This window comes from Lethenteron reissneri, chromosome 10 (assembly GCF_015708825.2).
Source record: "Lethenteron reissneri isolate LAM-NWPU_2019-01 chromosome 10, ASM1570882v1, whole genome shotgun sequence".
NCBI lineage: Eukaryota > Metazoa > Chordata > Hyperoartia > Petromyzontiformes > Petromyzontidae > Lethenteron > Lethenteron reissneri.
This window is the reverse complement of record NC_083788.1, coordinates 10,300,251-10,443,662: the sequence shown is the minus strand read 5'-3', so window position 1 is coordinate 10,443,662 and position 143,412 is coordinate 10,300,251. Positions and strand designations below refer to the sequence as shown.

The window sequence follows — 143,412 nt, the reverse complement described above, 5'->3', positions numbered from 1 at the left end:
GCTTGCCTGCTTCTTCCCCGACTGCTGCCCGCTTCTATTTACCAAGATGGCTGGCGGAACATCTGGAGCGCGCGCAGTGCACGCCGGGAAAGAGGTTTCCACGTTTCCCACGTGACTGGCTCTCACCCCGCCCCTCCCCCCAAAACAAACCCCGCCCCTCCCCTCGGGATGATGTCACCAGCGAATCACGTGACTGGGTCTACCCCCCCCTCCACCACCAGCGTCCTCCCCTCGCCCCCTCCCTCTCACCACCCTGCAAACCTCACCAGCCCCCACCCCTCCCCCACTGACCCCGCCCTTCCACCACCAGCCCCCACCCCTCCCCCACTGACCCCGCCCTTCCCCCACCAGCCCCCACCCCTCCCCCACTGACCCCGCCCTTCCTCCACCAGCCCCACCCCTCCCCCACCAGCCCCACCCCTCCCCCACTGACCCCGCCCTTCCCCCACCAGCCCCACCCCTCCTCCACTAGCCCCACCCCTCCCCCACCAGCCCCGCCCTTCCCCCACTGACCCCGCCCTTCCCCCACCAGCCCCCACCCCTCCCCCACCAGCCCCGCCCCTCCCACCTGCCCCACCCCTTTGGATTGAGTTTGGGGTTCGATTTAAAAAAAAATAAAAATTTTCTTCTTGGTTCTCTCGGTAAAGTCACGGAGAAGGGAAATAATAAAATAATAAAAATAAAACATAATAAAATACAATTATCACGACGTTTCGGCCACAACGCAAGCAGCCGTCCTCAGGTGAAGAACAAGGCTATCGGAAAGACAGCGTCCGAATGAACACCACCAGGCTTGGCAGTGTATATTTTTTAAGCAGGGGTTAGAGGAGGAGAGCGCCTTGACAAAAGAATTTACATATCAACAGAGGAATTTAGCATATTTTTTTTTATTATTTTATTATTTCCCTTTTCGTGACTTTACCGAAAGAACCAAGAAGATGAATCCCTGCAGTCACGAAAGCTTGAAATCGAAATTTAACAGTTTTTGTTTTTTTATCTCGCTTGCTCGATTATGTCGTTTCGTTCCCACTGTTTCATCTCGCGGTGAGATTATAATTCAGTAATGAGTTTGCACCCATGCACGCGTACCCACGGTGACTAATCGAAATGCGACAATATAGGGCCACAGAGCTGGGGCAATTGCGATTTCACGCGCCTAGAAAAAAAATTCTCTCGACGATGAACGAAACCTTTCGCAAGTAAAACATTTTTGTAAATGACGGTAATTATTTCATGGGACCTCCTTTGCCAGTACCAAAATATACTAATAGGGGTTTTTCCCTTTTTTCTGGCAACAAAAACTGACACCTTTTGCAAGGAATCATGCTTACATTAACCACAAAACTTGCAGTCAAATGCAAACAAAAAACAATACTCTGATAAATGTATGCATTGTCTTTGAAACTGATTGGTCCACACCAGTTTCAAAGGCAATGCATAAATCTATCAGAGTATTGTTTTTTGTTTGCATTTGACTGCAAGTATTGTGGTTAATGTAAGCATGATTCCTTGCAAAAGGTGTCAGTTTTTATTGCCAGAAAAAAGGGGAAAACCCCTATTAGTATTACGATAATTATTGCTATGGTGATGATGGACTGAGCCGAACCCTGACATTTTCGGACAGCGAGCGCTCTGGCAGCAGCTGGCTTTCACGGAGTGGCGAAATATAGCCAAATAAAATCCCTGCAGTCACGAAAGCTTTAAATCGAAATTTATGGTCAAATCACACCACGCCTGCAGTGACGCACGTGGCCCTGCAGAGGACGCCAGCAGCTCGCAAATGCGCCGACCGTGCATTCGGATTACGCTGGTCAAGACACTTTTTCTGGCATAAGGTATTCCAACGGTTCAAATGTAATTCTGGGGTGCTGATTCCAAATCTGGCATCAGTTTTTGTCTATCACATCAGGTTTTTGAGATATCAAATATTGCATTTTCAATAAAAACTGCAGAAGAAAAATATTAAATAAATGTGGATATCTACATACAATGATATTATAAACACACTATCCTAAAAATACAACAACTTGCAATCATAAGTGACAGAATTAATTTCGGGTAAAATCAATGAAAATGGGGTATGCCGATAGCATAAAAATGAGATGTGATAAAGCAAATTTGAGATCAGTTTTGGAATCAGCACCCTGAAATTAGTCTAAAACAGCTGCAAAAGTCCAGGCCAGAAAAAAATGTTTTTTGTTGTTGTTGACCAGTGTTATAGGACGCACCTCCCTCCCCCGTATTGTAAATCAAGAGTTTGGGTGCGTCTTATAATCCGGTGTGTGTGTGTGTGCGTGTGAGACCCGATTTGTACACTTTTATTAACACAAGTCTCGGGTGCGTCTTACTTTCCGGAGCGTCTTATAATACGGAACATACGGTACAGCAGCAAGGATGGTACGGTGTTAATAGGTGCTCGCCAGCTTTCGTCTTTAAAGTGCTGATGTTCGCGCATACACATTCACCAAAGGCAAAGGTTCCCCCTATAGCCTTCGCAGGCTGTTGGGGCAAGTGCTGTTGGCAAGCACCTATGAAGGCCAGTACGCCACACGAGGGTTCAAAGTTCAAAGTTCATTTATTAGGTATAGCCCTGTGAGCCATTCGGCTCTTGAATCGGGTGCAACCGCAACAAACAAAAAAACTAAAACATGAACAAGAAAACATCTTAAAGTGACTATGTGCAAACAGAAAATCCAAGAAAAGACAGGGTGGTGGGTGGCCAGCACCACGCCCGACCACCTTTGTCTCCGCCAGTGGCGATGTTTATACATCGCCACCAGGTACTCATTTGAGGCTGAGTCGACCTGAGGGAGGCCTCGGACCGATTCAAATAATCGTCACCTGTGTTTGTGGCCGTGAGCGAGAATCAAACTCGGGTCACCGGGTTCGTAGTGCAGCGCGCTAACCACTGCACTACCGCTCCCCTACTCTCTCACACGCACACACATAACAAAGACAAAGATCCTTGCAGAGTATAGAATTTGATTGACTACTGGGGCAAGTGCTGTTAGCGAGCACCTATTAAGGCCGGTACGACTTATGAAGGGGTGGAATAACCTGCTGTGTCCTGATTTTTGGGCCACCCTGTACAGAGTTGCTTCATATTCCCAGGGGGTGGAGGGGGGGGGGTTGGAGGTGACCGAATGTTGCAGAGGTCAGAGAATGGAGTGCCACCGCTGAGATTCTGAATTTCAATCCGAGTTTCGGTCGCCCGCTAACTAATTCCGGATTCACAAGCGTAGAATTCATGACATTCCGTTTCACAATTAACGAAATGTTAGAGCTGAAAAACCTCCCAAAAAAAGAATGACAAGAGACTCAAGACATTCGTCAATAACGCTGTGACGTTGAAGGGAAAATTATATAATAGGCGACGTTTAGGGCAATGGGCCTTTTTCAGAGCACTTAGGCCAAATATATAGTGCACAAGAAGAACTGGAGCCCGCACATTACACTCTTGACCTGATGATAATTACAGTTTTTAAACATTTCTGGTGGCCAAAGAAAAAACATATGAATAGTTACACGAAGAGTGGCTACTAAATGTCGGACAACCCCTTCAATAATCACAAAACCTTGCTAAATTAACGAATTTATATGATAAAGTAAACATGCGAAAAATGTTGCTGGCACATTGCGGCGTGGGAAGATATATTCTTGTGAGCACAATCCACTTAGCAATGCATTCCCAGGTCCTAGATACCACTTCAGTGGAAAAAAAATGTGTTCGGCTACCATGCAACGTACATTTCACCAGAGCAGAGCGTGTGCGAAAAGTTCAGCACTCACCAGGATGTGGACAAAACAATATCACAGAATTACTCTTTGGTTCTTTCGGTAAAGTCACGTATAAAGATAAAATTATAAATTAAATACTAGCATACGACGTTTCGATTGCAACACAAGCAATCATCATCAGGTATAAATGAAATAGAAACACAAATCTAGTATACTTAGAAATGTAATGTAATACAACAGAGAGTCGGATAACATAACAGTCAACACCCTACCTGGTTGATTACGTTCTTCCTGAGAATGCTAAATTTTGTTGTATTACATTACATTTCTAAGTATACTAGATTTGTGTTTCTATTTCATTTATACCTGATGCCGATTGCTTGTGTTGCAATCGAAACGTCGTATGCTAGTATTAAATGTATTATTTTATCTTTATACGTGACTTTACCGAAAGAACCAAAGAGTAATTCCTGCAGTCACGAAAGCTCCAAATTATGTTTAATATCACAGAAGTGCTTCTGTGACACCTCGTTCCGCGGGCCGTTCTCTGGCACGGGGAGATGCACGCCGCTCGCTGCTTCAGGAGTTCCGGATGGACGCGCCGTCTCGTGGCATGACATCGACGGGACAAATGCAATGAAATTGTGAAAGATGCAGAAAAATTGTTCCGCGTGCACCAGGGTGGAGAATGAGGTCATCACGGCCTCGTCGCGCACCGTCAGATGGAATTAAAGCGAAGCCGACTTAGATGAGTCATACACCTCTAACCTTTACACCTGTTGGGGGAGAGCGGGGGGTGGGGGTATTACTTGCACCTGATGCTCCCACCAAGGAACGCACACACACACCACGCGTCATCACACCGTGCTGTCATCACTCATACACATCGTTTTCATGACGCACCAAGACTCTCGCCAAACACCATTCGCTCATCACACCCCCACGACTCTCATCACACACCACACATTCATCATCACACACCACACACTCATCACATCGGGAACTCATCACACACACACCACACCACACTCTGATCACATCGTGAACTCATCACACACCACACCAGACCACACTCTGATCACATCATGAACTCATCACACACCACACTACACTCTCATTATATCGTGAACTCATCACACACACACACCACACTCTCATCACATCGGCAACTCATCACACACACACGCCACCCGTTTATCACACACCGCTATATGCACACACACGCACACAACAACGTATTCACCACCACACATCACGCTCTCATCACACCACGCTGTGATCACCACGAACCCAGCCATGAATCACACCCCATATTCTCATCATACAGCGCTATCCCAATCCACGCATCGCACTCAATCATCACACAAACACCATAATCTCATTACACATTTATTACATCTCGATAATTTTCATCGCACACCAAAGGTAAAGATCCCCCGTATAGCCTGAACAAACTTTGGGGGCAAGCGCTGTTACGAGCATCTTTAGAGGCCGGCACGACACACGAGGGGTGGGTGGCCAGGACCACATCCGGCCGCCTTTGTCTCACTAGTGGCGACGTTTACTACACACCGCACAAGGTACTCATTTGAGGCCAAGTCGACCCAGGACCGGTTCAGATAATCGTCACCAGTGGTGAACGTGAGCAGGAAATTGAACTCGGGTCGCCGGGTTCGTAGCGCAGCGCGCTTCCACACCACCACCAAGACAAAGACAAAGATCCCCCGTATCGCCTTAACAGACTGTTGGGGCAAGTGCCGTTAGCGAGCACCTACACCACCACCACCGCAACTCTCATCACACTCCAATCCTTTCCATCCCCGCCCTCCCTCTCTGTCTAACAGGGGCACCGCACGCATCTCCAGTGGCAGGGCGCTCACTGTGCCGACACAGGTAGGGAGGAAGAGGAGGTCGGCAGGCAGGCTAGGGCCAGACTCGCGTGCTGCCGGAGTTAACGGAGCGTGGCCGTGGCCGCCCGCGGCACCACCACCCTCCACCTCCCCCCCACAGACTCGCGCGCGGCTTCTGTCATCCTCGATCCTCATCCTGTTCGCTCTCCGTCTCCGCGCAAGCGCCGTTCCGAGATTCACCGCGCGCGACTTTGTTTGCGACGGACGTGCGCGACGCACGCGACGCTCCGTTGGCGTTCAATCGCGCAGCAAAAACAACCCACGCAGAGGGCAGAGGTCCGACGTCGTGGCAATTTGGAGCGAGTGCTGCGAGCGAGCGCCCAAAACGGCGCGCGCGAAGCGGTGGTTGGACAGAGGCACGCCCGCCTGCATTTGTCTCCGCCATGCGCGAATGTTTGCACCCCGCATCAAGGTGTTGATTTAAGGCCGAGTCGACCTAGGGGAGTCCCAGGACCTATCGAGATGTGTTCATCACCGATGTTGGACGTGAGTTGCGAAACAAAGTCGGGTCGCCGGTTGCATAGCGTGTCGTGCGCTAACCGCTGCACCACCGCTCCCCACATACAAACGCACGGACGGACACCCCAGAAACCCTTAGAGACTATGAACGAACACCTATTAAGGTGGGACGGTGCACGAGAGGGTGATATGGCCCGCACCACGCCAGAACGCCTTTGTCTCCCCAGTGGATGCCTGGAACGCTCTTCCTTCCGATATTAGGAAGCCGCTGGAGCTATGCACTTTCGCATCTCGATTAAAAAAAAAACTAATTTCTTTGAAGCTGCTTGTTTGTTTTGTTTGTTGTCCTTCTCACGCACCTCCAATTAGCACGGTTGGCTACATACGGTGCGAAAGAAAGTTCAACGTACATACATCTACGGAGAGCAGTGCGGTCGTTGTTGTGAGCGCACTGCTCTCTACGAAGTACGGACCCGGCGACCTGAGTCAGAGTCCCGATGAGTTAAGAGTCCCGATTCACGGGGCAACATCAAGCGGTAAACATTTCTCAGCCGGTCGCGGAAGAGCGCTCGTGGAACAAACGCGGACGTCCGGAATCACCGCCTCATTCGAGCCCCACACCATGATCGCTCCTCCTGGCTCTGCCCATCCCTCCTCGAAGACGGTCGGTGGCGCGGCGAGAATCAGAATGCGTAAATATATAAATGCGTTGTTAAAACCCGTCACTACCCGAACACAGCCAACTAGCAAGGGTTCATATTATTTGTGTCTTTCGGTGGAGTCACGTAGATTCATAGAAAAATAACAAAAAACTACGAAGTTTCGATCGCAACACAACAGCGGTCGTCATCAGAAAAAGTAAGGGTTGTCACGTAAATAGAACGTGGCCAATTCGTAACTAGTACAGCACAACAGTTGTGTGTTGGAGAGCCAAGCCACAACATTTACAATCTGAGTACGACGTTTCGCCAGTAATTACAACTGGCTTAATCAGGCGACAGCCATATCTTTTTATAACGACACATTTATATATTTACGCGATCTAACCCCAGAAAAACCCTTTAGTATGGATGATATTGGTCGCAAAAAACTACGTGTTAAGCTGGGAATCTGAATATTTATTTCTACTTGAATCCGATGAGCCACACAGCTCTATTTTTCCACAGACGTCCGGTCGTTCAGTCGTTCACAGACGTCCAACCATGCACCGCATCGGAGCATCAAGAGGCCGATGCGCTCTTCTTCTCCGTGGATGAATCATCGCGAGCACGTGGCCGCAGTGGCGCGCGCGACTGCGGCCACGTGACCCAGACGATGGACCCCACGGCCACTTGAGTCACCCGCCGTCGTCTGCGCTCCACCAACGTGGGAGACGCACCGGGAAAACAACAACACGCGGACCCTCTCCTGAAGCCCCATCGTCATGGCCAGCGGACCTCGGTATTGGCATTCGGCTCCAGCACGTATTGCCATCATACGCAAGAGTGGAATTAGCGGTGAATATTTCGAACCGGTCCAAGGTCTTTCCGTAGATAGTCGAGCGTGCAAACATCGATGGGGCCATTGACCGTGGAGACGGAGCGATGGAATCAACTCGTGGGGCAGTTACTGGGTGGATTAGCGCATCGCGTGATGGTCTTCGTCCAGCGGTGGATTGACCATGGCCGATGATGATAACGAAGAAGAGTCAATGACACGGTCAATATATTCACTTTTAATGGACACACACACACTAAGGTTATCCTTAAAACGTACACCAACAATAACTGTACTCGGTTCCTTCGGTAAAGTCACGTAAATAAATATACTCGCTTGTCTTGCGATCGAAACGTCGTGGGTTTTTTGCTTTTATTATTATCAATTTGTTTTAATTTCGAATTTTATTTTACTATTTCAATTCTGGGTGTTTTTTTGCTCTTATAATTTTTGTATTTCTATTTTTATTATTGTAATGTTTAATTAAATTGTATTATTTTTATTTATATTTTATTTTGTTTTCTATTTACGTGTCTTTACCGAAAGAACCAAGAATATGAATTCCTGCAGTCACGAAAGTTTTAAGTGTCAAAATTTATACTCGGTGACAGCGCTGACTATCCACTGCTGGATGGACGCCTCTCCACGCCGTGTCGGCCGTTGGGGTTTGACCATACTTCACCACGCTGGTCTAGAATCGAACTGAAGTCGCCGGGTTTATAGCGCAAGTTTGCGCTCACCACTGCGCAAAGCCACCGCTCACTCCCCATCCCCCACTGCCCCTCCCCCCACCTTCATCCCCCCCCCCCACACTGCCCCTCCCCCCTTCCCCCCTTCCCTCCTCCCCCCTCGGTCAATAAGTTGCCTATGGTCGATAAACTCACTTTTATTACCCATAAAAGGAGATCTGTATTTGGGTAATGTTTCCATCTCACTCCAATTATCTCGATGAACCCAATTTCTGTTCTAAGCCATGCGTGCCCTATGACGTTTCGAGAAATGGCCCTTTTGCAGAGCAGTCGTAACTCATATAGCAGAAACATTATTATCCCACGGAAAAAAAAACTCACCACGGTCAGAGCTGAGCGCTGGCGCAGTGGAACCTTGCAATGCGCTATGACCCTGGCCACCTCAGTTCGATTCCTGAGCAGGGCTAACATCTGAACAGGCGCTGTCGCAGTACACCGCTTCACCAACTCGCCCTGATCAGCGTGGTGAAGTATGGTCAATACACCCCCCCACGACATAAATGCACACGGAGGCCTTCATCCAGCAGTGGATTGACACATTACTGGACATAATGGCTGATACGAGCACTGCTTTATAGAGTTGGCTGACGTTTCGGGCTATAACCTACGGCCAGATCACCCTGAACGCGGCCGACCTCGTCGGATTTTGTACTTGGGCTGCGACGTGGCCGGGAAATGGCAGTTCAGCAATTGGATTATTGAATCCATCTGTGCAGAGTTTTCAGCATTTACTCCCCCCCCCCACCCCTCGTAAGTGTGGCGTGCTTTCTCCAAGCTCTCCGATTTTCTCCCCCAACACGAAACCAAATGTCCCATTAATGGAATTGGCCAAATTTCCCAACATAGGGCGCTGCTGAAAATGAGTCTTGAGACTCAGTTCGGCTCTTCTGGGTACATAAAGAGAGCATTATCACCATCATCATCATCGTCGTCATCATTATCTTCTTCTTTCGCGTTGCAAGTTGAAACGTGCAAAGGTTATCGGTGGATATCGAGGTTATTAAGCCATTCGGTGTAGGCCCCCGTGAAGGCTTGGCACGCATACGTCCAGCAGTGGATTGACAAAACACGAGCCATAATTTAATGAATGTTTTATTTTTGCCACTGAACAATCGTCGTGCGTTCTCTCTCACACTCAATCCGTCGGTCACGCACTTGTACAGCTATCCATGCACGTGGCCTTGGACCGGAGCTGACAAGAGACGGCGCGTGCCCTGTGTATAACCGTACTCTTAGTTTTTTCGGTAAAGTCACGTAGGTAAAAAATTAATTAAATTAATATTCTTTTATTTTTATTAATTTTAATTTCATTTTTTACCTACGTGACTTTACCGAAAAAACTAAGAGTATGAATCCTTGCAGTCACGAAAGCTTCAAATCTAGAATTAATGTGTATAACCGTTTGGAAGGAGTGGGGATATCAAGTAATCCACCCTTGTTATAGCTGTATAAATAAATGGGCACCACTAAAGATGTTGTCACCCACAAACTCGCACAGAGACCCATTAACTCACACACAGAGACTCATGAACTCACGCAGAGACCCACAGACTCACACAGGGAGCAGTAGTCTCACACACAGAGACCCGCAAACTCACACAGAGACCCGCAGACTCACACATACACCAATAGACTCACATAGAGACCCATAGACTCATCACACATATACCCATAGACGTATCACACAGATACCCATAGACTCATCACATAGGGACCCATAGACTCGCACGGAAAACCCGTTAACTCACACAGAGACCCATACACTCACACAGTGGCCCATTAACTCACATAGAGACCCATATAACGGCACACTCACACGGAGACTCAGGCTCAGAGAGAGAGAGGGAGAGCCTTAGACTCAGTATCTCCCACCACCAACTACAGTATTTGGTCTTCTCTTCCCCCCGCCCTTGCACTCGCTCACTCAGTAACAGCGCAGTAACACAGCACATAGCTTTCTTTTCATTTTAATGGGGACCAAAGTCGTAGCATCAGACGGACGAACAGAGCGAGAGAGAGAGAGAGCGCGCGCGATATTTTCCCGTCTGGTTGCATGTAGTCATGTAAACACATAGACAGATACCCACACACACACACATTTATACACCAACACACACACGCACTTGTGCGCACACATACAGACACACGAAGATCTTTACAGACACGCGCGCACACGTATACACAAGCAAAAACACACACACAAGCAAACACACACATACTCACAAGGCAAACACACACACACAAGAAACACACACACGTACTCACAATCACACACACAGGCACAGATGGGCGCACAACGCGCACAACGTGGTTATAGGTGAAGGAAACAAAAACACGGCGTGTTTATGGCGTCTGCATGTGTGTGTGTATTTGCCTTTGTTTGCCTGCCTTTGTCTTTGTGTGTTTGCGTATGTCCGGGTGTACGTATGTACTTAGTCGTGTGTGCACGCCTGTGTGTCTGTATATATAGTGTGTCTCTGTGTTTATGTATGTGTATCTGCATGTGTCGTTAATGTGCTCCTTTGTGTGTTCGCGCGCGCGTGTGTGTGTGTGCATCTCTATCAGCACGTGTGCATCTACGGGGTGTTTAGTTTGTGAGTGTGTCTGTGTGTAGGACTGTGTTTGGTGTGTAGGTTTAGGGGGTCTGTATGTGTCTGTATGTATGTATCGGTATGTGTGCGTGTGTGTGTGTCGACACACCAGTGACGATTATCTGAACTGGTGCTGGGCCTCCCCTAGGTCGACTCAGTCGGAAAAATGAGTACCCGGTACGGTGTGTAAACATCGCAACTGGGGAGACAAATGCGGCCGGGCGTGGTGCTGGCCACCCACCCCCTCGTGTGCCGTGCCGGCCTTTACAGGTGCTCGCTCACAGCACTTGCCCCCAGCAGTCTGTTAAGCCTATACGGGGGATCTTTGTCTTTGTGTACACACGTATATGACTGTGTGGAGTCGAGTGGTTCGATTCCCACTCACGACCAATAACAGCTACAGCGAATATCTGAACCGGTCCTGTATTCGAGTTGCCGTCTATGTAAGTAGGTATACGAATTCAATGTCGAATAACGTCTCATTTTGCGTTTTATTTACAACCTTCAATGTTGAGTGTGTTATTTAATACATATTTTGTCTGGAAATAAAATTATTAAGAGAGATATACTCAGTATCAATAATCACGACGTTACGATGTTTTTTTTTGCACAAAAAAAAAACGGACGATACGATTATCGGTAAACATTTTTTTTATTTATCGTGCCATATATCGTAGTCGTGGAGACCTTTCGCGGCCACCCGAGCCGTCTCCGCGAGTGTTGTGTATCAGTGGTGTAGCGATGGAGTGCGCAGGCGGTGCAACTGCACCTAGGGGCCCGTGGGTTGGGGAAGCCGAGGCGCGTATGTGTGTTTGTCATTGTTGAGTCCGTGGGGAGCGGTGGTGGAGTGGTTAGCGCTACGCTGTGCGACGAACCCGGCGAACCCGAGTTCGATTCTCGCTCACGGCCAACGACACTAGGGGCGATTATCTGAACGGGTCCTGGGCCTCCCCTAGGTCGACTCAACCTCAAATGTGTACCACTCGAGAGACAAAGGCGGCCGGGCGTGGCGCAGGATACCCACCCCCTCGTGTGCCGTGTCCGCCTTCATAGGTGCTCGCTAACGGCACTTGCCCCAATAATCTGTCCAGGCAATACGGGAGGACCTTTGTTTTTGTTTTGATCACAATTCGCCATGAAATAAAATCATGAACGAATCATGAACGTCTTCACTCTATGTCTCTGAAATCGGGTGGTAAATCTGGTTGATGATGGTGATGGTGGTGCTGGTAGTGATGGTATTGGCGACTGTGATGGTGGTGGTGATTTGCGATGGTCACGTTTGTGGTGCTGGTAGTGATGGGAATGCTGATGGCGGTGGTAATTGTGGTGATAATCGCGGTAAAGGATCATTAGCGTGAATGCTGGTGATGGCCGTGTTGACCGTGGTGGCGTTGGTATAGCATGGGTATTGATGGCGACGACGATGATGATGATGAGACGGGGGACATGGGGAGGAAGAGAGACGTGATTAGGAGGGAAGGGGGTCTCAGAAAGGGGGACTGAGCGGGCTCTAACGGAGAGCAGGAGGGAGACAGATGAGTAGGGCGTGGGGCGTGGTGGTGCGGACTCATCTGACGAACAGGATTGCCGCGTGTGTGTGTGTACACGCACGTGCACGTGTGTGTGTATGCTCGTGTGTCTTGGCGCGTGCGCGCGCGCTCAAGGGTAGAGGCAGTCTCGTGTGTCGAGGGTCAGGTAGACCTCCGCCTTGCACTGCAGAGTGGCCGGGAGCTCGGACAGGGGCTCGCAGCTCTGCAGGTACGGGGTCACGTCCTTCACGCAGATGCCCTGCGCGGAGAGAGCGGCACGGGCACACGCACAGGCACACACGCGGTACATACACGTGCAAACAAAGATCCCCTCCCGCGAGTCTTAACGGACTGTTGGGGAAAGTGCTGTAAGCGAGGCCGACGCGACACGCGAGAGGGTGGGTGGCCGGCACCACCGCTCCCCAGGGGCGATGTGGACACTCATTTGAGGCTGAGTCGACCTAGGACCGTTTCAGATTATTGGGATCGTGTAGCACAGCGCACTGAGCGCTACACTACCGCTATTCACCATAGCCACACTGGTATATATCGGTATATGCACGAGGTACACAGGCGTATATACATACAGGTACATACACGCAGGTACATGGGTGCACACACACACGGGTACATATATGACTACATATGTACCCCCGTGTAGCTTTAACAGACTATAGGGTCAAGTGCTGTTAGCGAGCACCTATGAAGGCCGGCACGGCACACGAGGGGGTGGGTGGCCAACACCACGCCCGGCCGCCTTTGTCTTCCCAGTGGTGATGTTTGCATATCGCACCAAGGTACTCATTCTGAGGCTGAGTTGACCTAGGGGAGTCCCAGGACCGGTTCAGATAATCGTCACTGGTGTTGGCCGTGAGCGGGAATCAAACCCGGGTCGCCAGGTCCGTAGCGCAGCGCGCTAGCCACTACACTGCCGCTCGCCATATATATACACACACGGACACATACAGGGGCATACACGGACACACGTATACGCACACGGCTACGTACACAGACGCATGTACGTATACACACAGGCACAAGCAGACATCCGTTCGGCTCTGTGTTTTCACATGCCAGTCAATTAAATACATGAATATACACGTTTAGCCCATGGGCCTATTGGCTTTGCAGACGTGTGTATGTTGAACTTCTTTCGCACCGTACGTAGGCAACGGCGCTGATAGGAGGCCAACATTAACCGGCAGCGCGGTTAGTTTAACCCGAAACCAAACCCGGGACCGCTTTTAAGCCTCTGGGTCTGATCAGCCTTGTGGAACTGCCTGCCAGCGGATCTGAGGGCTTCGCAATCATTAAGCAATCTTTTTAAGTGAAATCTAAAAAGTTACCTTTTATAACTTCAGATTATTTTATAGTGTTAGATTTTTTTTTATATGCCTTCGATAGTAATTTATTATAATGCAATTTAGTTTTGTATGGAAATAGCTTGTATTGTTCTTGCTATTTCGTCTTTTTATAATTTTTCGTTTATCTGCACAGCACTTTGAATGGCATCTTTTACACGAAATAGTGCTCTAGAAATAAAGACACATGTGACACACCTGCATGAACCGACCCACGCCCGCACACACCGACGCACATATGTGCACACATTTGTACACACCTATCCACACCTGTACCCACACCTGTACAAACCGTTCCACGGCTGCACGTATGCCTGTTGAACTTCTTTCGCGCCGTACGTAGCCAACCGTGCTAATCGGATATGCGAGGGAAGGATAATGAACTAAACACAAAAGGCAGTTATTTGTTTAAACACACCTGTTCACACCAACCCACGTCTGTCAACACACGTGTACACAGCGAGCCATGCCTGCATGCACACATACACACGCACACACACACTCGCACACACACACACACCTGTACACAGCGACTCACGCCTGCACACACACACACCTGTACACACACACCTGTACATAGCGACCCACGCTTGTACACACACACCTGTACACACACACACCTGCACACACACACCTGTACACAGCGACCCACGCTTGTACACACACACCTGTACACACACACCTGCACACACACACCTGTACACACACACCTGTACACAGCGACCCACGCCTGCACACACACACACACCTGTACACACGCGCCTGCACACACACACACACCTGTACACACACACACCTACACACACACTCTCACACACACACACGCCTGTACACACCGACCCCACCTGCACACACACTCACCTGCACACACACACACCTGCACACACACCTGTACACACACACACCTGTACACACACACTCTCACAAACACACACTCACCGTGCCGCGCCCAGCGCTGCCCACGCGCTTCGGATGCTGCTGCTGCTGCATCAGCACGGGCAGCAGGAGGTTGCGCATCAGCTCCACGCCGTCAGCGTCCGCGATGCCCCGAGCCGCCACCACCGCCGCCGCCGTTTCCTCGTCATCGTCGGGCACCGTAGCCGCCACCTGCCCCGCCGCGGGACCCGCTCCGTCTCTCGCTTCGCCGTCCGCGGGGAGCAGCGAGCGGCGTGCGAATGGTGAGCGGCGGATGCCGGAGAGAAGCCCCGAGGCGCGTCCCACCGAGTAGTAGCTGGGACCCGTGGCCTGCTTGTACCACGCCTCGGCCGGGTCGGCCACCAGCGTGGCCAGCACCAGGCAGGCGAGAGTGGCCGCTGCGCTAGCAGGCTTCATGCTGTTTCGAGAGATGATGCCGATGGTAGGGTGGTGGTGGTGCTGGTGGTGCTGGTGGTGGTTGATGATGCGACTGCTGCTGCTGCTTGGTGGTGGAGATGATAGCGTCTGCTCGTGGTAGTGGTTGGTGATGGTGGTGGTGGTGCTGATCTCTGTCAGTGGTTGGTGCGAAGTGCTGTGAGCCCCGTGCCTTATAAAGGGGGATTTGAGAAGGGGGGTTGACGTCATGGGCGAGATTGTGAGGGGGGCACGGTGCTCGGCCGCCTTCCCCCTCCTCATCCTCCTACTCATCTTCCTACATTGCTCATCATCATCCTCCTACCTCCTCATCCTACCTCAAAGCCCCCCCCCCCTCCCCCACGCTCCCAATCACTTTAACTTAATTCTCAACATCGTCAGACTCATCCAAGTACTGCATCGTCGTCCTCTTCACCATCATCATCATCGGCATCATTTCCAGCTCATACCTCGCTACTTTCCTCCTACTCGTACACCAACCTCCTCCTCCTCCTCCACCTCCTCCTCCTCATCATCAACTTCATCTCCGTCAGCTCCCCCATCAACTTCATCTCGAGCTTTGCACCTTGCACGCAGCTTTAGTGGACAGCGGGATACGTTTGACTCGCTTCAATCATTCAATTACCCCGTCGTTTAAAAAACACACAACAGACCATACTCTTAGGTTTTTTTCGGTAAAGTCACGTAGCTAAAAAATAAATAATAAATATGATAATAGAAATGAACTAATAAAATAATTATTATTCTTTTATTTCTATAATTTTTTTTATCATTTTAATAAAATATTAAAATAATAATATTTATTTTATTTCTATTATCATTATTTTATCATTTTTTTATTTCACCCCCCCCCCGTCTCCCTCACCACCCCCCGTCTCCCTCACCACCCCCCCGCCTCTCCCCCCCCCCCGTCTCCCTCACCCCCCCCCCCCCGCCTCTCCGCCCCGTCTCCCTCACCACCCCCCCGCCTCTCCCCCCCGTCTCCCTCACCACCCCCCCGCATCTCCCCCCCCGTCTCCCTCACCACCCCCCGCCTCTCCCCCCCCGTCTCCCTCACCACCCCCCCCGCCTCTCCCCCCCCCCGTTGCCAGCCCGAGCCGCTGCGCGTCACCCGTCAGCCAACAACTTCCTCTCATCTTCCCGTCGCTGCGGATCGATCCCAATGAATTATCTTCGGCATCGCCATCCGCGCCGTGAGTGACGTGGCCCCTAATGTAATAGTCGCGCCAGGGCGAGGCGAGTGGGCGAATCGGCGGAGAAAAATTGAAATGTCGACGTCGAGACGGTGGAAGGAAATAAAATAAATAAATGACATCACCCGGCAACAGCAACAACAACAACAGCAGCAGCGTCGTAACAAATCGCAAATAAAGTTTGGAGATCTAAATCAAATTATTAAAACACACATTTTTAACTTGCATAGTGAAGTAATTGTATTTTTTCATTTTTTACAGTCAGCCAGATAATATGACAAATCGTTCGTAAAAGTTGAAGGCGGTATAGTACTATAGTAATAGAGCAAGTGCAGAATCACTGAGCCGGAATTGATAGCTTGAAAGTGCGGGGCCCGTAGCTACTACATGTGTAGCTACCTGGGCTACGAGGATAATCCGGCACTGCCTGCGTGTACTAAGTATTTTAATAACGCATTCTCAATTTGTTCCTGCAAGTATTATTCTTTTGGGACGGCCATAATAATTGCCCTGCCCACTACCCCCCCAACCCACCACCACCCCCGTGCAAGCGTGGCAGCTGCAGCCGAACCCAGCTCCATCGCAACCGAGGACCGATTTTTCGTGCGGCCCGACATGATGATGATGGTAATGATTATGGTAATGATGATGATAGCGATTGCATCGTGTGGGGCAAATAGTTACCATGGAGGCCCTAGCACGGAGGCTCGGGCAGACAGAGACAGAGGTAGAGAGAGAGAGGGGGATATTCGGTGTCCTCGACAGGTGAGTAGGAATACGTCGGAGGGGCGAGAGCGACCTTGAGGCTGTTGCGGGCCGCGCTTGCGGCAGATTTGATGGCGCGCGCGACGCGCTAAACCCACCGGCGAACGGATTTAGCGCGTCGCGCTCGCTCAAAGAAAAAAAACACGGAGTCACGAAGAGGTCACCGAGACCCTGGTGGCACGGGGCCCCCAGCGGGGATGGCAAGGCAGGTGTGTGGGGGGTGTGGGGGGTGTGCGGTGTGGGGGGTGTGTGCGGTGTGTGCGGTGTGGGGGGTGTGTGCGGTGTGGGGGGTGAGGGGGTGACGTGCGGGTGAGGGTGGTCGAGGCTCAAAGAAGGGATGGAGACGAGAGAAGCCGGCAAGCTCGCCAGAACTTTCGAGAACAATACGACATAGGGCGGAAGGCTCGCACGGTGGCTATGATATGTTAACTACCTCGCCTGGTATACAGGATGTCGTGGGTTCGATGCCGACCCTGAGGCCTGCTGCTGTATATTGTTTGCGTGTCTCTCTCTCGTTATCATCACGGTGGCGAGGAGGTATGTTAACTACCTCGCCTGGTATACAGGATGTCGTGGGTTCGATGCCGACCCTGACGCCTGCTGCTGTATATTGTTTGCGTGTCTCTCTCTCTCTCTCATTATCATCACGGTGGCTAGTTGATGTTAACTACCTCGCCTGGTATACAGGATGGCGTGGGTTCGATGCCGACCCTGACGCCTGCTGTATATTGTTTGCGGGTCTCGCTCTCATTATCATCACGGTGGCTAGTAGATGTTAACTACCTCGCCTGGTATACAGGATTGCGTGGGTTCGATCCCGACCCTGACGCCTGCTGCTGTATATTGTTTGCGTGTCTCTATCTCTCATCATCATCATCACGGTGGCTAGGAGATGTTAACTACCTCGCCTGGTATACACGAGGTCGTGGGTTCGATCCCGACCCTGACGCCTGCTGCTGTGTATTTAGAGTCTGCGTGTCTCTCTCTCTCATCATCATCACGGTGGCTAGGAGATGTTAACTACCTCGCCTGGTATACAGGATGGCGTGGGTTCGATCCCGACCCTGACGCCTGCTGCTGTATATTTGGAGTTTGCGTGTCTCTCTATCTCCACGGTCGTGTGGAATTTTCTCCAGGTTTTCTCCTGCACATTTAGAATCAACATGTGTTTAGAATATTTGGCTGCTATGTATTTCCACGTGAAAAGCCATCATCGTTGTTCTATCATTTGTGGCAAGGTCGCTTCATATCTACATATCTCATTGGTGCTTAACCGTTAAACATTTAATTACATACTTTACCCGCAAGTAAAATCCACTAAGTTACGAGCTCTTTTTCAGAGGCCACCTGACTACACATAATAGCTTATTAAAGTGGCTTATATTATTAGTATCATGATCATCAGCAACAATCACACGTGGGAATTTATAGGAGCAGATAAATAAATCTAATGTGGAGGAAGGAAAAACCGGAGGAACCTGGAGAAAAATCCACACGGCCACCACGGGGAGAGAGAGAACACGCGAGCTCCGAATATACAACAGGCATCGTCAGGGTCCGGGATCGAACTCATGTCCTCCTGCGTACCAGGCGAAGGAGAAAACAATCCGGCCATCGGCATTCGTTACCGGGTGGCAGAAATGTATTTGTACCGAGATCTGGTACCGGTATTGTGTTGACGCTTAAATTTGCAATAAACTGCACTTTTTTGCGGGGGGAGGGGGGGGTGGGGAAGAAACTTCTGCTGAGAAATGTTCGGTGTCCGATTAGCACGGTTGCGACGTACGGCGCGAAAAAAGTTCAGCGTACAAATGTAGTGTGCTAATTCACAGACACTAGTAGGAAGTACTCTCTCTCACTTTTATTCCGGCCTTCACAGCCTTAGGGGATAACCACACACCGGGTCGGGACAGCCAACACGCTGCCAGACCCACAGATTGAAGAGGGCGAAGATCACAACGACGACGGCATCACGACGAGTTCAACTCCAGATCGCAGCAGCCCCGACTGTGAGTCGGAGCTCGCCTGTTATCCTCCCCAGCGTGACCAGGCTCTGCCCTCTTCCCCCGCACCCCTCTGGATCCCCCAGAGGAGCTCCGTGCCTTGCCCACAGGTGCAACTGGTGGAACGGGCTGCTACCCATAATTCTATTGTCCACCAATCTCGCAGCGGCACGCGCTACAGTGACTCACTCCATGTCACTACACATACACACAAACCGAGCCTCCTACATCGGAGCATTTGCGGTTAGCAAGCGCTAATTTAAAAAAACAAAACCCGGCGTGGTGGCATTTGGCGTTTGAGCGAGTGGTGGCGGTGATGTGGGGGAAGCAGCGTGCGTGCGCGCGCGCCCAGCCGTCTTTGTCTCCCCGGTAATTGGGCACATTTGATCAAAAGGAAAAAAAAACACCTGACCGCTTGCCCGCGACGCGAACCCAACCGTGGGGCACACGCGCGGTCAATGGCCCGGGTGCCGTGCCAATGAGCCGCGTTCCACTCTTGTCCCGCGGGTGCTACTCACCTGATCCCTCATCCTCAATTGCTCACCTATTTCCTCACCAACTCTCCCCCCCCCAACCGCCGTCCCCCCCTCCCCGCCTCCTCCTCCAGCCCACAGGTGACCGGAGAAACATCGCGATGGCCTTTGCTTGCGGGGCAGACTGATGGCGATTGAGCGCTAAGCCGGTCTGCGGACGGGCGAGAAGATGAACGAGTCACGACCTGGTGTGGCGGGTGGGGGGGGGGAAGTGATGTGAGAGTGAGGAAGATCCAACAATGGACGGGGGTGAGGGGCCGCCGTGATGGCGAGATGTTAACTACCTCGCCTGTCGTACAGGAGGTCGTGGGTTCGATCCCGACCCTGACGATGGCCTGTATATTTGGAGTCCGCGTGTCTCTGTCTCCCCGTGGTAGCGTGGATTTGTCTACGGGTGCCTCAGGGGTTTTCCCTCCACATTTAGAATCAACATCCTACGCGTTTAGATTATTTGGCTGCTGTACATTTGCACGTGATAAAGCCTCGTCGTCGAGCGATTATTTGTGACCAGGTTGCTTCTGAAAAAGAGCTCTATAGCTCGGTGTGCCTTACCTGGCAAAATAAAATATAGTTTAGTTAAAAGTTGGCAGCCCTGGCGATAGTAAAGTACTGTTCGCGGTGTACCAGCTTGCGCCGGCCGATGTATTGGCATCGTCTCTTTGTGTCTCCGCCGCATCCACCTGAACCGTTGCCGATGCAATGCAGCTCGACTGACCGGCGCCGGTCGTCACCGTGGCGGGCTGTGGACGTGATAAGCGCTCGCGGACATGCCCTACATTCCGTTAACGACGTCGAACAATCAACAAATCATCACTTTGAATTCGATAAAAAAAAACGTCGCGTGGGCAATGTTGACGTTGCGGGTACGATCCCGACACGCACGGTAATGAAGCCACCGACTCCTTAACGTCAGCTACGCACGCTGCGAGCAGTAGCGGCGCTTCGGCTATTCCCCCCCCGCAAGCGATGGGGACTTTGGGGAACGCGTCCCGAGTCGAACCGTCGCTCGGTGGTTTTTCACGTGAATTCCAACTTACGGACATTGCACGGGGAGGGGGGTGGGGGGGGTTAGACCACGTTAACCACGTGACCAAATGTGTGCGTCGTTAATAGCCGCCCCTCCGCCACCCGACAGAGGCACAACGAATCGAATCGCTGCGTGTACGAGCGCCTGACGCTCCAATGGTGGTGGTGGTTGTTGTTGTTGTTTTAGCTCGCTCGCCGGTAAGTTGGGGACCACTACCAAGCACAATCACAACCCCATTGGGCTGTCATCGCCTCCCCCACCACCCCTCCCTCCAACCCGGCTACTCCGACCCCGCCCCCCCAATCCCACAGTGGCCCCGCTGTAATGACCACACCACGAGGAAGACCGCGGTTCAGCTCCGGGTGCGGTGACCCCCCCCCCCCCCCCCCACAATGCCCCGGTTTGGCAGAGGCGTCTTAATAAGGATGGGACCCGTTCTGCCCTCGTCCGCCCACGGGGGGAGTGGGAGGTGGAGGGGAGGGGTGGGAGAGTTTGGATGAACGAAGAGGAATTAAAATGGGAATGGAGGAGTGGGGGGGGAGACGGAGGGAGGATGAGGTGAGAGCATGGGGGGAGGAGGTGGGAGGGAGGAGGCAGGGGGGGAGGTGGGAGGGGAGGCGTCTGGGGAGAGAGGGGTCTGTGGTCCGCTGGGATGACTTTTGTAACTTCCACGTGGCGTCTCTCATTACTGAACGCGGCGCACAAGCCACCCAGCCTGCAACACATTCATACATAATACATGTGTGTGTGTACACGTACACAGGGGCACGTGTTGTTGGCGAGCGCCTATTATTGTTAAAGGCCGGCGCGGCATTTGGCACTGCGGGCGGTGTTGTGGATAGAAGCGGCGCTTGCCCACAGCCGTCTTTGTCTCTCCAGAGATTGGGCGAATTTTGTAAACTGCCTGGCCGTTTACCCCCGACGCGAGACCGGACCTTGGTGCCATGGCAAATGAGCGGGTGCTGTGGTGAGCTCCCTCCCTCCATTCATCCCTTCCTGCCCCCCTCCCTCCCTCCCTCCATCGCTCCATCCCTCCCTCTCCCCCTCCCCCCTCCCTCCCTCCCTCCATCGCTCCATCCCTCCCTCCCCCCCTCCCTCCATCGCTCCATCCCTCCCCCCAACCCCCCTCCCTCCCTCCATCCCTCCCTCCCTCCCCCCTCCATCCATCCCTCCGTCCATCCCTCCCTCCCCCTCCCTCCCTCCCTCCCTCCCTCCCTCCATCCCTCCCCCCCCTCCCTCCCTCCATCGCTCCATCCCTCCCTCTCCCCCTCCCTCCCCCCTCCATCCATCCCTCCGTCCATCCCTCCCTCCCCCTCCCTCCCTCCCTCCCTCCATCCCTCCCCCCTCCCTCCCTCCATCCATCCATCCCTCCCTCCCTCGTTGTTCCCCTGTTCTCTCAGCACACCGGTGAGTGGGACACATCGCGAAGGCAAAAATTCCCTTGATTTCGTCCGACGACGTTTGTGAGATTGACCGCGGTGACGTCACAGACTGCCTGGTCTGTCTGTCTGTCTGTGTGTGTTCGGGTCGATGTCCGAAGTTTCACTCCACGTGCTCGGGAAGCTTCTTCGGCACGTGGATGGCGCGAAACGTCGAAACCTCAGGCCGAACAACGCCGCGATAGGGCGACAAAGACAGCAGGCACCCTCGGCGATGTTGATGGTGGTGATGTTGATGTCGGCGATGTTGATGGTGGTGGTGATGTTGATGGTGGCGATGTTGATGGTGGTGATGTTGATGGTGGTGATGTTGATGGTGGCGATGTTGATGGTGGCGATGTTGATGGTGGTGATGTTGATGGTGGCGATGTTGATGGTGGTGATGTTGATGGTGGCGATGTTGATGGTGGTGATGTTGATGGTGGCGATGTTGATGGTGGCGATGTTGATAGTGATGATGTTGATGGTGGCGATGTTGATGGTGGTGATGTTGATGTCGGCGATGTTGATGGTGGCAATGTTGATGGTGGTGATGTTGATGGTGGCGATGTTGATGGTGGCGATGTTGATAGTGATGATGTTGATGGTGGCGATGTTGATGGTGGTGATGTTGATGGTGGCGATGTTGATAGTGGTGATGTTGATGGTGGCGATGTTGATGGTGGTGCTGTTGATGGTGGCGATGTTGATGGTGGTGATGTTGATGGTGGCGATGTTGATGGTGGTGATGTTGATGGTGGCGATGTTGATGGTGGTGATGTTGATGGTGGCGATGTTGATGGTGGTGATGTTGATGGTGGCGATGTTGATGGTGGTGATGTTGATGGTGGCGATGTTGATGGTGGTGATGTTGATGGTGGCGATGTTGATGGTGGTGATGTTGATGGTGGTGATGTTGAGGAGGTAGCTGCATGATGAGGAAGTGGGGGATGTCGACGTTTGATGGCGGTGATGTTGATGATGTGGCCGTCTGGAACGCTCTTTCCTTTCCGGTGTTAGGAAGCGACTGCGACCTCTGATCGCAAATTGACAAAGTAATTTCTTTACAACAGATTTTCGTACCGTTTCGTTTTGTTGTCCTACCCCCGCACCTCCGAGTAGGCGACGTACGGCGCGAAAGAAGCTCAACGTACATTACTGAAATAATCGGAAGAGCCCAGCTCGATTTAAAAATGTTCAGATGCTCTCGTTGTCCGCTCCTCGTTTCACGTGACCTGCCGAATGAACCCCCCCTGCCCCCTCTGCCCCGCCCCCACAGCAGTGCAGTAATTAGGGTAATTGACAGCTGTAAATGGCACGCAGAGAGAGGGGCGCACACCGAGCTCATCACCCCTCGGTCACTCGTCACAGATTGTATACCCCCCCTCCATCCCCCAAAACCGCCCCGCCTCCTCCTACCAATACCCCGTCGTAATATAATACATTTGTATGTGTGTATTTGTATGTGTGTGTTGAACCTCTTTCGCACCGTACCGAGTCAACCATGCTCGTCGGAGGTGCGGGGGAAGGACACCAGGAAGGCCGTTGTCAAGAAATGAGTTCGTCAATCTGGATGATGATCAGTTTAACACGTAGGAGGCTTTCGCGACCAATATTATTCATGATCAACGTTTTTGGGTGAGATCGCGTTATTTATAAATGTGTCGTAACCCTCCACCACCCGACACGGCCAATCAGCAAAAAAGTGTCACGTTGACAAAAGACAAAATAGTTCACTACTTTAGCCCACCGGTGTGTTGAAGCGTGAAATCACAACATTTACATTTTTTTGTTTGTCTTTTGTCAGCGTGACACTTTTTTACTGATTGGCCGTGTCGGGTGGTGGAGGTTTACGACTGGATGATGATGATGATGATGATTTAAAAGTGCATGATCGCTCCAATAGCTTCCTAATATCGCAAGGAAGAGCGTTCCAGACGGCCGCGGAAGCGCATCTGAAAAAGAGTGCAGTGACCATCTTAGTTCGACTGGCCAGCCCATTTTATATCAATATTCACGTATATAATTCCACAAATATTCGTAATTATTCCAGCCATTTTCAATTCGCCGTTGGATGAAGGCTTGAGATGCCATGTTAGTAAGGGGGTGTTTTTTTACCATACTTCACCACGCTGGTTATTGCGCGATTGATTATGTTGAAAGGGGAATTGAGGGGGGTTCAGTAATGACTCACCACTTCATGGCAATAAAGAGGTTTTAGAATGTAAACCTGACGGGGGTATCCCGGGGTCCCGAATAATCGGAAGTAAAAAAAAAGAATAAATAAAATCGTGATTAATTAATTTATTTTTGGCGACTCCGTCCCACCGCGCACACAAACGCCGCGACCCGCCTGGCGCGGATCGTTCTATTGCCGTGTCGTGTCCAAGCGCAGCAGCGAGGACGAATGCGCAGAAGAAACAAAACTTTGAAACTTTGATCAGCGCATCGTGTAGAACTCGTCGAGAAGAATAGAACGCCGTGTCGTTCGCCTTCAACAGACATAAAATGACGTCGCAACGCAGTTTATACGAGAACTCGGGGCTTTTGGGACCCCGGGTTTCTGCCATAAGGTGCATTTATTGCCATGAAGGGTAAAACCTCCTCTTATGTTTCACCATTTATTTTTTGATGCTGCCCAAAAAAAGCTCCCATCGATACTCAACACCGATGTTAGCCGTGGCCGGGATTTGATTTCAGATGGCAGGGTTCATAGTTCAGCGTGGCTAATCACTGCGCCACCACTCCCCAGTCCTGTACCTGTCATCATCAGCCATGAATGAATGCCACCCTAAGCCTCTGCCAAATCCCTCTCCGTAAACGTCTACAATTATAGTAATCTAGATTTGCAAGTTATCGTGAATGCAGGGTAAAGTCACGTAGGTATAAAATAAAATAAATTTATTTGATAAATATAAATAAATGTAGTTGTTTCGGTAAAGTCACGTAGGTAAAAAATAAAATTTAAATTAATAAAAATAAAACAATAAAATCACAACGTTTCGGAGGCAACACAAGTCTCCGTCATCAGGTGGGACCGTCACAGCCAGATTTGCTGATGACGGAGACTTGTGTTGCCTCCGAAACGTCGTGATTTTATTGTTTTATTTTTATTAATTTTAATTTCATTTTTTACCTACGTGACTTTACCGAAATAACTAAGAGTATGAATCCTTCCAGTCATGAAAGCTTCAAATCTAGAATAAATAAATTTATCTTATAAATATAAATGTATTTTATACCTACGTGACTTTACCGAGAGAACCAAAGAGTAATTATAGTCTTGTTTTTCATATCTCTATCAGAATCAGAATATGTATTTATACCGGAGGAATCCAATTAGCTATAAAGCTCGTTTTTCAACGATGTCCAGTAAATTATTATTTGTGCTTTGTCCATCTTTGCCAATGCAGTATCACCAAATCGTTTGTTATACACCATATATGCAGGGTGCTATCGGTTTAATGGAAAAATAACGGATTATAACACTGTAACATGAGAACAAATGTGATGTTAATAGCCTCAAAAAGTCAAAGAGTTTCCACTTGTTCACCATCGTTGTCAACGCGTGGCCTGGAATCTTCTCCAGGTGGTCTCCAGAGCCATGAGCGAGCGCATTTCTCGTGGTATCGTTGCAAAGTCTCAGAAATGTTAACATTTTTTTGAAGCCCCCGGTTGCGTGTGTATATATACCCACACACAATATATATATTTTTTAAACTCCGATGTATTATATCTTCCTGTCACCTCGTTTCAATAAGAGTGTCGGGGAGGAAGTGGCGATGAGAGACGCGAGACAGTGGGGGGACGGGGGGGGGGGAGACGTGGTGTCACCACCTCGCCCCGCTGCACCCACGGCCCCCGGGGTCTCCTCCCGCGAGACCCGGGCCCGCTAATTAGCCCAGCGCGCTCGTGCGGGCATGGCCACCGTGTGCCCGCTGAGATGTGGGGCCAAACTCGTTTTTGACAACCTCTGTCAGCGAGAAAGCGACAGCAGCAGCAGTAGCAGTTCGTGTGTAATCCGTACGTTGAACTTATTTCGCAGCGTGTGTAGCCAACCGTGTTTCTCGCAGGTGCCGGGGCTAGGACGACACAAACTGGAGGCGAAAAACATGGGTTGTAAAGAAGTGAGTTTCCCCTTCTTCTTGGTTCTTTCGGTAAAGTCACGTAGAAGGGAAGTAATAAAATAATAAAAATAAAACATAATAAAATAATTATGTTATATTTTTATTATTTTTTTTTTTATTACTTCCCTTCTACGTGACTTTACCGAAAGAACCAAGAAGATGAATCCCTGCAGTCACGAAAGCTTTAAATCGAAAAGTGAGTTTCCCGTCGAGATGATTTAAAGGTGCATCACTTCAGCGGCTTCCCTATATCGGGAATGAAGAACGATCCTGGCGGACGCAGAAGCGCATCTGGGACTGTGACCGCCTTTGCTCGATAGCCAGCCAGAAGACTGCGTGTGACGTGCACATCCTTGTCCGTGTACAAATTACGAGTACGATAGTCACCCCCTATATCTATATTCTTGGGTTTTTATCGGTAAAGTCACGTCGGTAAAAAATATAAATTAATAAAAGTAAAATAAAAAATAAAATAAATCACGACGTTTCGGAGGCAACAGAAGCTTCCGTCTTCAGGTGGAACCATCACAGCACGCTTGCTGTACTTGATAACTTTTATTAATTTTATTTTTTTACCTACGTGACTTTACCGAAAAAACCCAAGAATATGAATCCTTGCAGTCACGAAAGCTTCAAATCTAGAACCCCCTATATCTGTTTCATGGATTATAGGCTGGGAATATGAAGCAACTCTGTACAGGATGGCCCAAAAATTAAGACACAGCAGGTTATTTCACCCCTTCAAGAATCGTACCTGCCTTAATAGGTGCTCGCCAACAGCACTTGCCCCAGTAGCCGATTAAATGCTATACTCTACTGGGAATTTTGTCTTCGTTATGTGTGTGCGTGTGAGAGAGTAGGGGAGCGGTAGCGCAGTGGTTAGCGCGCTGCACTACGAACCCGCTCGCCCACAAACGCCGGTGACGATTATCTGAATCGGTGCGAGGCCTCCCTCGGGTCGACTCAGCCTTAAGTGAGTACCTCGTGCGGTGCGTATCAGCACCGGCTTTCTTCGGCGCTCGCGAACGACGCTCGCCCCAACAGTCTGTCAAGGCAATATGGTGGTTCTTGGTGGTGGTGGGGGGGTATGGGTTCACGCGCGCGTGTGTGCGAGACACGGGGAGCATCACTCACAGGCGAGTGAACGAGTGAGTGAGAGGGCGAGAGAGTGATTGAGAGTGAGATAGTGTGAGAGAGTGATTGAGAGTGTGAGAGTGAGAGAGAGTGTGAGAGAATGAGAGAGTGAGAGAGTGAGAGAGAGTGAGAGAGCGTGTGAGAGAGTGTGAGAGAGTGAGAGAGTGTGAGAGAGAGTGTGAGAGTGTGAGAGTGTGAGAGTGAGTGTGTGAGAGTGTGAGAGTGAGTGTGTGAGAGTGTGAGAGAGTGAGAGAGTGAGAGAGAGTGAGAGAGCGTGTGAGAGAGTGTGAGAGTGTGAGAGAGTGTGAGAGTGTGAGAGTGAGTGTGTGAGAGTGTGAGAGTGAGAGAATGAGAGAGTGTGAGAGAGTGAGAGAAAGTGAGAGAGTGTGAGAGAGTGAGAGAGTGTGAGAGAGTGTGAGAGAGTGTGAGAGTGAGTGTGTGAGAGTGTGAGAGGGAGAGAATGAGAGAATGAGAGAGTGTGAGAGAGTGAGAGAGAGTGAGAGAGTGTGAGAGAGTGAGAGAGTGTGAGAGAGTGTGAGAGTGAGTGTGTGAGAGTGTGAGAGTGAGAGAATGAGAGAGTGTGAGAGAGTGAGAGAGAGTGAGAGAATGAGAGAGTGAGAGAGAGTAAGAGAGAGCGAGAGAGAGTGAGAGAATGAGAGAGAGTGAGAGAATGAGAGAATGAGAGACCGCCCGGGGCTGTGGGAGCTCCAAGGAGTCTCGAGTGTAAACGCGTTAACTGCGCCGTGGGGCGGCAGACGATGACCAGCAGCCCGTGTCTAATCGCGCGCGAATTTCTCGCCGCCTCCTCCTCCTCCTCTCCCTCCTCGCGTCTCCCTCCGCTCACCGCTCACGGTGTTAAAGTCTCAAAATCATCCCCGGAGCGTCCAAATCCCCCCCCCCCCCCAGTCCCTGATAAGTTAGTATTTAAACAAATCGTCATCGATATATATTTTAAAAATCGATTTTCACAGGACGCCAAATCAGACTTGGTGGGTTACGTGACGATGCATCGATTAAAATCGATTCTTCAATCGATTGCGCCACTGCATCGTGCGTTAGGGTCGAACGATTTGGGGAACATATCTAATTGCGATTTTTCTGACAGATATTGCGATTAAAAATATTTTAAGTCAAGCTTCAGTTAAATATGACTGTTATAGAGCCCCCCCAGACCCCGGCTCGCGCACCCTCTGCTGCCCCCCCCCACCCCTTCCGCCTCCCAGAGCCCCCCACCCCCCCCCCCCCGCTGTTCCGCGTTATGGGCCCCCCGCGCTGCTCTCAATCACAGGGGCTTGGCGCGCGCCAATTACCCCCCTAATCAAGCGCGAAATGAGTCTCCCACTTGACTCCTCGCCCGCCGCCCATCCTCCCCGCTTCTCATCCCATCCGTCATCTCAGCCCCCCCCACCCCTCCCACCTCACTCCCTTGCACCCCCCCCCAAAAAAAAATTAAACACTTCCCCCCCCCAGACCCTACCCCCACCGATCCTACTCCATACCAACAGCACTCAACGTAGGGACAAAAGGGCACGAATCGCTCTTCTCCATTGCGCACTCCGATCCAGTGCCAATGCTCACCACCCCGGGGGGAGAGGGAGGGAGGGAGGGAGCAAAGATCCTCGAGTAATTAACGTGATGGCAACAATTATATTATCAGTGATTACGGGCTGCTGTGAAAACGCGTGTAACGTGGCACGAGTGAATTAATGGGACGCGGATTAATGCGGAGAGGCCATCATCATCATCAGCGTCGTGAGCAGCAGCAGCAGTAGCATCAGCGGCAGCAGCATCATCGACAGCATCAGCAGCGTGTATGCATGTGTGCCGAACTTATTTCGCACCGTACGTAGCCACCCGTGCTAATCGGAGGTGCGGGGGAAGGACAAACACAGCAATAGCAGGATCATTGGCTGTGTCGGGTGGTGGCGGGCGCAACGACACATTTATATTTACACTATTTAACCCCCCCCCCCCCAAAACCTACATTGTAGCAGAATCATCCTTGTCGCATGTACTTTTTTTTCTTTCTTTTTTAATTTAAACTCAACGCGAGCCCGGCGCAATGTGCCGATCGCAAAAGCAGAAGGGGGATACAGAAACTCCGCAACAGCCACCCGATCTCGACGCGACAGGACCCTACGAGGAGACAGGGGGGGGAGGGGGCGTGGAAGGGGACAGCCCCAGGCCATACGGACACTCTTTTAAGGCGAAGTCGACCTAGAGGAGCAGGGACCGTTTCAGACGTTCGTCACTTAAGTTGGTTCCCTAACACGCAAAGTGTGTGGGGTCGGGTGGGGTTGGGGTGTTGCGTCTCCCCTCCGGAGCGTCCTTATAAACCGGTGTCAGAACGGGGCGCTCGTCAGCGCGGCTGGTGACGGGGTGAGGGTCGAGGCGAGCGCTCCGACTCGACCTTTCTCGTCGACACGCTCCGTAGCACGCTGGCCTTTAGGCGGAGCGAGACGCGGCGGCGGCGGCGGCGACTTGCAGAGGGCACATTAGTGCGTGGGTGACAGAGCGGCCGCACGAGCCGTTCTTATGAGACGCACGGGATCATGGCCACGTGGATCTAAGAGTGCGGTGGTGGTGGTGGTGAGATGCGGTGGGGGGGGGGGGGAGAGATGGTCCGGCCTCTTAATTTGATTGATTGATGCCCTTTACTTAACCGCGTGAGCGCACAGGAGGAGATGCGTTTATGTGGTCCTCGGCGAGCAGGAATATTGCGGACTAGATCTTTGCGCTACGCGTTACCATCCCTCCCCACCACCCCCACCCCCCCCGTGCGCCTGCGGGGCTTTCTCCGGTTCCTCCGATTTCCTCCCGAACGAAGCCGAACCTCGCGTCCACGAAATTTGGCCCACACATCCACGGTGTGGCAGCAGGAAGCCTTCCGGCAAAACGTGGTCTTGAGACTCACCGACGCTTTTCTGGGTAAACACAGGACACTGATATTATTGTTGTTCTAGACTTGAAGCTTTCGTGACTGCAAGGAATCATATTCTTAGGTGTTTTCGGTAAAGTCACGTAGGTAAAAATGAATAAAAATAATAAAATAAAAATAAAGATCACGACGTTTCGGAGGCAACACAAGTCTCCGTCATCAGGTGGGACAGTCACAGCCAGATCAGCTGCATCAAGTGAGGCAATGATTCAAGATGTAATCCCTACGTGACTTTACCGAAAACACCTAAGAATATTGTTGTTGTTGTTGTACCCCATGACCGACACGGCGTGCGGGAGGGAAGGAGGCCTTCATCCCGCATACATCAATCATGATGATCATCATCATCAGCAGCCATGTTCAACCCACTGCTGGATGGATGAAGGACTCCCCGGCCTCCCCAAGCCGCCGATGTCCTGCGATGTGATAATCCACATCGAGCGGAGCGTGCGAGCTGATATCTACGCTCCATTTTGTCCTCTCGGACATCGGACCGCAGCGAGCAAGACGCTCTGCTATGTCCTGGGTACATAGCGTTAGGACTGCAAAGACAAAGGTGATTGTTTTTTTTTACACATCGCACCAGGTACTCATTTGAGGCTGAGTCGACCTAGTTAAGTGGGAGGCCCACGACCGCTTCGGACAATCGTCACCGGCGCTGCTGGTCCTGAGCGGGGATCGAACTGGGGTCGCCGGGTTCGTAGCGCAGCGCTGCTAACCTCTGTCCCACCTCTCCCCCCCCCGCCAGCCCAAATAATTTCTCATTGTCCACAGCATCCCCCGCGCGGCTCGCCAGGCGCAAACTTTTATATCAGCCGTTGTCAGCATTCATTTATTTATTTCCTTCCTCCCCACCCCCCTACACCCCCCCCCCTTAAAATGATTACGGGGGAAATGTTACCCTACGGCTCACCTCGGAAATATGAAACCCTCGTGAAATGAAATAAAATAGAAGCGGCACAATAAGCGCACGGAACGATAAATAACGGCGATGCTGGCCGTGGTGGTGGTGGTGGGGGTAGAAATTACACCACCACCACCACCCCACCCCGCCGCCCCAGCTGCCCCCCCCCCACAGCCCTGCCACGAGAACAGGCGTGGGGGGTAGAATGGGGGGCCGGTAAGGGCGGGGTGGGAAGGGGGTGCTTTTCACAATGTTGAGACTTGGGGGGGGGGGGGGGGTGAGCGACTCCAACCAGACACGCAATGGCCAACTCTCTGTGCGAAGTCTCCCCTCTGAGACACGCACAAACGCACACACGCGCACACACACACGCACACACACACACGCACACACACACACGCACACACGCACACACACGCACACGCACGCACACACACGCACGCACACACACGCACACACACGCACACACACACACGCACACACACGCACACACACACACGCACACACACGCACACACACGCACACACACACACGCACACACACGCACACACACACGCACACACACACACGCACACACGCACACACGCACGCACACAAACGCACACACGCACGCACACACACGCACACACACACGCACACACACGCACACACGCACACACACACACGCACGCACACACACACACAAGCACGGACACACACGCACACACACGCACACACACGCACACACACACGCACACACGCACACGCACACACACACGCACACACACACACGCACACACGCACACACACACGCACACACACACGCACACACACGCACACACACACACTGCGTAGGTGAACTGAGTGAGCCCAGAGTCTTCAGTTCTTGAACTACGGTTGGCCGTGGGTGCGGCGAAACGTCGGACATCGTGCCCGAACAACGCGTAGCACAACGGGAAAACACATAAAGCCACCCTCCCCTACCCCCCTCCCCTTGATAGAAGTGGGGGTCCGTGGTCCCCTTTTATAATCTGGGTCCTGATCCCCCACGACCGCTGGGATGTGTGGGTCTCTCTGACCCACGACGATCTCTAGGCGCTCCCCTTCTCCTCCCTGATGAGGACACCTCGTTCTCCACCCCCCCCCCACTCCCTCCCCCACCTCTCTTGTCATTTGTGGTCCAGGAAGACCCTCCTGGATCCTCCTCTCGACTCGGGGGTCTACGGGGACCTCACAGCAGCACCTCCCCCCCCTTTTCGTTGCCCCCCCCCCCCCAGCTCCCACAGACCGCGACCTCACGGCTGCTGAAGCTGTCCCCTCCCGGTGCTTTTATTACAGATGCATTACCTCAATTTTATTACATAAGCGAGTGTTGTTTTTTTATTATTGTTTATGGCTGTATTATCTCTTAGATATACGCGCAGAATTCCTATTACACAATATTTGAGACGTGTTGGCTTTCGCGACCGCTGTTGTGAATGACTCATTCTAACCGATTTTTTTTTATTGTTTTGGGTCAGATCGCGTAAATAAAATGTGTCGTGCACCCTCGTCCACCCGACAAAGCCATGTTAATGAAGTCGTCACGTGCGAAGAGATGGTTCGGAATGTACAGGGTGCCTCAAAAATGTTTTAACACTTCTGAGAATTTGCAACGATACCACGAGAAAGATGCCTCTGGAAACCACCTGGAGAAGATTCCAGGCTACGCGTTGACAACGATGGCGAACGAGTGGAGACTCTTTGACTTGTTGAAGCTATCAACGTTACATTTGTTATCACGTTACAGCGTATTATCCGTTCTTTTTCCATTGAAAACGATAGGCGCATGTAAGTGTTAACATTTTTTTGAAGCACCCTATATTACTGCTTCAGCACCACGGGTGTGTTGGACAGCGATTCACAACACGACGATGTTGGCTGTAATTTGACGCTAAATTTCGAACCGAATTAATAATCACGTATTCAGTATATATATACTGCATACAAACATATATAATGCACGAGTAGATATACTGTCTATTTTGCTACTGATCCTCCTTCTGTTATGGAGTGACTCATGCAGCCAGTTGTGGGGTTTGGTCGTACATGTTATGTACATCATTTGTTGTTGGATTTGAATCACAGTTCCTATGATCACTGTTACATTGTTTTTGTGCCTTTATTTTGGTGATTTTTGAGGACGGTTTGGTCTGGCCATGTTTTTTTTGTTGTTTGCACACAGCGTTGAAATATGGTGTTTTTTTTCTGGAGGACTTTGCTGTTTTTCCAGGATTTTTTCTGTTGCGTGTAGTCACTTTAAGATGTTTCTTGTTCATGTTTTTGTTTTGTTGCGGTTGCACCCGAGTCAAGAGCCGCATGGCTCACAGGGTTCTACCTAATAAATGAAACTGAAACGTTGAAACTGAAACTATAAGTATATATGCTGCTGGGGAAAGTTATGTTAGCGAGCACGTGCCTACGTTGTAACGCATACTCGCACGTCAGGCAAGGGTGAGATGGAACGAAGAAGTCAGTAAAAATGCTGGACGGAGTGAGTGAAGCCTCGCAAGATCGCGAGGTGGCGGCGGCGGATTGGGGCAGGTCTTCTTCTTCATCCAGTAGTGGAATGATCATAGCTGATTACGATGACGTTGATGGTGATGATACGTGTCACAGAAAACAAAAACCTCATTTTAAATTGAATTAGTCAAACACCCCAATGCAGGAGCCTTGAGACTCATTAGGGCCACAGACCTCGGACAATTATTGGGAGCGCCCCTGAATCTACAGACGCGGTCCGAATTTTACACGCGCGTGACGTCACAAGGGCGTGACGTCACACGGGCGTGACGTCCAACAGGCGTGACGTCACACGAGCGTGACGTCACACGGGCGTGACGTCACATGCGTGTGACGTGCGTGTGACTTACCACTTGGACAATGGCCATTATTTAACCCGGAGGATGGGTGGCGCAGAGGTTAGCGCACTGCACTCTGGGTACAATTTATTACCGTTTTGCCCGGATTATAAGACGCACGGTTTTCCATAGTGTATGAAAGCAAAAGTTGGGACGCGTCTTATAATCCGATAGTTGTGTGTGTGAGACCACATTTGCAGAACTTTATTGACACCGAGTATAAGTTTTGGGTTGCCTCTTACTTTCCGGAGCGTCTTGTAATCCGAATAATATGCGGTAATTCGTTTTTGAATTATGAACAGACACACACATAAGGAAATCTGATAAAAGCGGAGGGGCGGGAGAGGCTGGGGCGGGGGGGCAGTGCTGGGAGAATGAACAAGTCGATAATTAATTAATTTTACCTATCTCCCTTCATATAATCTTATCTCTCGCCCCCACTCCTTGAGGTGAGGGTCGGGAAAGGCGGCAGAGGTGGTCGGATTGGTGTCAAATTGCAATAAGGAGCGGGTTTCCTCCAACAGTGGAAAGAGAATGTGTAACAGACATCTATTGTGGGAAATACGAGTAGGTTTGACCCTTTCAGGCAATAAAACCAGTGTTAAGATGTTCAATGACCAAATATAAACCTTTTGCAAGGATTCAAGTCTGCATTAGTCGCACAAAGTACTTATGGTTAACATGCAAACAAACATGTTTTGATTCTAGATTTGAAGCTTTCGTGACTGCAAGGATTAATATTCTGAGATTTTTTCGGTAAAGTCACGTATGTAAATTTTTTTAAAATTAATAAAAGTAAAATAAAAAATAAAAATAAATCACGACGTTTCGGAGGCAACACAAGCTTCCGTCTTCAGGTGGAACCGTCACAGCACGATAGCTGTATCACTTGATATCACTTGATACAGATATCGTGCTGTAACGGTTCCACCTGAAGACGGAAGCTTGTGTTGCCTCCGAAACGTCGTGATTTTTATTTTACTTTTATTAATTTTAAAAAAATTTTACCTACGTGACTTTACCGAAAAAACCTAAAAACATGTTCTGATCAGAAATTATGCATTGTCCTTGAGACTAATGGGACTGCATCAGAGACATCCTTCTTCATGGCCTTCTCTCACCAGTGTCAGACCACAGGACGCCAAAAGGCGAACAGCACAACGACAATGCACGGAGCAGAGCATTTATAGCTCGGGGTGAGCAGCTATCATCTCCCTTCGTATCATCCGTCGCGGTCGCTGCCCCACCGCTTACTTTAACATTGGCTGCTGACATTTGGGCTACGTCCATTTAAAACCTTTATAAACAGTTTGTATTCATATTCTTGATTCTTTCGGTAAAGTCACGTAGAAGGGAAACAATAAAATAATAAAAATATAAAAAAATAAAATTCTCACGACGTTTCGAATGCAACACAGCAATCAGAATTTAGTTTATTGTTTTATATTAATATTATTTTATTAATTCCCTTCTACGTGACTTTACCGAAAGAACCAAGAATATGAATCCCCGCAGTCACGAAAGCTTTAAATCATAACAGTTTGTCTTTAGAAGCTACCCCCCCCCCTCTTCCTGATGACGAACGCTTGTGTTGCGATCGAAACGTCGTAGTTTTTTTGTTATTTTCTTTTGAACCTATCTACGTGACTTTACCGAAAGACCCAAAGAATATGAATTCCTGCAGTCACGAAAGCTTTAAGTCAAGGGCTAACCACCTGTTGTATTGCCAGAGAGGGTAAAAACAATTCTTATTCTTCATACCTTGATACTGGCAAAAAAAGGTCCCATGATCAAGACATCTATTTTCACGTCCCGTCCACACCACGCTTCAACCGCCGCTCATTTACACACAAAGTGCTCGCCACAAATGAACCAGGACACCTTGGCGGATCTCGTCAAGGAGCATAAACCACCAGCAGGCGAACTCCGGTCATCAGCGCAGCAGCAGCAACAGCAGCAGCAACAGCAGTAGCAGCAACAGCAGCAGCAGCAACAGCAGCAGCAGTAGCAGCAGCAGCAGCGGCGGCAACAGCGGCAGCAACAGCAGCAACAGTAGCAGCGGCAGCAGCAACAGCAGCAGCAGCGGCGGCTTTAGTTGCTGGCCATTAAACACAGACGGCGGTCACCGCGTCGCGGCGCTTTCAGCTGCGCTTCTGCAGCCGTCTGGAACGCTCTTCCTTCCCGACATTAGAAAGCCGCTGGAGCTACGCACGTTTAAATCTGCATTGAAAACTCGTTTCTATTATAACTGCCTTTTGTGTTTTAGTTTGACGTCCTTCCCCCCCGCACCTCCGATTAGCACGGTTGGCTACGTGCGGTGCAAAAGAAGTTCAACATACACGCATACACGACGACGGTACGGATTGTGAGCATTTGTCCAAGCCGAACTGGGTGAATCTTGACATTGGGGACCATCAATGGAGCTCTGGCACGGCCATTATGAAGCATTTGTGACACACCTAGACCACGATCTCAGCAGTACCGACTCAGTGTGTCTCCGACAAGGCCACCATGAACTCCCTGAGAGAACGACACTTAGACGCAGGGCTCAAACCCATGCAGATTATCACTAAACTATAAACTATTTTATTTTATTTTACCAGGTAAGGCCAACGAAGTGGCTTATCGTGTGGACATTTACAGCAGCCAAATACTCTCAGCACACGTTTCTCAATGTGGAGGGGAAAACTCCACACGACCACGGGGAGAGAGAGACACTGCAAACTCCAAATATACAGCAGCAGGCGTCAGGGTCGGGATCGAACCCACGACCTCCTGTATACCAGGCGAGGTAGTTAACATCTCCTACCACCGTGATGATGATGATGAGAGATAGAGACACGCAGACTCCAAATATACAGCAGCAGGCGTCAGGGTCGGGATCGAACCCACGACCTCGTGTATACCAGGCGCGGTAGTTAACATCTCCTAGCCACCGTGATGATGATGAGAGAGAGACACGCAAACTACAAATATACAGCAGCAGGCGTCAGGGTCAGGATCGAACCCACGACCTCGTGTATACAAGGCGAGGTCGTTAACATCTCCTAGCCACCGTGATGATGATGAGAGAGAGAGACACGCAAACTCTAAATACACAGCAGCAGGCGTCAGGGTCGGGATCGAACCCACGACCTCGTGTATACCAGGCGAGGTAGTTAACATCTCCTAGCCACCGTGATGATGATGATGAGAGATAGAGACACCGCAAACTCTAAATACACAGCAGCAGGCGTCAGGGTCGGGATCGAACCCACGACCTCGTGTATAGCAAGCGAGGTAGTTAACATCTCCTAGCCACCGTGATGATGATGATGAGAGAGAGACACGCAGACTCCAAATATACAGCAGCAGGCGTCAGGGTCGGGATCGAACCCACGACCTCGTGTATACCAGGCGAGGTAGTTAACATCTCCTAGCCACCGTAGGGGCCCCATCATGAAGACCCCCCCCCCACCCCAGACAGAGACACCCGGATTCAGGGCTTGAACCCATGTTCTCAATGTTTTCGGGCTCAATGTCTCCGTCACGGCCATTATGAATCACCCCCCCCCCCAGTAATTGGACGTCACGCATGCGCTCAGTGAGTTCACGCCAACTCGCGGCCCACGCGCCTCTCCGCGAGAAAGATGACAGAGCGCGATTTTAATCATCGCTTAAATATCTCATCATGGGAGGGGTGGTAGCGTGGGGGTGGGGGGTGGAGGACGCGGGCGGGGGGCTCAAGCGTGGGATGTGCCAGGGGGTGGGGGTCGAGGGGGTATAGGGCCCCAGCCGGACCATTTTAATTGCGTCAATCAATCAATTATCGCGTCAATTGGGGGAGTGGGGGGGGGTGGAGCCGCGTGAACTTTCTGCGGCTCGCAAGCCGTAGGAGGGAGCGGCATTCAGCCCCGAGTCGGCACGCGAGGCAGCCGCTGCCGACGCTGCCAGCAACTCCTCGTGCGCAAGTGGGGAAAGGAGGAGAGAGGGGGGGGGGATGGGGATTTCAGATGCGTTTTGCGTCGTTTAGCGCCCCGGTGTTCCAATCCATCGCCCGGTGAATGGTTGCCGAAGGCGTGTCGGTCACGCGTTTCGATTTATGAACGAAAATAAACGTCGCGCTTTTTTATTTCATCAGGGAAGGCACCACTGAGCTGGATGAACCTCAAGGCGGTCACCCGGGGTATCATTGTACCCCGGCTCTCGCATCATGTCCGTGATGCAGTCGTTTTTAGTCTGTTGATGGTCGGCGATGCGGCAATCGACTCATCTCGACGAGCTGTGCTCACGATGTACCATCACTACGGTGCGTACCGCGAGCGTTCAGGGTTTTGGCGCAATCGTCCTCGCTGCGTTTCGACATCGCGGAGTGTGGCACTGATTTCGGATTGATTGGTACCCCAGTCGCGAAGTACACCCCTGTAGAAAAAAAGTGTCCCAGAAATAAAATATTTAATTGCCTCGGCCCATTGGTTACCCCGGGGTACCGCCAGAAGGATCATGTGCAGCTCTTTTTCAGAAGCGACCTGCCCACAAATGAGGGCGCAACGAAGTGGCTTCATAATCGTCACGTGGAAATGCAAAGCGGCCAAATGCTCCGATTCGAAATGTGGAGGGAAAAACCCGGAGTACCCGGAGAAAAATCCACGCGACCACGGGGAGATAGAGACAGACAGACACGCAAACTACAAAAATGAAAATCCGACAGGGTTGGGATCGAACCGACGACCCTCTTGCATACCAGGCGAGGTAGTTAACATCTCGCCAGCGTGCGCACACCCACGTGACGCAGTTATTTTTGGCCAAATACATTTTCTGCCCTTTGCGCCATTTACTTGAATTTGCTTTCGCAAACGAGACTCCTCCATGCTGCTCTCTCGAGTTCTGATCCGGTTCAACAAATGCCAACTCGACACTTATTTTCTTTCGGACCCTAACCCGTTTGACCATACTTCACCACGCTGTGCAGAGAGCGCGGTCGACGGGATTGTGCGCGACCAGAACCGCTTGTTCGGATATCGATCACCACCGATGGCGAGCCTGTAGCCCGTAATCGAACTCAGGTTGCCCGGCTTCACAGATCGCATCGCGGCTGGCTTGGCCATCCATCGCTTCGCCTCCCCCACCCCCCCTGTCCACCACCCCTTCGCTGTTAACTGCACACACAAACACAATCCGAACACCTCTGTCTTGGCCTCGCTGTCTCTGAATTATTTTGAACATTAAAATAAAAATAACGACAAATAAATAACCCTCCTGTCCCAACGTTCACAATGACACCGGCATCATTCCCTTTGCGCGGAGGTGAGATTCGCGTGGACGGTCGTGTATTAAGCAACTCGGATTAGTACGGTTGGCTACGTACGGTGCGAAAGAGGTTAAACGTACGGACGTTCGAGTGTCGCTGAGCAAAGCAAAGCAAACCGAGCGAACGCCGCTGGCAACCCGAGCAGTTGGAGAGGCTCCCCGTCTTCGTGAAACGCTCGGGGCGGATGGGCGGTGTTGGTGGGTCTCATCTCAGTAGCTTTAGTTATCCGGGAGGGATCTGATGAGCTATGAAGCTCTGCAGCTCCCTTCTCGTCTCGCATCTCTGAAGTTTGTGTCAACCACCACCCACAACCAACCACCACCAACCTCCCCACTATTGCACCGCCATCGCCACCACCATCCTCCTCCCCACTTTTGCACCACCACCACCACCCTCCCCACTTTTGCACCACCACCCTCCCCACTTTTGCACCACCACCACCACCACCCTCCCCACTATTGAACCACCACCACCACCACCACCCTCCCCACTATTGAACCACCACCACCCTCCCCACTTTTGCACCATCACCACCACCACCCTCCCCACTTTTGCACCACCACCACCACCCTCCCCACTTTGCACCACCACCCTCCCCATTTTTGCACCACCACCATCACCACTCTCCTCTTCTTCCTACACCACCAAACACCCCCTGTACGTGTATATCAGATTTAAAATGAAATTATTTTTTCGTGTCAATAAAAAAAACCCAAGGCTGTCAAGAAGTAATTAGATAATGGTCTCAAGAAGGGAACTGCTGCAAAAAGAAAAACGACGAGAGAGCGAAAGGACAGCACCCCACCCCTCAACCCCTCCCTCGGAGTGTGTAATTGGCAGGGTGTCGAACGCAACGCGCAGTAATGGATGTTGTGATATTTGAGACGCTGCGAAGAGACGACCCCATCACCCGTGGTGGGTGGCTGGGGGGGGGGAAAGGTGAATTTGTGGGGGTCCACGGTGACTTGGCGCACGCCGTGCATGGAAGAGAGTGGCGGCGCAGCGGTAAAGACGCCACGTGCCGAGTTCGATTCCCGGACGCGGCCGGCATCTCAAGCTGGTCCTCTTGCTCCTTGCCCGACACAGCCAACCCGGACTGGTCACCGCACGCCCGACTCTCCTCCTCAACGCCAAAGCGGCGTTTGGAAGCTTTCGTTTCCCCCTCAACGCTGGTGGCGCTGAGTTGGCACGTGGTCACCTCGACCCGAAAGGAGCCGTTTAAAACACCAGCGCTGGGGAGACAAAGGCGGCCTGGCGCGGTGCTCTGTTCATACCCACCGTGCTACGAAACTCGGCGAGCCGAGTTCAACTCCCTGCTGGGGTCAACGTCAGCGGCGATTGATCTGAGTCGGTCTCACGGCTGTCGCGCGCGACGCTTTGACAGCGACGCGGTTCACCGCGGAACCCGGCGACCCGGGCTTGATTTCGTGACCAGAACAAGGTCGATGACCGAACACCCGCCCCCAGGGTTCGGAGTTTTCATTAATGACTGCCGCTGACAAGCTTTAGTTTTGAAAGCCCTTAAGGGACCGATGAAGGTAACTAGGGACCTGGGAGATTAAACAGAATAAACGTGATTTTTTTCCGTTATTTAAATATTTTGTATTGGATTATTTCGTAGTGTGGCGATTTCTTTTTGTTGACTCAATGGTTGTTATACCTGGTCAAATGAAGGTGAAATACATAAGAAAAATTCCAAACTTTAACTGCTAACACTGCTGCTTCATCCAGCAGTGGACCGAAGGTTGCTTGTACGTACCAAAGCCGTGCATGTAAGGAGTCTGCATAGAATAACTCGAGGGGGGGGGGGGGGGAGTTCGTTCTAACGACACAGAATTCTTCAATTTGTTACTTCTAAAGGCACCCACAAAGTACGCGTGAGATCGGGTGAGAGAAAAAGTCTCTTTTATCGTTCGTCGCCAAAGTCACGTTTAGACGAACGGAGCGAACGAGATCAAACGAGAGCGAAACGGAGGAACAGAATCATTGCATACGCACGGATTCCGTAACGCTTGCCAACGTGCGCGTGTTCTCGGACGTACTTAATCATTTTTAATAACGATGCCCAAGCTGCAATAGGAGGCGATGTCGACTATGGTGTCTTTGCCTCGGCCGAAAAGGCGCTTATCCATTTAGCGCTGGTTTTTGTCGCCACCCTTTGCTCAATGTGGTCGGTTTTCTACAGTACAAATTCCTAACAGCAACTCAACTTTACACAATAATTTCACTTACATTTGGTCATCTGTACAAAGGTTTTCGTGAGCCCATGTGTGTATGTGGTGAACTTCTTTCGCACCGTACGTAGCCAACCGTGCTCATCTTTAAAAGCAATTCTAAAGAAATTAGTTTTCAATCGAGATTCAAAAGTGCAACGCTGCTACAGAGCTGAGGCATTGCCGTTTTAAATTTCAGTTAAAACAGCATGAGAAACAGAAATGACGTCAATGAGACTGTGAATCGTGACAATCGCCAAACTGCCAGGCTCGTTAGGAATTGTGGTTAACGCCATGAGCCTGAACACAAGGTTAAACGTGGTGGGGTTTTTTGTGCATTTATTGGTGATCAGGCTGAGGACTCTCCACCTCGCGACACACAGGAACCCAGTTGAACACCATGGGGCGGCCGAAACCCGCGTTCAAACCTGGGACCCTCAACGGTGGCTCTGACCCCTGCAGCTCCATCCACAACTTGAAATCTCCCAACGACGAATCGCCCCAGGTGTGAACACCCCAACGCGTTCAAATCCCGATCGTGGCGTTTCTAAACATAAAATAAATAAACACCTTCCGACGGAGCATCGTAGGGGTGGGTGGGGGTCATTCTCATGCTCCTGTCCGGCGACCCCTCCCCCCCCCACCTCCGACACGGCCACGAGAGGCCGCCAGAGGTCAGCGCGCGTCACCGCGTGCTGCGGCCGCGGCCGCCTCCTTCTGCGCTTTCAGTTGGCGGTAAGCGCGCACCACTCGCTCCCGCTCCTCCTCCACAATGCGCTGGCGGGCCATGGAGGGCTTGGGTGCCACCGTCCCACCCGCGCCGCCTGCACCGCCCGCGCCGCCCGCGCCGCCCGTGCCGCTGGGCCCCTCCGTGGGGACCATCAGTGACCGCAACAGCAGCTTTTTCTCGCCAGCCTGGAGGAGGGGAGTGGGTTGAGGGTCGGCGCTCGTTAGGAAACACGCCGCAGGGAAAGCGCCGGCGGCGTCGGTGACGACGCGCATCGATCCGTCGTCGGTTGAAGGTCGATTGGTTTACACCTGCGGCTCATGCGGCACGGCGAGACCGCAGGGTCGCAGAAAATCAGGTGCGCGACAGTCGTCGGATGCGTTGTGCGAAATAACGTTGTGTGCGTGCGTGTCCGTGCGTGCGTGTCCGTGCGTGCGTGTCCGTGCGTGCGTGTCCGTGCGTGCGTGTCCGTGGGTGTGTGTCCATGCGCGCGTGCGCTACCTTGCTCTGGGCCGGACACTTCCGTGGTTTGGCCGTGAGACTCGGAGGCTCCATGACGACCTCCCCGAACCGGACGGGATCTGCAAACGACGACACGCCCACCCAAGGCTCAAGACTCTCACTGCCGGGAACGGCGCGGCAATACAGGGCGATCCGTGGACAGATACCCCGCTGGTTTCTACCCGCAGCGGCTCATGTGCTGCGTGTGATTGATTTCGGGAGCCATCCGTGCCACACGGTGTTGTTATTGACGTACGGCGGGAAACGCGTCAAAGCTTTGAAAGTAAGATGTTGTTTTCCTTGTAATAATGTTCACATGCTATTTGAGTGGGGTATCTACAAAACGATCGGCACCTGTGTACTTCGCCATCTCTTGCAGCTTCTCTTGTTTTTTCCGGCGCTTGTTAACGAACTTGCCGAGCTTCTTCTGGTTGTACCTGCGACGCCGACAAGAGCGCGTTACTTATACGTGCGGGGAAATATAATTTTTTCAACAAAGCGGACGTAACTCACGCGCACACAAACGCAGACGTGCACGGACGCACGCACGCCACGCGCTGACCTGAGCTTAGCCTCTGACTTGACCGAGATCTTGACGCCCTCATCCCCTCCCCCCGAGCCTGACCCGCCACCCCCCTCCACCACGCGTCCACGCTTGTCCATCTTCACGTTCACCTCCGGCTGGCGGTCCGGCATGGCTCGGCACACGTCCCTCACCTGCGCAACGCACACGCCAAACGTACACGGCGCCCGCCGACACGGTCATCACCACGCACACACGCGGCGGCACTCGCCCATCCATGACACACCGCTCGCCCCTCACTTACACGGCACACCACACGGCAACAGCCTCGCATCCGCTCGACGCTCGCACCTACTGCTCGACACAAAACAAAGATCCCCGTATAGCCTTGACAGACTGTTGGGGCAAGTGCTGTAGCGAGCACCTATGAAAGGCCGGCACGGCCCACGAGTGAGGACGGGTGGCCAGCCCCACGCCCGCACATGTGCAGATGCCTAGTACAACCCCTGCTCCCCATTCAGTTTTCAGTTTCATTTATTAGGTGTAGCCCTGTGAGCTATTCAGCTCTTGAATCGGGTGCAACCGCAACAAACAAAAAAACAATAACATGAACAAGAAAACATCTTAAAGTGACTATGCGCAAACAGAAAAATCCAGGAAAAAACTGCAAAGTCTTTAAAAAAAAAAAGCACCGTACACCAACGCTGTGCAAAAATCCCAGTGGGATGCAAGTCAAACAACAACAACAACAACCACAAGACAACTTAGATTAAAGCCATCATTCAAACTCCGTACTACAACAAACAAACATGGCCAAACCAAAAAACTTTTCGAAATCACCAAAATGAAGCCATCAGCAATGTAACAGTGATCGTAGGAACTGTGACCGACATTTCACAAAACCCTATCACCCCCAAGGCCCCCCCACCCCACCCGCATCTCCCACCTGCTCGGCGGCACAGTTCATGCGCCACACGAAGGTGCTCTCCGACTCTCCCCGGCGCCGGCGGAAGCGCGGCACGGCCGGCTCCCCCGTGACGGCCGTGCCCCGGGCCGGCTGCGCGCCAGCCTCCACGTGCGTCCCCATGAGGCCCACGCGGGTGTCTGCGTGCAACACGACAAGGCGGCGTTGGCGACGGCGGGCGGTCGGTGACCGCGCGGGAACGGCACGAACCGGAAGCGCGTGGGAGAGCTCCGCGACACGACAGCGATCGCCCACTCCGCGGAGTGCCCAAAGAGGGCAGTCGGTGCTGTACCGTGCGGTTCGGTGCAATGGGGATTCATGAAGGAGGGCGGTTAACACCGTTTTGGACGTAGCTTTCGGGCGCTCGTGTGGGCAATTGCCAGGAAAATCACGAAGCGGTAAAGTGCACGGCGAGCGGGGAAATCGGTGCCCTCTATTGTGTGGTTCAGAGGTCACTTGAACCGATCTCAAGAGATTATGTCTGTGATATTAGCTTGCTTCCGCGGGCCGTTCTTTAAGACGTCGGGTCGCGCGGCTCTGCGAGAGATCCGAGTGGATGCTGCTCTGACTCGCGACAAAATCGGGATAAAATTGGGGGGAGAAATTACCACGCGAAAAGGACAGACGCGGCACATCAATGAGACCTTCAGCCACATCAGCGGGCAAGGCTGATCGGGTAACGCTGCCTTCTCTAATCACGCAGTAATAAAATCATTACTGCCGAAATTAAAGCTCCGTGCCATCGAGCCACGGCAAGGAAATCATCGCCCGACCACGCAGTCCCAAACGACTGAAACCTCAGCCCATCCAACTACCACTCACTGCCAAGTATTTAGAACGTTAATCAAATTATGCCCCCCCCCCCCGCCTGCCTCCGCTGCCCCCCATCTCGTTAGCGAGCCCTGCCACTCATCGTTAGAGAGGCCTTGCAAATTACTCGATTCGGATTTTTAAGGGAAAAAGTTCAGACGACTTTGACAGTTACACGATATCAGATGCTCTTTTAAAGATGTGAGTCATTGACAGATTGATGATGATGAGACTTTTCTTCAACTTGAGTGCAATGGGCGAACCAATTATGAGTTCTGTCATTGGTAGATAAATAAATTTTTTACCCTTACGGATAACGAAGAAATGCTCAGGAAACACCACGTGGTCGTACGCACTTGAACCAATGGATTTATTTTCATCCACGCTGGGATGGCGCTGATGCATTCACTTCCGTGTACGCGTCAAACCTTCAACTTGCTCCTTAAATAACTAAGCAAAAATCATAAACGCTACAGATAATTACCTTCACAATGACAGACCTTCTGTATCGTTAGTTTTCAGTCACACTTTGGACTGAGTTTTTCCTAATTAGCAGAAATGGCCACAACACCAAACTAAACCGTTCTGTGGCGAAGCTTAATAGCAAACCCAGCATGCCCTGCGTGTCAAGAAAACACTGGAACAGGCTTAACGATCAACACATTTGTATCCACTTGCATTGGCGACCGTTGGAATATTCTGTCCAAGTTTGAATGCAACCCCGTGGTCCAGCTGTGCTAGGGGTCTGCACACCGAGCATGCGGTGACGACACTTATCACAACGGTTCCTATTCCTCCTCCGCTACGATGTGTCCGTACTCTTTGGTTTTTTCGGTAACTTTACCGAAAAACCATAGAGTATGAATCCTTGCAGTCACGAAAACTTCAAATCTAGGATGTGTGCGTAGTTTAGGACAAATGGGATTCACACCGGGTCTTCTCAACACTTCCATTTTGACGGCCGAGTATCTACTGCCTGATCGCGGCAGCCCTGCCGAGAAAACCCAGCGGCCGGCGCAAGGGGAGAATATTCAAGGCGGGGGGGGGGGGGTTCTCACCATGTTTGTTGCGGTTGTGTCGCTTGTCCTTCATGCGCCGCTGGTTTTCCATGATCTCCCGCAGCTTTGCGGGGATGCCCTGCTCGTCCACGAAGCGCGGGGCCCGCGTCTTCTTCCCGCAACCGCCCCTGCTTCACCGCGATCGATCGCGAGGATTTACAGAACACGGAGGAAGAAGGAAAGATCACACGTGTATGCTTTTTCCTCAGAAACACCATTGTTTTCAGGACGGTCCTGCTACAATTGGGATGTTTGGCCGATTCAATTAATAATTGTTTGATTTCACGTGGGAGGGAACTGGAGTTCCCGGAGAAAACTCGCCACGCTCGTGAGAAGACAATGCTCAAAATCTCCGCACAGATATACGGGCAGTCCCCGACTTAAGAATGGGTTGTGTGTGTGTTGGTCTTCTTTCGCACCGTACATAGCCAACCATGCTAATCGTTCCGGAGACCCGTAAGTCGGAACACAATAATGTATTTAAATGCACAGTCAGTGTTACAAAGTGTATTAAGGTTCAACAAAAAAAAAGGGAAGCAATTGTTAAACTTTGCACATTTGCACGTAGTACTGTAAATAGTTCCGCGGTTCAGTTCGCAAGTCGGACGGTTAATTAAAGAAAAAAACAATATGGAAGCTCGTTCGTAAGTGTGAATGCGCGTAAGTCGGGCCGTTTGTAAGTTGGGGACTGCCTGCATTGAATAATTATCCACCGCTCTTGCCGATTGATGATAAAGCCGACGTCATAACCACCACCCGAATCATTACCATCGTTAAATTCATCAAGGGCAGCGAGCGTGGGTTTGGGACATTCATCACCGCCATCATAATCAGCGGCAGTAACATTGGAGATTCTTCACCGACGGATGCAGATGGATCACTTACCCATAATCTTCATACACAATAACCTGAGATCATATTATCAGCTTAAATTGGTAAACATGTTGTCGCTTAATAATAATAATTCACAATTTGTTAATTCACTGCCGGATAAAGGGCCTCCCCAAGTCTTTCGGTCATGGGGAGTTGTCGACCATATTTCACCACGCGGGTCCGTGCAGGTTGGGGAACGGGGTGACCTAGACCGGTTTAGACATCATTAGCCACCCGCGTTAGCCGTGTACTGGGAAGCGAACGCATGTGAACCAGGTTCATGGCGCAGTGCGATAACGACTGCATCATCGCTCCACCTGGCATTTTACTGTTGGCCCCGGATAAATGGAGGCAATTTCTACATCACAGCTACCCCTCTATTTAAGGAACGAAACAGGACGAGGACTTCTCCACACTATCTGTCTGTCGCCTGATGAAGCGAGTTGTAATTACTGGCGAAACGTCGTACTCCGGTTGTAAATGTCGTGGATTTGCTCTCCCAACACACCGGTGTTGCTTTACTAGTGACGAATTGGCACGTTCAACATTACTAATTGGTTGTGTCGGGTGGTGGCGGGTTTAACGACACATTTATATATTTACGCGATATAACCCAAAAAAAACCTGTATGGAGGCAATTCCACATTCGTACGGCAGGGGCCAGTATGAAATTGGACAATTTAATATTGCACGGGGGAGGGGGTCCTGGGACCGCTGCGGACCCAAAAGCTTTCCGAGGACCCCCCCCCCCCCGAATGATGCTTAGGGCCCCCCTAAACTGGTATAAAAAAAAAAACCCCGGCTCTACCACCACCACCATGTCGCCCCACTCACTTGTTTATAATGTCCTTCTTGGGTCCGCTGTGGGACGTGTCGACGCTTCTGTCCTTATACCTCCCCATGCTTGCACCGCGCCAGGCAGGAGGAGAACGCTACAAAAAGCGAACGTCAACGGCGGCTGAAATGAAGCGTGGATTTGGCCGCCACAGGGGTAGGGCGAGACACAGGCCCGCCGAGATGCGGCAAGGGTCGGTTTCTTGTGCGGACGCGATCGTAGAAATCACTCTGCCGTGACGGACGGCGTGGGGGGGAGGAGGAAGAGAAGAGGCCTTCATCCAGCAGTGGAGCGATAAACCTCCGCCGCTGCTGCTGTTGCCGATGGTGAAAAACTGGCGCGGGCAGTGCAAATCAGCGGGCCATGCCGTCGCTCATGGGCGCCGCCATGTTGCGATGGCCACGTGACACGGAAACCGTTGAGGGGGGGAGGGGGGCGGGGCGCCGCCATCTTGCTAGAGGAAGAGAGCAGCCATCTTGCTAGGGGACAGCCGCTTCCCCACCCATTGGCATTTGTTCAACAATTGACTTCAGATTCTGGCGTGAAGTACACTCTCTAAATCTTGAATTATCTTTCTAGCCTCACCCCCCAACCCCCCTCTAAGGGTATTGCCCGAAACGTCGCCAATTGTATACATTTCATTTGAAGGTCACGGTGTTATTGACGAACGTGCCGAGTTGTGTTGTTGCTGTTGTTGCTGTGTTTGGTTACCGTCACTAAATCGTTTGTCCCCGCGAACGTAGCGCGTGTTACCGCCCCCACGTAAGATGGCCGTCGAGTTCACGCCCATCTTGAAAACAAAACAAAATCGAATCGCGAACCGTTGAAGACTTAGTCGACGGAATCGATCCACGGCCCAACCAAGCAGGCCTGAATCTAACCCCGTGAGTGTGGAATCGAATTGACACACTCAAGTACGTGGGAATCGAATCGTGATTTTTTTTTGGAATCGAATTGACGCACCCAAGTACGTGGGAATCGAATCGTGATTTTTAATCGACGGTTAATCGAATCGTGGGTGGGGGTAGAGTGTTGTTGTGAATTTGGATGTGCCGAACCCCGGGGCTCTTGACCCTCTCTGCTTCGGAGTGGGGGTCCTCGTCCCGTCCCCCCCGCCGGCCTCACGCGTCTCCTCCCCGCGGCGTTTCTCTCCCATGGCGGCCGCCGCGGGGCTTCTGGCTGCCGCGTGGACGCGGGGTCTGCGTCGGACGGCCGTGAGTGTGACCCGCTTGGGGCTGCCCCCGAGTTTTCGCCGAAGCAAAAGCGGTGTCGGCTTAGGGGTCGTCCATAAATGACGTCACGCACTTGGAGAGGGGGGCGGGGTCAGACATTGTGACGATGTGTGACGATGGGGGGGGCGGGTTTGAGAGATGTGACGTCACAACAAAATGCGCGACTTTAAATAAATACTAGCTGTACTACCCGGCTTCGCCCGGGACTTGTATCTACCACGGCCGGCCGCCTTTGTCTCCCCAGTGGCGATGTTAATACGCTACAGCAGTTACTCGTTTGAGGCAGAGTCGACCTAGGGGAGGTTCAAATAATCGTCACCGGTGGTGGCCGTGAGCGGGAATCGAACTGGGTTCGCCGGGTTGGTAGCGCAGCGTAGCGTTAACCACTACACCCACCGCTCCTCACACACACAGACGCACAGACACACACACAGACACACACACAGACACACGCAGAAACACACAGACAGACACAGACAGACACACAGACAGCACGCTAACCACTACACTACCGCTCCCCACACACCACACACGCACACACACAGACACACACACAGAACACACACACAGACACACAGACAGACACACACACACAGACACACAGACAGCACGCTAACCACTACACTACCGCTCTCCACACACCACACACGCACACACACAGACACACACACAGACACACACACACACACAGACACACACACACAGACACACACAGGCAGCACGCTAAGCACTGCACTACCGTTCCTCCTACACACCACACACGCACACACACAGACACACACACATAGACACAGGCAGCACGCTAAGCACTACACTACCGTTCCCCCTACACAACACACGCGCGCGCGTCCATAGGTACACATACACGCGCTTGCTGCAGACACACACATACACACACATGCATACACACAGACATACACATACATACAAACACACACATACATACACACAAACACACACATACATACACACAAACACATACACAATACACACACACATACATACAGACACACACATACATACACACAAACACATACAAACACATACATACACACATACATACAGACACACAGACATACACATAAACACATACACACATAGTCATGACCCGGCTTTGCCCGGGACTTGTATCCACCACGCCCGGCCGCCTTTGTCTCCCCAGTGGCGATGTTAATACGCCACACCAGTTACTCGTTTTGAGGCTGAGTCCCTCCCTCGCCACTCTGCCTCCCTCGCCACTCTGTAGAGGACGTGAAATTTGTATGAATTTACCTCAGAGTGGCGTGTTGGGTGTCGAGGCCTAGCACCGTGCAGAGCCTCCCGCCTTGCCTGATTTTCCCACCCGGCGAACGCTGGGTACGGGTGCCGGTCCCCCCCCCCCCCGCGCTATTAAAAATGGCGTCCACCCCGCGGAGAAAAGTTGCTACTCGTTGCCAGGGGCAACCGCCGTCCAATGAAAGCGGCGAAGGCGTGGCTAGCCGTTGCCAGGGGCAACCGCCGTCCAATGAAAGTGCAGTCCACACACACACACACAGACACACAGACATGAACGATTTTATATATATAGATAGACAACACGTTTTACTTAATTAAATAGACTTTTTAATAAATGTTTTCTCCTACAACATCAGAGTGCAGCGGCACATTAAATATACACTACGATGACAATAGTTTAAAGCGATTTGAATTTGAAGCATGTTTTATTTTGGGGGGGGGGGGCAGAGCTTTGTGACGTCATATTTTAGGGGGGGTCTGACTTTTTGTGACGCCGTGTGATGAGGGGGGGGGGTCCAAAATCGTCCAAAATCGCGTGACGTCATTTATGGACGGCCCCTAAAAACTTTTGATCGACTCGCATCCTTGCGGTCACGATACGTGCATTGAGAGCAAATGTACAAATCGATTATTTTTTATTCGGATGTTTTATGTGATTGGTTCATGGAAACCTCGATGGTATCACCTGTAGAGTCACTATTGCACCCCTATTAATACTCTTGCTGTGTGTGCGGTGTACGTGTGTGTGCGGTGTACGTGTGTACGTGTGTGTGTACAAGGTGACCTGGCGGACGGGTGAGATGGTGAGCTGCCGGCGAAGTGTCGGTGGACCTGCGGCAGGGTCTTCCGGATCAGCGTCTGGGTCAAAACCACGGTCTGGATCAGATTCCGAGTCTTGCTCAGAATTTGCTTCCGATCCTGCGCCAGGCTCTAGTTCAGGACCCGAGCCGTCGTCGGGATCTGGTGCTCAACCGGAGCCAGATCCAGAATTTCTTTCGGGATCAGGATGTGACTCCGAATGTGGTTCCGGATCGGGACCTCGCTCAAGGTCAGGATCTGGGTACGACTTGGACCCGGGTCCCGCGTCCCACGCGCTCCGGGCATCGCCGCCGTCGCCGCCTCCGCCGCCGCCGCTTTCGCCGCCCATCCCCGAGCCGCCCGTGGGGTTGTGTTGCATGAGCGGCTGCCCAAACTGCGTCTGGCTGAGTTACGCCGAGGAGCTGCTGGCGCGCTACGGCGATGGTGACGGCGCGCGGGCGGCGCTGGACGCCGTGAGCACCCACGTCAGCGACCCCTCGCTGCGCGCCTTCCTTGAAATGGAGCTGCGCACCCTGCTAGAGCGACGATGATTACCGGGGGGGCGTAGACGCCGCCCCCCCTCCTCCTCCTCCAGACAGCCAGGGCCCCATCTCTGACAAAAACGGTGGAACAATGGCTCAAAAAATCGTGGCGCTGCTTTGGTTTTGCATAGCGCTGCAGGCGAGATGACACTCCTGTTGGCTTGTTAGAGGTGGGCTAATTACAGACGAGGTGACACTCGTTGTTTTGCTAGGGGTAGGGCTACAGGCAATATGACACTACTGTTGACTCGGGTTAGGGGTTGGGCTACAGGCATGATGACACTCGGTTAGGGCTACAAGCAAGGTGACGCTCATATTGGCTTGCTAGGGTTAGGGGTAAGATTACACTGCTACTGGCGTGGCCCTCATCCAGCAGCGGATTGACAAAGGAGTTGTGCATGTGCATTTGTCCATCCTGAGCTGTGGAATTTCCTTGATATGAAGGAAACGCATGCAGTCTGGATGGGATTGGCCCACTGAGATGAATTGTGAATAATCCGCGTGAGCTTTGACCTATGAGAAATGAAATTGATGGGAATAAATTGCTTAATTTGCCGTGGCGTGAGTATTGTGAAGCGAACGCGCAAAAAAATTGTACGAGACGTCAGGTTTTGTGTTGCTGTAATACCACGCGCATTAATGAACGCCGCTCTTTGCATTTGCCGCGCAGAATTGCTGTGACAGCTCGCACACCGTGACACAGCCCAGGTGCGTGGGCTGCGTGGAGAATCAGAACTAATAAGGGGCCCAGCTAATGAACGTGTTGATCGTAAATTACAGAACAAATCTGCACACACGCGGGCGTGTGGCCGGTCTGTACGCAAGGCTCGGGGGGGGGGGGGGGGGGGGGGAATTCTTGACGAGGGCGGTGATGTGGCCGAGCCGTGGCGCGTTTGCCGCTCGTTGCACAGGTTCACGGTTCGACACCAGCGGCTGCCATGGTTAATTTTCACGGGTGTGTTAACAGTAAATACTCCATAGTCTGCATCGCAGCTGACGTTAAAGATCCCCGCGATCTTATTCTGGGGGGGGGGGGGAAAGTAGTCGCACATGTGCCAGCGTCACCATATTTTAAAATGATTCTCAATTTACTTAATTGGGTAAAGCCCCCTTGCAACATCACCCTCGACCGTGAAACGACCACAGCAGACTACGTTAAACATGGTGCCTTTATGCGCTATAAGATGGCCGAGCATATTGGACTGCAGCCCTATGCTGTGTTGGTCATGGTGCTTTTACCATACTGCGCTAAACTGGTCAGCGGCAGGTTGGTGATGGTGCCTGAGGCCAGTTACCCAGAAAAATGCTAAACGAGTTATAATTAAGGCCTGTGGCCAAATGTGTAAAACAACTTCCAATGAAATTTCCCTTGTGTTTCTTATCAAAAGAAATGTAAATCGAGTGAAATTTCCACTCAAGATATTTATTTTATGCAAACCGACCACGGACATACCATCCTGCCCCTAACCCTGACACCTGGACGATGTGAATAAATATTCCACTTTATTTTCATGGCACGGGGCGCTCCCTTGAGGGAATCGTGGAGAAATACTATTTATTCATGTGGATGTGTGCACTGGTGTACATGCTGTGCGTTTTAATTAAATCAAAATCGTACACTGCGCTCGACTACGCTTGCATTGTCTGGCGTCGTTCTGCAAACGACATCATGAGGGCGTAGAGATGGACCGCTCGGCAAACCACGCTCATATCTCTCTACGACACCGAGAGAACCGAGGTTTCCAACGTCAACATTTATCTTTTTAAATCCTTTATATTAAGTTCACGTGCTTGCTTGCTTGCTTAGGACCGTGCAAATATTTCGGTCGTTTTTTAACCCACTTCCCGTGATCCAATCGAGCTGACATTTTCCACACAGACTCGTTGTGCCAGACAATTATTGTTCGTGAAAAAAAATTCCCAAAATTTTACACTTTTTACGCAAAAAATTTTTATTTTACATATATTCAAATAGAACGCATTCATGGCTTTGGCTGAACGTCAGAGTGTAAGAGCCCAGAGCGTAACCCCTCCACAGGCCGTGGCGGAGTAGCGCAGTTGGTAGCGCCCTCGCTTCCCATGCCAAAGGTCGCGGGATCGATCCCCGCGTCCTCCACAGGCGAATATATTTTTAAATCCTTTATATTAAGTTCGCCACCACGCATATAAAGGGTTTATAGAGAAAAACTTTGTTTTTACGGGTTTACTTGTCCCTCTTGCGCCAGCCACCCCGTGGTCGCTTCCAGCGTTGAATTTGTTGGGAGGCGGAGATGTATTGACGATGTGCGATTTGTTCGTCAGGATCGAGGCAATCTCATTCCTAATTTCACCATTTGGACTTCCCCGACGTCCACTTCCCACGTTCATTGGGAAGCACCACCCGTCCTGGGAGGGCAGCCAGTAATGGTTATGAGGCGGTCGGCTGCATGTGCATGCATACCCACATCAATATCAGCATCGGCTCATTATGCTCAAAGCATGTATGTTATTATTGTTAGGGCCCGCGGCTGGCACTATAAGCCGAAGCCGCTAATAGATGCCGTGGGAGCGGGACGGAGCTGCCTTTCGGGCGGGCGACTGCTCGTTTAGCCGAGTCTCCCTCTGGAGAGTTCATTACTCGACCGCGGAGATTCGTCCCCATGGCCCCGCGGACATGGCTCAGCCAGCCCCGCACCTGCTAACCGCATCGAGGTGCTGCACGGGCCGTTAGAATATGCGGCGCGTCGCCTCCCCGTTCTGTCGCCGTCCTCGCCGAACGCATCCGAGGCGCGGATTCTAGAAAAAAAATTGCGCTCGCGACGGCGGCCGGTTCCAACTTCCTCCCTGCCACCGTGGGACGTGACCAGGCGGTTCAGGGGTCAGAGGCACCGAGCCGTCACCGCAGAGATGCCGGAGTTTGGCTCTGGGCTTCAGACGCCCGTGATTAAACTGGTGCAGTGAGTTGATGGTCTCGGTTCGGTCGGCAATGGCTGCATGAAAGTGCCCATCTCTCGGCAAAAATGTATAATTGTACAGGCATAGGCTGAATATTTGTCTGCAACAGGGCGTGTGGTAAAGTGCTGCCCTCGTGTGTGTGCATTAAAAGGTGGAGGGGAGTGAAGGGTAAAGGATTACTTGAAGGGATCTCAGCAGTAGTTGTGATGTCTTCTTCCACGGGACATTCTCCAGCACAGTGTGACGCACTGCTTCCAGTTTTCCAAAAGGATACTCCGCCTTCATGACAGACATGGTGCAATTCGAACAAATTGGGCGAATAGAACCCCTCCTGCCACAACCCCACAAAAAATGGGATGGTATGAAAGAACCCTCAAGCGAGACACGGCTCTGCAGGGCTTGTTCCACTCGACGTGTACAGCGCGTTTGTGTCGATCCGCTGCTGGACGAGGGTCTCCCCGTGCGTGCCTTGAGAGCTGTAAGGAATTATTTGACCATATTTCACCCCGCTAGCCAGTGCGGATTGGTGGATGGGCGTCCAGAACAATACACGTTGCTACACTGCCCTCTAATGCTCACAACTCGTCACGTCAAGGGTCCCGGCACAAGGCAACAGACTGTTAGGGGCAAGTGCTGTTCGCGAGCAACTCTGAAGCCTGGCACGGGTAGACGAGAGGGTGGGTTGCCAGCTGCTTGTACCATGCCGGTGCACGACTTTGCCATTCGGAGGAACTTGACGGTGCGTACCAGTTGTTTGTGGATTACAGGTTTTTGTTTGTTTGCTGTGGTGTAACAAGATTTCTGTGGTGTAACCAGATCCGCATCGAAAATGAGCATCTATTTCCCAATAGCTTGTATCGGTGCGCAAAAATTAAGACCAAAAATGTAACTACGGTTGGCCATTTACAGTGCGAAAGAAGTTCAATATATACATAACTATAGTAAAAGATATAAATGCCACGATCAACATGGTACGTTGGTCGTGACGGAGGTGCTGCATCCAGCAGTGGATTGACGAAGGGGTGTGCGTTATTATTACGTCAATGAGAGGCATGCTGCATTGTACAGTGGCAACGGTACAATGATTTAATTTCACGTAACTTTCACTGGAGTCACCGAAACAAACTTTTTTTTTAATAACGCTTTATTATAACCAGCACAACACAAGACAACTCGGCACACTGCTTACAGCGCCACCGAAAGCAACGAGATACTCTGGGATCTGACACGCACAAGTCAAACGCTCTACGACGCCTTTCATGCAAACAGCGCGCGCGCGCTTTAACGGCAAGGCCACATATCCCTGGCAGCTGCACGGGCTACAAAAAAATGATCGCAAAAAAAAACAAGTGCCTGTGTTCGTTTCCATAGTAGTGCTGTCTGTCCCAGGATTAATTCAGTTCCTGAAGAAGCTTCCAGCATGCAGAGTGAAACGTCGGACATCAGGCCGATCAGTACGTGGCACGACCCGAATACGCGTCGGAGAGCCAACTCTAGAAGTTGGTCCACCCCAGAGTTCTAGGTTTCACTTCTATCGCAAGCGAGAGGTCGCTCATTCTCCTCTGCTACCCCCCCCCCCCCCCCCCAAGTCTAAAACTCCCTTTCCACAGCCATCAGTGCTGTCGACTCCCTGGCCCTGTTCACATCCAGGCTCGTGACCTACCTCTTTCCCTCCGCCTATGACCGATTGGCCATATCTCAGAATTAAATATGCCCACTGTTTCTGTACGGCATCTTGATACGCGGTCGCATTTAGACGCTATACAAATCCTAATTGTATTGCATTGTACGTGTGATTAGTAGGTGCCGAGGAACAAGCACGGCCTGGAATCTAGGGCTCTCACAATGCACAGTTTCACTGACACCGCTTTTGTTCCGTCTGTTGCCCGTGACTTTGTGATCGAATGGGCAAATAACGGCCTGGTGTTCCTACAATGACATAATGCATCAACAACTCTCAGTAGCTCGCCATAAAGCCCCCGGCGCCACTTGACTCATTACGCTCACATGATTCAGTCTCCGTGGCTTTGGAAGTAGAATGGTTTGCATCCGTTGTGGAACACGGATTGAACTGTGGGTTCAGTGATGGATGGGGCAGTGGGGGGGGGGGCAGCATTACATTGCTGCCACTGACCTCCCCCCTCCCCACTTTTCCAGGTAGGTGACCACCACCCACCACCCCCACCTCACCCCGGGCACCGCTTGCCACCTCCCAGCAACGTCAGTCCCAGGGTGACGCTCAGTGCGCGATGATCGACCACGCCGCCACACCACTCATACGCGCTCGGAGGCGTAGACGGCCACCTTGCAGCCGACCTGAATAGCGGACTTCAGCAATGCGTAAGCAGGGGCCTGCACGCAAACAGAGCACAACGCAAGTTTGGAAGACATCCATCGCATGCGGTGCTGCGAATGTTTAAGGTATTCAGTGCTTTTTCATTAACCTCATCATTCATCCGCCATGAACAATTTACTGCCGGTTAAAGGTTTCACCCCTAAGCCTCACCTAAGCCTCCCCAAGCGGCCACCCACCTTTCACATTCTCATTCAGTGTGTTACTCGCCATAAAAAAATTGTTACAAGCGACACTGAAGTTCAACGCTTTATAAAAGGCATTAAATGGCTTACTAGCGAGTGGGAAAAATGCATGAACTATTGATTTAGTTTGTTTATTGTAAGACCAAGTTGTTGTACAGTAGCCCAAAGTGAGATTGCTGTTAAAATGGAAGAGCCAATGCATACGCAACAAGCCGGCAAAAGATTCACAACTGTTATAAAATGACTTAAAAAGTTTTGGTCCGAGATAAATATAATTGCTGTGACTATGGTGTTATATAGGTAGAGTTTGGATTAGGGATTACGGTCATGATCAGTGTTCGTGATTATAATTAGAATGGTAGCAAAGTGTAGTTTAAGCTCAGTGGCTTCCCCTCAAGATTAAGTTCTTTAACCATGCTTTTGATGCCGATGCTACAGAGTGCTGTTATAACATGGAAAGAAAACACAACTTCATACCAGATATAATAAAATAGTTTTAAGTTTTTTAACACCTCATCCCCATCATCGTCATCATCGTCATCATCGTCGCCATCGTCGCCATCATCGCGGACACTCACCAGCTCGGCATTGTGCTGCAGGCCCGTGTCGTGGTGTTCCATCTCATCGTCACGGAACTTCCTTAGCAACTACAAAGACAAAGATCCCCCGTTATAGCCTTAACATAACGTTGGGGCAAGTGGTGTCAGCGAGCACCTATGAAGGCCAGCATGGCACATGAAGGGATGGGTGGGTAGGTAGCACCACGCCCGGCCGCCTTTATCCAGTGGCGATGTTTTTACACACCGCACCAGGTATTCATTTAAAGCCGAGTCGACCTAGGGGAGGTGCAGGACCGGTTCAGATGATCGTCACTGATGTTGGCTGTGAACGGGAATTTAACTCAGGACACCAGGTTCGTAGCGTAGCGCGCTAACCGCTCCCGCAACTACACACATGCATACACACATATACACGCATCTGTACAGAGATAAAGATGCTCAGTATAACCGTATAAAGTGTTGGGGTTGTTTGCTAGGACTTATTTTTGTCAGCACTAAGGAGGCTGGTAGTGGGCTCAGGAGAAGGTGGCGTGCCCAGCAACACGCCTAGTCGCGTTTGTCGCTCCAGTGCCGATATTTGGTAATTATGATGAAATTTCCACATTCAGATGCATCATGATGGATCGCACGGAACTGATTTTAGGAAACCCTAGATGGGAGTGCATCTCCTGGGTGCAATGAAGCCACGTTTTTTTTTAATCGAATTCCTTACCTTTCCTATACTCTTGCACTCCTATCTTATTTTTGTATTGTTTGTTGTTGTAACGTTCTGACCCGCCCCCTACTGGACATGTGTGAAAACGAGCTTCATAGGCGCATTGGATTCCTCCTGCAGTACTGCAGTATACACAAAGATTCCGATTCTGACGTTTGCAGGCAGGGCGAGGGGCACCTCGAGCAGCTCCGCGTGCTTCTCCGGGTCCTCCTCGACGAGCGTGCGGATCTGGTTGTTGTAGTGCTCCGAGATGCTCTCCTCCACCGCCACCGTGCACGCCATGGCGCCCTCCTTCCCCAGCAGTGCCGAGCCCGCGCCTGGCACGGCAGAAAATCAACGACCGGCGCGCCCGTCGTTGAGCATCGCTGTCCGTCACTTGAACAATTATATTCGAGTTGCGCTATTGGCCAAGAGCAGAGACCCGACGAATGACCCCGATGATCATTCTCAGAGAAGCGGAGATGGTTCGTAATTATCTCAAACATATGCCGCTGGGAAGCGCCGGTTCAGAAAACCCATGGGTTGACGAAGAGCAGTGTCATTTTACTTCATTGTCCACATACGGGAATTGGTGTATTTATAGTCAGCTAAATTTGACGGAAAACTGTAAGAGTGAAAAAGCACAAAGAAGCATTGATTCTTGGAATTGCACCGAGATGCTCTCGAGCAGTGCCGGGCTCGGTGCTCTCACCCCCGAGTCGCCCGACCACCTGCACATCGAGCACCGTCGTGTTAACGACCGCCCTGCTTCCCTTTTTATTGATGTATTACAACTCAAAGTGAGCACGGTACAAAGCGCCGATCACAGAACGGGATGGGGAAACAAAAATTCTGCGAACAACAGCAGAGCCCAATGAAGGGGAAGAATTGGGCTCACTTTTCCCACCCAGGTGGGAACCACTAGCGAGGGCATGAAGGTTTATATGGGGAGGGGAAAAGGGTAGGGGGAAAGATAACTAACGCAATTGGGGAAAAAATGGGGACAGGGGAGAGAAGGGGAGGGGGGATCAGCCCTGCTTCTCTAACAAAGTGAGGCAGTAACACTATGAGACATCTCCTTTACCAGTGGCAAAATATAGTAATAGGTTTTTACCCTTTCAACTGGTACAACAACTGGCACCTTTATACAAGGCATCATGTTTGCAATAACCACAACACAAGCAGTCAAAATGCAAACAAAAAGAAACTCTGAGACAGCTTTTCTCGGGTGTGGACCAATCAACTTCAAGGACAGTGCATATCATTATCATCATCAGAGTTGTTTCTTTTTGTTTGCATTTTGACTGCTTGTGTTGTGGTTATTGCAAACATGATCCCTTATATAAAGGTGTCAGTTTTTGTACCAGTTGAAAAAGTAAAAACCTATTCCTATATTTTGCATTTTGACTGCTTGTGTTGTGGTTATTGCAAACATGATGCCTTGTATAAAGGTGTCAGGTTTTGTACCAGTTGAAAGGGTAAAAACCTATTACTAAAGTGAGGCAGGATCCGTGCCCTGCAGGAAGCCATACACACCAAGCAAGAACCCGGCCACATTCCACAAGGGCAGCAGGGCAGTGGGACGTACGCGGTGCCGCGATATCAACTCCTCAAACTTCGCCAGGTGCTCCTTCTCCTGATCCCACATCCTCTGTACACGCGTGCACACACACACACACATACATGATTTCTTGCAAAAGGTTTCAGTTTGGTGTTATAACATCTTAACACCTTGAGTTGAAGCTTTCGTGACTGCAGGAATCCATACTCTTTGGTTCTTTTGGTAAAGTCACGTAGGTCAGAAAAATGTATAATAGTTCACGACGTTTCGATCGCAAAAACAAGAGACCGTCTTCAGGTGAGGCCCTCATCCAGCAGTGGAAGACGGTCGCTTGCTGCTGCGATCTAAACGTCGTGATCTATTATTATTTTGTCTTCTACCTACGTGACTTTACCGAGAGAACCAAAGAATTGCTTAAGACCTGTTTTGTTGCCAGACAAAAGGGGGCGGGGACAATTCTAGATTTGAAGCTTTCTTGACTGCAAGGATTCATACTCTTAAGTTTTTTCGGTAAAGTCACGTAGGTAAAAATAAAAACTACAGTTATTTTGCCGTGCCTTTTTACACCTGATGAAGGAAGCTTGTGTTGCCTCCGAAATGTCGTGATTTAATTGATTTATTTTCATTTATTATTATTTTATTTTTTACTTTTTACCTACGTGACTTTACCCAAAAAACCGAAGAGTAGACAAAGGAAACAACCCCTATTATCATCCCTTGTAGCGATTTCAATGTGGATTTTGCCCATCTCTGCGAGTGATAGGGTGTGGAGGGAGGAGGATCGAGGGGTGGTGGCCGTGGGGGGCCCCTCGCACCTTGATGACGGGTGCCACGCTGCTGCCCCCCAACACGGCGAACTGCCCCGCGTAGATGCGGTCCGCCCCGTACTCCCCGGCGTGGTCCACGCGGATGATCCTCTCGACCAGGGCAGGGCCCGTGAGGCCTCCTTGCTCAGCGGTGCTGCTGGACGGCCTCGTGCCGATCAGCGGCAGGGAGCCCAGAGGTCTGGGACCCCCCGACGTGCGGGGCCCAGGGCTCACTCGTCCTGCCCGGACGATCACCGCCGCTCCACGCCGGAGCATCGTCGGGGGCTTTGGGATCAGACCCAAGGCGGCCACGTGAGCCGAGCCGAGCCGGTCCTGCAGACTGTCGACGTCGCTGCTTGCTTCTATCGCTGTTGTTGTCGCTGCCTTTAATTGCTTCTGCTTCGGTTGCTACCTCCGATTTCTGCTGCTGTGATTGCGTCTGCTTTATCGCGTCGTTGGCGGAGCTGCAAATGTTGTGTAATGCGATTGACTTTGCGTGAATGTTTAGCTGCAGTAGCCGCTGTTGTTATTGTTCAGTTGCAATTGCTGTTGTTGTTACGGCTGCCGTAATCGTCTACTTGCCGACTTTAGCTGAAGTTGTAGCAGTAGTAGCTATCGATATAGATTATTAATTCTTACAGCTGTAGTAAACTTGCTGTTCAGCGGTCGCTGTGGTAATTGCTGCAGGTGTAATTGCTGTAGTTGTCGTAGCTGTGGCTTGTATCTTCTTGTATCTTCTGCGGTCTGTAGCCGCTGCAACTCGCACGAACACCCCGCTCGGCGCACTGTACCGTGTTGTGTCAAGTACAGTGGCGTGCGGAGCGCGTGCCCTTCAGCGAACAGCTTTGGCCGCCCACATCTGCCCCCAGGGCGGAGAGGGCGACGTCGACGGGGCGGCAAGTCGAGAGCGGCGAGCCGCAATCGGCCCCGGGGGCATTTATCGTTTCGAAAAGGCGAAGTGGGGGGAAAATAAATAAATAAAACCGACTTGCCGTCTGCAATGAGCGGTGTCGTCATCACGTCGCGTTGGTGACGTCACGCGTAAACCTCGCGACGGTGACGTCGTTACGTCATCGGTCCCACACGTCTGTTTCATCGCGTGCGCGCTGACGTCACGTCTCCGGGTCCTCCTGTCCCCCCCCCCTTTCACATTTAGAAAAAAACGTGCGTTTAGACTTTTGTGTAGATTACTTTGCTGGCTATAAATGTCCAAATTACGGGCCGCTATGTTTGGGCTTATCATTTGTGGCCAGGTCGTTTTGGAACGATAAGGGGTCGTCCATAAATGACGTCACGCGATTTTTGACCCCCCCTCGTCACACGGCGTCACAAAAAGTCAGACCCCCCCCCCTCAAATATGACGTCACAAAGCTCTGCCCCCCCCCCCCCCCAAAAATAAAACTTGCTTCAAATCGCTTTAAACTATTGTCATTGTAGTGCGTATTTAATGTGACGCTGCACTCTGATGTTGTAGGAGAAAACATTTATTAAAAAGTCTATTTAATTAAGTAGAACGTGTTGTCTATATTTATTTAAAGTCGCGCATTTTTATGTGACGTCACATTTCTCACCCCCCCCCCCCCTCGTTACACATCGTCACAAATATCTGACCCCCCCCCCCTCCCCTAGGTGCGTGACGTCATTTATGAACGGTCCCTAAGTTATTACCTGAGTGGGGTTTGCCTGTTAGGATGGGGGTTGTATTTGTGTGTTTGGGTGATTTGTTTGTCAGGTAGAAGGGAAAAACAATAAAATAATACAAATAAAACAATACAATTTTCGGTAAAGTCACGTAGAAGGGAAAAAAAAACAAGAAAAAAAATTTCTTGCTGTGGGTTTCACACCTGATGATGATTGCTTGTGTTGCAATCGTTATTGTTTTATTTTTTATTATTTTATTGTTTTTTCCCTTCTACGTGATTTTACCGAAAGAACCAAGAGTATGAATCCCTGCAGTCACGAAAGCTTTAAATCGAAATTTGACTGGACATCTGTGAAAAAAGAGCTTCATTGGACATCGGATTCCTCCTCTGCTGCAGTATAAACATTCTGACGACACGGCGCCTGTGACGTCACACGCGTTGTTGAATGCCCCCCCTCCCCCCGCAATCAGCACGAGGGGGAGGGGTTAATGCGTGAGGGGCGTGGTTACGAGGCGGGGGCGTGGTTACAAGGTGAGGGGCGTGGTTACGAGGCGGGGGGCGTGGTTACAAGGTGGGGGGCGTGGTTACGAGGCAGGGGGCGTGGTTACAAGGAGGGGGGCGTGGTTACAAGGTGAGGGGCGTGGTTACGATGTGGGGGGCGTGGTTACAAGGCGGGGGGCGTGGTTACAAGGCGGGGGGCGTGGTTACAAGGTGAGGGGCGTGGTTACAAGGTGGGGGGCGTGGTTACGAGGCGGGGGGCGTGGTTACAAGGTGGGGGGCGTGGTTACAAGGGGGGGCGTGGTTACAAGGCGGGGGGCGTGGTTACGAGGTGGGGGGCGTGGTTACGAGGTGGGGTTCGTGGTTACAAGGCGGGGGGCGTGGTTACAAGGTGGGGGGCGTGGTCACAAGGCGGGGGCGTGGTTACGAGGCGGGGGGCGTGGTTACGAGGTGGGGGGCGTGGTTACAAGGTGGGGGGCGTGGTTACGAGGCGGGGGCGTGGTTACGAGGCGGGGGGCGTGGTTACAAGGTGGGGGGCGTTGTTACAAGGCGGGGGGCGTGGTTACAAGGCGGGGGGCGTGGTTACAAGGCGGGGGGCGTGGTTACAAGGTGGGGGGCGTGGTTACAAGGCGAGGGGTGTGGTTACAGGGCGGGGGGCGTGGTTACAAGGTGGGGGGCGTGGTTACGAGGTGGGGGGCGTGGTTACAAGGTGGGGGCGTGGTTACGAGGCGAGGGGCGTGGTTACGAGGCGGGGGGCGTGGTTACGAGGTGGGGGGCGTGGTTACAAGGCGGGGGGCGTGGTTACAAGGCGGGGGGCGTGGTTACGAGGCGGGGGGCGTGGTTACGAGGCGGGGGGCGTGGTTACGAGGTGGGGGGCGTGGTTACAAGGTCGGGGGCGTGGTTACAAGGCGGGGGGCGTGGTTACGAGGCGGGGGGCGTGGTTACGAGGCGGGGGGCGTGGTTACAAGGTGGGGGGCGTGGTTACAAGGTGGGGGGCGTGGTTACGAGGCGGGGGGCGTGGTTACGAGGTGGGGGGCGTGGTTACGAGGTGGGGGGCGTGGTTACGAGGTGGGGGGCGTGGTTACAAGGCGGGGGGCGTGGTTACGAGGTGGGGGGCGTGGTTACGAGGTGGGGGCGTGGTTACGATGTGGGGGCGTGGTTACAAGGCGGGGGGCGTGGTTACGATGTGGGGGGCGTGGTTACAAGGCGGGGGGCGTGGTTACAAGGCGGTGGGCGTGGTTACGAGGCGGGGGGCGTGGTTACGAGGCGGGGGGCGTGGTTACAAGGCGGTGGGCGTGGTTACGAGGCGGGGGGCGTGGTTACGAGGCGGGGGTCGTGGTTACAAGGCGGGGGCGTGGTTACGAGGCGGGGGCGTGGTTACAAGGCGGTGGGCGTGGTTACGAGGCGGGGGCGTGGTTACAAGGCGGTGGGCGTGGTTACGAGGTGGGGGGCGTGGTTACGAGGCGGGGGGCGTGGTTACGAGGTGGGGGGCGTGGTTACGAGGTGGGGGCGTGGTTACGATGTGGGGGCGTGGTTACAAGGCGGGGGGCGTGGTTACGATGTGGGGGGCGTGGTTACAAGGCGGGGGGCGTGGTTACAAGGCGGTGGGCGTGGTTACGAGGCGGGGGGCGTGGTTACGAGGCGGGGGGCGTGGTTACAAGGCGGTGGGCGTGGTTACGAGGCGGGGGGCGTGGTTACGAGGCGGGGGTCGTGGTTACAAGGCGGGGGCGTGGTTACGAGGCGGGGGCGTGGTTACAAGGCGGTGGGCGTGGTTACGAGGCGGGGGCGTGGTTACAAGGCGGTGGGCGTGGTTACGAGGCGGGGGGCGTGGTTACGAGGCGGGGGGCGTGGTTATTGTTTTTCGCCACCCTTACCCGGAGTCACAACCGGACATTGACTTTGACGTCTTGGACAGGGGAGCTGCTGCCAACGACGGACGCTGCGTTCAAGGTTCTCGCTGTCTTCTGAGAGGTGAGCGGCGGCGGCGGCGATGATGATAGGCGGCGGTGCCTCTCGGCTGTGATTTGCGTGTGTTTCATGCCCAACGTACTGCAGACGACGTTAACGACGAATAGGCAAAGGTGCGACAGAGCCCTGCGATTATTCGCGAACGCCACTTGCTGGCATTGAAGGTCCCTCGGCTGGAGGAAACCACAGAAAGTTCTCTTCCACGGCGGTCAGAGAGTGGGAGTAGCTTCATAAGAAACGTGTTTGGGTTTAGATCGCGTTATTTATAAATGTTGTGTCGTAAACCTCCACCACCCGACACGGCCAATCAGCACAAAAGTGTCACGTTGACAAAAGATAAATAGTTCACTGCTTTAGCCCACCGGTGTGTTGAAGAGTGAATCCACAACATGAATTTTTTTTGATGTTTGAAGCATCTAAACCAAAAAAAGTTTTTTTTTTAATGTTGTGAATTCACTCTTCAACACACCGGTGGGCTAAAATAGTGAACTATTTGTCTTTTGTCAACGTGACACTTTTTTACTGATTGGCCGTGTCGGGTGGTGGAGGATTACGACTCAACATTTATAAATAACGCGATCGAACCCAAAAACGTTTATAATGAATAATATTGTTCGCGAAAGCCTGCTACGTGTTAAACAGTGGGATTAGCTACCCACTTTGTCCCCAACCACGCGAAATCTGCCCATCGACTAACGCGTGTGGCTTTAGATGAACTCAATATAAAGCGAGGCTGGCGCGGTTGGGTTCAGGATAACACAAAAAAATAAACAAAAAAGTTCGCCAGACAACTGCAAATCACGGCGTCGTGTCTGTGTGAGCTGGAGGACCGCTGTTGGAAATGGGCCGTGATCAGAATCGGTTAAATAAAGATGCGGACGAGAGCGGGGTTTTAGTGTAAACCAGGGGTCGGCAACCAAAATAACAAGAAGAGCCATTTCTTTCCAATTCGATACAAAATTCAGTATTTAAAGAGCCGCAATGCATCTGAGTACGTACTCATCGTCAAGAAGCAGCCCGTAAAGAGCCGCATGCGGCTCCGGAGCCGTAGGTTGCCGACCCCTGGTGTAAACTGTGAATGACAATGAAACGCAACGTAGTTTTTTTTTTAAACAGGCAGTAGGATTTCGCGACCAATATGATCCATAATAGAGGTTTTTGGGTGAGGTCGCTTAAATATAAATGTGTCGTTAAACTCGCCACCACCCGACACGGCCAATTACTAAGGGTTGTCGCGTAAACAAAACGTGCCAATTCGTGACTAGTTCAGCACACAGGTATGCCACAAATGTTGTGGGTTTACTCTCCAACAAACCTTACTAATTGGCTGTGCCGGGTGGTGGCGGGTTTAACGACACATTCATAATTACGCGATCTAAACCCAAAAACTATTTTTTTTGTGGAAAAGTAACGAAACAACGTGTCTGCATTTTTGTTTTGTTTTCACAAAAAAGACAAACTAAAAACATTTGTGAATAACACCGTGGTCTTGACACACATAACAGACGACGTTTCGGGCACTGGTCCTTATTAATTGGTCGTGTTATTTGTGCTTGTGCACCACCGCTCTTGATTTGAAGCTTTCGTGACTGCAGGAATCCATACTCTTTGGTTCTTTCGGTAAAGTCACGTAGGTAGAAAAATAAAATAAACCACTGCCAAGACCAGCAACAGCTAGCCAGCTAACGGCATCTGCATCGCCAAACGATGAATTACTTTAATTGGTGCGAACCAGCATCGCCTTGATGTTGCGTGACCTGTGGTTCGCAAACATTGGGCCGTTCACAAGCTTTGTGACAAGGTGTTGAACAGCGCGTGGAAGAGATCCGTGCACGCTCGGAATTAAACTGAGAACACGGAGAGAGGAGCGACACGTGTATTAGATAGCATATAAGCAGGTTAATGATATGATTACAACTGTTACACGATATCCCAAGTTGGGGAGTTGGGAGGGGGGAAGGGGCTCGGACAAAAATGACACGTAACTTGCTGGAAGGGATGATGATGATAATAATGACAGATTTGTCAAGATTCAATGACGTTCTCTCTCTGTCTCGTTACGTTCACCGAGGAGAGATGGAGGGCTTAAATAATCTGGCGTGCAAGGTGTTGAGAGCGGCGGCTGGGGGGGGGGGGGGATTTGTCGCATGGCAGAGTTTGTGGGAGATGGTGACGGCTTGGGGAAAGGGGGGCCTTCATCCAGCAGTGGATAGAGCATCGTGGCTGATTACCACAATGATGCGTACGAGAAACATAACTACGGTAACTCGTGGCGCTGTGCCCAGCAGCCAGGTGTAAAACGTAATCCGCCACGAATCCATGATTAAATGCCGAGTTTGTCAGCATAACCATGCAGAGGTAACGTGGGGGGAAGTGGTGTATCCGTGTTACACGTAGCGCGCGTGTGTGTGTGTGTACAGCTGTGTGGGTCGACTCAGCCTTAAATGAGTACCTGGTGCGGTGTGTAAACATCGCCACTAGGGAGACAAAGGCGGTCGGGCGTGGTGCTGGCCACCCACCCCCTCGTGTACCGTTCCGGCCTTCATAGGAGCTCGCTAACAGCACTTGCCCCTGCAGTCTGTTCAGGCTATACGGGGGATCTTTGTCTTTTGTACAGCTGTGTGGATATTGGACTGGTTATATATATACCGTATAGTACTTTGTGTGTATGAATGTGTGTGTGGGGAGCGGTGGTGTAGCGGTAAGCGTGCTTGCGCTATGAACCCGGCGACCCGGGTTTGATTCCCGCTCAACAGCCAACACCAGTGACGATTATCTGAACCGGTCCCGGGGCTCCCCTAGGTCGACTCAGCCTCAAATGAGTAACTGGTGCGGTGTGTAAACATCGCCACTAGGGATACAAAGGCGGTCGGGCGTGGTGCTGGCCACCCACCCCCTCGTGTGCCGTGCCGGCCTTCATAGGTGCTTGCTAACAGCACTTGCCTCTGCAGTCTGTTAAGACTATAGGGGGATCTTTGTCTTTGTATCTTTTAGCCACCATCAGTGAAGATTATCTTAACCGGTCCTTGGCCTCCCGTAGGTAGGCTCAGCCTCAAATGAGTACCTCGTGTAGTGCATAAAGACATCGCCACTAGGGAGACCAAGGCGGCCGGGCGTGGTGCTGGCCACCCACCCCCACGTGTGCAGTGCTGGCCTTAATAGGTGCTCACTAACAGCACTTGCCCCAACAATTTGTTAAGGCTATACGGGGGAACTTTGTATCGTTTTGGTGTACTGTATATTTTGTGTATAGTAATATGTGTATGTACTTCATTGTGTGTATGTCTCTGTGCTTTGCGATCCATCCTATCGATTCACTCTTTCATTATTCGCTCATACAAACATTATTTCATCCACCCACCCCTCCGAATGTCCACCCAACTATTATTTAATCTACCCAACCAACCAGTCATGTGGTCATTCATTCAATCAACGACCCAACTTTTAAACGAGCAATCTGTATATCAGTCTATTCGCCCATCCCTCAATATACCCAACCTACTCATTCACTCACCTGCACATTCACCCATCCGTCCGTTATCCAATCCATCCAATCCCCCCATACAGCCATTTTACCTTCCACCAACCTACTCACCCACTTATCCACTCACTCACCATTCCATTCATAACAACTACAAGCAGCCACCAACTCGTCCACAAATCCACCCATCATCCACTCACCCACCAATGCACTCACCCAGGCACCGATTAATTCTATACAATAATTTAACCACCCACTCATACACCCAAGCAATCTGCTCGTCCCTTCACCCACCCATCAGACATCGAAATCCAAATCCCTCGTGAAAGAGTTGAACCCAGCCCAAAGTCTACGTATCGTCCCGCCCAGCTTGTGGCTGCATAATCGCATTAAGTGGAATGTGCCGTTAGTATTTAACACAGTGAAAGCTAACGGGGGGAAAAAAACTATTAAAGGCTTATGCAACTAAAATCCCAGTCCAGCGTAGACTAAACTCCACTCCAGCCGAGACTAAACTCCACTCCAGCTAAAATTAAACTCCACTACAGCTGAGGCTATCCTGTATAGGAGTTTGATTATAATTATCCGTATGCGTGGTCGTTGTTTTATGCTTTAATTAACCAGGCAGTCAAATAAACCCGATCCTCGATTTGATCAACAGACACACACACAATGAGCTAAAATAATTAACAAGCACATAGACACACAGACATCAACATAAAACAATTATTCACACACACATACATTGAAATGGACAAACTCGGACAGAATCAGAAATCCCAATACAGCACGATACAACCATGACATAGAGGGACGAACAAACACGGCCATTTAAACAAATGACCAATTAAAACACAAATACAAAGATCGCCTGTATAGCCTTTACTAGACTGTTGGGGCAAGTGCTGTTAGCGAGCACCCTTTGAAGGCCGCCCCCCTCCCGCCTCGGGGATGAGTTCACAGGTAAGAACAGACGGCCAACCTGACAGCCGATGACCAATTGAACACACAGCACAGACACACACACAAAACACACAACTGCCCCCCCCCGCTCGTAGTTAATTGGCTGAAGCGGGTGCCCCCCCCCCGCACTCCCTAGGGGTGAGTAAATAAACCCGAGCCTCCCGTGTCTGCGGTTCTTAATTGAGTCGCGAAGAGGTCCCCGGGGGGAGGGGATGGAGAGGTCGGAAACTCGGCTGAATGATCAGAGTCAGAATCTGTATTTATCCTGGAGGAATCCGATGAGCTATGAAGCTCTTTTCCACACATGTCAAGTAGGGGCGGGTAAGACGGCTACATGGAAGAGGCCCCCCAGTGATGTTGTTTAGGTTTTTTTGTGCTTCGGTGCAGCCGACGTATCTCGATCTTCCAAGTCTACACGCGTGTGTACCGTGACATGCAGCAGGTTGATGGAGCAAATGGTCTTAATGCAGGCCCTTCCGCCAGCAGTGGCATCACCCAGCCATTGCAGGGGCTGCCCCTTCATATCGCTTTGAATAGCCTGGCGGTGGTGGCGATGACGCAAGTGCGGTCGCCTCGCTCGAGCTTGTAAGTTCACACGCGTGTGTGCTGTTGCGGTGACAGCATGTTTGATGGAGCACGTGGTCTTCGTAGAGGCCCTTCCAACAGCAGTGGCATCACCCAGCCATTGCAGGGGCTGCCCCTTCATATCGCTTTGAATAGTCCTGGCGGTGGTGGCGATGACGCACCGGTCTTGTCAAGGCATACAGGAACCCCTTTTCACAAAATGCATACCACAGGACCGGTTGGTTTGTGAGATAGCGACTGAATAATAAGGGGTCGTAACTCGACACTTTTCTCTCTCCCCCCCTCTCTCTCTCTCACACACACACACTTAGGGGCCGTCCATAAATGACGTCACGCGATTTTGGACGATTTTTGACCCCCCCCGCCCCTCGTCACATGGCGTTACAAAAAGTCAGACCCCCCCCTCAAATGTGACGTCACAAAGCTCTGCCCCCCCCCCCCAAAAGAATGAAACATGCTTCAAATCGCTTAAAACTATTGTCATTGTAGTGCGTATTTAATGTGGCGCTGCACTCTGATGTTGTAGGAGAATACATTTATAAAAAGTATATTTAATTAAGTACAACGTGTTGTCTATATTTATTTAAAGTTGCGCATTTTGATGTGACGTCACATTTCTCACCTCCCCCCTCGTCACACATCGTCACAAATGTCTGACCCCCCCCTCCCCTAGATGCGTGACGTCATTTATGGACGGCCCCTTACACGCGCAGACAGAGTTACAGGCAGGAGTCGGGCCGCGTGGTGGGGTACAGGGCAGGAATGATCCAGTTAGAGTCCTGGTCAGGGTATGATCATTATCCTCTTAAATTCCCATCGTCAGCATCAGCATGCCCCTCTGGCCATTAACACGAAGCGGATGGTGGTGTGGATAGTGTGCGTTACACCTAACACCACGCCCGGCCGCCTTTGTCTCCCCTAGTGGGGTTTGTTTGTACACCGCCCTGTACAGCGCATGACGCTAACCACTGCGTCACCCCTCCTTCAAAGACAAAGACACACGTATACAAAGACAAAGATCCCCCGTGTGGTATTAACAGACTGTTGGGGCAAGTGCTGTTAGCGAGCACCTATGAAAGCCAGCACGGCACACGAGGGGGTGGGTGGCCAGCACTACGCTCGGCTGCCTTTGTCTCCCCAGTGGCGATGTTTACACACCGCACCAGGTACTCATTTGAGGCTGAGTCGATCTAGGGGAGGGCCCAGGAGCGGTTCATACAATCGTCCCCGTTGTTGGTGTGCCGTGAGCCGGAATCGAACTCGTGTAGCGCAGCGCGCCAGCCGCTACGCTACCGCTCCCCAGGGCGCGCACACAAATACGCACACACATACACACACACACAAACACACATAAACACGCACACACACAAACACGCACACACATAAACACGCACACACACTCACACGCACACACACTCACACACACACTCACACACACAAACACGCACACACACACACACGCACACACACAAACACACAAACATGCGCACACACAAACACGCACACACACACAAACACGCACAACCACACACACACAAACACGCGCGCACATAAACACGCGCGCACACAAACACGCACACACACAAACACACGCGCGCACATAAACACGCGCGCACACAAACACGCGCGCACACAAACACGCACACACACAAACACACGCACGCACACAAACACACGCACAGTCGCAACATCGGCAAGCCACGACTCAATGCGACCCGGCTGTCCGCGTGGTGGAGAGGCTTGTGGGGAGCGGTGGGGTAGCGGTTAGCGCTACGCTGCGCGACGAACCCGTTCACGGCCAACGCCAGTGACGATTATTTGAACCGGTTCCTGGGCCACCCCTAGGTCGACTCGGCCTCAAATGAGTAGCGGGTGCGGTGTGGTAATAATCGCCACTGGGGAGACAAAGGCGGCCGGGCGTAGGTGCTGGCCACCCCCCCTCCCCTCCCTCGTGTGCCATAGGGTTGCTACTCGCGAACAGCACTTGCCCCAGCAGTCTGTGAAGGCTATACGGGGGATCTTTGTCTTGTCTTGTTGCCTTCCAGCAGTTGGAGTGACAGATGGCCGTGCATTATTAATCGTAGAGGTTATGGGTTTAATTGCACCGAGGTGGCTGGCGGCGGCGGTAGGTAAATCCGCATTGCAAATTGAAGACGCGGAGAAGCGATCGACTTTTGCGCGTGTTCTCTCTCTCACATACACAGACAGCCTCCTTCCCCCCACATCTCATGCCTCCTTTCTTCGGGGAGATAATACATCGAGGCCAGACAGGCGGGCCCGCTCCTGGTCCGCTGATAAGGGAGATAAGAAGGAGGCCCTTACCTGCCCGTTGTTGGACCGTGAGTAACTGTGTTGTGTGCGTCAGCGTGTCGTGAGCGCGCGTGTCGATGTGTACACGTGTGTTGCGTGTGTACGCGTGGTGGTGTTGGCCACCCCCTCGTGTGCCGTGCCGGCCTTCATAGGTGCTCGCTTAACAGCACTTGCCCCAACAGTCTGTTGAGGCTATACGGGCGAGCTGTGTCTGTGTGCACGTGTGTGGGGGAGCGGTGGTGTCGCGGTTAGCGCTACGAACCCGGCGCCCCGAGTTCGATTTCCGCTCACGGCCACCAACACCAGTGACGATTATTTGAAGCGGTTCCTGGACCTCCCCTAGGTCGACTCAACCTCCAATGAGTACCTGGGGCGATGTGCATTTGACAGCGTTTGGGAGACAAAGGCGGCCGTGCGTGGGTGCTGTCCACCCACACCCCTCGTGTGTGCTGCCCTCTTGGCCTTCATAGGTGCTGCTCGCTAACAGCACTTGCCCCGAGTCTATTAAGACCATAACGGGGATATTTGTGTGTACAGCCTGCGCGCTAGTATGTATATACGGGGTCCATGTGCGTGACTGATTCTGTGTGTATGATTATGTCTGTATTATGTCCACGCGTGTGATTGTGTATGTCCACACACGTACGTCACTAATCATTAACTCCCGGACCTACCCAGGAGCTCAAGTGATAACCCCTTCATCCACTCAACCCCCGTCATCCGCTCACGAATGTCCCACCCATCCATAAACTCCCCGGGGGTTCAGTGCTGGCCACTATAAAGCCTCACTACCGCACAATTAACACCGTTTACAGCTGATATGGCGGGCTGTTATGGGCTTTCCATTGATGTTAACCTTTGCTCGGTGGGAGCTCGTTCATTTTTATTTTCACCTAGCCATCCGTGCTGCCGACTCGCGGTGGCTAGGAGATGTTAACTACCTCGCCTCGTATACAGGAGGTCGTGGGTTCGATCCCAACCCTGACGTCTGCTGCTGTATATTTGCAGTTTGCGTGTGCTCCCCATGGTCGCGTGGATCTTTCTCTGGGACCTCCGCTTTTTTCCCCAACACATTTATAAACGTGCGTTTCGAGTATTTGGCTGCAATACATTTCCACTTGATATGCCTTATCTAGCGCAGTGGGCTTTACCAGGTAAAAGAAAATACATATTTAGCTTACAGTTTTATTAATTTATAGACTTCCTTTTCAAGTCCAGGCTCAAGACCTGAAATGTATTTCCTCTGCCAGTGACTGACTGCCTCCCTTAGGATCAAACAAACGTGTATGCCCACCTTCTCTGCACAAGTACTTGAGATGCAGTGGTATTTAGTCCCTACATTAATCCACATTGTACCCGTGTTATTGTATTGCAATAGGTTAACATTGCAAGCAACAGCCAGTCCTTCAGAGCAATGAGAGAGGAGGGGGCCATTCATTCCCTGAGACATTTTTACTCTGCCGTGTATTTTTTCCCGTTGGATACGTTTTTTTCTCTCTCTCGAGATACCCATGACCTGAAACGTCACTATGTTGTGTAACTGTGAGGGGGGTTGCATCTCAAAGTCTCTCACACATGGCCATGAGTTCCCCGGTATATTGCCTGCCGTAAATAATCGCGATGTGTGAAGAATATAAAAAAAACTCAATAGATAAGCAGACGATGCATCTCCTTAACATATCTGCCTCTCCGCTTCAAAAGTAGATATATGCAGTATTGCTCTTTGTTTTTTTCGGTAAAGTCACGTAGTTAAAAAAAATCAATCCTTGCAGTCACGAAAGCTTCAAATCTAGAAATATATGCGGTATTGTTTTTTTACATAACCGATCGGTGCCACGGACTTCTGGTAGTGTAGACTTTTAGTAGCCATTGGTTCAGTCCAAGTAACCTTTTAGTTTGCTCGTGAAAGTTTGCTTGTGCTGAATCAAATGACGCACTCCCAGTGATGGGATGTGTAAAGAAGAATACTGTTCGCGAGCACCTGTGAAGGCCAAACAATCAACCGCAGAAGGCCGCTGGGCCGATGGATTGTGGAAATAATATATTTTTGATCATGCGGAGAGTCAGCTATTAAGCACTATTAAACTTTTCTTTTTAATTTTATCAGGTAAGGCCCACTGAGCTATATAGCTCATTTTCAGAAGCGATATTGCTCAACAAAGTGGCTTGTCACGTGGAAATTTATAGCAGACAAATACTACTAAATGCACGTCTCTAAATGTGGAGTGGAAAAGCTGAGGACCCAGAGAAAAGTCCACACGACCACGGGGAAAACATGTAAACTTCATGGGTCGGCATCCAACCCATGACCTCCTGTATACGAGGCGAGGTAGTTCACATCTCCCCAACTTGGCTGCCTATGTGAAGGAATGAGACGTTGTCTGCTTTTCTCAACACTTACCACGGTGTCGATGACAAGGGCTTTGATGCATGCACCGAGTCGGAGTAGCACAATTTTCACCGTTAAGATACGATATTACTTATCGGGGGTTATGAACATTATGGCGGTGTAATGTTCTCATAACTTTGTAATCATATTTCACATTCTTATCGTCTCGATTTCGTGGTCTAGTCTTGTTCAAAGTTCTTCAGTTGCAGTTCGCTCACTTCAACATTAAGCCATGGAGTCTTCTAATCATTGCAACTTTACGATATACAGCGTCACACGTACAATGCACACCCTATCATAAAATGACGATGTCATGTACCTGTCATCCTATCAATTACCCCAGAGGATATGCGAGTTAATGTGCAAAGGGGTAGACTGTGTCTATATAATTAAGAACCCTAATTATTATAATACACTTTTATTATTCGTGTAATCCCCTTCATTTTTTTTTGTCAGGAAATGAAATTTCAAGAAAAATAAATTGACCAGCCACAAATCGCGATATGATGATAGTTTTTCATCACAGACAAGTGGACCTTACAGAGCCTTATAGAACAAATTCCGGTTGATTTGGTTTAACCATGCAGTGGAGAACGCTCGTCATTTGCACGCGTGACCTGGGTCACTACAATGGCAGAAGCAAAAATACAAAAAGTATATCAGTGAAGTCTTCTCTGTCTGCGTATGGCTGGGGAAGCAGTTATAGTTTGACGTTAAGTTTAGCGTCCATTCATATGTACGTATGTAAGTGCTGGTACCATAGTACTGGCACCATAGTCTTGCACCTCTGATTAGCATGGTTTGCTATGTACGGTGCGAAAGAAGCCCAACATACATGTATGTATGTATGTTCAACATACATGTATGTATGTTCAACTGTTGAACTTGTGGGGAGCGGTGGTGTAGCGGTTAGCGCGCTGCGCTACGAACCTGGCGACCCGAGTTCGATTCCCACTAGCGGCCACCAACACCAGTAACGATTATCTGAACCGGTCGTGGGCCTCCCCTAGGTCGACTCAGCCTCAAACGAGTACCTGATGCGGTGCATAAACATCGCCACTCGGGAGGCAAAGGCGGCCGGGCGTGGTGTTGACCACCCACCCCCTTGTGTGTCGTGCCGGCACTTGCCCCAACAGTCTGTTAAGGCTATACGGGGGTTTTTTTTAATGTGTGTTGAACTTCTTTGTTGAGGCAGTGTGAATGCTCGTGATGACACCGGGAAATGGACCTCTCAGGGCAGTAGTTCAACAAAGTAAAGCTATCAGAACCGAAACAAGCAAACAAGTTTCACAGGAGAAAATCGGAATATCGACACAAAGCGCCAGGCCGAGTTTGACCTCCGCGTGCCGTGGGTCGCCTCTCTGGCCGTTTTGAGTAGCTGGCATCCCTGCGTTAATTGAAACCACAGAACCATACTTTTCATAACTCGTCCAGCAGCAGGAAGTAACGACGGAGTGCTCGTTCACTCAGCGGTGACTTTGTGGTATGCAAATTATGTACCGGGAAACGTTGCACGGTTACTACTGCGGAAGACGCTAATCGGTTTCCATCAGGAGGCCGCGACAACAAATGGTGGACAACTTTGCATGTATATATATTTTTTACATATATGTTGAACTTCTTTCGCACGGAACGCAGCCCGCCGTGCTGATCGGAGGTGCGGGGGGAAGGACAACGAACTAAACACAAAAAGCAGTTCTAAAGAAATTAGTTTTCAATCGAGATGATTTAAATAGCTCCAGTGGCTTCCTAATATCGGAAGGAAGAGCGTTCCAGACGGCCGCAGAAGCCCATCAGAACGTGCGCGATGTGGTGACCGTCTTTGTTCAATGGCTTGCCAAAAGCCGCTGCGAGGAATTATGGTTCATTTGAATCGGAATTTAACACGTGGTGTTCATGTATGCTAGCAATGTTGCCGCGGTGTATGTACGTGGAACTTCTTTCGCACCGTGCGTAGCCAACCGTGCCACCGGTCCTCTCGTGCAGTAGTCGAATACGTGGGGAAGATTTGTTACATGTACCCAGCACCCTGCACATCGAGCTTCAACATCGAGCTCCAGACTTGCGTCGTAGTCCGATGACAAATCCACAAAGGCCGTGCCGGTCTCGGATTTTTCTCTGGAATCTGGCCTCAATGTGCGTCCCAAGGGCCAAAACTTGGTCACATCAACTGCGTCCAGGCTGGAATTCGGCTTTGTCTTCAGGGATCACTGAATGGACGAGGGGCTGTGGCGGGGTGAAGCGTGGGTATTCCCCCTTGCTTCCGAGATGCGTGGCCAGCGTGGAAGATTTCGGCCAACATGGCCCTCTCGCGAGCTCCACTGGGTCTCGGGCACAATCCCCTCTCACTTGATACAGCTATCGTGCTGTGACGGTTTCCACCTGAAGACGGAAGCTTGTGTTGCCTCCGAAACGTCGTGATTTTTATTTTATTTTTATTTTACTTTAATTAATTTTAATTTTTTACCTACGTGACTTTACCGAAAAAACCTAAGAATATGAATCCTTGCAGTCACTGAAAGCTTCAACTCTAGAATCTAAAACAATCCCAGGTGTGCCCCGATATGTTCGGATGAATCAACAGAGAATGAAATAAAAATAATAACACGTGCATAGAAACTCAGACATCAACATAAAACAGGCAAATAGACACACAAACACATAGACGTGGACATATATATACACACCGTTAACCACACAGATACGCACACATCGACATAACCAGTGAAATAGACGAGACGCATAGACACTGAAACGAAAACAGTAGAGAGAGACACAGAAATTCGAATAAAACCGTGACATCGACGGAAGAACAGACGGACATCCTGACAAACAATGGCCAATTGAACACACACACAGACGGATGGACGGACACACAAAAACACACAACTGCCCCCCCCCCCCCTTAGTTAGTTGGCTAAACCGAGTGCCCCCCTGGGGGTGAGTAAATAAACCTGAGCCTCCCGCGTCTTTCGGTTCTTATTGAATCGCAAAGAGGCCCCGGGGAGCGAGGGAGGAAAGTACGGGGGAGGGGGTGGGGGGAGAGAACTCGTCTGGACGATGGAAGGGGGGGGGCCAGTGATTTTTTTTGGTTAGGTGCGGCCGCGTAGCTCGTCTGTGCCGTGGCGTGCAACAGGTTGATGGAGCAACGGTCTAGTGGAGGCCCTTCCGTCAGCAGTGGCGTCAGCCAGCCATTGCAGGGGCTGCACCTTTAGCTCTTTAGATAGGCCGGCGGTGGTGGCTATGATGCACGTGGCCTGTAAACCAGCACTGCGGAGGCAGCGAGTGTTGTTGGATCACCGCACAAATGCCGTGAAACTCCCTTGTATGTTGAACTTCTTCCGCACCATAACGTAGCCACTAACCGTGTTAATCGGAGGTGCGGATCAAGGACAACAAACCCTTCGAGGCGCCATACTCTCGCTCGCCAGGGGAAGGCAGTGCAGCAAGTGGACTAATCGCCATCTGTTTCCATCTGTGCGGGGATAGAGTGTTTCCCCCTCACTCGCGTGGGTTTTCTCCCGAACGCTGCGGTTCGCTCCCACTTCAGGACCTTCCTGAAAGAGGCCCACGCGTACTCAGCGTGACATTCCCGGATCAATAAGTGAAAATAAAACAACTAAGTAAATATGTGTTGCTTCTTTTGTCTCGTGCAGTGCTGGACCCAAACCAAACCGCCCGCCACCCCCTCATCCTCGCTGTGGTGGCCCCGACTGAAAACGTAAATCCGTAACCTCTGAACATCTCATCCGCACCGTGCCAAGGTGCCACGAGGAGGGCCCCCCCCCCCCTTTTACACACCTCGTCGATCATCTGTTATCCCTACAGGTGACGTCTGCACACAGCACAGTTAAATATTTTACCCCGTTAAATATTTATTGCTGACACAGACTCGCCTTTCTCGCTCGGGTTTTCCCCCATTGGCGTGAAAACGGATCTATTTTGGTTTCCTTGTTAATTCTGTTTGTCAAAGCGAAGAGAGTAATTAGCCCGAGGGAGACCTTTAGACTGGCGTGATTTTTGGCTCTTAAACTCGCTGGGTTTTTTTTTACTCGGTTCCTGCGCTGGAGGTCACGTGCCCTGCGTGGCATCTGGATATTTTTGTTTTACATTCCAGCCGCCGCAACTCTTCTTCCTGTCAACAGTAAAACAAGATCTGACCTGTGCCCGTGCAGTGATCGCTGAGCTGCATTGGGCTTTATGGTTTTCCCGAACAAATGCATTTTAACACGCAAACTCCAAATATACAGCAGCAGCCATCAGGGTCAGGATCGGATCCACAACCTCTTGCACACCAGGCGAGGGAGATAACATCTCAGGCAACCGAAAACAGACGCGCGGTCTTACAGGCAGGCGATCTTGTAGTTGACCCCGCCGGCCAGTGAGCAGAGGGAGCAGAGGGAGCGGAGGGAGGGAGGGTGGGAATCTCGCAGAGCTTGACAGGCTTTGAGGAGGGCGCGGACGAAATGACCTCGCCACCGTTGGAGTTGCTCGAGGTTGCGCGATGAACACATCGAACAAGGACGGAGTTTGCAAATAGTCGATGCGAGACCCGACTCTGCTGCAGGCGAGGGAGTTGGTGATCTCGTTGACGATGAGTGGATGGAGACTGACGTGGAAAGCCCCGAGGTGGTGGTTGCGAGATGTGATGATGTGGTGGGTGCGGCAGTCGATGGATGATACTAATAAACAGACCAAAATTCTCGAGCGCGATTCGGAGGCACGGAGCCTGCCTCTCGGTGTTACTCGGACGGCTCCACCGGACCAGGTAAACACCGTCTCTGGGTGCCTTTTTTTTACGGTCGAAGGTGACTCGCTGCCGAGTATGAGATGGGGGTGGGATAGAATCCCAGCAGGCAAGAGTTGCTGTGGAGAACCGACAATCGGCAAGCCACGCTCCTTGATTTGGCTATTACGAGCAGGTTGAGGCGACTCTGTGGGGTTTGGCAGGGAAGGGTTTGTTCAACTTTTGACCAGGTGAGACCCACTATATATTTTTCATGAGCGACCTGGCCACAAATGATAGCTCAACGAAGCGGCTCGTCACGCGGAAATTTGGAGCTGCCAAATACTCTAAACGCGTGTTGATTCTAAGTGTGGAAGGAAAAACAGAAAGATCCGGGGAGACATACACGCACACTCCAAATATACAGGCATCAGGGGTCGGGATCGAACCCACGACCTCTTGCATGCCAGGCGAGGTAGTTAACATCTCGAGTAATGACGCCAGGTGCGACGGCAGGCCTAGAGTAGAGGGCGCGGTGGCACAGAATTGCGGTCACCTTGCGATCGATCCGGGCAGAGACAGGGAGCCAGTGGAGAGATTTCAGTGCGGTGGAGGAGTCTGTGTGTCCGCACCCGTTAAAACAAAGGCGGAGCGCAACAAGTCGATAAGATCCGGCGGAGTCGAGAGTGGCGCTGAGGAACTTAATGTGGTCGCGGAAATGGAAGGTGGAGCCCAGTGATTAAAATATATGTATGTTGAACTTCTTTCGCCCAGTACGTAGCCAACCGCACCCATCGGAGGTGCGGGTGAAGCACGACAAACCAAACACAAAAAGCAGTTTGAAAGAAATCAGTTTTCAATCTAGATGATGATTTAAAAGTGCATAGCTCCAGCGGCTTCCTAATATTGGAAGGAAGAGCGTTCCAGACGGCCGCAGAAGCGCGTCTGAAAGCACCGCGACGATGCGGTGACCGCCTTTGTTCGATGGCGAGCCAAAAGCCGCCGCCGCTGCTGCTGCGAGGATGACCGCAGTTCGCGTGATGGTGGTTTATGCTCCTTGACGCTTCACTACCACCGCTCCGCTCCCCCTGTGCAGACATGGTGAAGCCGCTGGCTGTCTGGGGCCGATCAGGATGCTTTCGTATTTTGGAACCTTTCCAGGAGAGAAAAATCGTGGGGCACAGAAGCACTGCTGCAAAAGGCGTCCGAGGGTGCACTCCGTGTTGAGCATCTCGAGTTACCGGGACGTGGTTATTCGCAGGGGGAGATGTTTTGCCACGGGCTGCCTAGACGTCACAACTTTTATTTCCTTGAGCGCGACAAATAATAAAAGGCGCGTTCCTCTTTTTTTTGGTCGACATTTTTTATTTGCTTGAATTTTTTTTTGGCACCAACTCGCCTTGCGTAAATAAATAACGCGTGGCGGTGGAGCAGTTCGGTTCAGTTTCAGTTCATTCATTTGGTATAGCCCTGTGAGCCATTTGGCTCTTGAATCGGGTGCAACTGCAACAAACAAAAAGATGAACAAGAAACATCTTAAAGTGACTACGCAGACTTGCCCTGGCCTGCTACCGTCTCCGAACGACCACCGCCCCCACGTAACTCGCTCGCCGGGGATGTCAACCCCGGACGCCGCGAGCAGAGGTCGCAAACGGGTTTTGATTCCTTACCCGTACCCGTACCCAGCCGCACCAGGGTCGCAAACGGGTACCCGTACCCGTACCCGGCCGTAACCGTACCCTAACCGTACCTGGCCGGGTACGGGTAGGGTACGGGTATCAGTTACCCGATTGCGACCTCTGGGATGAAGCCATGTTGCAGGCGCGGGTGGGTTGATTCTAGGAACTTGAATTGTGAGAAGAGACAAGACGTTGGGAAATGAGTGACAAACGGTGACTCACCAGTGACTCATGGTCTACCCGTACCCGGCCGCACCAGGGTCGCAAACGGGTACCCGTACCCGGCCGGGTACGGGTAGCCGGGTATCGGGTAGGGTACGGGTATCGGGCACCCGGTTGCGACCTCTGGTCGCGAGACACGGCCCACGGTCGTGACCCACGGACAGATCGCCGCGTCTCCAACTCGAGAAGTCGTGAAACGCGCGCACCGAGTCGAATCGGGATTTTTGTGGCCGACATTACCCCACCGTGGCAGGCTGCATTCCAACGGTGCAGGTCGTGCGCGTCCTTACATACACAACTCATTGTTGGGGAGTTTATTGGGTCGGCTGAGCATTTAATTTTTAAACAAACACGGCTTGCGGTGGGGACAAGAGGAGGGTGGGCGAGGTACGGGATGGCTTTTCCTGTGTCAGAAGCCGCGGCCACGAACCCGGCCACCCGCGTTCGATTCCCGCTCACGGCCAACACCGGTCACGGTTATCTAAACCGGTGCTGGGCCTCCCCCTAGGTCGACTCAGCCTCAAATGAGTGCCTGGTGCGGTGTGTCAAACATTCACCACTGGGGGAGACAAAGGCGGCCGGGCGTGGTGTTGGCCACCCACCCCCTCGTGTGCCGTGCCGGCCTTCATAGGTGTCCGCTAACAGCCAAGTTTGTTAAAAAGGCTACACAGGGGACCTTTGTCTTTGGTGGGAGGTCTCACGCGGCTAACAAGGTGTGTGTCATGGTGACGCTGGGTCCGAGGGTCACGGGCGTGGGAGGGGAATGTCACATACATAATATTTTTAACGGCGTACTTATTAGAACTCTCCGTGATTGTTCGCAGTGGTTAGGTCAGCTCACATTGGCCACGTACGTTTGTATTTTGAACTTCTTTCGCACCGTACGTAGCCTACCGTGCTAAACAGAGGTGCGGGGGAAAGACAACAAACTATGGTTAACTGTGCGAGTCTATGGATTTCTGTGTGAGTCTGTGGATTTCTGTGTGAGTCTGTGGGTCTCTGTGTGAGTCTGTAGGTCTCTGTGTGAGTCTATGATTATCTGTGTGAGTCTATGGATTTCTGTGTGAGTCTATGGATCTCTGTGTGAGTCTGTAAGTCTGTAGGTCTCTGTGTGAGTCTATGGTTATCTGTGTGAGTCTATGGATCTGTGTGAGTCTGTGGATTTCTGTGTGAGTCTGTGGGTCTCTGTGTGAGTCTATGGATCTATGTGTGAGTCTGCAGGTCTCTGTGTGAGTCTATGGTTATCTGTGTGAGTCTGTGGGTCTCTGTGTGAGTCTGTGGATTTCTGTGTGAGTCTGTGGGTCTCTGTGTGAGTCTATGGTTATCTGTGTGAGTCTATGGATCTCTGTGTGAGTCTGTGGGTCTCTGTGTGAGTCTATGGATTTCTGTGTGAGTCTATGGATCTCTGTGTGAGACTGTGAGTCTCTGTGTGAGGTTATGGTTCTCTGTGTGAGTCTATGGATCTCTGTGTGAGTCTGTGGGTCTCTGTGTGAGTCTATGGATCTCTGTGAGGCTGTGGAGCTCTGTGTGAGTCTATGAATCTCTGTATGAGTCTGTGGTTTCTGTGTGAGTCTATGGATCTCTGTGTGAATCTGTGGATCTCTGTGTGAGTCTATGGATCTCTGTGTGGGTGTGGGTGTGTGGGTCTCTGTGTGAGTCTATGAGTCTCTGTGTGAGTCTGTGGATTTCTGTTGTGAGTCTATGGATCTCTGTGTGAGTCTGTGGGTCTCTGTGTGAGTCTATGGTTATCTGTGTGAGTCTATGGATTTCTGTGTGAGTCTATGGATCTCTGTGTGAGACTGTGAGTCTCTGTGTGAGGTTATGGTTCTCTGTGTGAGTCTATGGATCTCTGTGTGAGTCTGTGGGTCTCTGTGTGAGTCTATGGATCTCTGTGAGGCTGTGGAGCTCTGTGTGAGTCTATGAATCTCTGTATGAGTCTGTGGTTTCTGTGTGAGTCTATGGATCTCTGTGTGAATCTGTGGATCTGTGTGAGTCTATGGATCTCTGTGTGGGTGTGGGTGTGTGGGTCTCTGTGTGAGTCTATGAGTCTCTGTGTGAGTCTGTGGATTTCTGTTGTGAGTCTATGGATCTCTGTGTGAGTCTGTGGGTCTCTGTGTGAGTCTATGAGTCTCTGTGTGAGTTTGTGGATTTCTATTGTGAGTCTATGGATCTCTGTGTGAGTCTGTGGGTCTCTGTGCGAGTCTATGGGTCTCTGTGGTGTGAGTCTATGGATCTCTGTGTGAGTCTGTGGGTCTCTGTGCGAGTCTATGGGTCTCTGTGGTGTGAGTCTATGGATCTCTGTGTGAGTCTGTGGGTCTCTGTGCGAGTCTATGGGTCTCTGTGGTGTGAGTCCATGGATCTCTGTGTGAGTCTGTGGGTCTCTGTGCGAGTCTATGGGTCTCTGTGGTGTGAGTCTATGGATCTCTGTGTGAGTCTGTGGGTCTCTGTGCGAGTCTATGGGTCTCTGTGGTGTGAGTCTATGGATCTTTGTGTGAGTCTGTGGGTCTCTGTGCGAGTCTATGGGTCTCTGTGGTGTGAGTCTATGGATCTCTGTGTGAGTCTATGGATCTCTGTGTGAGTCTGTGGGTCTCTGTGGTGTGAGTCTATGGATCTCTGTGTGAGTCTATGGATCTATGTGTGAGTCTGTGGGTCTCTGTGCGAGTCTATGGGTCTCTGTGGTGTGAGTCTATGGATCTCTGTGTGAGTCTGTGGGTCTCTGTGCGAGTCTATGGGTCTCTGTGGTGTGAGTCTATGGATCTCTGTGTGAGTCTGTGGGTCTCTGTGCGAGTCTATGGGTCTCTGTGGTGTGAGTCTATGGATCTCTGTGTGAGTCTGTGGGTCTCTGTGCGAGTCTATGGGTCTCTGTGGTGTGAGTCTATGGATCTCTGTGTGAGTCTGTGGGTCTCTGTGCGAGTCTATGGGTCTCTGTGGTGTGAGTCTATGGATCTCTGTGTGAGTCTGTGGGTCTCTGTGGTGTGAGTCTATGGATATCTGTGTGAGTCTATGGGTCTCTGTGGTGTGAGTCTATGGATCTCTGTGTGAGTCTGTGGGTCTCTGTGGTGTGAGTCTATGGATCTCTGTGTGAGTCTATGGATCTCTGTGTGAGTCTGTGGGTCTCTGTGCGAGTCTATGGGTCTCTGTGGTGTGAGTCTATGGATCTCTGTGTGAGTCTATGGATCTCTGTGTGAGTCTGTGGGTCTCTGTGCGAGTCTATGGGTCTCTGTGGTGTGAGTCTATGGATCTCTGTGTGAGTCTGTGGGTCTCTGTGTGAGTCTGTGGGTCTCTGTGCGAGTCTATGGGTCTCTGTGGTGTGAGTCTATGGATCTCTGTGTGAGTCTGTGGGTCTCTGTGTGAGTCTATGTTTGTATGTTGAACTTCTTTCGCACCTGGACGTAGCCAACCATGCTAATCAGAGGTGCGGAGGGGGGGGGGGAGGTCGCAGTGTGTGTTGTATGAGACGCATGTGTCCACGTTGTCCTCCGATCGCTGTGCGTTTACATTCTGTGCCGATGTCTGTCGCGTACAGGAGGAGCGCGCGAGGTCTTGCTCCCGAGGAGCAGAGCTCTGTTGACCCGCTGCCACGATGGAATACAGTTTGCCCGACGCCGATTACGACGATGAGGAAGACGATGACGATGGCGGTGACGGCAACGTCCCTGGCGGGAGGGATTACGGATCGGACCTCTCCGCCGCGGGCTGGTGAGAAAACCGGCTCCTGCCGTCTTGGAGGAGCTATCAAATTAATGTAGCTGCTTGCGTGCGTGCGTGCGTGTGTTTGTGCCGACCTTCATAAGTGCTCGCTAACAGCACTTACCCCAAAAGTCTGTAAAGGCTATATGGGTGATCTTTGTCTTGTGTAAATATCTGCGTTGTACGTGCGCGCGTGTGTGTGTGTGCGTCTGGGGAGCTGTGCTGCGAACCCGGCGACCCCGCTCACGGCAAACCAACCCTAGGGATGATGACACTGGTCAACAAAAAAAAAAAATTCTGGCCTGGACTTTTGCAGCTGTTTTAGGCTAATTCCAGGGTGCTGATTCCAAATGAGATCTCAGATTTGCTCTATCACATCATTTTTATGCTATCGGCATATCCCATTTTCATTGATTTTACTCGAAATTAACTCTGTCACTTATGATTTCAAGTTGTTGCGTGTCAGTGACTGCTTTAGTGTTAAAATATGGTGCTGTATTTTTAGGATAGTGTGTTTATAATATCATTTTATGTAGATATCCACATTTATTTAATATTTTTCATCTGCAGTTTTTATTGAAAATGCAATATTTGATATCTCAAAAACCTGATGTGATAGACAAACACTGATGCCAGATGTGGAATCAGGACCCCAACATTACCTTAAAACCGTTGGAATACCTTATGCCAGAAAAAGTGTATTGACCAGTGTTATTTGAACCAGCCGTGGGCCTCCCCTGGGTCGACTCAAACGAGCACTTGGTGCAGCGTGTAAACATCAGTCACGGGAGAAACAAAGACGGCCGAGTACGGTGCTAGCCACCCCCCCCCCCTCGCATGCCGTACCGACTATTCTATGTGCTCGCTAATAGTACTTGCCCCAACAGTCTACCAAGGCTATACGGGGGATCTTTGTCCTGGGGACCAGTCACGTCGTGGTTAACGCACACGGCCAACACCGGTGAACAATATCTCAACTGGTCCTGGGCCTCTGCCAGGTCGACTCAGCCTTAAATGAGTACCTGGCCACGGTGTGTAAACAACAGCATTCCGAACACAGGAAACTGCCGCCCAGCCCATAGTGGGCTGTGCCGGCCTTAATAGTTGCTCGCAAAGAGCCCTTTCCTCAAACAGTGTATGTAGGCTATATGAGGGGCCTTTGTCTTTGTGTGTTTTTTGCACTGGCCACATCACCCTCTTACGTGTGTGTGTGTAACCTCGCAAGCGCTCACTAATGATCACGTAGCCCAACATTCTTTACACTGCCGGGGATCTTTGACTGTCTGCGTGTGCACGTGAGCGTACGGGGAGCGGCAGCTACGAAGCCACCCGACACCAGTGACGATTATCTGAACGGGTTCCTGGGCCTCCGCTAGGTCGACTCAGCCTCAACCTCAAATGAGTTGCTGTGGTGCGGTGTGTAAACATCGCCACTGATGAGACAAAGGTAGCCGGGCGTGTTTCTGGCCCCCCCTCCCCGCCTCGTGTGTCAGTGCAGGCCTTCATAGGATGCTCGCTAACAGCACTTGCTCCTGCAGTCTGTGAAGGCTACACGGGGGGGATCTTTGCCTTTTTGTGCTCGAAGGTGCCTTGTGCGTACAATTCTTGTGCCACTATTGTTCCTGCCACTTTGCGCAACTCTGCTGCCTCGTCGTGATTTTCTAACTCTTTCCGTTGATGTCAGAGGAATTCGCCCTGCGTTCAGGACCCGCATAACGTGGTGCAGGGTGAGGGGTGTGTGGGGGAAGGGGCACCCTCATCCAGCAGTGGATTGACAAAACGGGTTGTACACGTGTGTATACCTTTAGGGTTATTGGAGAGAACGAAATTGTACGACGGACGGAAAACGCGCAGAGCGTGAGGTTCGAAAAACGAGAAACAATACAAACGAGAGGGTGAAAATGAGACTTTAATTAGTTAATTATATCACGGCCCTGAATATTGACACTTCGTTACATCAGTGCGGAGGTGGGGGGGGGGCCGAGCCGTTCTCACAACTTGCAACCAAGTCACCGATATTGTTGGGAAGGAAGTAAAACAAAAAACTACAAACGAAAAATTCTGAAATCTCCCCGGGCTCGACCGTCGAATGAATCATTCTACAAGTCGTTACGTCAAAGTTCTCGTCTCCGGCGGACGCGGCGCGACTCGCGCGATCTCCGGTACAGACTCGCGTGACATTCACGCCCGGCCACTCTATTTTTAAACCGACGTTGGGTGATGCTGTCACGTGCGTGTGTGTGTGTGCGGTGTGTGTGTGCGGTGTGTGTGTGTGTACGGTGTGTCTGTGCGGTGTGTGTGTGCGGTGTGTGTGTGTGCGGTGTGTGTGCGGTGTGTGTGTGCGGTGTGTGTGTGTGCGCGGTGTGTGTATGCGCGGTGTGTGTGCGGTGTGCGGTGTGTGTGTGCGGTGTGTGCGTGTGCGGTGTGTGTGTGCGCGGTGTGTGTGCGGTGTGTGTGTGCGGTGTGTGTGTGCGGTGTGTGTGTGTGCGGTGTGTGTGTGCAGTGTGTGTGTGCGTGCGGTGTGTATGTGTGCGGTGTGTATGTGTGTTGTGTCACACCCCCCACCACCCTCTGTCCGGGATGGCCCCCGGCTCCACCTGGTTCCCCCGTGGTTGCTGAGCGCTGAAGCTCCAGTTTCCTCCACCGCCGACTTCTTTGCGTGCCTACTTGCTCCGTTCACGCCCCGGCCCCCGCCCCCCGCCCTTGTCTTCATCGTTATCGCGGTAGATATGCGGAATGGCCTCCAGCAAGAGGCGGTGTTCCACGCGTGTTTTTTGTTTTCCCCATTGAAGGCCGGATTGTGCAACCTCCTGTCAGCCAAGCGAGCGGCTCAGAGTCTCCGAACTTGGCTCGCGTGCAACTGAACCTGTTCGTCTGTGATCGGTTGCGCAACCTGTTGCATTCGACTCGGCGATTCGTAGCGACGCAAGCCGTCACGCATTCGTGAGCTGTGACGCAGTCGTTCTGATCCCGTTGCGTCATTGATTTCTCGAATGTGGATAAAGCAGTCACGTGCGATGATAACGTTGAGCTATGTCAAGAGCGGGTTACAGTTGCGTCACCGATTGTGCAGGCATGTGCCTGGACTAATGGGTAAATAGCAACGAGAGAGAGAGAGATCGGAAATGAATTCAGAACAGAAATGTATGAGAGACACAGAAGATGTATCGACGAAGGGAGGTGTATTCACAGTGGTAACACTCGTGACCCGAATGGGCCTGGGTTCGTTCCTGACTTGGTCGCCTTGATAATACAGTTTTTTTTTGGGTTAGATCGTGTAAATAAATAAATGTGTCGTTAAACCCGCCACCACCCGACGCAGCCAATTAGTAAGGTTTGTCACGTAAACAGAACGTGCCCAATTCGTTACTAGTGCAGTACACCGGTTGTGTGTTGGAGAGTAAACCCCCAACGTTTACAATTCGAGTACGACATTTCGCGCCAGTAATTACAACTGATGAAGAAAGTTGTAATTACTGGCGAAACGTCGTACTCTGATTGTAAATGTTGTGGCTTGGCTCTCCAACACACCGGTGTGCTGTACTAGTGACGAATTGGCACGTTCTGTTTATGTGACAAACCTTACTAGTTGGCTGTGTCGGGTGGTGGCGGGTTTAACGACACTTTTATATATTTACGCGCTCTAACCCAAAAAAAAACATGTATTTTGGATGATATTGGTAGCGAAAGCCTGTTAAATTGGTCGCTTTTCCGTGTGGAGTTCCTGTGTTCTCTCCTTTTTCTGCGTGGGTTCTTCGTTGTTTTTTTCCCCATAGCTAGAAAAAACACGCAGTGTAATTTGTGTTGGCCAAACATCCCACGGCACTACCCTGCTGATAGAGTCTTCGGACTCCCAAGTTACCGTCATGGGTAAATAAGTCGTGGTTGTTGAAAGGTGTAATGTCCAAAATAATCGTATTGCACGATGCAAGGTCAGACTGTGAATGAACAAATGCAATAATTAAACATCTGATAGTTACATCACCCATTCAACCTGCTCGTTTTTGCTGCAATCGCGACTTCGAGACAGGGGGTCGGCAGCCAGAAAAGTAGCCAATTTTTTTCGCATTCGGTAAAACAAAAAAAACAACTCAGTATTTCAAGAGCCACAATGCACTGCGTGGTGAACACGAGACGGTGGGTGCTTAATAAATAGCGTCACACGATAGCAGCAGTCCTTAAAGAGCCACCGCACGCGGCTCTGGAGCCACGGGTTGCCAAGCCCCGACTTAGGAGTAAGCCGAGACAATTGTACAAATCAAGTTCATTGTTTTTCCTTTGTATGTCTTGACAACGTGTATGTGTGTGTGTGTGCTATCGGTGCGGGTTAATGTGCAAACAATTTTTGAGGGCCGATGAGTGGTTTTTGGCCAGGCCACCATTTAAAAAAACACACACAAGTCTCTTGGCTCAATGTACCCTACCCGAAAATAAACCGACTTAGCAGAGCGATGTGCAGTTAAACGAATCTTCTTGGTCATCTTCATTCGTACTGCGAGCCAGGGCATATCACAACAACAAAAACAGAAGTGACACAACCAGTGCTGGATTAAGCTAGTGCGGGGCCTGTAGCATATGTTATACAGGGGCCCTAGACAAAAAACAACACGTAAAAATTAAAACACAATTTTTTTACCTGCATAGTAAAGTAATTGTATTTTTTTATTTGCTTTACAGCCAGATAATGCGACATATCGCTAGCCTTAAACACCCAGTCGTTCATAAAAGTTGAAGGCGGTATAGTACTATAGTAATAGAGCAAGTGCAGAATCACTGAACCGGAATTGATAGCTTGAAAGCATTTAGCGCGGGGCCCTTGAAAGTACGCGTCCCGTAGCATATGTAGTAGCTACATTTGCTACGAGGACAATCCGGCACTAGACACAACATCATTGCAATGCCAGGCGCAGTTACGTTGTGGGGGGCGGCGGACGGGTCAAACTGTCTTCCCCGTCGTGGAAACGTAAAATCGTCTGTGCGAATCGTCGCTAATAATTATGATTATATCGCCACGCACACCCAGTTCAAGGTCGGGTGTTGCCGCGTCGTGTCTCACGGAAACGGGAAGGAAGAGCAGTTGGGTTACCCCCTGCAGAGGGTCATAGGTGAAGCAATCCGTGGCATGCAAATAGCAGTTACGCCGGTCCGCGTTCGGCGTCGGCATTGTAGCGTCAGCGCTTTGTACATTGTTGAACACGGTTACCTCCCAGCCATTGATCCCCTGGTTACGCAAACAGCACGAGAGAATGGCGTGAACTTTATGTGCATCGCGCGTGTGACGCGGCTGCCGGGGACGTGAAGAGACACCGAAGGTTGGCCGAGCGGTGCACGTTGAGTTTCACGACACCCCCTACAACTATATTTTGCCACTGGTAAAGGAGATGTCTCATAGTGTAAATGCTTACCCCGAGCTCTCAATACTCTGATAGTGCACTGTTTTTGAGTTGTACGCCTTTTGGTGTCATCTGGTCCAACACCAATGGAGACTAGGCTCTAAGGAAAGCTGTCTCGGGTGTGGACCAATCAACTTCAAGGACAGTGCATGTTATTATCATTATCAGAGTTGTTTCTTTTTGTTTGCATTTTGACTACTTGTGTTGTGGTTATTGCAAACATGCCTTGTACAAAGGTGTCAGTTTTGTACCAGTTTTAAGGGTAAAAACCTGCTACTTTATTTCGCCACTGGTAAAGGAGGTCCCATAGTGCCCTCTCCGCTGTGCGCTCGTTGGCCCAGCGAGTCCCCCCGTATTAAAGGACGACCGTTACTGGGCGTAGCTAATTGAGCTTAACCGCTTTATGGTGGACATTGCCACGGTGTTGAATGTTGTTGTGTTTGCGGCACTTTATATTCCCGAGTTTTACAGCGGGAGCAAAGTTTAGCGGTGGCGTCCGAGCTGCGAGAGACGACGACCTCGACTCGGTTGTTGGGAAGCTGCCGCTTGTGATTGCGTGCTGCCAATTTTGAGCGGTGTGGGTGCTGGGGGGGTGGGGTGCAGGTGGTGGAAATAGATGTTGCGTCTAATTCTGGATTCAAACGTGAGCAGGCTCACGTTTTTTTAAAATGTGTTGCTGTCCAAGTTTCACTCTTTGCTTCCACGTCCAGGAGAGTGAACTCCTCGATAGAACGCGACGGGGTTTAACGCCCCGCGAAGTTCCGATTGAGCGCGAGCAGTTGGCCACGTACGGTTGCGAAACAAGTTCCAGGTACATACAATGGCGGAGCCAGGATTTTCAGGTAGGGGGGGCAACCCCTCCAGCAATGAAAAATGATAGAGGAGTTGTTAGTAAGTAAGGACTTGTCCCATGCTTTTTATTCGACGCGTGTGCGGCGATGGCGCAGCCATCGATCGAGGGTCGAATTCGAACCGCGTCGTGTGATCGGCATCGCGCTCGCTGAAGGTGAATGCCTTCAGGGAAGTCGTGCACTGTATACACAACTGCGCACAATTATGTGAGTCACTTAAAACTGCTTTGCCGTTACTTAATGCTAATTATGGACTCAGACTATTGTCCTATCATCTCATAAAATCCCTGGCACGTCATAATATGCTACACAGTGGCAGTGGGGGTCGCAAAATGCCGTTTTATTACTAACTAACTTTACTACCGGGCTTTGCCCGGTACTTGGATCCACCACGCCCGGCAGCCTTTGTCTCCCCAGTGGCGATGTTCACACACACCACAGCAGTTACTCGTTTGATGCTGAGTCGACCTAGGGGAGGCCCAGGACCGGTTAAAATAATCGTCACCGGTGGTGGCCGTGAGCGGGAATCGAACTCGGTTCGCCGGGTTCGTAGCGCAGCGCGCTAACCGCTACACTACAACGCGTTACGCTTCCACATGCGCGGGTCACGTGACAGATTTGACGTCACAGCTCACTTGCCATGCAAAAAATATATGCATTATTGAGCTCCCCCCCCCCCAAAAAAAAACTAAAGTGTATTTTTATAATTTTTGCATTGTGTACAGTCTGGAAAGTACCCACATGGCAAATTTGCAGTTTGTTGCATGTCGGGAAGTACGCTAAACATTTTGAACAGACACACATATTCACAAATTTGCCTTTTATATATATGGAGATAAACCCCAATGATCCGATCAAAATTAGGGATTTCGATGGGGGGGCACGTGCCACCCCCCTCCCCCCCACTGGCTCTGCCAGTGCGTACATACATAAGAAAAAAATAAGAATACTTTTACCCTTACTGGCAATAAAACAGTTGTGTTAAGATGGTCAAACACCAATTAGAAAACTTTTGCAAGGAATCGATTTCGCATTAACCACACGTACTTGTGGTGAACACGGGAACAGAACATGCTCTTTTGATACTGGCAACAAAGGTCCCATATTGTACATAGGGCCGTCCATAAATGACGTCACGCGATTTTGGACGATTTTTTACCCCCCCCCCCCCTCATCACACGGCATCACAAAAAGTCAGACCCCCCTCAAATATGACGTCACAAAGCTCTGCCCCCCCCCCCCCCCCAATGTAGTGCGTATTTAATGTGGCGCTGCACTCTGATGTTGTAGGAGAAAACATTTATTAAAAAGTCTATTTAATTAAGTAGAACGTGTTGTCTATATTTATTAAAAGTTGCGCATTTTGATGTGACGTCACATTTCTCAAACCCCCCCTCGTCACACATCGTCACAAATGTCTGACCCCCCCCCTCCCCCCCAGGTGCGTGACGTCATTTATGGACGGCCCCATACGTACATAGGTACAAAAGCGATGTCGCATTTAATCCGGGGAACCACCGCGCGCACGCGAGTGCTCGGTTGCGCAATTCGACCGCCCTGGAAATCGAGCGATTTAAATCATCGCCCGCGACCACTGCTGCTTTGTCCACATCTCAGCGAGGTGGTTGCGTGGAGCGAGGTAATTCATTAAATGGTGCGTCCAGTATCGTAGCAACACCCCCATGGTCGCACGGTTTGCCAATGTTGCGAGCATTCATCCAGCGATGTACTGACCGTAGCTGGTTGTAATGATGATGATGATAATGAGTAATCAACATCACTCGGCATACCGCTCTGTAACTGTACATTGTGCGTTTATGTTTTAGTTTATGCTGCGCGTGTGGCGTTCGTTACACGTGGCTGAGCACGTAAGCCTTCTCGTATATTTAACGTCACTCTTCCTCCTTCTCTTCCTCTGCCTTGCCGTCAGTCAACCGCGTTTCACCTCGCTTATCGACGCAATCGCGAGAGAGCTGAAACTCTCTGGGGGCCGCTTTCAGTCCAGAAATGCCAACCTTTCTGCCTAGCCGCCCTGTTTAAACAACACCAAACAAAAACCCAAACAAAGACAAATTTTCACCGCGGTCGCGGGTCACGAAAAAAGTGGTGGTGGCGGCAGCCGGAGCCGGTGGGTGGATCGCAGTGTCTCCCTGTACACCGCCGCGTTGTACGAAATCAGCGGCCACCTCGGTTCGATTCCAAGCTGTGGCGAACATCAGCGATGATTTTTGTAACAAAAAAGTTAGTTCAAATCATCCCGATGGTAAATATATATTTGTTATTTAAACAAAAAAAAATTTACGTTCTTAAATGTATATTATTTGGTTCTTTGGGTAAAGTCACGTGGATAGAAAAAAAAAATTAAAGTAAATAAAATAAAAACTACGACGTTTCGATCACAACAAGCGATCGTCTTCAGGAGTAAACAGGATTCTTAAATGTACGCAATTGTTTGTAAGAGCGATGAGTCGAGAAATATCTGTGATCTCCGGTTTGCGTCGCTGTAAAGCGGTGGGGGCTTTGTCCTTCCCCAATCGTGGCCGCTGGCTCCACTGCTCGACAAATGAAGTGAGAATCCGTACCGCACCTCCGGTGAGCACGGCGGGCTACGTCCGGTGCAAAAGAAGTTTCAACGCAACATATATACGTACCGTACCGTACCGGTCCTGGCCTACCCTCCCCTTTCACAAAGCCACACGGACCAGTGCGGTGAAGTATGGTGAACAGGCCCGCCGCACAACATTCATAAAGCGACTGCAGTATGGACAGTGACTTTGGGGAGGGGCAACACGGATAAAAAAAAGACACTCGGATGAAGCCAAATAAACGCGGAACAGGTTACAATAACCTACTTTGTTGTTTACCTGTGTAGGTAATCTGCAGTGGGTTGTATGTGATCCCCAAAGTATATATAATTTTTTTTATCATTGTGCTTGTTGCACCACTGCCAACGCAGAAGCAGCATCAGCAGCATCAGCAGCAGCATCACCAAATAATTTATTCGAGTCACCGACCCTGTACGCGTGAGGAGCAGTTCACATCAGCACCAGCGTGCACGTGAAAGTCCACGACAGAGAGCGTGGCCAATCCACCACCATCATCATCATCTTCAATCATTTTTGTTTTGAAGCTTTCGTGACCGCAGGAATCCATACTCTTTGGTTCTTTCGGTAAAGTCACGTAGGTAGAAAAAAATATATTAGATCACGACGTTTCGATTGCAACAACAAGCGACCGTCTTCAGGTGAGAGAATCAGACTGTTGTGGACGAGGCATTATATTGACCCGATTTGATGGCGAGGGAGGGGGGGTGCCACATACTCGATCAGGTGAGCCTTCTTGTCTCGCAGTCTGTTAAAGATCCAATAGTTGTGTGGAAACCCTCCCCGTAGAGCCTGTTCTCTCACCTGTAGACGGCCGCTTGTTGTTGCGATCGAAACGTCGTGATCTGTCAATTTTTCGACCTACGTGACTTTACCGAAAGAACCAGAGACTATCTTCAATCATAACGAGACACGGTCAATCCGCTTCCTTCAATGAGCACGTGACGCTGCCACGAGCGACCTCTCACGTTCCCTGCGATGGAATGATCCACTCGGCCACACGGGAGAAGAGTCTGTGTGCGCCATGGTTAATCCCCAAACCGGGTTAGCCGGAGGGAGCTGTGTTTCATTGTTTATCTCGTGGATGGTGGTCGTCACGAGGCAGATGCCGACACTGTCAGATATTTGAGCAAACATAGCAACAGTGGGCTTAAAGAATAAAGTCACACATCAGTGCATATTCGTAGCGTCTTTACACTTTGCCCAGGAGAGGCGCACTGAGCCGAGCTGAATGTGTGCTTATGTATTATAGCGTTTGTGTGTGATCCTGACCTTGTTCAACGTGCTGTGTGTCTGGGGAGCGGTAGTGCAACGGTTAGCGCGCTGCGCTACAAACCCGTCGACCCCAGTTTGATTCCCACTCACGGCCAACACCAGTGAAGAATATCTGAACCAGTACTGGGCCTCCCTTAGGTCGACTCAGCCTCAAATGAGTACCTGATGATGATGAAGTGGCTGGGGATGGTCATGTGAACCCATCACTGAGATAAAAATGTTCACGTACAATTCCACGCGTCTAACGGTTTTAAATTCCGGACCGACACATTCACCGTTCCGCACCTAATGGCATAACGATGTGGCTAGACAGATCTTCACGTGAGCAGCCCATGAGGGATTATGGCGGTTTGAGGAGGCTTTCATCCAGCAGTGGAAAGACCCCATGGCTGACAATGACGATGACGAGGCTGAGACCCACCCGGGAGACACGTGAAGATCGGCAGGGCGCGCCGGTGATGGCACGCCGATCTTCTTGGTTCTTTCGGTAAAGTCACGTAGAAGGGAAATAATAAAATAATAAAAATATAACATAATAAAATACAATTCTCACGACGTTTGCGGCCACAACGCAAACGTCGCGAGAATTGTATTTTATTATGTTATATTTTTATTATTTGATTATTTCCCTTCTACGTGACTTTACCGAAAGAACCAAGAAGATGAATCCCTGCAGTCACGAAAGCTTTCAATCGGCACGCCGATCGTACGCGAAGTTTTGAACGCGCGGGGCCCATCGATCACCATGGTTGAAACCACAACAGGCCCACGTCAGAGCGAGCTTTTGAATGCGGAAAGGTGATCCATTACCCGCCGCACCCCCGCCGCCCAGGTACTTTCAAGGCGGTTTCGACTCCGCAGTCGCCGCTCAGCAGACGCTCCCAGTGCCGTGAACCGCAATGCCGAGATACGGGGATTCGAGTGAGGAAATAGTGAGTGGAGTGACTGACGTGCGGTCAGATAAGCTTTCACCTGAGATGTTTCTACACTGCCACCACCCTTGTTCATACGCGGACTGCATGTGTTTATTCTTTTGTGTGGGGTGTGTTTGTGTAGGCGTGTGTTTATGTTGACTCTTGGGAGGGTGGTGGAGGGTGGAGGCTTAATGGTTAGTGTGGTGGCCCATGTTCCACTCCCGCTCAGAGCCAACATCGGTGACGAAAAATCTGAATCGGTCCTGGGCCTCCCCCTAAGTCGACTCAGCCTCAAATGAGTACCTGGTGCGGTGTGCAATCAAATAAGCGTTGGGGAGACGTAGGGAGCTGGACTGTGGTGCTGGCCACCCACCGCCGCGTCTGCCATGCCGACCTTAATAGGTGCTCGCTAACAGCAATAGCCCCAACGGTCTGTTCAAGGCCATACTGGGCATCTTTGTCTTTGTATGTGTGTCTTCCTCGGCATTTTTTGCGTCTGTATTTGCGTGCGCACGTGTGTGTGTGCATGTGTGGGGAGCGGTCGTGTAGCGGTTAGCGCGCTGCGCTACGAACCTGGCGACCCGTGTTCGATTCCTGCTCACGGCCAACACCACCAGTGACGATTATCTGAACCGGTCCCGGGCCTCCCCTAGGTCGACTCAGCCTCAAATTAGTACCCGGTGCGGTCGGGCCAGGTGCTGGCCACCCACCCCCTCGTGTACCGTTCTGGCCTTCATAGGTGCTCGCTAACAGCACTTTCCCCTACAGTCTTTTAAGGCTATACGGGGGATCTTTGTCTTTTTTTCTGTATTTGCGTGTGGTTATTATTTCCTCGTGTGCCACCTGCCTGCCCGTTGTTCCCGTGACCGCGTCCTTCACAGTGACGAAGGCCGAGCCGGTTCGAGCCCTGACACCGCGTCGCGGACCCTGACACTCCGTCGCTCGGTGCCGTTTGACGCAGGCGCTGCTATGTTTCAAATTTAATCGTATTGTTTTATGACATGTTTTTTTAATTGAAGCAATGCGCTGGCCCATTACGTCGCGTTGTGATGCACATACACACCGCCAATGGAAACTGAACCGGTTATAAAAAAAATATCAGGGGGATAGAGAGATGGTAAATGAACATCGGCTGCTGCCCCAACCCAGACGAGTCCCCACTGAAAGGGGTAATGGTCGTTTCTTTTTTATATAAAGTAAGGCAATATTATTTATTTATTATTTTTTACCTACGTGACTTTACCGAAAAAACCTAAGAGTATGAATCCTTGCCGTCACGAAAGCTTCAAATCTAGAATTAAGGCAAGGGGGGTATAACGGAAACGCATCCGAAATAAATAAAATAAAATGAGGCGACATGGGCGAGCGTGTTTACCTTCCATCCCTCCGAGTCCGATTCCCGTCTGATCTGGAGGGGCTCTACCCCCTCATCCCCTCGGTTCCCGTCTCCCGACCCTCCATCCGCCGAGCTTATTTCAGACGCTCCATAGAAGGGGACCATCTGGAGCCGGCGCTCTTTAACGTACTCCTCGTGCACGGTTGATCAAGGCCCGCGGAGTTAAGCGCTCCGCCTACTGCCTGATGACGAACCCCAACGTACCATGGGTGACCCTCAGATCCCACGAGGTCATCCTCCGCGTGGCCTTCCAACCAAGCACTACGCTCACACTGAAAAGTCCTCCATCGAAATCCTAAGTTGGCGGGGGGCCGGGGGGGGGCCTTGGCTGTAACGTTTAGCATTAACACCAGCGTTGACGAAAGCCAGCTTGACTCTGCTGATGAGACATTGAGTGTTCAAACCGGTCCCAGAAATGTGCTCGTATTTCCATGTATTTTGAACTTCTATGTAGCCAACCGTGCTAATCGAATAATTTCTGTTGAATTGATGCTCTCTCAGAAGCCCATGGGGGGCCCAATGGGTGGTGTAAAAATACTTTAACGTTTTTCTTTTTTACGCGGAGAGACGGAGATGTGAAGGAGATGAAATGTCTGATTATTTTGTGATTTATCTCCTCCGCAACCACGCTGATGATTATTCAAGAAAAAGGGCTCTATTCTAGTGCCGACTCTCTGACATTCGCCTATTGTGATCACTCAGCCTCGGCCTGTTAAGCATAGGGGTCTTATTTAACGTTTTTAGTGCTCTTCGTTTTTTTCCATTAATTTGGCTGTACGTCTTTATTTGTGCTTGTGATGATCTTTGCATATGAAAAATACGAATAAAGCGTCAAATGCATTGCTACATATAGAAGACTGCGGAACTTGGGCAATTGTTGACCTTTCCTTGGCGATTGTGAGATTCAATTTGCATGAACGACAATGACGCTGCTATACGTGAAGCTAAATATTACGCACTAAACTGTTTTATTTACCAGGTAAAGCCCACTGAGGTATTATTTACGTCTCCGAGGCAAGCTGGCCACGCATCATAGCTCGTCGCAGCAGTGTCTGGTATCATCGGCACATGTGGAAATTGATAGTAGCAGCCAAAGTATCTAAAACGCAAGTTACTTCTAAACTAGTTTGTTAGCCCATCCTAGGACGGAAGCTGGTATATTAAAGATATAAAATAACGTTTTATTGTGTGATTGACATGTAGTACATAAATAAATATGTATTAACTTATTAAATGAATTTCGATGTAAAGCTTTCGTGACTGCAGGGATTCATCTTCTTGGTTCTTTCGGTAAAGTCACGTAGAAGGGAAATAATAAAATAATAAAAAAACATAATAAAATCATTCTCACGACGTTTCGGCCACAACGCAAGTATCCGTCCTGAGGTGGAGAACAGGTCTGTCGAGAAGACATGTTTTATTATTATTTTATTATTATTTCAATTCTACGTGACTTTACCGAAAGAACCAAGAAGATTATTAAATGAAATTAAGGACTTTGGAAGAGTTCTCGGTATACGATATTTTGTGTGAATCTCCTATCACTGTTCAAAAGGTTTCCCTGCAGTTGGCCATCCTTGATGAACACTTTGATCCGCTGAGGATATTTAGATCTAGACAAAGCCACGTACAACTGGCCATGGGAAAAATACGGGTCCATTGATATAAATACCCACATTTTCAAAAGTCTGACCCTGCGACTTGTTGATCGTCATCGCATACGCGGGAATTATGGGAAATTGTCGTTGTCTCAGTACGAAAGGAAGAGTGACGTCACTTGGGGCCAGGTGGATTTACGAGATGAAGACGATTTCGCCTCGGTCGCAAAGCAAACAATCTCTGTGGCTGTATAATTTGAAAAAACCAGCAGCTTCACTTTAGCACAGTTTTAAAATCACCTGAAGCAGTTAACTGACAAACTTATCTTCACCGATGGACGCTTGATAGCGAAGAGTGATTGCTGATACTGTCTGAAGTAACTTAGCAAATAACGAAGACCAATAAATTGATCAGAGTATAATTTTATCTCGTCTAAATATAATGGTTAGAGAATATTGAAAAAAATAATGTCATCAAACACTTCACTGCATTTCACTGTAGCACCGTATTCATGGCAGTGAATGTTGCACAAAAGGAAGTCATAAAACACGTCACAGTATTTGACCCCAGCACTGCATGAATGGCAGTGGTTGTGGCACGCAACAAAGTAATAAAACACCTGACGTCATATGTCACAGTAGCACTGTCTTTAACGGACGTTCAATGACTTGCAATTCACGACTCTGATAACTTACTTATCTTCCGCTTTGGCTCGCTGGGGTTGAAAACAATTGCGATTCGATACAATGTCTGCAAAGTAGCAGAGAGATGTTTATTGTAGCATCGTTTGGAAGCGTAAAGTCGACTTACCCTTTGTTGGACGTGGCGAAGAGATTAATAAAGGCACCAGATGCACTGAGATGCGGCGTAGAATTATTTATTGCCTTCACTTTCTATAAAGATACGTGAAATCGAAAGCGAATTTGCGTAAAAAAATATCATAGCCGCTTGACCTTCTTCTGCGTTAGTCAAAAAATCCAGGCGCACGTGAATAATAATGAGAGGGGGGGGGGGGCATGTGGAGTGACGTCACACGCGGGACACACACACACACACAGCCTTTTTTAGCTCGTTATATTCGTTGCTGCGTTGATTTCTTAATTAGCTTTACTTTCCATGTAGAAATGTCAAAATGAAAGCTAATTTGCTTAAACAAATTTTCGTTTCCGCTCCATCTTCTTCATGCGGAGTGACGTCATCCGTTCATGATTATTAATGACGGGGTGGGGGTCCATGTAGAGGACCCAACCAGTTCATGATAATTATTAATGAGGGGGGCTGGTCGATGGGGAGTGAGCGTCACGCGCGTTACACACAGACATTCTTGGCTCATTATATTAGTAAATGTGGAGGGGGGGAAAAACCGGAGGAACCTGGAAAATAAATCCACGCGACCACCACAGGCAGAGAAAGAACACGCAGACTGAATATACAACAACAGGCATCGTCAGGGTCCGTGATCGAACCCATGCGCTCCTTCTTACCAGGCGATGGAGATAATGTCTTCTCGCCACCGCGGCACCCTACGACTAAGGAATCGACTGATTAACGCGCACTTCCCTCCGCAGGGCGCACCCGGTGATCCGCGAGCCGGACAACGGCTCGGAAGACGGGCGTCATTACGAGTCGCTGCCCATGTCCTCGCTCAGAGATGGTCTCTGCACGCCTCAAATGCACGCCCACGCACACCCACGTCTCACCACGCACACCCACGTCCCACCACGTCCCACCACGCACACTCACGCCCCACCACGCACACCACGCACACTCACGCCCCACCACGCACACCCATGGCCCACCACGCCCCCCCACGCCCCCCCACGTCCCACCACCCACACCCACGTCCCACCACGCACACCCACGTCCCCCCACGCACACCCACAGCCAACCACGCACACTCACGCCCCACCACGCACACCACGCACACCCACAGCCAACCACGCACACTCACGCCCCACCACGCACACCCACGGCCCACCATGCCCCCCCACGCCCCCCCACGTCCCACCACCCACACCCACGTCCCCCCACGCACACCCACGCCACACCACCCACGCCACACCACCCACACACACGCCACACCACCCACACACACGCCCCACCACACACACCCACGCCCACACCCCCCCATGCACACCCACGTCCCACCACACACACCCACGCCCCACCACACACACCCACGTCCCACCACACACACCCACGTCCCACCACACACACCCACGCCCCACCACACACAGCCACGCCCACACCCCCCCACGCACACCCACGTCCCACCACACACACCCACGCCCCACCACACACACCCACGTCCCACCACACACACCCACGTCCCACCACACATACCCACGTCCCACCACACACACCCACGCCCCACCACACACAGCCACGCCCACACCCCCCCACGCACACCCACGTCCCACCACACACACCCACGTCCCACCACACATACCCACGTCCCACCACACACACCCACGCCCCACCACACACAGCCACGCCCACGCCCCCCCACGCACACCCACGTCCCACCACACACACCCACGCCCCACCACACACACCCACGTCCCACCACACACACCCACGTCCCACCACACATACCCACGTCCCACCACACACACCCACGCCCCACCACACACAGCCACGCCCACACCCCCCCCACGCACACCCACGTCCCACCACACACACCCACGTCCCACCACACATACTCACGTCCCACCACACACACCCACGTCCCACCACACATACCCACGTCCCACCACACACACCCACGCCCCACCACACACAGCCACGCCCACACCCCCCCACGCACACCCACGCCCCACCACACACACCCACGTCCCACCACCCACACCCACGCCACACCACACATACCCACGTCCCACCACACACACCCACGCCCCACCACACACACCCACGCCCCACCACACACAGCCACGCCCACACCCCCCCACGCACACCCACGCCCCACCACACACAGCCACGCCACACCACCCACACACACGCCCCACCACACACACCCACGCCCACACCCCCCCACGCACACCCACGTCCCACCACCCACACCCACGCCACACCACCCACACACACGCCCCACCACACACACCCACGCCCACTCCCCCCCACGCACACCCACGCCCCACCACACCCACTCTTGCCCCACCACGCGGCTTCCCGCACGTGCCCCCCCCCCTCTAGTTTGTTTGAAACGTCCACTAATGTGATTCGTAAGCACAAAACATTGTTCGTCGAAAAAAAATGAATGTTTTGCTCGGTACACATATAATAAAATCGAAAAATGAAATCCGTGCATCGCCTACTTGCAGTGGGCCCACACTATTCAGATTATAGCACAAACACAAACTTTACTGCGAGCTGTTTACAGGCCGTGCCTCTACCTCTTTATTAACTCGTAAAACTTCACTGAAGCAGTCGCTTAAGATCCCCAGCAAAACGCGCGGCAGCACAAACGATCCCCCTCCCCCCTCATGAACTTTAATTGTCTTTTTGTTCGTGCAGTGAAAACAGGATTTGAAGCCGCCCCTCAGATGGCTCCTACCCAGCATGCACTGGGCCTGGGGGCCTCGGGTCCCGTGGACGACTCTGCCATCCCCAGCGAGATCATGCTCAACCTGCCCAGCCGCACCGTTGGTGCGTGTCGCCCGCACCATGGCCACGGGGTGGGGGAGGGAGGCGAGGGCGTGTGGGGGGGAGGGGGGCAGCACGGTTCTCTTGCCTCTTTTCCACTGCACGAACCGAGCCGTGCCAGGGCCGTGCTGAGCTATCGCAGCATCGCCCAAGCGGGCATCAGTTTGTTTTTCCACTAAGAAGCCGCACCTCAGATTAGAACGGTTGGCTACGTACGGTGCGAAAAAAGTTCAACATGCATACGTACATACACACGAGCCGTGCCGCTGACGTCAGGCGTGGCGGTACAAGTCTGAGACGTGCGCAGGTGACGCGGTCACGCGGTTCACCACGGTTCACCGCGGTAGTGCGCCGACTGACGTTGCACGCGATCAACGCCATCATTAGCTACGGCCCTGGCCCTGCTTGGCCCCGAGCCAGATTCAGGTGTCTTGCGAAGCCAGCGTAGCATGGTTTGGTTCTGGCCCGGCACGGCAAAGAGTGGAAAACAACCCGTACGGCAAGGGCCTAGCGCTTGCTCAGCTCGGATGAGGCCAGTGGAAAATGGATATTGGTTCCTCCGGGAAACCTACTCTTAGGTTTTTTTCGGTAAAGTCACGTAGGTAAAAAATAAAATTAAAAGTTAATAAAAGTAATAATGGAAATAAAACAATAAATCACGACGTTTCGGAGGCAACACAAGTCTCCGTCATCAGGTGTGACGGTCCCACCTGATGACGGAGACTTGTGTGTGACTTTACCGAAAAAAACCTAAGAGTATGAATCCTTGCAGTCACGAAAGCTTCAAATCTAGAATTAATATCCTCCGGGAAACGTTTTTTTGTTCAGGGGTACATCAGAGTGCGTTTGCCCAACTAACATTAACGCTCTTGTTTGCCCCACGACTGACTTGACGGTTGTCATGTGTTGTCATGGCAACGCAGGCCGCAAGTCGGGCAAGATGCTGGGGTCGATACGGCGGCGCAACACTTCCATCCGCAGGACCAGCTCCATCGCCACGTCGACCAGCACGCCCGACGATGGTGAGCGGGGAACAAAAAAAGCGAACTTCGCTAATTGTGGTCGGGTGTCCGTTGGGCTACGGCTGGCCCCTCGTCAGCAGCATCGTTATGGTTTGGGTCGCGACATCGATTCACCAACTAATATCGGTTCTGGACGCTCACGACAATGAAGGAATTGATAACTTGAGTAATCGGAGAGGCCGATTCTAGACCTAAATTGTCTCTGTGTGGTCTCGGACTGTTGTTGTTGTTTTGGCAGTCACAACAAGCTTCCTTTTGTTATTGACGAATCTGCAGGAATTTACGTACTCATGCAATTTGTACTTCCATGTTTTATACGTGTAAAAAATATTCGTGACTTAACTTTTCTCCGTCTTACTCTTGTATCCTTTATTGCACTTTTTTTTAAAATTTATTTAACTTACCACTCCTTACTGGGCACCTGTGAAAGAGAGCTTCGCGGCTTCATCAGATTCCTCCCCCAGGATGAATCACGCGTCTGTATGCACGTTGAACTTCTTTCGCACCGTACATAGCCAACCGTGCTAATCGGAGGTGCGGGCAAGGATGAGGCCGGAGCGCGCGTCGGCCCTGCGCATGAGCCGCCCCGCGGCCCGCCTCTCCTCCACGTGGCCCGCGCTCACCTTCTCTCCCCCCGTCCCCGCCCCCCCCACACCACCCCCCTCACTAGAGACGGAGTTGCTGCTGCAGGAGCTGGTGGCTCTGTCCGCGGGCGACCGCCAGCGCACGCTGCGCGAGATGCTCACGCCGCTCGCCGAGAAGCGGTCGCTGCAGTCGCGCGCCGCCCGCGCCGACCAAGACCCCCGGCGCACGCGCCGAGCCGCCGGCGCCGGCTGCTGCACCTCGTGCCTCCTCACCATCAAAATCGTGCGTGCGCAGACACACGCACGCACGCACGCACACACACGCACGCACGCACGTGGCAGAGCGCGGGTTCGATCCGGGACCCTGACGATGCCTGTTGCATCTTCGTGTTCTTTTTCTCTGTCTCTCCCCCCGTGACGGTCGCGTGGATTTCTCTCGGGTTCCTTCTCTGGTTTTGCCACTCACCCAGCCAGTCCCCCCCTTCTCCACGTTTAGAATCACCGCGCGTTGAATAATAATTATAATCGCATTTACATAGCGCCTTTCATCAAGGATCCTACAATGCCGTATGGGACACAGCAGCAGCAGACACTCACCATAAAAGTATAATTCCATTTTAAGAATCTATTTACTTAACAAAAGTTTAAGCAGTGGAAGCGTATAAATAGGTTTTAAGACGCATTAAAAACATTTTCAACAGACTCGTAGATCCTGATATCTCGTGGGAGAGCGTTCCATAGCCTGGGGCCCAACGGTGAAAAATCTCGGTCACCCACAGACCGAAGACCTCCACCTGAGAATTCAGAAGAACAACGGCATCCCCACATCTTCGGGACCTTGAGCGGACACAAGGGTGCAGCATGTCAGCGATGTAGGCTGGGGCGAGACGGTTCACCGCTTTGTAAGTCAACAATAGGAGGCCAACACGGGCGTAATATGATATGAAGAATGTGTTCAGGTTAACACCCTAGCAGCCACATTCTGAACATGCTGCAAAGTATTTGATTATTCGGCTGTACACACTCTCCGCCACACCCCGGGCGTGCCGGCACATCTCCCCGCGTCGCCGCTTTGCCCCCCACCCCCCACCGCCCCCCAAACCGTGACCACCAAGTTTCTGTGCCGGCCACACCGTGAATGTAACCGTAACCTCGGGCATAACCCTTAACCTTGACCTGTGAACTTATCTAGATTTGAAGCTTTCGTGACTGCAAGGATTCATACTCTTAGGCTTTTTCGGTAAAGTCACGTGGGTAAAAAATAAAATAGAAATAAAATAATAAATCACGACAACCACAGCAAGAAACAAATGCTGAAGCCACTTGCTGTGGTTGTCCCACCTGATGACGGACGCTTGTGTTGCGCCCGAAACGTCGTGATTTTTTATTTTATTTCCATTTTTATTTTTTACCTACGTGACTTTACCGAAAAAGCCTAAGAGCATGTTAACTTATCCCCAACCCCTTAACTTAGCGCTAACCCTGTGTGCACGCGTCTGTGCGTCGCTGTGAATGCTAATACGAACCCTGTGAAACCGAGTTCGATACCCACTCACAGCCCCCTCAACACCGGTGGCGATTACCTGAACCGGTTCTGGGGCTCCCCTGCATCGACTCGGTCTTAAATGAGTACCCGGCGCGGTGTGTAGTAAACATCTACACACGAGTCGGAGGGGGGGGGGTGGATGGGTGGCCGGTAACACCACGCCCGGCCGACCGCCTTTGTCTCTCCAGTGTGTAGTAAACATCTACACACTGTTCTTAGGTTTTTTCGGTAAAATCACGTAGGTAAAATGTTTTAATTTAAATTAATAAAAGTTAAATAAAATTCAAATTAACGACGTTTCGGAGGCAACACAAGCTTCCGTCTTCCACCTGAAGACGGAAGCTTGTGTTGCCTCCGAAACATCGTGATTTTTTAAAATTTTATTTTACTATTATTAATTTTAATTTTTTACCTACGTGACTTTACCGAAAAAACCTAAGAATATGAATCCTTGCAGTCACGAAAGCTTCAAATCTAGAATAGACACATTGGAGAGACAAAGGCGGTCGGCCGGGCGTGGTGCTGCCGGCAACCCACCCCCGACTCATGTGCTGTGCCGGCCTTTATAGGTGCCACTTAGCAAAGAAGCGCTTGCCTCCAACAGTCAGTTAAAGGCTACACGGCGTTGGGCGGGGGGATCTCTGTCTTTGTTTTTGCGCAGACTCTGAGGAGGTGCCGGGACTCTCTGCGCGCCGCGGGAGAGTGGCTCTCGCCGTGGCGCTCGGCGCTCAAGTCGGTGGGCAGCCGTTTCGGCACGGGCGTGCTCTCCTACTTCCTGTTCCTGCGCTGGCTGCTGTGGTTCGACCTGCTCGCCGTGCTGCTCACCGTGGGCTTCATGCTCATCCCGCAGTCGCTCGAGGTCACCGGCTCCAACGGCACCGCCGGGACGCCGTTCCGCGGCCTCGAGATCCTCACCGGCGCCGTGAGTGCCGCCGTCGCCGTGGCAACGGCAGTGTTTTAAGAAGAAGCAGCAGCAGCATTAGCATGAGTGGCATCATCGGCGTCGTCGTCGTCGTTGTTATAATCATCTTAAACATCATTGTTATCGCAATCATCGTCGTCGTCACCATCCTCATTATTATCAGTGGCAGCATTAGCATCGTTATCTAGAACAGCAGCAGAAGGATCATCATCATCATCAGTCTGATACATAGACAAACGCAAAGGTGTGCCACTCACAAGCAGCAGAAAGGCACGACTCCCATCATGCCTTGCGTTGCCACGTGACAATATCTTTGCACATGCGGTTTTCTTGGCCTTATGGACACATTTGTTTTTGGTCTGCACGCAATTTTCCAGTACAGATGGGGCTTTTCAACATTTATAGACAGCGTTAGATGTGTATTGCTGCTACAGTTGTCGACACTGCTGCTGATACCGCTGCTGCTGTTCCTGCTGCTGTTACTACTACTTCTGCTACTGCTGCTGTTGCTGCTGCTACTACTACTTCTGCTATAACTGCTGCTACTACTACTGCCGCTACTGCTGCTGCTCCTACTGCTGCCGCTACTGCCACTCCTGCCGCCGCTACTACTGCTGCCACTGCTGCTGCCGCTGTTGCCGCCGTGGTGTGCGCGCGTTGACTGACAGGGCGCCTTCTCGGACTCGCTGCTCTATTACGGCTACTACTCGAACTCGACGCTGCTGCGTGACGGGAGGGACTCGCCCTACAACATGCAGTTCTCTTACTTCTTCACTACGGCCGCCTACATCATCGCCTGCGCCGCGGGGCTGCTCTACAGGTTGCGCCCGCCCCCTCCCCCCCGGCGCCTGTGTGTGTGTGGTGGGGGGGGGAGCGGCAGAGGTCGCAAACGGGTTTTGATTCCTTACCCGTACCCGTACCTGGCCGCACCAGGGTCGCAAATGGGTACCCGTTCCCTACCCGTACCAGTACCCTACCCGAAATGAGTGACAAACGGTTACTCACCAGTGACTCACGGCCTACCCGTAAACGTACCCGGCCGCACCAGGGTCGCAAACGGGTACCCGTACCCGTACCCGGCCGGGTACGGGTAGCCAGGTATCGGGTAGGGTACGGGTATCGGGTACCCGGTTGCGACCTCTGGGGAGCGGTGATGTAGCGCTACGCCGTGGTACGAACCCGGCGACCCGGGTTCGATTCCCGCTCACGAACAACACCGGTGACGATTATCTGAACCGGTCCCGGGCCTCCCCTAGGTCGACTCAGCCTGAAATGAGTACCTGGTGCGGTGTGTAAACATTGCCACTAGGTAGACAAAGGCGGTCGGGCGTGGTGCTGGCCACCCACCCCCTCGTGTGCCGTACCGGCCTTTATAGGTGCTCGCTAACAACACTTGCCCTTACAGTTTGTTCAGGCTATTCGGGGGATCTTTTTGCGTGGTAGGAGGGGGGGGTCGATGCTAAAACACAGCAAGGTGGCGATGTCACCGCCACTTAGTGGCGAATGGCGGCTGTTGTTGTTCTTGTGCGTGTGTGTGGAGAGCGGTAGTGTAGCGGTTTGTGCGCTGCGCTACGAACCCAGCGACCCGGGTTCGATTCCCGTTCACGGCCAACACCAGTGACGATTATCTGAATCGGTCCTGGGCCTCCCCTAGGTAGACTCAGCCTCAAATGAGTACCTGGTGCAGTGTGCGGTCGGGTGTGGTGCTGGCCAGCCACCCTCTCGTGTGCCGTGCCGGCCTTCACAGGTGCTACTCGTGAACAGCACTTGCCCCAACAGTCTGTTACAGGCTACACGGGGGAGCTTTGTCTTTTTGTCGGCTGGTGCGTCACTCAGCGTGCCACGTTGATGACGACGCGGTGTGCCGCTCGCTGCCCCCCCCCCCCCCCCCCCCCCCCCCCAGCATGGGGAGCTCTTTCAGCCAGAACTACGTGGTGCCGGGCCAGGGCACGGACTACAGCAAAGCGTTCTGCTCCTGGGACTTCCGGCTCACGAACGAGAAGGCCGTGACCCTCAAACAGCGCAACCTCAGCATGCAGCTCAAGGTGGGGTGGGGGGCGGGGGGGCGGGAGGCACATCCATTTAAATAAGGGGGGTCGCCACCCAATGATGGGAGCAATCGTGCGGTGTAAGAATCTAAATTTTGCTGAACGTGCAGCCGTGTGTACGGTGGTCATGATTGGTAGCAGGGGGTCACATGGGGGAGTAACAGAGGGTCACTCGGGGGGTCATGACTAGGTGGTCACAACACGGGGGTCACGGTGGGAGGTCACGATGGGAGGTCACTGGTGGGAGGTCACGGTGGAAGGTCACAATGGGAGGTCACGGTGGGAGGTCACGATGGGAGATCACGGTGGGAGGTCACGGTGGGAGGTCACGGTGGGAGGTCACGATGGGAGGTCACAACGATGTGGGGGTCGTGCGCCCTCCATTGCAGGAGCTGCTGGCGGAGCTGCGCGCCGACGACGAGGCGCTGTCGTTGCCGCAGCGCCTGCGGAAGCTGCTGGTGCACTTGGGCGTGTGGCTCGCCACCACCGCCGCCTCCGCGGGCTCCTGCGCCGGCATCTACTTCCTGTCCAAAAATACTAAGGTGGCGCCGCACGCACACACGCACACACGCACACACACTCACGCACGCGCACACTCTCGCACACTCACACACACTCACGCACGCACACACACACGCACGCACGCACACACACAATCACGCACGTGCGCACACACTCACGCACGCACACACACACTCACGTACACGCACGTGCACACACGTGCACGCATGCACATGTACGTGCGCACACCACATGCGCGCACGCACATGTGCACGCAAATATAAAGATCCCCCGTGTTGCCTTAACAGACTGTTGGGGCAAGTGCTGTTAGAGTCCGGCCGCATTTGTCTCCCCAGTGGCAATCTTTACACACTGCATCAAGTACTCATTTGAGGCTGAGTCGACCTAGGGGATGCCCAAGACCGGTTCAGATAATCGTCACTGGTGTTGGCGCATAGCGGTACAAACGAGCCGTGGGCCATATCCCAATGTCCACACGTCTCCACATCCCCTTGTATTCACGTTAGTGGATTTCTCCGTTTCTCTACATCCCCCCCCCGCGTCCCTGTGTCTCAGTGCCCCCGTGTCTCTCCGCATATCAATGCCCCTGTTTGTCCCCGTGTCCCCCGCAGCACAATCAGGACGGCAACCTGGCGGACGAGGCGGCCCTGCTGCTCCTGCCGTTTGTCGTGTGCCTCCTCAACCTGGTGCTGCCGCTGCTCTACTCGCTGCTCGGCCTCGTGGAGGTCTACCGCCACCCGCGACACCGGATCTTCGCCAACATCCTCCGGTCCGCACCGCCGACCCCTACTCGCCCTCCGACCTCCTGACCTGTCTCACTGACCCCTACTCGCTCTCCGACCTCCTGACCTGTCTCACCAACCCTTACTCGCCCTCCGACCTCTTGACCTGTCTCACGAACTCCGACTCACACTCCGACCTCCTGACCTGTCTCACCGACCCCAACTCGCCCTCCGACTTCCTGACCTGTCTCACCGACCCCGACTCGCTCTCCGACCTTCTGACCTGTCTCACCGACCCCGAATCGCCCTCCAACCTCCTGACCTGTCTCACCGACCCCGAATCGCCCTCCGACCTCCTGACCTGTCTCACCAACCCCGAATCGCCCTCCGACCTCCTGACCTGTCTCACCGACCCCGAATCACCCTCCGACCTCCTGACCTGTCTCACCGGCCCCTACTCGGCCTCTGACCTCCTGACCTGTCTCACCGGCCCCTACTCGGCCTCTGACCTCCTGACCTGTCTCACCGGCCCCTACTCGGCCTCTGACCTCCTGACCTATCTCACCGACCCCGACTTGCCCTCCAACCTCCTAATCTGTCTCACCGACCCTGACTCACTCTCCGACCTCCTGACCTGTCTCACCGACCCCGACTCACCCTCCGACCTCCTGACCTGTCTCACCGACCCCCACTCGCCCTCTGTGACCCTCTTACCCATCCCAGTGTCCGACTGTTCTACAAGGGGAAGGAGGGAGGGAGATTCGAGCCGTGTGTGTGTCCACGTTGCTATGTGTGTGTGTGTCCACGTTGCTATGTGTGTGTGTGTCCACGTTGCTATGTGTGTGTGTGTGTGCACGTTGCTATATGTGTGTTTGCGCATTGCTATGTGTGTGTGTAAGTGCGCTTTGATACGTGTGTGTACGTTGCTACTTGTGTACGTGTGTACATAGCTATGTGTGTGTACGTCCACGTTGCTATTTGTGAGAGTGTGTGTGTGCACGTTGGCGTGTGTGCACTTGGCCGTTCCTGTGTGTGTTTAGATGCATGGGTGAGTATGTGTGTATGTATGTATGTTGAACGTCTTTCGCACAGTACGTAAGCTAACCATTGAGAATAGGTTTTTCCCCTTTTATCTGGCAAAAAAAACAGGTGTTAAGTTGTTAAAACACCAAGGAATCATGTCTGCATTAACCACAATGCTTGTGGTCAGGATGCAAACAAAAAACATACTCTGATAATATATATTGGTCCACACCAGAGACAGCTTTCTTTTGAGCCTCGTCTCAAACGGTGTTAGACCAGAGGACACCAAAAGGCGTACGAAGCTAACCATTGCTAAGCGGAGGTGCGGGGTCCTAATCGGAGGTTCGGAGTGGTGGTGCAGCTGTTCGCGCACTGCCCTACGAACCTGGCGACCTCAGTTTGCTTCCTGGCCAGTCGGACAATCAGCGGCGGGCGACCTCCCAACCTGTGCTGGGTCGACTCATCCTCAGACGAGTAACCAATCACGGTGTCCATGCACGTCGCATCGGCACTGGGGGAGACACAGGCGGTGTTTTACAGGCGATGACCCCACCGCCCTCTTCGCACGCCACGGTGGCGGCGACGGTGGCGGCCCGTGACGGGGACTCGCCGACGACACCTGTCCCATTCAAATCAGAATCTTTCTTTAGATCGGAGGAATCTGATGAGCTATGAAGCTTATACTCTTAGGTTTTTTTCGGTAAAGTCATGTAGGGAAATAAATAAATAATAAAATATTGTAAATATTAATAGAACTAAAATAATAAATCATGACGTTTCGGGAACGTCGTGATTTATTATTTTATTTCTATTATTATTTCTATGATTGTTTTTACCTACGTGACTTTACCGAAAAAACCTAAGAGTGTGAATTCTTGCAGTCACGGAAGCTTCAAATCTAGAAGCTATGAAGCACTTTTTTCCCGACTAATGTCTAGTAGGGGCGGGTCAACACGTTGCCGTTGAGTAGGTCTGCGTGCGTGCGGACAAGCGTGCGGTCGTGCATGCCTGCGGTCGTGTGTGCGTGCGTGCGTGCGAGGTGATACGAAGAGAGAGTGACCCGGCCATCGTGTTGCACTCTGCTCACAGAAACGTCATCCTGAAGATGTCCCTCCTCGGCATCCTCTGCTACTACTGGATAGACATCGTGCCAGAGTCGGGCATGACGGTGAGGATTGTCTTCTCTCCTTCGTCTCTCCCCCCGCTCCCCGCCCCCCCCATCTCTCTGTCTCTTTCTCTTCTGCTTTTCTCCGTCCTGCTATAGATCCAGTGCCGGATTATCCGAGTAGCAAAAGTATCATGTGCTACGGGCCCCGCACTTTCAAGGGCCCCGCGCTAAACGCTTTCAAGCTATCAATTCCGGTTCAGTGATTCTGCACTTGCTCTATTACAATAGTACTATACCACCTTCAAATTTTTACGAACGACTGGGTGTTTAAGGTTAGCGATTTGTCATATTATCTGGCCGTATAGCAAATGAAAAAATGCAATTACTATACTATGCAAGTAAAACATTTGTGTTTTAATATTTATTTAGGGCCACTTTATAACATATGCTACAGGCCCCGCACTAGCTTAATCCGGCACTGCGTAGATTGCGACTCGGTTCGTCTCGGGAGACCAGTTTGTCTAAACAGGACATGGCGAGGGCCCCGTGTATCCTGGTTCTGTGCTTTGTTTGATTCGTCGAAAATGTAAACAAATCAGATACGCGACTGGCGAGGGACTCACGCTGTCACCGTGCCCCACCGTCCTTCTGCCTCCTGACCTCTGACCCGTACTTTCCGCCTCTCTTTTACCAATATTTGGCGCGCGTCTTTGTCTGTTTACATGCCCGTGTAATGATCGCCTTAGATCTATTTTGATGTCTTCCTTTAAGACATTTGTCCGAGCCTACTTTGCTTGCTGGAAACTCATTTGATTTAATATCGCTCGATGTTTGCACACTGTATTTATCAAATTTTCCTTCTGTGAACACGGCTGTTTTTTGGCCCCGGTGTTTCCGTTTTTTCTTTACTGCCGTCCTTTGTTTAAAAAGCCATCGGCTCTTTTTCGATTTGCTGACCCACGTCACTTGCAATTAAGACTATAATCCATCTCTTGATTTCTCATTTTGTAAACAAAAAAATACTTGAACTCCTTTAACCCCTGACCTCTCACGTGTGACCCCGCAGTGCTGGGAGACGTTCGTTGGGCAGGACCTCTACCGCCTCATCGTGATGGACTTCATCTTCAGCCTGCTCGAGACGTTCTTTGGAGAATTCATCTGGGGGTATGTGTGGTGGTCGACCTCTATATAGACAAATATTCACCCCCCCAAAGCCTTTAACGGACTGCTGGGGACAATTGCTCTCAGCGAGCACCTATGAAGGCCGGCTCGGCATACGAGTGGGGAGGGTGGCCAGCACCACGCCCGGCCGCCTTTGTCTCCCCACCGGATATGTTTGCACACCACAGCAGGTTCTGAATTATTTTGCCCACTCTTCAGGTCAGGTCAAAGTATTAAAACTAGTTTGTTCTAAAGGGGGGGGGGGTTTAAATACCGTACATTTATATTTCGTACCCTTGTACTACTTTTATAAGCAGACTGATGGACAATCATCCTTCAGTTAACCAATATGATGATGGTGACCGATCGCGGTGATTATCATGATGGTGACGTTCGTGATGATGGTGATGACGATGGTGATAATGATGAGATGATGATGGTGACGATGGTGATAATGATGATGGTAATGATGATTCGGTCGGTACTGGTGGATGTGGTGCCAGGTTGGGTGCGCGCTGCTGCTACAAGGGTGAGGACGGCTCCCACAAACCCGAGTTCGACATCGCTCGCAACGTCCTCAACCTCATCAACGCACAGACGCTCTTGTGGTACAGCCCACACGCTCGATCGCTCACTCCCTCACACTCTCCCACACTCTCGCACACTCTCGCACACTCTCACGCATCTCCCGCGTGCTCTGACGCATCTCCCGCGCACTCTTACGAACTCCCGCACGCTCTCACGCACTCCCGCACACTCGACCTATCACTCTGGTGTGCTCACTTGCTCGCTCGCTCATACTCGCAGACTCTCGCTCGCTCGTTGGCTCATGCTCACGCGCGCTCACACGCGCTCTTGCTCGCTCACAGTCGCTCTCTTTCGCTCGCTCGCCTGCTCACTCAGTCGCACTCTGGCCATCGCACGTTCATGCGAGCTGCTCACTCCTGCGTGCCCACTCGCTCACGCTCGCACCCTCGGTCGCTCGCTTGCTCGCACGCACACACGCACACATGCACGCGCACACACACACGGGCATGCAACGCGAGCAGTGACGGAGACTTCATTTTCCGGGAGGAGTCTGCTCAGGATGTCCGTGCAATTCATCTTATTTGCGTCAAGAAGGCAAACTGCCGTGTCCGGAGAACGCCCCCTCCCCCCGACGGCACACCGCGTACACGAGGGGAGAACACGCGTGACGTTGGCGGAGCAGCGGAGGGCGACGGGGTCGGTGATTAACCGAGTGTCCGTGTCGGTCGTTGTCCTCTCCCCACCCAGGCTGGGATTGTTCTTCTCGCCGTTGCTGCCGTTCATCCAAATCATCAAGCTCGTCATCATCTTCTACGTGAAGAAGGTGATTCCACGCAGCCAGGGGTTTACGGCCACTGCACACACCGCACACGCCGGATGGCTGGTAATCACTGACAGCTGTACCATGGTGGGTGGGGGGACTGCGAGGACTGGAGTTGAGAATGGAATCGTTCGCGCGACATCGGCCCAGATGGATCATTAATCCAGCAGCGGATAGATGATAGATGATGGCAGCCGCTGATAATAATTACGACAATGACAATTGTTTGATAACGTCGCGTGCGTACTGCACATGTATCGCGTGAGCAGTGGCCCCTTTTCCACTGGCACATCCGAGCCGTGCCAGCGCGGGGCCCGCACGGTGCCGGTGGTCTTCCCAGCGGCTATTCGCCGAGCCGAACCAGAACCAAGCCGTGAAATGTTGGCCTCACGGGACGTCTCGATCTGGCGTGGGGACCAAGCAGGGCCAGGGGCGGGGGCGAATGTAATTTACGCGCTGACTCAGCGGCACGGCTTCGGGTTCTGCAGTGGAAAAAGGCGTAAGAAGCGGCGAATCGATCCATCGTTGGATGACAACCCCTCTCCCCCCCCCCTTATCGCCCCGGTGACCCCTGACCCCCTTCCAGCTGAGCCTGCGCATGAACTGCCAGCCGCCGCGGCGGGCGTGGAGGGCCGCCCAGACGTCCACCTTCTTCATCTTCCTGCAGTTCTTCCCCGCCTTCGTGGGCTACGTGAGCCTGGTGGTGGTCCTCATGTGGAGGTGGGTGGCAGCGGCGGACCTAAGGGGTTGGGGGGGGGGCAGTTGCGGCACGCAGGGCACGGCGATGGCGGCGGTGGTGGCCACGTTGGTGGTGAGGCTGCTGTGAGACTGGTCGTTGAAGGACTGGGTGTCACTGGAGCATCGGAGGACCCCGTAGCGTCGGAGGGGGACTTAGCATACCCCCCCCCACGTCACAACAAAATGTTCGTTCGATATTCAACGCCAGTCGTGGGTTTGCTTCAAAGTTCGGCAAAGACACGTAACCGTGACTGAACTGACGCAGATGTGCCCTAGCACGTCTGCGTTAGTTCAGTCAATCACTTATGGAATACATCTGTCCCTACGCAAAAAAAATATATCAAAGTATTTTATTTTGACGAATTATATCGGCCACACGGCATTCTGGGAGTGCATCATTTCAGCAGCATTGTTTCAAGGCAGGCAAATTGTGGACCGGTTTTGACACACGGTGTCCCGTCAGCAGAGTCGGGTTCGCTTGAATCGAATGCTGGTGAACTGCCGATCTCGCAGGGGCAAGGACCCTGACTGACGCTTTCCGCTCTGGGGGCCTCGGTTCGACGAAAAATGACACAGTGATATGCAAACTCAAAATAACCACCGGCGTCTTTGTGCAGAACGTAACAAAATAGATGCGCAGACAGCACATTCTCCCTTTCACACGTTGCGTGTGTGTTCTTTTTTGTTCACGTGGAGAGATGGATTCGCGAAGGAGATATTGCTCATTGGATCTTTTAAATATTCTCTACCACCAAGCTAACGGTCGTTTTTTGAGTTGCGTGTCGAAGGATGCACGGTAGCTCACCCTCTGCCGTTTGAGTGTCGTACAGCAGCTCACCGGAGCTCGCACCCATTCTGCGTGGCATGTGTCGTCGTGCCCCCCACCCACCCCCGTTGAGTTTTCTCAGTGCCCCCCCCCGTCCCCTCTTTTGAAAAACAAGCCCCACGCTACAGAGGGCACACGGTGGGGGTGGGGGGGGTCACGAAAGAGCTGCAGGGGAGAGAGGGGAAGGAGTGCAGGGGCGAGGAGAGGGAAGGGGGAGGGAATGGGCGATGGAGAAGAGGTGGTGAGGCTTTGAGAGAGGAACGCAAGGAGGTTTAGGAGGGGGGCTGCTTCATGTACAGGGGCAGTGTTGAGTCTATGGGCAGCGTTGTGTCTATGGTGCAGTGTTGAGTCTATGGTGCAGTGTTGAGTCTATGGGCAGTGTTGAGTCTATGGGCAGCGTTGTGTCTATGGTGCAGTGTTGAGTCTATGGGCAGTGTTGAGTCTATGGCAGGGGTCGGCAACCTACGGCTCCGGAGCCGCATGCGGCTCTTTACAGGCTGCTTCTTGACGATATGTACAGTATGTACTCAGATGCATTGCGGCTCTTGAAATACTGAATTTTGTACCGAATTGGAAAGAAATGGCTCTTCTTGTTATTTTGGTTGCCGACCCCTGGTCTATGGGCAGTGTTGAGTCTATGGTGCAGTGTTGTGTCTATGGTGCAGTGTTGAGTCTATGGGCAGTGTTGAGTCTATGGGCAGTGTTGAGTCTATGGTGCAGTGTTGAGTCTATGGGCAGTGTTGAGTCTATGGTGCAGTGTTGTGTCTATGGTGCAGTGTTGAGTCTATGGTGCAGTGTTGTGTCTATGGTGCAGTGTTGAGTCTATGGGCAGTGTTGAGTCTATGGGCAGTGTTGAGTCTATGGTGCAGTGTTGCGTCTATGGGCAGTGTTGAGTCTATGGTGCAGTGTTGTGTCTATGGTGCAGTGTTGAGTCTATGGTGCAATGTTGTGTCTATGGTGCAGTGCAGAGTCTATGGTGCAGTGTTGAGTCTACGGTGCAGTGTTGAGTCTACAGTGCAGTGTTGAGTCTATGATGCAGTGTTGAGTCTATGATGCAGTTTTTGAGTCTATGGTGCAGTGTTGTGTCTACGTGCATTGTTGAGTCTGTGGACAGAAATCAAGAAATAAAACCCCTGTCTCGTAAGTCTCCTTGGGCCGATTATTTTATCACTCCTACGTCACACTCGTATGAGGAAGGCAAACGGCCACCTTCTGATACAAGTACTGTACACTACTTACAAGTGTTGTGCTGGTACACAGCTTCTACCGTATTTATTTTCGTCTCTTTCGCCAATATCTAATCTCGATTGTGCTGTTGGCGTCACATCACGGGCCTAACAACCCATTGGGAACTCTCGCAAGGTGAGTGCCGCCCTCGTTGCTCATGAACGGAAGCGGATATCGCAAAACTACTTCTGAGAAACCTTTTACGTGACTGCCGGGACCCTGCGGTTGTTGATCGCCGTGTCACTCGCTGGTGATCGTAATCATAGTAGTAGTAGTAATTATCGTAAGTAAACGCTTGTGATGTTAAAATGACCTCAGATGACCTCTCGTGACCCCCCCCCCCTCTCCCCACCGCAGGAAGACTCCGAGCGCGAACTGCGGGCCGTTCCGCTCGCTGCCCCTGTTCTACGACGCCGTGCGCCGGTGGGTGACAGAAGTCGACAAGACGCGGTCGGCGGCCGTGTGGCTTTACATCAACTTCATGGAGAGCGCCCTCTTCTTCTTCATCATCAGCGCCTTCCTCTTGTGAGCTTCCCGCACCGACACAAGCTCCAAGTGCCGCACCCCCCACCCCCCCACCACCAAAGAAAGACGGTCACCTCCGATTAGCACGGTTGGCTACGTACGGTGCAAAATAAGTTCAGCATACATGCTGACACTCCATAATAAAGGTTTCTGGGTTAGCCAGCGTAAATATAAATGTGTGTCGTGAAACCCGCCACCACCCGACACGGCCAATTAGAAGGGTTTTTCACGTAAACAGAACGTGCCAATTCGTCATTCGTACAGCACAACCGGTTGTGTGTTGGAGAGTAAACCCACAACGTTACAAATTCGAGTACGACGTTTCGTCAGTAATTACAAAAACCAGCCTCATCAGGCGCACAGCCAGATTTGTGGAGTAATCTTGTTTCGGTCTTGGAGGGATAATTGTGATGTCACAATCAGGTGCGAAGGCCAGTGGGGGGGGGGGGGGGGGGGGTTAATGTATGCATGTGGCTATCTGGAACGCTCTTCCTTCCGATATTAAGAAGCCACTGGCGCTGTGCACTTTTAAATAATCTAGATTTAAAACTCATTTCTTAAGCACTGCGATTTCCACGGTTGACTACGTACGGTGCGAAAGCAGTTCAATATACAAACGACCGCTGTTACAAGTGGAGATGAAACAAGTCGTGCGATTTCGAGAGCGATCGAATTGCGCAACCGAGCGCTCACGTGCGCGTATGGTTCCGGAATTAGACGCGACGTCGATTTTGTCCGTTTCTGCGTACGTTGAATTTCTTTCGCATCCGTACGCAACCCAACCGTGCGCTGAATCGGAGGTCGCTGGTGTTAAACTCGTCGCGTTCTATCGAGTTCACTCTCCTGGGCGCGGGCGCCGCGCGTCTCTCCGCAGAATGGCCGTCTACATCCAGTATCAGCTGTACGATGGGCGGAAGCAGACGGTGAAGCTTCTGCAGCAACAAATCAAAAACGTGAGGCTGCTCGCCGTAAGCAGAGGTCACAGGGCCCCACAAAGAAAACTCAACCTTCTTGTGCCACTGTGGTGCTATGCGAGTTGTCGTCGCCGCGCACCAGAGATCCTCACCGGTGTGACCTCGTGACCCCTCGTCCACAATGTGACCATGTACCCCCTTGACCACCTTGTAACCTCATGACCACCACGTGACCTCGTAAAAACCGTTGACCACCCAGTGACCGTGTGAGCCCCTTTGCCCGCCCCTTCACCGTCTGACCCTGTGCCCCCCCCACCCCACAACCGGTGCCCTCCAGGAAGGGCACGACAAGCAGTTCCTGCTGGAGAGGCTCCAGAATGAGCACAAAAACAAGAAGCAGCAGCAGGGGAACCGGCAGGGCCGAGCGGGAGGCGCGGGGAATACAAAACCGTCGGGGGGGCAACCGATGGGTCCGTCCGCACAGGTACCGTGGCCCCCCTCCCCCCCCCCCCACAAAAAACATTCTGATCCCTCCAGCAACATTCCTGCTGCTCGTTGTCACGTCACGTACTCCTCTCCCGAGTTGCTTGCATTCAGAGTCCTTCATGACAAAGTCTACTGCGGGGTGGAGGTGCCCCCACGCCGAGTAGTCGACGCGGCACGCCGAGCGACACACCAAGCGATACACGCCACACATACACCGCGCACACCACACACACATACACCACACACACGTACACCACACGCTTCACACACACTCACACCACGCTGGTCAGTGCGGGTTTCGCGAAGGAGGGGGAGATGGGGTTCAGGATCGGTTTCGTCGTGCCGCGTGTCCGTCCCCGTATGCTGGTGCTAGGGTAACCGGGCGTGCGTGCTAGTGGCGAGCCTGGCTGTCGCGCCGTGTGTCCCTCTCGCAGTCAGTCGACCCACGGCACCTGGCTCTGTCCTGTGACCTCCTGCCAGCGGGCATTCGACACTTCGCAGTGGTCTTAAAGTGCACATAGCCTGGCGCAGGCAACGTGGTGAATGGCAGTTGTTGTTGTTGTTGCCAGCGCTGGGGGGTAACCGGGCGTGCGTGTTAGCAGCCGCGTGTCCCTCCCCCGCTTGTTGCGGCGAGCGTTGTTCTCCGTTGGGCTGTTTATTACGCTCGTGACACCCCCCCCCCCAACCCCCCGCCGTCTCCGTTTGTCCCCCAGTTCCCGGAGAAGATGACCACGGAGGGCCGCGTCTCGTTCCCGGGCGTCGACTACTCCTTGGGTGAGATCCGGCACCGCCGCACGCACCTCCGTGGTGGGGACGTCCAGGCAGCGCGTTGTCCGTTGCTGGCCCCTCGGCATTCATGGGCCTTTCAGACCCGGGCTCAGCGACCGCGATCTAAAGTCAAACGGAGCGCGGAACCCGTTTTAATCCACTGCTGGACGAGGGCCTCCAGACCGCCTTGTGGGCCGTGAGGGATGTTTGACCACACCACCTCACCGTGCTGGTCACCTCGGGTTGGCGAAGCTGGTGGGGGGAGTGTCGAACAGTGACAGATTTATCTGCACCGCACCTCACGACGCCTACTTACACCTGTCTTTGGCGGTCACCCATCCAAGCATTATCCCAGGTTCAACCGAATGCGGGTGATCCGGTAAATGGCCGTTATGCATCGGGATACATTTAGGGCAATCTTGGGACAGCAATGGCATAGAGCAATCGGATCATCGTCATACCATGGGAACCGAGTTTGTCGTTTGACGAACAATTTACGAGGCAAAATCTAAATGCAGGTTTCTCCTGCTTCATGCGGTAGTAGTAATAGTAGTAGATGCATTCCAAACAAAGCCACACGAGGAGACAGCTGACCTGCCAAGTAGCACATACAGTACGTACAGTACCCACACAGTACGTACCGTACACGCACGGTACACAGCACACTATCGTCCCACGTCCGACCGCAATACGAGTGAATTCACACCGCACGCGGTTGCGAATCTTCGTGAGAAATAGGTTAGCCGCACACGAAGGGAACGTGCGCGCCTGGAGTGAGGGACAAAAAAAACCTGTGCAGCAGCATACTCTTAGTTCTTTCGGTAAAGTCACGTAGGTAAAAAAATGAAATTAAAATTAATAAAAAATAAACAATAAGATCACAGTGATCTTATTGTTTTATTTTTTATTAATTTTAATCTCATTTTTTACCTACGTGACTTTACCGAAAGAACTAAGAGTATGAATCCTTGCAGTCACGAAAGCTTCAAATCTGTGCAGCAGCAGTTTCATTGAGTCATGACCTCGAATTGCGACGACGAATCGGCTCGCGTCGGCAGGGTTGTTGGCGATCGGCACCGCCACACACAGCTGTTCGCCACCAGGTGGTGGTGGTGGTGGCGGCGGTGGCGGTGGTGGTGGCAGAGCGGAAATTGGATTTTTCCAGCCGCCAGCCTTGCCCAGACAGTCATGACAACCAAGAATGAAATGAATAAAAGATATATGTACACACACACAGTATGCGCTTGCCAGTATATTATTGTCTTTTGTTTTGTTTAGCAGATATCAAGTGCGCGCAAAGTATGCTTTAACACAAAATACCACTTTTGGATGACTTGGCGCAAGAACGAATTTCTATTTTAAGAAATGAAGATAGCGTGGGAGAGATGTCTGGGGTTTTCTTTGATGTCTTGGCAACGTAGATTATTAGTTCCGTTTCGTATTTTAAATCTCTAATCAAATTCACATTTGCACGGTCGCTGCAGCAGCAGCAGCAGCAGCAGCGAGGGTCCAATGTAACTCTTGCGATGATTTCATCATAAGCGGCATTGTGCAGGGACGCGCTGCTGCAAGACCCGGAGGGTGGGTGGGGAGCCGTGGGTCCGATGTCTGTTGGAAGTCGACACTTTTGACGGTGGAGTTGCAGCAGCCAGAGAAGGCTGAAATGCGCCAGAGAGGACGTCCAGAGCTGGAAGATCGGTCGATGAGACCAGCAGCTCGTGTGCGGGAAGAGCCCGACACATCGTTTGATCTCCTCTACGGATAACTCCTCTGAATTTATAATGGAGCCCGGTCTCACTTAACACGCGGCCGGGTCAGTATGTGTGTTGGATTGGGGTCGAGGCGGTACAATTAGTGTGTCCCCCCCCCTCCCCCGTCTGATATAACCCCATGGGGGGGGGCGGGGGTCACATCATGACCTCAGCTTACGCATCGCCAGGCCATCAGCAAATCACCACCAGCTTTGTTGGACAAAGTGCATCAGGAGGTTTTAGTAAATTGAGATTGGTGTGAAGGTAATTTCTCCCTTTTGTTTCGTTGCGGCAGCTATAAATGTTGCATTGTATTGCCGTCCGGTCTATTACAAGGGTCAGAATTCGGTAAAAAAAAAAAACTCCATGTGTCAAGAGCCGCAATGCAACGTGAATTCGAGACCGACGGTCCTTAACAAGTAACGTCACAGAAGCAGTCCTGGTCTAATATCAATCCCCATGGTTGTCTTCTGTGCTCTCAGGTCCTGATTACTGAGGGACGTCCCTGGGCCGGTCGTCACGGTGACGGACTGAGCGACGCTGAGGGTTGCCCTCGCCACCTACGCTGTTGCTGCTGCTGCTGCCACGACCAGTGACAATGAAGTGGCGAGCGGGTCGCTCCCGCTCCGTCTTCCTCACTCCATTACTCCTTCCTTCCTCATCCTCCCCGTCGCATCGTACGTCCTGGACTCCCCGGCGGGTTCAGCGGCCGAGCGGATTTTTGGAGATGTTGCCGCTGCACGCTGCGTGTGGTTGCCGCCGCACGCTGCTACACACGCGCGTCACGCGGGAGAGGCGACCGCTCGTAACTTTACACGATGATTGATTTTGGTTACGCCCGGTACGTGTAACCTTGCGTAAATTCCGCACATTTTGCACTTGATTGTTTATATATTAATTATGGTTTTACTGTAACCTCGCTCTTTAGAGGGAAAAAAAAACACTTGTCACGATCACCACCTAACTCCCGACTGTCGGTATCATTTGTATATATATATAAAAAAGAAAACTGGCTTAATTCCGGTTTTGTTTCTAAATAAAAATGTAAAGCACTCGGCTCGAATCTGCTGCACCTTCCTGGGGTTGTCGCGGTGGCGAGGAGATGTCATCTCCCTCGCCTGGTGTGCAGGAGTAGTAAAGAGAAATAGTTTTAAAAAATGTTAAATAAAAAACACACGGTACACCCGCTCCTCCGTGATGACTGACAAATAGCTTCTCCACAACAATTTCTCCTGGCGTGCCAACAAACCACCCCGTCTCCCACAGACACACGAAAGCGCCCATAACACGCGGAAAACAAACATTACTCAACACGGTGCAGCAGCCAGCAGCAAGGCCTTTTTCGCTGTCTTCGGCTTTCTCCAAATGTTTCGCTAAGATGTTTTGAAGAATGTGCCCCTCATCGAAAAACGAACAGCAGCAGCAAGCAGCAGCAGCAGCGCCCTTCTTTGGGGTGCACGTTGAGAATGGCGCTCCTACCCCGAGTAGCCACGGCCAAAGTGGCGAGGCGCGCGCTCCTTGACTGAGCCCGTGGGGGGGGTGGTCCCTTTTTTTTACACAACACGATATTTTGACGATATTTTTTTTACACAACACGATATTTTGACGATATTTTTTTTACACAACACGATATTTTGACGATATTTTTTTTACACAACACGATATTTTCACCATATTTTTTTTACACAACGCGATATTTTCACCATATTTTTTTTACACAACGCGATATTTTCACCATATTTTTTTTACACAACACGATATTTTCACCATATTTTTTTTACACAACACGATAGTTCCACGATCTTTTTTTTACACAGCACGAAGTTTTCACGATCTCTGGCGCCGCGTCTCCCCGCCCGGCTCCGCCCCGCCCGCCACTCTTCAGTCGCCGCACGCGCAAACCACTTGAAGCATTCTACACAATCACTGCTCCGGCTGCCCTCTGCGTGCGGTTACAGACTCATGCTGCCCTCTGTACGGACCCTTGTACAAACCCCTGCTGCCCTCTGTACAAACCCCTGCTGCCCTCTGTGCGCGGTTACAGACCCCTGCTGTTCTTGATACAACCCCCTGCTGCCCTCTGTTGATGATTACAGACCCCTGCTGCCCTCTGTTGATGATTACAGACCCCTGCTGCCCTCTGTACAAACCCCTGCTGCCCTCTGTTGATTATTACAGACTTCTGCTGCCCTCTGTTGATGATTACAGATCCCTGCTGCCCTCTATACAAACCCCTGCTGCCCTCTGTTGATTATTACAGACCCCTGCTGCCCTCTGTTGATTATTACAGACCTCTGCTGCCCTCTGTACAAACCCCTGCTGCCCTCTGTTGATGATTAAAGACCCCTGCTATCCTCTATACAAACCCCTGCTGCCCTCTCTGTACGGTTAGAGACCTCTGCTGCCCTCTGTACGGACCCCTGCTGCCCTCTGCCTGCGGTGACAGACCCCTGATTCTGGGCGGATTATTCCGTGGCAGGAGACGGCGGTGAGAGGCGTCGGCGGTTTGTGGAGGCCTTCATCCAGCAGTGGATTGGCCATGGCTGATGACGATGATGATGACACACTCACACTCACAATCTGTTTTCAACACGACCGAGCCAATTTAATTATTAATTTCTTTTCCACCCCCCTCCTCTCCCTGCCCCGCCCCCTCTTGTCAAGTCACCGAGGGGCTAGAGGGGGGGGGGGGGTCGAGAGCCCGCGACTTCGCTGAGTCACCCCCTGGGGAAGGGAGAGAGGGGGGGGGGGCATGAGAGGGCTCTTGATGGGGTCCCAGTTGAGAGGGGTCCAGGGGAGGGGATAGCGCGGTGGGTGGGGGGGGGTCGTGGTGTTGGGCGGTGAAAGAGGGAGGGAGGGAGGGAGGGAGGGAGGAGAGGGAGGGAGGGGGGAGAGGGGGGGAGAAACGTGAGAGGTGAGGGGAGGTAAGAGAATTGGCGAGAGGTGGTGATGGTGGATGGTGGGGTTGAGGTGAGGGAAGCGATGGTGGAGTGAGGTGAGGAAGGTGGTGGGTGATGGTGGGGTGGAGGTGAGGAAGGTGGTGGGTGATGGTGGGGTGAGGTGAGGAAGGTGGTGGGTGATGGTGGGGTGAGGTGAGGAAGGTGGTGGGTGATGGTGGGGTGAGGTGAGGAAGGTGGTGGGTGATGGTGGGGTGGGGGTGAGGAAGGTGATGGGTGATGGTGGAGTGAGGTGAGGAAGGTGGTGGGTGATGGTGGGGTGGAGGTGAGGAAGGTGGTGGGTGATGGTGGAGTGGGGGTGAGGAAGGTGGTGGGTGATGGTGGAGTGAGGTGAGAAAGGTGGTGGGTGATGGTGGAGTGAGGTGGGGAAGGTGGTGGGTGATGGTGGGGTGGGGGTGAGGAAGGTGGTGGGTGATGGTGGAGTGAGGTGAGAAAGGTGGTGGGTGATGGTGGAGTGAGGTGAGGAAGGTGGTGGGTGATGGTGGAGTGAGGTGAGAAAGGTGGTGGGTGATGGTGGAGTGAGGTGAGGAAGGTGGTGGGTGATGGTGGAGTGAGGTGAGGAAGGTGGTGGGTGATGGTGGAGTGAGGTGAGGAAGGTGGTGGGTGATGGTGGGGTGGAGGTGAGGAAGGTGGTGGGTGATGGTGGAGTGAGGTGAGGAAGGTGGTGGGTGATGGTGGAGTGAGGTGAGGAAGGTGGTGGGTGATGGTGGGGTGGAGGTGAGGAAGGTGGTGGGTGATGGTGGAGTGGAGGTCAGGAAGGTGGTGGGTGATGGTGGAGTGGAGGTGAGGAAGGTGGTGGGTGATGGTGGAGTGAGGTGAGGAAGGTGGTGGGTGATGGTGGGGTGGAGGTGAGGAAGGTGGTGGGTGATGGTGGAGTGGAGGTGAGGAAGGTGGTGGGTGATGGTGGAGTGAGGTGAGGAAGGTGATGGGTGATGGTGGAGTGAGGTGAGGAAGGTGGTGGGTGATGGTGGAGTGAGGTGAGGAAGGTGATGGGTGATGGTGGAGTGAGGTGAGGAAGGTGGTGGGTGATGGTGGAGTGGAGGTGAGGAAGGTGGTGGGTGATGGTGGAGTGGAGGTGAGGAAGGTGGTGGGTGATGGTGGAGTGAGGTGAGGAAGGTGATGGGTGATGGTGGAGTGGAGGTGAGGAAGGTGGTGGGTGATGGTGGAGTGGGGGTGAGGAAGGTGGTGGGTGATGGTGGAGTGGGGGTGAGGAAGGTGGTGGGTGATGGTGGGGTGGAGGTGAGGAAGGTGGTGGGTGATGGTGGAGTGAGGTGAGGAAGGTGGTGGGTGATGGTGGAGTGAGGTGAGGAAGGTGGTGGGTGATGGTGGAGTGAGGTGAGGAAGGTGGTGGGTGATGGTGGAGTGAGGTGAGGAAGGTGGTGGGTGATGGTGGAGTGGAGGTGAGGAAGGTGGTGGGTGATGGTGGAGTGGGGGTGAGGAAGGTGGTGGGTGATGGTGGAGTGAGGTGAGGAAGGTGGTGGGTGATGGTGGAGTGGGGGTGAGGAAGGTGGTGGGTGATGGTGGGGTGGAGGTGAGGAAGGTGAGGAAAGTGATGGCTGGTGACGGAAGGAAGGTGATGGTCAATGGCGGAGTGAGGTGAGGAGAGGGAGGGAAGCGATGGGAGGTGGTGAGGTGAGTAAAGTGATAAGTGGTGGGTGATGGTGGGGTGAGGTGAGGAAGCTGATGGTTGATGGTGGGGTGGAGGTGAATAAGGTGATGAGTGGTGGGTAATGGTGGAGTGAGGTGAGGAAGGTGGTGAGTGGTGGGTGATGGTGGGGTGAGGTGAGGGACGTGATGGGTGATGGTGGAGTGAGGTGAGGAAGGTGGTGAGTGGTGGGTGATGGTGGGGTGGAGGTGAGTAAGGTGATGGTTGATGTAGCGATGGAGGTGACGCTGAGTGAGGGGCTTGAGGGAGGTGAGCGAGGTGGGAGCTAAAGGTGGCTAGCTGGTGAGGAAGGCGAGGAATGGGGAGGTTGACGTTGAGGTGGATAATGGAAGGCGAGCGAAGAGGTGAGAGGCGAGGGAGGTGAGCGGTGAGAGAGATGAATGATGGTGGGCGGCGGTGTTTATAAGCGAGGTGACAGGGATGATGGTGTGTGGCGATGGTTCAGCGAGGTGAAGGGGGTAAGGTGGTTTAGAGGTGGGGGACATGGGGGTTGGTGGTGAAGGAGGCAGCTGAGGAGGCGAGCGACAGACGAAAACCGTGAGAGGAAAGGGCGAGATAGTTGACTGTAAAAATGTTTTGATTTAAAGCTTTCATGACTGCAGGGATTCATATGCTTGGTTCTTTCGGTAAAGTCACGTAGAAGGGAAACAATTAAATAATAAAAGTATAAAACAATAAAATTCCCACGACGTTTCGACTGCAACACAAGCAATCATCATCAGGTGTGAAATCCACAGCAAGAACATTTTCACAGAACCAAGAATATGTAAAAAAATATTATTTTTATTTTACCAGGTCAGGCCCACTGGGCTACAAAGCAATTTTTCAGAAGCGACCTGGTCACACATTTATGTTGAATTTATTTCGCGCCGTACGTAGCCAACTGTGCTCATCGGCCGTGCAGAAAATGATAGCTCCACGAAGTGCGGCCCATCGCGCGCAAATTTATAGCGACAAAACAGAAACTCTAAGAACGCGTGGTGGTGGTGGTGTTGATGCTAAATGTGGAGGGGGAAAAAACCCAGAGGACCCGGAGAAAATTCCACGTGGACAGAGACACGCAAATTCCGAAGTACAACAGACGTCCAGGGTCCGGATCAAACCCACGACCTCCTGTATATCAGGCGAGGTAGTTAACATCTCATAGCCACCGTGATGATGATGAGAGAGAGAGACACGCAAATTCAAAATCTACAGCAGGCATTAGGGTCGGGATCAAACCCACGACCTTCTGTATACCAGGCGAGGTAGTTAACATCTCATAGCCACAGTGATGATGATGATGAGAGAGAGAGAGACACGCAAACTCCAAATATACAGCAACAGGCGTCAGGGTCGGGACCGAACCCACGACCTCCTGTATACCAGGCGAGGTAGTTAACATCTCATAGCCACCGTGATGATGATGAGAGAGAGAGAGAGACACGCAAACTCCAAATACACAGTAGGCGTCAGGGTCGGGATCGAACCCACAACCCTCTTGTGTAGCAGGCGAGGGAAGCGTGGAGTCCAGGGCTGTGTGTTTGTGGCTGTAGCTGTTACCCCCCCCTCTCTCTCTTCCTCCAGCCCCTCTATCGGCAAAGCCCACATTTTTTGTTATTAATTCTGAATCGCATTCCAGAGAGCCTAATGTGAGTGAGTGTATGAGTGGGTGTGTGTTGTGTGCGCGTGTCGGCTCAGCCTCGAGTGAGTACATCTTGTGTTGTGTCAACATCGCACACTGGGGGAGACAAAGGCGACCCGGCGTTGTGCTCGCCACCCACCCCCTCGTGTGCCACAGTGTACGGCCTGCATCGGTGCTACTCGCTAACAACACTTGCCCCAACAGTCTATTAAGGCTATGTGGTGGGGGGGGGGGTCTTCGTTTGTGTGCATGTGTGCGTGTGTGTTTAAACACGCTCCTTCGGAGTGGGCAGGTAGGAACTTGGTTGGACAGCGCATTCGTGCACGACAGACAAATGTGCACGACAGACAGACACATAATCCCTGGTGGGCAGTGTGGAACCTGTTGTTCCTACCTGAATTACGTGTGTTCAATATGGGGAGCGGTGGCGCAGTGATAAGTGCGCTGCATTCCGAACCCAAGGACCTGAGTTCGATTCCCGCTCACGGCCACCACCAGTGACGATCATCTAAATCGTTCCTGGGCCTCTCCTAGGTATACTCAGCCTCAAATGAGTACCTGGTGCGTTGTGTAAACATCGTCTCTGCGGAGACAAAGGCGGCCGGGCGTGGTGTTGGCCACCCCCACCCCCTCGTGTGCCGTGCCGGCCTTTTTAAATCCTTTATATTAAGTTCGCGTGCGTGCTTGCTTGCTTGCTTAAGACAGTGCAAATCTTTCGGTCGTTTTTAACCCACTTCCCGTGATCCAATCGAGCTGACATTTTGCACACAGACTCGTTGTGCGTGACAATTTATTTTCATGAAATTTTTTTTCAAAAATTTTACACTGTTTAGGAATTTTTTTTTACATTTTAATTACCAATTGCTTAATGGTGGCAGGCAATCATCTGACCCATAGGTGGCAGCCATTTCAAGCCAGAGGACGAGAGGACTCTAGCCGCCACGCATATAAAGGATTTATAGTGAAAAACTTTGTTTTTACGGGTTAATTTTTATAGGTTCTCCGCTAACGGCACTTACCCAAAAGTCTGTTGGCGCTACAGGGGTTATCTTTGTCTTTGCGCGTCTAGTGATGACTCCTCGTATTTTTACTTTTCGTTTGTGAGCACGGAGACAAGCGAATGTTTTCTGTTTTTTTTGTTGCGAAGAATTTAGCTTCGTACAAAATGTACGTATATTAACCACTCAACTCCCACTCTCTCTCACCTCCTCACGAACGCCAGACTCCTTTCTCGACATTTTACAAACGTCGTAAAAGAAAAACACCTCTGGCATCGATCGCTTGATCCGTTGGGAAAAACAACGACTTACTGGGTACGCTATCACCGCAGGGGTGGGAAATTGTAAACGTGGATTCTGTTGGGAGCATTGGATCTGTAGATCACTCGCAACACATGTTGCGGTGTGTGCGGTGTAATAGCAAGGTTGCCGTGGTGGCTGTTTCTGAAGAGAACACGGCCGGTAACGAATGAGATAACGAACGGTCGTTACGTTTGCTAGACAAGATACCGCTTCAGAATAAAGTTAAATAAAAGGAGCATGATGGGAAATATCCACGGAATGTGACAATTAAAGTTAAGTTTATCTATAAAACAGACACTGCACACGTTAAGATTTCTGCCCATGGTAGACACTACTCATGGTGGATCAGAATCAGAATATTTTCCTGGAGGAATCCGATTAGCTATAAAGCTCTTTATACATTTTTTTACAGATGCCCAGTCGTGGCGGGTCAGAAAGTTACGAACCACAAACAATACAATGAACACGACAGGAGTGTCCAGGGTGGACACTGATGGCATTCGCCACCCCCGAGCGGGTACCGACCGATCCCGCTTGGCACGTGGGCTATTACCTAGGCAGTGCCACGCACACGTTGTGCTCTGCCTCTCTCTAGGGGAAAGGTCAATTGCTGCCCCGTGTCTTTTATTTAAGCACGTGGGCGTCTCGCTGACATCTTTTATCTCCATGGCAAGGGAGCCCTCCCTACATGGCCCAGCTAGTGGCGGTCTAAGGGGTCTGTGACTCTTACCTATGGCCCCATAGGTAAGCTAAATTTGAGAGCCCGGTTTTAATCACAGGGGCGGCTGAAAAACCGGGTTCGAACCCAGGTGCTCAGCGGTGGCGGCTCAACGCTCTGACCCTCTGAGAAAGCTGACCTCCGGCCTCTAAGCGTGCACATCGATTTAATCATCGATTAAGATAATCGTATCGTTGCGATCGCCTGCTGCGATGCCGTATGTCGGGTATGTGTTGTCTGCCTCAAACCTGCAACAATCGTTATATCGTCATGCGCTTGCCAATAACGCCTGCAGCATTTCCTTCACAAAGCCCGACTGCCGATGAGTTCCAGGAAGACGAAACCGGTCCACGGTTCGCTTACTTAAACGAAATGTCGCTTGACAACATTGGTCCGGAAAACCAATATTTTGATGTACGAATACATATTTATACGTACCATATATATTTTAATGTATTATTGTTAACCCGGGAAAGCATCACTGAGTCTCAATACTCTTTCAGGGAGGGTCCTGCCAAGTTTATTTATTTCAGTAGGGTGCCGATGATTGCAATTTTTGTTAAAATATTTCCGGAAATTTTTGGACCGTGACGCCGACACTCTTGCCAGTGACGTCACGGGATCTTTAACGTTTTCATAACCTGCACGTCATTGTGCAGGTTAGAAGGGCGCCACGGTGGTGAGATGTTAACTACCCCGCCGGGTATACAGGAGGTCGTGGGTTCGAACCAGACCCTGACGCCTGTATTATTTTCAGTTTGCACGTCTCTCTCTCTCCGTGGTCGCGTGGATTTATTTTTTCTCTGGGTCCTCCGATTTTCCCCTCCACAATTAGAAACGTGCGCTTAGAGCAGTGGTTCTTAACCGGTGGTGCGAGATGCCCTTTCTGGGAACTAAGGGGGGGGGGTGCAGGCTGCATTAAAGGCGAAGAACCACTGGTTTAGAGTATTTGGCTGTTCTACATTTGCACGTGAGTAGCCACTTCGTTGAGCTATCGTTTGTGATAACCAGGTCACTTCTGAAACAGAGCTACGTAGTCTTCTTGGCTCTTAAGAAGATGAATCCCTGCAGTCACGAAAGCTTTAAATCGAGAGCTACGTAGGCTCAGTGAGGCCTTACCTGGTAACACATTTTTTTTTATTTGCTCTAGTTTAGTTAGGTACCAGCAGGCAGGTATGTGTGCGGAGTCACGTGATCTGGCGCAGCTGTAATCGATACACGCGGTGCGCAGGCATCGTCCGCTGTTAGTTGGAGTTAATTCATTAATTAACGGGTCTAATCCGAGCACAGGTCCTGCCTTTGTCCGCATCGCCCCGCGAGTCTGAGTCACAGCGGCGAGGCCACGCTGGGCACTGCACACGCCACGTCAGTCGCGGCTTTCAATCTCGCGGTATTAATGGCGCTCCCGAAAAAAGGGGGGGCTTAATATATCGCGTGGGTGGTGGGGGGTGTCTTTTGCGATGTTGTGAGTGCCTGTGTGTGTTGTGAGTGGGGCAGTGAGCGGCGGGGAGCGGTGGCGCAGCGGTTAGCGCGCTGCGCTACTGAACCCGGTGACCCGGGTTCGATTCCCGCTTACGGCCACCACCGGTGACGAATTATTATCTGAACCGGTGGTGAACCTCCGCTTGGTGCGGTGCGGTGTGCTAAACATCGCCACCAGGGAGACAAAGGCGGTCGGGCGTGGTTCTGGCCACCCCCACCCCCTCGTGTGCCGTGCCGGCCTTCATAGGTGCTCGCTAACAGCACTTGCCCCAACAGTCTGTTAAAAGGCTCTATGGGGGATGCTTGTCTTTGTGTGTGTGGAGCGGTTCGCCAACCACTGCTCCACCGCTCCACACACACACACAAAACAGTGATATATTTACGTCCAATTAATACATCGCTATGAACCATTAAAGTTGTGTTTTTACAAAATGTTTGTTTTCTGGATTTAATATATTGAATTACTTACATCCGGTGTCAGTGGCAGCATGTGCGTTGTAAGCACTGCAGATCGTTGAAACTTTTCAGTGATGGGAACACGTGTGGCATCACGTATGTTGTTGGGTGAGCTGCGGTAGTTGCATAAACTCTTGAGCAGATCATGCCGTATTCGTACTTTGAAGTCGAGCAAAGCACAAAACACAAATCCGTAAAACAAACCCGAAGCTGTGAGAAACTCACGAGAAACTGATATCGCGATATCACGATAATCGTCATATCCGGCAAATCACGTTACTTATGCGTGGCCACCCTCACTCTGAATCTATCTCCCCGTCGCTCACTGCGAAAAAACACGCATCTTCTCCTCCGTGCTCGCTCCTTTCTCCCTCTCTTCTCACCATCCCCTATCGTCATCATCATTTTCTGATCACCATTGTCACCCTCTCATCATCATCATCTTCTTCTTGGTTCTTTCGCTAAAGTCACGTAGAAGGGAAGTAATAAAATAATACAAATAAAACATAATAAAATAATTCTCACGAGGTTTCGGCCACAACGCTACGTACAATGCTGAACACTAAAACCAGATTTTATGTTTTATTTTACCAGGTAAGGCCCACTGAGCTACATCGCTCTGTTGCAGAAGTGACCTGGTCACCAACGATAGATCAACCGAAGTGGCTTATCATGTGGACATTTATCGCAGCCAAATATTCTCATCTGCCCCGCCCCCACCCCCACGTGTTATCATTCTGTGCGGCTGTCCCATGGTGTTATGCCACGGGTAAAAAATAAATATTATACTGATTTGAAGCTTTCGTGACTGCAGTAATCCATACTCTTTGGTTCTTTCGGTAAAGTCACGTAGGTAGAAAAATAAAATAAAATTAAAAATAATATATCACGACGTTTCGATCGCAACACAAGCAGTCGTCCTCAGACTTTACCGAAAGAACCAAAGAGTATAAACATGATACTGTAGCCTTTCGGATCGTGGAAAAAAACAAAACAATATCGTGGCAACCCTCGCGGGTGAGTGACCTCTGACCCAGCCTTGGATTGGCCACTCGAGTCTCTCTACCCCTTGGACTCGACTCTTCACGTCGTCCTCCTCGATTCACAACCGCATTGGCGACCACCGCGCGTACAGCCACGTGCCACAGGCTGTGGCATACCAGACGAGGGCGTTGCAGCACTTGACCGGCGTGGTGAAGTATGGCGAAACAACCCCACCATCAACTCCCGCTCGCCCGCCCACCCATGACCAGTAGCCGCGTTGGGGGAGGGAGGAGGAGGAGGAGGTGGGGGAGGACATCATCCAGCAGTGGATCGATCGCTGTTTTGTACTAGTACACATCGTGTCGGCGGCGGCGGCCCGTGACAAGGTTGAGTTGGCCCGGGTCGGATCGTCCTTGGAGTCGGGGAACACTGACCCGCGTTGTTTTTCTTGGAACGACCCAAGGCCGTTCCTGGGTGACCGAACCTCGGAGCCAGTGAGCGTCGGTAACATAGTGCACTCATTGGACACTATTTATTTTATTTTACCAGTTAAAGGTCCCACTGAGCTATGTGGAGCTACTTTTTTCAGAAGCGGACCTGTGGCTATAACAAATGGTGGCTCAACAAAGTGGCTTATCGCCATCATCATGGGAAAATGATCGCAGTTGCCAAATACTCGGCACGCATGATGTTGATTATAAACGTGGAGGGAAAGCCCGGAGGAAAAAAATCCACGCGACCGCGGAGAAACACAGAGAGAGAGACACGCAAAACCCCAATATACAGGCGTCCGTGTTGGGATCCAACCCACGACCTCCTGTATACCGGGCGAGGGAGTTAACATCTCGCCACCGTGGCGCCCAAGAGGCGTCATCGAGAGAGACGCGCATGTCCCTCTCGACGGGGACTCTTCGCTTTATCCCTGCTGTGGGGGATAACCACCACCCCCCCCCCCCTCGTCGCAACGTGTAATCATTGGTATATGTCTAATCTATTATCTATTGTTTAATTAGAGGAGCACGACGTGTAAGCGCATTATCTCGTTTACACCCAGATTTGGGACGGGTTAAACGTAAATAAATGACCAGAAGCATGCGGCCTGATGTTTACATTTGCGATTTGTGGACTGCGCCGCTACACATCCACGTGGTTATTTATAAAGTAGCCACGCCAACATATAATTGGTTAAATAATGGTAATTGTGGCAATGATATTGGGTTTCGCGGGAATTATCGGTGAGAAATTCCCCGTAACCGGGAATGGAACCGTAGCGGCTCGACTGTGGAAGTTGTCACAAACTTTTTACATCTTTGATAGTGCTGCTTGTTGCTGACCGCTTAGCGTTTTTTTTTTTGGTGGGGGGGGGGGGTATTTGGGAACTATGTTCATCAGTCACGGTGGCTAGGAGATGTTAACTACCTCGCCTGGTATACAGGAGGTCGTGGGTTCGTTCCCGACCCTGACGCCTGCTGCTGTATATTTGGACTTTGTGTGTCTCTCTCCCCGTTGTCGGGTGGTTTTCTCTCCGGTCCTCCGGGTTGTTCCTCCACATTTAGAATCAACATCACGCGTTTAGATTCACTTATTTTACTGCTGCCATACATTTCTACACGATAATCCACTTCGTTGAGCTATCATTTGTGATGACCAGGTCGCTTCTGATAAAAAGAAAAGCTCTATCTCTCAGTGGGGCTTTCCCTGATAAAATGAAAAACATTTTTAGTTTAAATAGTTGAGTGTCAGTCGGAAATTGCGCTAAATGTATTCCTTAAAAATAAAGAATTCGGTAAAACATCACCGATGTAGCAATGACCCTTTCAGAAATAAAAATACCGAGACTCAGTGAGGCTTTCCAGCCCAAGTAAACAACATTGTTGACATAGCTATTGCTATTTAAATAGTACAGCAACAGACAATACGAAAGTCAGGGACGTGTGGTGGTAACTATCAGAAGCACATTCCAATCCTCCTCCCCCCATCTCCCCCATCTCTTTACCCCTCCACATCACTCCCCTTGCTGAGTCAGCGGACCGTGATTCCCGACAGGTATTAATAATAATTATGATAATAATGATGTCCTTTATTTACCCGGGATGTGTATGTACGTGTGTGTCTTTGTGGGTAGGGATGTGTGTGGGGTTAGAGGTTTGTGTGTGTGGATGTGGCGGTGTGTGTGTGGAGGTTGGGATAAGCGTGGTGGGTGTGTGTATGTACGTGTATGTGTGGAGGTATGAGTTAACGCGATAAGGGGGATCTTTGTCTTCGTGGGGAACTGTGGCTATGAACCCGGCGACCCGCGTTCGATTCCCGCTCACGGCCAACACCGGTGACGATTTATCTGAATCGGTCTTCGGCATCCCCTAGGAAGACTTTGCTGTTTTTTCCTGAATTTTTCTGTTTGCGCGTAGTCACTTTAAGATGTTCCTTGTTCATGGTTTTGTTTGTTGCGGTTGCACCCGATTCAAGAGTCGCATGGCTCACAGGGCTATACCTAATAACTGAAAACTGAAATGAAATGAAAACTGACTCGGCCTCAAATGAGTGCCTGATTGCGGTGTGTAAACATCGCCACCGGGGGAGACAAAGGCGGCCGCGTCTTTGTCTTGGAGGTAGGAGTGTGCTTGTGCACGTGTTTCTTTGTTTGGAGGTGCTGGTGGTGGGGGGGAGTGTGTGGGGGGGGATTATGGAGAGCCGTCTTCGTTCCAGACGGGGTAAAGAGGATAACGTTCAAACAACGGTAGCAAACAGCAATAGCTACTTACGAGCAAACCCCATTAACGCGCGCATCAACACAATGCAACATTAACTCGGCTCATTCACACGCGCGCACACACAAAGGTGCACACCGGCGGCACGCACCAATAGGGTGCACGCGCAACGAAGCCGCACTGCACACGGTCTGGAGAAAGCCGCCCAGCACGGCAAAAAGTTGGGTGCGAGCCGGCGGCTACCAGAAACTGGCACAAGCTCTGCAGTCCTCTACATATTAAGATGTTTTCGTGACGGCACTGCACACGGTCTGGAGAAAGCTGGCCAGCACGGCACAAAGTTGGGTGCGAGCCGGCGGCTACCAGCAACTGGCCCAAGCTCTGCGGTCCTCTACATATTAAGATGTTTTCGTGACGGCACTGCACACGGTCTGGAGAAAGCCTGCCAGCACGGCAAAAAGTTGGGTGCGAGCCGGTGGCTACCAGCAACTGGCACAAGCTCTGCAGTCCTCTACATATTAAGATGTTTTCGTGACGGCACTGCACACGGTCTGGAGAAAGCCGCCCAGCACGGCACAAAGTTGGGTGCGAGCCGGCGGCTACCAGCAACTGGCCCAAGCTCTGCGGTCCTCTACATATTAAGATGTTTTCGTGACGGCACTGCACACGGTCTGGAGAAAGCCGGCCAGCACGGCAAAAAGTTGGGTGCGAGCCGGCGGCTACCAGTAACTGGCCCAAGCTCTGCGGTCCTCTACATATTAAGATGTTTTCGTGACGGCACTGCACACGGTCTGGAGAAAGCCTGCCAGCACGGCAAAAAGTTGGGTGCGAGCCGGTGGCTACCAGCAACTGGCACAAGCTCTGCAGTCCTCTACATATTAAGATGTTTTCGTGACGGCACTGCACACGGTCTGGAGAAAGCCGCCCAGCACGGCACAAAGTTGGGTGCGAGCCGGCGGCTACCAGCAACTGGCCCAAGCTCTGCGGTCCTCTACATATTAAGATGTTTTCGTGATGGCACTGCACACGGTCTGGAGAAAGCCGGCCAGCACGGCAAAAAGTTGGGTGCGAGCCGGCGGCTACCAGCAACTGGCACAAGCTCTGCGGTCCTCTACATATTAAGATGTTTTCGTGACGGCACTGCACACGGTCTGGAGAAAGCCGCCCAGCACGGCACAAAGTTGGGTGCGAGCCGGCGGCTACCAGCAACTGGCCCAAGCTCTGCGGTCCTCTACATATTAAAAAAATTCAGCCAGTCGGTGACCGTTCATGCGCGTGGGAGGACATCCACGCATGCGAGGGGGTGAGGCTCTATCCATTTGCGGTGTGTATGTTGAACTTCTTTCGCGCCGTACGTAGCTCATCGGAGGTGCAGGGGGGGGGACAATAAATGGCACCACCTCCACGCCCTCGGGAAGGCAGCTTCAGAGCATCTACAGTGATGGATTGCGGGGCATGCTCCTGCTCTGGTTGAGGCATCATTTTACTCGACCCTAATATTGACGTTGGGAATAAAAAAAAAACTAACATTTTATTTGACCAGTCAAGGCCCACTGAGCTATTTAGCTCTTATTCAAAAACGACCTGGCCACAAGTATTTGTTAGACCAGGTAGAATACCCACTAAGCGATATAGAACTTAATCCCAGGAGTAGACCTGACTATCACAAAATGATAGCTCAACGAAGTGGCTTATCATCGTGTGGAAATTTATAGCAGCCAAATACTCTGAACGCGTGACGTTGATTCCAAATGTGGAGGGGAAAACCCGGAGGACCCGGAGAAAAATACACGCGACCACGGGGAGAGAGTCATGCAAACTTCAAATATACAGCAGGCGTCAGGGTCGGGATCGAACCCACGACCTCCTAAAGATCGGCCAGTGAAGGTGACGTTGTCCCAGAGAATTCGGGCTACATGCAAACTTCAAATATACAGCAGGCGTCAGGGTCGGGATCGAACCCATGACCTCCAAAAGATCGGCCAGTGAAGGTGACATCGTCCCAGAGAATTCGGGCTACATGCAAACTTCAAATATACAGCAGGCGTCAGGGTCGGGATCGAACCCATGACCTCCAAAAGATCGGCCAGTGAAGGTGACATCGTCCCAGAGAATTCAGGCTACATGCAAACTTCAAATATACAGCAGGCGTCAGGGTCGGGATCGAACCCACGACCTTCTAAAGATCGGCCAGTGAAGGTGACTTCGTCCCAGAGAATTCAGGCTGCAGTCAGAAGTCACCAACAGCTCGAGCTGCCAACAAATAGCGGACAACGCGTTCCCGGGACGGTGACCTGAGTTCAGGCCGGGGTCACGTGGCTCAAGCAATGTTTGACCAATTCCACGTAAAGAGTCTTTGGCTTCTTGGAGTGGGGGGGGGGGGGGTGCGGAGAAAACCACCACGAGGCGTAGGAGCAGAGGGCACTGGAAGAGCTGCACGGATAGACGGAAGAAATCCACTGCTGTGCTGGTCGCCTCCTGACCACCTCTCCAAGCACGAGGCGATATTCCCAGGGTCATCTTTTCCCCCGCAATGGCTGAGCGTCTGACGGGGCGATGAATGCGGATATTCCCAGGGTCATCTTTTCCCCCGCAATGGCTGAGCGTCTGACGGGGCGATGAATGCGGACGATGATAATGACGATGGTGAAAGTGAGAGCAGTTGACAGTGGTGGACACACGTTGCATTAGACCGCGTGAGACCACATTTGTCAAACAACACAAAGCGAAGGCAAATATCCACCCCCTGCTGCCACGTGTGTGTGACGTGTGTGTGTGTAGTCACGCTCTGGCTGTTGTTGTTATTGTTGTTCTAATCGTTTGCCGTTCCTCTCTTTGAAAAAAAAGGGGGGTGGGGGGGGCACTAGGGCATAATTTATATCGTAAAGTTACGTAGATAGAAAATAAAATAAAAATAAAAAAATGAAATTTTAAATAAAATGAAAATAAAATAATAACTTGAAAATAATAAAAGCAAAAGAGCCACGACGTTTCGATCGCAACACAAGCGGTCTTCATCGGACGGAACGCCGTCCTGTGCTCCTGCCCATTGTAGCGATGTCATCGTCATGTCAGGCAGCCCGCACACAAGCCTCGTCAAGGAGCTATGAGGGATCATCGCGTGAACTCACTGCGGTCCTCATCGCAGCAGCAGCAGCAGCAGCCAGCGGCTTTTGGCTGCAAGCCGTCGAACACAGACGGCGGTCACCGCGTCAGCGGCGCTTCCAGACGCGCTTCTGCGGCCGTCTGGAACGCTCTTTCCTTCCCGATTTTAAGAAACCTTTAAATCATCTCGATTGATAACCAACTTCTTTCGAACTGATTTTTTTTTCATGTTCAGTTCGTTGTCCTTCCACTCGCATCTACGGTTAGAAAAAAGTTCAACATACATAACAAACGTACAACCCTCAGTCAGAAGTTTACTTGTGAGGTCATCTCTGGCCGACTCTTTACCTCGTCTGATTCTCCTAATCGCTTTCTGTAACCCCGTCAGTGGGTGGTATATCAGCCATCCACTCACAGGGGCTGGCTACTTGCTCCAATATCTGAGTAGTACTAGCAAGGTCACCCCCCACGTTTTCCCATGATGTTATCTGAGCTGAGGGGGTCCCCACCCCGCCCCCCTGGACCTCAGAAATGCTTAACATTTCTGAAAATGTGTTCCTGGTGGGCGGGGGAGGGGTCAGAGATTGGGTTATCACTATCTCCCTTCAGGATGATAATAACTTGTGGCGCCCCACAAGTTACTTTTTGTTGGAAGAGTGGTTTGTGATCGCGCTCTACTGAGATAGTTTCCATCTCCCCGGTGATCCAGCAGGCACCGACTCATCCTTGCAATGCCGCACGGTTCTCCGAACCTCCGAGCGGGAGGCAGCGGTAATCCTCCTCGTGGACTCTAATGAGCGGATGCTTTCTTTCAGCGAGCTGGGACACTTTCTCCAAATACCCTAGAGTTTCTGAGAAGGTCTGGACTGTGTAACCAATGCGGCCATAGCGGCTGCATGAGTCACAGTCATAAACCTCACCCATTTCCACCTCGGCATTAGAAAGGAAGAGGATGGTTGGAACGATGCCAACCCCAGCTGCAACAGATCACTGAGACCGGGATATTTTGTTGTATTGAATGGGATCCTTAAGTGGATGCCCACTGCTTAAAGTGAAATAATGGCAGGCGCATATTGAAGATGACAATTCGATGATCAATGGATAGATCAGCTCAGCTCCACGGTGGGTCTCAGTATCAAGGACAAGGGCTCGCATTCGCTGGTGCTGTCACTCGTCCAGGGGATATGTGAAAAAGAGCTTTACAGCTCATCAGATTCCTCCAGTATAAATACTTATTCTGATTCTGGATGTTCTTGATTGGACTCAGCATGCGTCCAGCATGTTGTCCGTATGCGCCGATGATGAAGCCTCGTGTTGTTGAATACAAGCCCATGGCACGCACATAAAGCTCACCTGGCGCATGCCTTCAAATAACTCCTTCCCATGTGTTATCGTCTGGATTCACTCGCGCATTAAAGTCACTTAATAAGGTCAATCTTAAGTCAACACCAGGGACAGAGGGTCATAGAATGCAGCTCACAGGTGGCTACATTCAGTGGGGGTATAGGTCACCATCATTCCTCACCTCCTGCAATTTTTTTAATATTTTATCTTACCAAGTAAGGCCCTCTGAGCTACTTTGTAGTTTTTTTTTTTCACAAGCCTCCTGGCCACAAATGATGTTTCTAAATGTGTAGGGAAAACCCGGAGGACCTGGAGAAAAATCCACGCGACCGCGGGGCGAGAGAGACACGCAAACTCCAAATATACAGTGGGCGTTAGGGTCGGGATCGAACTCATGACCTCCTGTATACCAGGCGCGGTATACAGGAGGTCTCCCTAGTCGTCTCAGCTAGTCTGTGCGCACACTAAACTATTTCTAAAAATGTATTTTACCACGTAAGGCCCACTGAGTTATACAGCTTTTTTTAGAAGCGACCTGGCCACGAATGATCACTCAACAAAGTGGCGTATCGTGGGTAAATCTATAACAGCTAAAGACTCGATAAATGCACGTTGATTCTAAACGGAGAGGGAAAAACCAGAGGACCCGGAGAAAAATTCACGCGACCACGGGGAGAACATGCATACTCCAAATATACAGGTGTCAGAGTCAGGATCGAACCCACGACCTCCTGTATACCAGGCGAGGTATACAGGAGGTCTCCCTAGTCGTGGATCAAACCCACGACGTCCTGTATACCAGGCGAGGTATACAGGAGGTCTCCCTAGTCGTGGATTAAACCCACGACGTCCTGTATACCAGGCGAGGGAGTTAACATCTCGATACCGCGGCGCTCCGATGGGAAGGTGAGCCCAGAATAACCTGGGAACCACGGCTTTCCTGCACCTCACTGCCACACCTCACTGCCACGCTCCCACGATCTCAATATTTTCTTCAGAAGAGCCACTCCATGGGATTTTATTTTACCTTACCCTGTCCCAAGTGGAGAGAGGCCTGTTCCCACCTCTCATGGTGACCAGAGGCCAGTACCAGTCCACCCGACTTCCCGTCTCCATTCCATAAGACGCGAAGGATGGTACTGGTCCAGCTTCCGACGGAGGAATGGCAGCCTCTCCTCCCCAGCGAGCATTCTGACACACCGCGTCTCTCGCAGATTCAAAAGCCCCAACCTCCTCGCGGTTGTCAGACAGACGGGTGGAGGAACATCGTGGTGCGTTAGTAACCCCCCCCCCCCATCTCCCATCCACCTTAAACTATCGTGATCAAATTTCGATTTAAAGCTTTCGTGACTGCAGGGATTCATCTTCTTGGTTCTTTCGGTAAAGTCACGTAGAAGGGAAGTAATAAAATAATAAAAATAAAACATAATAAAATAATTCTCACGACGTTTCGGCTGCTTGTGTTGTGGCCGAAACGTCGTGAGAATTATTATTTTATTATGTTTTATTTTTATTATTTTATTACTTCCCTTCTACGTGACTTTATCGTGATCAAATGAGCACAAGGTTAGAGAGAGAGAGAGAGACAATGTGAAGCACTTTGTCGGACCCCGCTGAAGGGGGACAGAGCGTCCACGAGTTCTCCTGGCCAAAGCTCACTCGGCCGGGCCAGGGGATTGACACGTCTCCACCCCACCCACCCACCCAGCTCTTGGTGTTCCATCCAGAGGCAACAGGAAAAGACTGAGCCCAGCCACACTCACATTTTCACACCGTACACTCACTCGCTCGCTCGCGCACAACGCAAACACCAATCGCACAGGCAAAAGATCACCTGTGTAGCCTCAACGGACTGTTGGGGCGAGTGCTGTTAGCGAGCAGCACCTGCAAATGCCGGCAGACGCACAGGCGAGCGGGTGGGTGGTCGCAGCACCGTAACCGCTGGACTACCGCTCCCCACACACTCTCACATTACACACACGCACTCACATTACACACACACACATTCACATTACACACACACACATTCACATTACACACACACACATTACACACACACTCACACACATTACACACACACTCACGCACACCGTCACACACCCACACACTCTTACATGCATACGTGCACACTCACGCACACTGTCACACACACACATTACACACACACGCATACACTCACGCACACCGTCACACACCCACACACTCTTACATGCATACGTGCACACTCACGCACACTCTCACACACACCACACACTCTTACATGCATACGTGCACACTCACGCACCCGCCACACACCCACACACTCTTACATGCATACGTGCACACTCACGCACACTCTCACACACACCACACACTCTTACATGCATACGTGCACACTCACGCACACCGCCACACACCCACACACTCTTACATGCATACGTGCACACTCACGCACACTGTCACACACACCCACACACTCTTACATGCATACGTGCACACTCACGCACACTGTCACACACACGCACACTCTTACATGCATACGTGCACACTCACGCACACCGCCACACACCCACACACTCTTACATGCATACGCGCACACTCACGCACACTGTCACACACACGCACACATTACACACACACACACATTACACACACTCACGCACACACTCACGCACACCGCCACACACCCACACACTCTTACATGCATACGTGCACACTCACGCACACCGCCACACACCCACACACTCTTACATGCATACGTGCACACTCACGCACACTGTGACACACACACGCGCACACTCTTACATGCATACGTGCACACTCACGCACACTGTGACACACACACGCGCACACTCTTACATGCATACGTGCACACTCACGCACACTCTCACACACACCCACACACTCTTACATGCATACGTGCACACTCACGCACACTGTGACACACACACGCGCACACTCTTACATGCATACGTGCACACTCACGCACACTGTGACACACACACGCACACACACACCTGTGATGATAAGGAGTTGCAAGTGTTGAGCCTGCACGCATCATGGCTCCCCATTAAAACCCCAATGCCCCTCGTTTCTATCGGCACCCACTCAGCCCCCACCACCTCCTCCTCCTCCTGCTCCTGCCCATTCATTCGTGTCGTGCCGTCTCCCTGCACCCCCCCCTCTCTCTCTTCATCCC

At 51.6% G+C, this 143,412-nt stretch overlaps 6 protein-coding genes across 18 annotated transcripts in view; 2 read left to right on the top strand and 4 right to left on the bottom strand.

Moving 5' to 3' along the window:
• Positions 1 to 46, bottom strand: part of HGS (hepatocyte growth factor-regulated tyrosine kinase substrate) — a 25,789-nt gene extending 25,743 nt beyond the window's left edge. For 2 of the 4 annotated variants that reach the window (XM_061548906.1, XM_061548907.1), the window contains exon 1: positions 1 to 45. This exon is cut by the window's left edge and continues 158 nt beyond it. The gene's annotated coding sequence lies outside the window, so the exon portion shown is untranslated. The other 2 variants (XM_061548908.1, XM_061548909.1) reach the window with 2 other exon arrangements.
• An 11,489-nt stretch (positions 47 to 11,535) lies between these two features.
• NPB (neuropeptide B) lies at positions 11,536 to 15,300 on the bottom strand. Its single transcript, XM_061549052.1, has 2 exons — positions 14,756 to 15,300; positions 11,536 to 12,714 (listed from the first exon to the last, which is right to left on the bottom strand). Exons 1-2 carry the CDS (start codon positions 15,146 to 15,148, stop codon positions 12,586 to 12,588), a joined length of 522 nt encoding a protein of 173 aa, XP_061405036.1. The 5' UTR covers positions 15,149 to 15,300; the 3' UTR covers positions 11,536 to 12,585.
• Positions 15,301 to 41,265: 25,965 nt separating this feature from the next.
• CCDC137 (coiled-coil domain containing 137) lies at positions 41,266 to 50,535 on the bottom strand. Of its 7 annotated transcripts, none has more exons than XM_061549013.1 (9): positions 50,386 to 50,512; positions 48,940 to 49,185; positions 47,881 to 47,978; positions 46,174 to 46,304; positions 44,288 to 44,445; positions 43,381 to 43,535; positions 43,173 to 43,255; positions 42,819 to 42,898; positions 41,266 to 42,505 (listed from the first exon to the last, which is right to left on the bottom strand). In XM_061549013.1, exons 3-9 carry the CDS (start codon positions 47,946 to 47,948, stop codon positions 42,266 to 42,268), a joined length of 915 nt encoding a protein of 304 aa, XP_061404997.1. In that variant the 5' UTR covers positions 47,949 to 47,978; positions 48,940 to 49,185; positions 50,386 to 50,512; the 3' UTR covers positions 41,266 to 42,265. The 7 variants fall into 7 exon arrangements, with proteins under 7 accessions (XP_061404997.1, XP_061405000.1, XP_061404996.1 ...); XM_061549016.1 differs by having other exon boundaries at positions 46,174 to 46,301; XM_061549012.1 differs by lacking the exon at positions 48,940 to 49,185 and having other exon boundaries at positions 50,386 to 50,535.
• Positions 48,911 to 52,563, top strand: LOC133340648 (oxidoreductase-like domain-containing protein 1). Its single transcript, XM_061549042.1, has 2 exons — positions 48,911 to 49,095; positions 51,168 to 52,563. The coding sequence occupies exons 1-2, from the start codon at positions 49,036 to 49,038 to the stop codon at positions 51,735 to 51,737; spliced, it is 630 nt and encodes a 209-aa protein (XP_061405026.1). The 5' UTR covers positions 48,911 to 49,035; the 3' UTR covers positions 51,738 to 52,563.
• A 3,229-nt stretch (positions 52,564 to 55,792) lies between these two features.
• COQ7 (coenzyme Q7, hydroxylase) lies at positions 55,793 to 61,654 on the bottom strand. Its single transcript, XM_061549037.1, has 5 exons — positions 60,831 to 61,654; positions 59,991 to 60,105; positions 58,653 to 58,792; positions 57,779 to 57,847; positions 55,793 to 57,014 (listed from the first exon to the last, which is right to left on the bottom strand). The coding sequence occupies exons 1-5, from the start codon at positions 61,095 to 61,097 to the stop codon at positions 56,937 to 56,939; spliced, it is 669 nt and encodes a 222-aa protein (XP_061405021.1). The 5' UTR covers positions 61,098 to 61,654; the 3' UTR covers positions 55,793 to 56,936.
• Positions 61,655 to 64,792: 3,138 nt separating this feature from the next.
• LOC133340570 (transmembrane channel-like protein 5) lies at positions 64,793 to 122,957 on the top strand. 4 transcript variants are annotated; one of them, XM_061548899.1, is made up of 22 exons: positions 64,793 to 64,933; positions 78,315 to 78,379; positions 84,812 to 84,984; positions 100,575 to 100,660; positions 102,520 to 102,651; positions 103,572 to 103,670; positions 104,341 to 104,537; positions 106,462 to 106,722; positions 107,391 to 107,542; positions 108,626 to 108,767; positions 109,160 to 109,312; positions 109,904 to 110,061; positions 112,127 to 112,205; positions 113,212 to 113,309; positions 113,810 to 113,914; positions 114,582 to 114,657; positions 115,241 to 115,374; positions 117,803 to 117,970; positions 118,845 to 118,923; positions 119,222 to 119,368; positions 120,084 to 120,144; positions 122,372 to 122,957. In XM_061548899.1, the coding sequence occupies exons 3-22, from the start codon at positions 84,869 to 84,871 to the stop codon at positions 122,383 to 122,385; spliced, it is 2,457 nt and encodes an 818-aa protein (XP_061404883.1). In that variant the 5' UTR covers positions 64,793 to 64,933; positions 78,315 to 78,379; positions 84,812 to 84,868; the 3' UTR covers positions 122,386 to 122,957. The 4 variants fall into 4 exon arrangements, with proteins under 4 accessions (XP_061404883.1, XP_061404882.1, XP_061404881.1 ...); XM_061548898.1 differs by having other exon boundaries at positions 78,315 to 78,422; XM_061548897.1 differs by having other exon boundaries at positions 78,315 to 78,486.
• Positions 122,958 to 143,412: the final 20,455 nt, after the last annotated feature.

What these genes read in the sequence shown, in the direction of transcription:
- NPB (XM_061549052.1), bottom strand. Translation starts at nt 15,148, where the DNA reads ATGAAGCCTGCTAGCGCAGCGGCCACTCTCGCCTGCCTGGTGCTGGCC. An exon ending in GCAGCGCTGGGCGCGGCACG is followed by an intron (nt 12,715 to 14,755) that starts GTGAGTGTGTGT and finishes CTCTCCGCGCAG; the next exon opens with GGCATCTGCGTGAAGGACGT.
- CCDC137 (XM_061549012.1), bottom strand. Translation starts at nt 47,948, where the DNA reads ATGGGGAGGTATAAGGACAGAAGCGTCGACACGTCCCACAGCGGACCC. An exon ending in ACACAACCGCAACAAACATG is followed by an intron (nt 44,446 to 46,173) that starts GTGAGAACCCCC and finishes TGTTGCACGCAG; the next exon opens with ACACCCGCGTGGGCCTCATG. An exon ending in AGAGATGGCGAAGTACACAG is followed by an intron (nt 42,899 to 43,172) that starts GTGCCGATCGTT and finishes CGTCGTTTGCAG; the next exon opens with ATCCCGTCCGGTTCGGGGAG.
- LOC133340648 (XM_061549042.1), top strand. Translation starts at nt 49,036, where the DNA reads ATGGCGGCCGCCGCGGGGCTTCTGGCTGCCGCGTGGACGCGGGGTCTG. An exon ending in GGGGTCTGCGTCGGACGGCC is followed by an intron (nt 49,096 to 51,167) that starts GTGAGTGTGACC and finishes TGTGTGTACAAG; the next exon opens with GTGACCTGGCGGACGGGTGA.
- COQ7 (XM_061549037.1), bottom strand. Translation starts at nt 61,097, where the DNA reads ATGCTCCGGCGTGGAGCGGCGGTGATCGTCCGGGCAGGACGAGTGAGC. An exon ending in GCGTGGCACCCGTCATCAAG is followed by an intron (nt 60,106 to 60,830) that starts GTGCGAGGGGCC and finishes ACGCGTGTACAG; the next exon opens with AGGATGTGGGATCAGGAGAA. An exon ending in AGCACGCGGAGCTGCTCGAG is followed by an intron (nt 57,848 to 58,652) that starts GTGCCCCTCGCC and finishes TTGTCTTTGTAG; the next exon opens with TTGCTAAGGAAGTTCCGTGA.
- LOC133340570 (XM_061548899.1), top strand. Translation starts at nt 84,869, where the DNA reads ATGGAATACAGTTTGCCCGACGCCGATTACGACGATGAGGAAGACGAT. An exon ending in ACCTCAGCATGCAGCTCAAG is followed by an intron (nt 108,768 to 109,159) that starts GTGGGGTGGGGG and finishes CCTCCATTGCAG; the next exon opens with GAGCTGCTGGCGGAGCTGCG. An exon ending in TTTGGAGAATTCATCTGGGG is followed by an intron (nt 113,310 to 113,809) that starts GTATGTGTGGTG and finishes ATGTGGTGCCAG; the next exon opens with GTTGGGTGCGCGCTGCTGCT.